This window comes from Candoia aspera, chromosome 4 (genome assembly GCF_035149785.1).
Source record: "Candoia aspera isolate rCanAsp1 chromosome 4, rCanAsp1.hap2, whole genome shotgun sequence".
NCBI classification, from domain to species: Eukaryota; Metazoa; Chordata; class Lepidosauria; order Squamata; family Boidae; genus Candoia; species Candoia aspera.
In genome coordinates, this window is record NC_086156.1 from 105,223,974 (window position 1) to 105,338,301 (window position 114,328).

General features: G+C 40.8%; 13 protein-coding genes, 1 non-coding gene and 2 pseudogenes across 14 annotated transcripts; 12 read left to right on the forward strand and 4 right to left on the reverse strand.

The window, feature by feature from the left end:
• Nucleotides 1-7,886: 7,886 nt before the first annotated feature.
• On the reverse strand, nucleotides 7,887-8,846 carry LOC134496849 (olfactory receptor 11G2-like). Its single transcript, XM_063302564.1, has one exon. The coding sequence runs from the start codon at nucleotides 8,835-8,837 to the stop codon at nucleotides 7,887-7,889; it is 951 nt and encodes a 316-aa protein (XP_063158634.1). The 5' UTR covers nucleotides 8,838-8,846.
• Nucleotides 8,847-21,062: 12,216 nt separating this feature from the next.
• LOC134496850 (olfactory receptor 11G2-like) lies at nucleotides 21,063-22,022 on the reverse strand. Its single transcript, XM_063302565.1, has one exon. It carries the CDS (start codon nucleotides 22,011-22,013, stop codon nucleotides 21,063-21,065), a length of 951 nt encoding a protein of 316 aa, XP_063158635.1. The 5' UTR covers nucleotides 22,014-22,022.
• A 9,001-nt stretch (nucleotides 22,023-31,023) lies between these two features.
• Nucleotides 31,024-31,950, reverse strand: LOC134496851 (olfactory receptor 11H6-like). The gene has a single exon (XM_063302566.1). It carries the CDS (start codon nucleotides 31,867-31,869, stop codon nucleotides 31,024-31,026), a length of 846 nt encoding a protein of 281 aa, XP_063158636.1. The 5' UTR covers nucleotides 31,870-31,950.
• A 3,562-nt stretch (nucleotides 31,951-35,512) lies between these two features.
• LOC134496852 (olfactory receptor 11G2-like) lies at nucleotides 35,513-41,664 on the reverse strand. Its single transcript, XM_063302567.1, has 2 exons — nucleotides 41,655-41,664; nucleotides 35,513-36,492 (listed from the first exon to the last, which is right to left on the reverse strand). Exons 1-2 carry the CDS (start codon nucleotides 41,662-41,664, stop codon nucleotides 35,513-35,515), a joined length of 990 nt encoding a protein of 329 aa, XP_063158637.1.
• Nucleotides 40,094-41,089, forward strand: LOC134496104 (olfactory receptor 11G2-like). Its single transcript, XM_063301863.1, has one exon. It carries the CDS (start codon nucleotides 40,109-40,111, stop codon nucleotides 41,087-41,089), a length of 981 nt encoding a protein of 326 aa, XP_063157933.1. The 5' UTR covers nucleotides 40,094-40,108.
• Nucleotides 41,665-47,885: 6,221 nt separating the features above from the next.
• LOC134496853 (olfactory receptor 11G2-like) lies at nucleotides 47,886-48,857 on the forward strand. Its single transcript, XM_063302568.1, has one exon. The coding sequence runs from the start codon at nucleotides 47,898-47,900 to the stop codon at nucleotides 48,855-48,857; it is 960 nt and encodes a 319-aa protein (XP_063158638.1). The 5' UTR covers nucleotides 47,886-47,897.
• A 3,774-nt stretch (nucleotides 48,858-52,631) lies between these two features.
• On the forward strand, nucleotides 52,632-53,609 carry LOC134496854 (olfactory receptor 11H6-like). Its single transcript, XM_063302569.1, has one exon. It carries the CDS (start codon nucleotides 52,641-52,643, stop codon nucleotides 53,607-53,609), a length of 969 nt encoding a protein of 322 aa, XP_063158639.1. The 5' UTR covers nucleotides 52,632-52,640.
• A 7,067-nt stretch (nucleotides 53,610-60,676) lies between these two features.
• Nucleotides 60,677-61,660, forward strand: LOC134496855 (olfactory receptor 11H6-like). Its single transcript, XM_063302571.1, has one exon. It carries the CDS (start codon nucleotides 60,692-60,694, stop codon nucleotides 61,658-61,660), a length of 969 nt encoding a protein of 322 aa, XP_063158641.1. The 5' UTR covers nucleotides 60,677-60,691.
• A 3,283-nt stretch (nucleotides 61,661-64,943) lies between these two features.
• Nucleotides 64,944-65,565, forward strand: LOC134496856 (olfactory receptor 11H6-like; annotated as a pseudogene).
• Nucleotides 65,566-73,097: 7,532 nt separating this feature from the next.
• LOC134496857 (olfactory receptor 11H6-like) lies at nucleotides 73,098-74,075 on the forward strand. The gene has a single exon (XM_063302572.1). It carries the CDS (start codon nucleotides 73,107-73,109, stop codon nucleotides 74,073-74,075), a length of 969 nt encoding a protein of 322 aa, XP_063158642.1. The 5' UTR covers nucleotides 73,098-73,106.
• A 7,285-nt stretch (nucleotides 74,076-81,360) lies between these two features.
• On the forward strand, nucleotides 81,361-82,344 carry LOC134496858 (olfactory receptor 11H6-like). The gene has a single exon (XM_063302573.1). The coding sequence runs from the start codon at nucleotides 81,376-81,378 to the stop codon at nucleotides 82,342-82,344; it is 969 nt and encodes a 322-aa protein (XP_063158643.1). The 5' UTR covers nucleotides 81,361-81,375.
• Nucleotides 82,345-88,148: 5,804 nt separating this feature from the next.
• TRNAI-AAU (transfer RNA isoleucine (anticodon AAU)) lies at nucleotides 88,149-88,222 on the forward strand. The gene has a single exon. It is a non-coding gene; the product is annotated as a tRNA-Ile (tRNA).
• Nucleotides 88,223-93,475: 5,253 nt separating this feature from the next.
• LOC134496859 (olfactory receptor 11G2-like) lies at nucleotides 93,476-94,471 on the forward strand. Its single transcript, XM_063302574.1, has one exon. The coding sequence runs from the start codon at nucleotides 93,503-93,505 to the stop codon at nucleotides 94,469-94,471; it is 969 nt and encodes a 322-aa protein (XP_063158644.1). The 5' UTR covers nucleotides 93,476-93,502.
• A 3,099-nt stretch (nucleotides 94,472-97,570) lies between these two features.
• LOC134496860 (olfactory receptor 11H6-like) lies at nucleotides 97,571-98,461 on the forward strand (annotated as a pseudogene).
• Nucleotides 98,462-104,171: 5,710 nt separating this feature from the next.
• Nucleotides 104,172-105,155, forward strand: LOC134496861 (olfactory receptor 4Q3-like). Its single transcript, XM_063302576.1, has one exon. The coding sequence runs from the start codon at nucleotides 104,172-104,174 to the stop codon at nucleotides 105,153-105,155; it is 984 nt and encodes a 327-aa protein (XP_063158646.1).
• Nucleotides 105,156-111,214: 6,059 nt separating this feature from the next.
• On the forward strand, nucleotides 111,215-112,207 carry LOC134496863 (olfactory receptor 4Q3-like). Its single transcript, XM_063302577.1, has one exon. It carries the CDS (start codon nucleotides 111,215-111,217, stop codon nucleotides 112,205-112,207), a length of 993 nt encoding a protein of 330 aa, XP_063158647.1.
• Nucleotides 112,208-114,328: the final 2,121 nt, after the last annotated feature.

Sequence of the window (114,328 nt, forward strand, 5' to 3'; positions counted from 1 at the left end):
AATAGATACATGTCTGTGTGCATCTAATGAGCTTAACTGAGATTTTATAAGCTCTTTTCCAGCAATGGACGTGCAATGATAAAAACGTAGATTTTTTTTGCCAGATTGTCTAAGCAGGTTTCTGGGTATTGATTTTGGTGTAGGATCATTTCTCCTTTGCTACAAGATATTCTCCTGCTGACCAAAGTGCTAAGCGCCCACATGCTTTTGCCGTTTGGCAAAGTAATCCCTGTTCTTGCTAACCATAATCTATATGCCCAAACAATCTGGGTGATGCTGAACAAACCATCTGTCAGGACCAATTCCTAAATCTGGGCTGTGGTCACCTTAAATAAGAATGATTGGAAAAATAGATAGCTTTATATTTTTCCAAAAATACAAACAAACTTATATTAGGAGTACATGATCTGTCATTTTGTTATAGATTTATTTGCTTGCTTACACAATTTATACCCCACCTGATTCCACAAGCTTCATTCAGCTCACATAATAATATCACCAATCAACAAAAAGGTCCTTTAAAGCAACAGCCATTACAACCGCACAATATGATTGGTGTCTCAAGGCCCAAAACTCCTTGAAATAGCAATATCTTTAGATCTACCTGGAATTCTATAAGTGGGGCTCCATCTAAATCCCAGCCAGTAGGTTATTGTGGAATGATTGGGGTCTCCCCAGAAAAAAGCCTTCCTTGTAGCCCCTCACCCTCGAACATCCCAAGGAGAGGGAACCAGTAGCATCACAGTACTTCCAGGTTGAAGACACTGGTAAAAGGGATCCTAGCCTTATGGGACTTTATAGGTGAAAACCAATACAATATGGTTCTTAACAGATGAAACTAATGTTGTTCAGAGAACATTTACACTGTAATCAACCCTTTCAACAATCTGGGTCACCATGTAAAGATTTCTTTATTCTTTCTGTTTCCAACTATTCAAAATCAGAAGTGGACTAATATTCTTCAGATTCCACCCTAAAAAGTGAGGATGCTCTTTTAATTGAAATGTAGCATGTGAAGAACCCTGGAATGCTATCTGAAGATGTGAAAGTTAAAAGATTTCCCAGGCATCCAATTCACAGGAAGGTTCCTATTCCCATCCTGCTTTTCCAGAGTAAAGAATAACTATTGATATGAATATTGGGAATATGCCATAAAATCATTTGAAAGTTCTATATGGATGTTCTTACTCCTGTTCAGTAAACTTTTCCAAGCATCTCCCACTATTGTGGGCATACACTGGCCACCATATTTTGTATAATTAGATTCTTAGACTACCAATCTGCTTCATTGAGAAATGCTTTTCCATACAAAGGCTCCAGGCTAGAAACCACGAGACCGTGAGTTTTACTCCCACCTTAGGCATGAAAGCTGGCTGGGAGACTTTGGGAAGGAAGAAGTATTAGGTATTTTCCCCACCGTATTATTTATAAAAATAATAAAGGCAGGATAATATATATATGTGTGTGTGTACATGCATGTGTGTACGTGTGTATATATATTCAAAGTATAAGTGGTTTGTTGGCCAAAAGTTAATTTGCATGATAAAGCTTTCTTGGGTGAGACTTAAAAACCCTAGATAGTTAATCCCTTGAAATAGATCAATTTCATATATGAATTTAAAGAGAGAGAAGTCAAGAAGCCAGTATTGTATATTCATTTTTATTCAAAACCCCCATATGATCCTGAATTTCAGTTCATATGTCCCAAATTCAAACTAGATCTTTTTCATCAAATACATGATAAGCTGAGAAGAGATTGCCAAAGACTGTATTTTGTTCACATTCAGACAGATTTCTTCAATATTTTAACAATATGGGTTGTGTTTGTTCTTGGAAGACCTTACAACGCAATCCGATTAATGTTGATTCAAAATAAAGTCTCCTGGATTTCTTCGGAGAATATTCCAGAGTATGTTGTCTTTGCTTTCTGAAGTATATGAGAGAGATGTAGATTCATCTGAGAAATTTTCGAGTTTTTTGTAAGCTGTTGGTTCCCAGAGTGTCGTGTTCACCGTTTCAATGTGCATTGTACATCGTAACGTTTCGCATGTCAAGTTGCTGACGCGTGTTCTGTTTGGGAGGGGCTGGGAGGAGTCCTTCTGCTGGGTTTGTTATCTGTATTCAGTTGAATGGAATGTGTTTGGGTTATCTAGGGTGTTCAAGGTTTTCTTCCCAGGAGATCGGCAGAACTCGTTACCAGCACCTGGGATGGGTAATTTGAAACAATTGGGCGAGGGATTACGTTTGCACCGAGGGGTTTTTAGTTTGTATTTGGCGTGCTTTTGCTCATTCTCAGCTTTCTTTGTATTTGCATACTATTCTTTAATAAACCAGATCTTATTAAGCTCCTGCTTGTGAGTCTGAGTATATCAGGATAGGCAATCATTACACAGAGACCTTCTCCGAAAGATTCAGATTCCTGGCAAACATTAATTAGGTAAAGCTTTGTTTCAGGATATTTTAAAAACATGTTCAGTGTTGGTAGAATGGGAGAGGTCACTCCCTTGGCCCTTCCTTTGTGGGTTCAACTTTCTCCCCCACCTGCCCTGTTTAACACCTACATGAAACCACTGGATGAGGTCATCTGCCAATTTTGGGGTCAGTGTCACTGATATACTGATGATACCCAATTATATCTCTTGACCCCAAGCTGGCAAAGAGATGCTGTAGAGGTACCTAGAGGCTGTGCAGGTCTGGATGGGGAGAAGCAGACTTCGACTTTATCCTACCAAGACTGAGTGGACATGGATATTATGGCCCCCCAAGATCCATGGATTTTCCACCTTCAATCTTGGATTGCACTTCGTGATTCAAGAGTGGTGCACAGTCTGGGGGTTTTCTTGCACTTACAGCTCCTTCTAGAAGAACAAGTGGAAGTTGTGGCCAAGAAGGTATTTGAACAGCTTCTTGTGCACCAGTTGTGCCTCTCTTGGATCAGGAAGCCCTTCAGACAGCCAATCATGATCCAGTAAACTTGGGGCTTAACTACTGCAGTGCGTTGCACATGGGGCTGCTCTTGAAGAATATTTGGATGCTTCAGCTGGTCCAGAATGCAGTGGCATGGGAAGCGATGAGCGTGCCCCTTTTTTGTGACCTGCATGCATTGCTAGTATGCTTCCCGGTGAAATTCCAGGTGCTGGTTTCAAATTGTAAAGCTGTACATGGCATACAGCCAGGTTATGTGAGGGACCACTTATCACCCATGGCATCTGCCCAGACAGTAAGAGCTGGCAGAGTTGGTGTGCTTCAAATCCCTTCGATTAACAAATATCATCTATTCAGACCCAAGAAGCAGGCCTCCTGGGACAAGATCTCTCCCAAGATCGGTGTTGCTCCCACCTGATGTTGTCAGGAAGGCCTTGAAGATCAAGCTGTTCTCTGAAACAGTCACCAGAAGTCAAGATCAAGTCAAGAGTGTCTTTATCATTACCTTAAAAAGTTACACTAGGACTTCCGGTGGGGCATGGAGGTCTGAACAGCTGTGCCCCCGGTCTCAGCAGGCAGAACTGACAATGCAGCAGTTTTCTTGGGCTCAGGCAGATTCTTCCTGAAGAGAGGAGTGTTTTTCTGGAAAAAGAAAAACATCTGGAATCACCCCATCTGTTCTCCAGATGGCTGCTTGCAGCCAGAAGATTGCAAACAGCATTCGCACTCAACTGGTAAGAGCAGCTGGGAGGCTGGGATGTCACCATTTTCCAAGCCACACAGTAGACTTAAAGGGACACTAAGTCTGGCCACCCCATTTCTAAATCACCCAATTGATACTTCTTTTAAGTATGAGTACCCTAAGAGATGGGACGTGGTGGTGCTGTGGGTTAAACCGCTGAGCTGCTGAGCTTGCCGATCAGAAGGTTGGTGGTTCAAATCCGCGTGACAGGGTGGGCTCCCGTTGCTAGTCCCAGCTCCTGCCAACCTAGCAGTTCGAAAACATGCAAATGTGAGTAGATTAATAGGTACCGCTTTGGCAGGCAGATAACGGTGTTCTGTTTAATCATGCTGGCCACATGACCACGGACGTGTCTACGGACAAACGCCGGCTCTTTGGCTTTGAAATGGAGATGACCACCGCCGCCTAGAGTCGGACACGACTGGACTTAATGTCAAGGGAAACCTTTACCTTTACTACCCTAAGAGAGGCTTGCTACAGTAAGGAGAAGCAGATTCTCTTGGTGCTCATCGTTATTTTTGGGATTAATTTTTTTAAAAAATCTTTTAAAGTTTTGGTTTGTTTTGCATCCAAATATTAAGGAGGATTGAGAGTAAATAATTGTCTTCCTGTTATTATTTTTGTACTAAATTTGAAGAAATTAGCATTTTCTTATACGTTGAATCGGCTGTTTTGAACTTTCAGTTTTCTGCTTCTACTTTCCCTGGGGAAATGTCTGCATATCTCACTTTCACTTATGTAAATACATTCCATAATTCCTTCATATCTTTGAATTTCACTGGTTAAGCTCCTAGGGGGCTCCATAATGTACTGCTTGAGACATGGAGCATTTTAAACAAACTTTCTCTGACTTCCACTGAGATTTTAAAGAGATCCTGATTCCTACCAAGTCTTTATGCAAGGCATCAGGACGTTATGGAAAATATGAACTCTAAAATGTGTCATCTGGTTGGGGATGTCGTGGATGAAACTGAGGAATTTAACAGTGACAGAAATGTCTCTTCAACTTCTGTTGAAATGCTGGATGAAGATCAGATAGTCAAGTTGAAGAAATTAAAGGGAGAGATAGAGTTGCAAGCCATAAGTGAAATTGATCCTCTGATGGAACACCATGGAAAAGAAGGGGTTATTATGTATGGGAGGTCTCCTGAAGAAAAGCTGGAGTTTTTGAGGGGGGCAGTTGGGCTGTTCATTTTTTTTAAAGAAAAAAGCTCTGTGTGTATTGTGGGGATATGTAAATGCTCTGGTTTATTTTGAAGTGGGATAAGGGTTTAAGAATATTTATCTGGATTGCTTGTAGGGTTTGGCTGATTTCATTTATCTTTAACAATTTGGATTAAGATTATTAAGGTATAACAAAAATAATAAATTTTTTGGGTTTAATATGACTAAGATTATTAAAATTGTTGTATTATCAAGTACAACAGGGACGCGGTGGCGCTGCGGGTTAAACCGCTGAGCTGTCGATCGGAAGGTCGGCGGTTCGAAACCGCGCGGCGGGTGAGCTCCCGTTGTTAATCCCAGCTCCTGCTCACCTAGCAGTTCGAAAACATGCAAATGTGAGTAGATCAATAGGTACCGCTTCGGCGGGAAGGTAACGGCGTTCCGAGTCGTCATGCTGGCCACATGACCCGGAAGTGTCTATGACAACGCCGGCTCCAAGGCTTAGAAACGGAGATGAGCACCGCCCCCTAGAGTCGGATTCGACTGGACTTTACGTCAAGGGAAACCTTTACCTTTACCTATCAAGTACAATGGCAGAACATTTATTTGTGTTTTAGTTTGAACTTTATTATAGTAGGCAGGAATGTATAGACTAGTAGTAGGAAGGAAATAATTAAATAAATGTTATCTCTGGGAGGGAAGTTGATATCTATCTATCTTTTAATATAAGGGGAAGGAGCAACTGTATTTAATGATCTTCATAATATGCCAATGGAATGCTTTATAGAATTAATGTGATTTTGGTTTAATATAGAGCAAGGGATTGGTTATGGAAAAGTGTTGTATATCCTTGCTGTGAAAAGTCGGAAATCACCTCTTGTTGTAATTTAATTTTGTAATTTCCACACATTTTTAGTTTTTTTTTTCTTTGTAGTTTTTTGTTTTTCTGTAGCTTTTATCTTTGCTTGACACTTAATAAAATTCTTATAAAAAGTGACACTAAAAAGAAAGTTTTTTCTCAACTGGAGGAATATACTGTAAGCTTTCCTTACTCTTTTCTCCATCACCAAGAAGATGCTGCTCATGTCCCCAGCTTCTACTAAGATGTCTAAAACCTTGGTAGACTATCCATTTGCTTTCTACTGGGGCCAGAGACTGGGCATTTAATTGGAAGTGACTGCTATGGTGTATCAAGAAAGAATTTACAGGAACTGACACTGAGGGTGATCTTGTAAAATGTTAGAAAGATTTTCCTAGCAGGAATTCTGCAACTTGTCATTTTACAAAAGCCAAAATCTTCCAAGACCTCCTGGTAGAATAATGGTTTACTGAGTCTAGAGATGCCTTAGAAATAATTACGGGAGATGGGAATACCTGGATTGTGTATATTATCCTTGGGAATATGCTACTTTCTGTGCTATTCTTAACTCTCAAAATTGCCATTGCAAAAAATTATTAGGAGATGATCATTCGAGTGAGGTTGAAAGATAACATTTAACATTCCTTAATACACCTTTGCTTCCATGAGCTGGGAAGACAATTTAAAACGATGATTTGACATTTTAACTTTCTCTGTATTGTGATATTCAAACAATAGTTATCATTTTATGGAATCACCGGTTTGTTTTCTTTCTGAAAATGTGCCAACTATCCCCTAGCAAAGCACGGGATTCAGCTTCTCGTAATATTTATTTTTTAAAATCACATAGAATCATGGAATCAGAATGACAAAGCTGGAAAAGGCCATTCAGACCACTGAGGGGTGCTCAGCACAGGAAACCAAATTGAAGCATCTCAGATGGCTTCCTAGCCTCTTATTGAACACATTCCTTAAAGTGGATCCATCTACCACTCTAGGTCACTGCTTGCATTGTCAAATAGCTCTGACTGTTAAGATACTTTTTCTAACATTGAAATGGAGTCTGCCTTCCTGTGATGTAAGTCCATCACTCTGGGTCCTGCATTCTGGGAGAGTAGAGAACAGGCCTTGCCTTTCTTTTGTGTGATGTAATTTCAGATATTTGAAGAGTGCTTTTGTATCCCCATCTCAATGATAACATGCTCAATTCCTTTAGTTCTTTACATAGGAGAATCTGGTCATCATTTCTGGTCCACCTCTGGGCCTGTTGCAATTTCTCTGACTTCTTAAAGTGTGGACTGGGTACAGTATTCAAGAACTGGGCACAATACTCAGGTGGACCCTTGTGAAATTACATCCTGTGATTTGGAATCTCTCTATATTTTTTGACACAGGCTAAATGTGCACTTCCTTTTGTGAAGCCACTCACAGTGCAAACTTACACGTAGTCTTTAATCAATGAATATGCCAAGATCACTCTAACAATTGCTTTGGCAGGCATTCCCTGTCCTATAACTTAGTTTGATTTTTGTTTCCAAAGTGAAGTTATATTTGTCTCCTAGGATATTAGCTATTCCAGCCCATTTTGTCTCATTTGCAAATCTGAAAAGCTTTGCCTCTATTTCTTCATTCAAGTAATTAAAGGTATTGAAGAGTAGATACAAAATCTGTAACATATTTTGGAGAGGCTGGGAAAGGAAGTGACAAGAGAGTAGACATAAGCAGGCAAGGGATAGCTGACAAATCAGGAGACAACTTAACTCATAAATAGCAACATCCTCAGATTGAAAGAAAACTTTGAAGAATTACTTCAAATAACTGAAAGAGACTCTTAATTAACTCAGTATAATTAAGGCTGGGAATTTCCTCTTACAATGATCAAACTTCTGCATTTATCCCATATTACATTAAAATGCCTTACTAAAATCTGTGTACTTTTTCTCCCTTGATTTTACAAAGGTGTGTAGGGCTTGACAACCCCAGGACTGAGCCTTGGAATAATCTATATGGGGTGTTATGAGGACGAGAGGCAGGCCAGGGATGAATCTGGAAATAAAGAAGATGCTGGACATTTAAATTTTCAAGATGACATAAACAGTACTTTTAAAGAAGCATGCTTTGTAGTTTGCATTGTCTGTAGGTTTTGGTATTTTAGTTTGATTTTGCTGATATCTTTCTTGTGCAAATATTAGACAATTATTTCCTCCATATCAGTCCCACATTTCTCCTTAACAATCTGCCCACTGCTTCTTTCACTTGATTGTTCCTCAGACAGTAGATCAAGGGGTTGAGAAAGGGTGTAATGGCAGTGTAGAAGAGGGTCACTGCCTTAGTGACACCTACCTGACTTTCCCCTCCTGGTATTAAGTACATCCCTGCCACTGAGCCATAGAAAAGTGAGACCACAATTAAATGGAAGGAAACAGTAGAAAAGGCCTTCCTGCGACTGCCTTTGTTGGCGGTCTTCATTAGAGTGAAAATCACAGTGCCATAGGACAGAACAACAAATGTCATATTACCTAGGAGCAGACCATTGACACAAATCTGACTCAAAATGGGAGCTTTTCCAAGTGGAGGGCAAGCCAAGGATAGGATTGGACCAGGGTCACACAAAAAGTGGTCAATGACATTGGAGCCACAAAAGGACAACCTAGAGATCAACATTGCTGGAACAAGGTACCACAGAAAGCCAACAATCCAGCAAACAGCCACCAGAATGTAGCAGACGTTTTGAGACATAATATGTGAGTAGTGTAGTGGGCGACAGATGGCCAGATACCGATCTAGGGCCATGGCTGAGAGGAAAAAACATTCAGTGCCACCAAGGGAGAAGAAGATGTAGAATTGGATGAAACACTCATTGAAGGAAATGATCCCACCAGGGACTGCTAAATCAAAGAGCATGCGAGGCACTACGGTGGACACATAGCACAGTTCCAGCCAGGAGAAGTTGCTCAGCAGGATATACATGGGCAGCTGGCCCAGGTGGGTGTCCAGAAGCACCAGGCTAATAATGGTGATGTTCTCAGCCAAGGTGAGCACGTAGAGAATAGTGAAAAAGATGAGGAGCAGCAAGCGGTTGTGCAGTCCAATTCCAAACCCTAATAAAACAAATTCCTCAGCTGAAGTCCAGTTGGTTGAATCCATCTGGAATGAGATAAGAATTTACATCTTGACCCACATTCTGTTACCTCATCTTACCAGTCACCTTCCAAAAGTACAAACTAAGCAAATATTCAAGTTTGTGTATGAAATAGGATGGGGTGGATAGAGTGTGCACCAAGGTTCACGACTTTAAATTGTGCTGTCATGTTGCATTAATCAGTTGGTGCAAACAAAATGAACTGAATTATGTAGCATGTTATAGCAATATTGACCAAACATATTGTTTAAGGTAATCATTTGAATAGTATACCTACCATATTAAAATAATTCTTAAAAAGAAAGAAAGGGAAATCGGAATTATGAGATGGTTATTCTATATCAGCCGCCCTTAGTATGGTTTCCTTCAGATGAATTTGACCATCATTTCTGGAGATGACGAAGTTTTTGATTTTAGCAGTCTGTCTGTAATGAGCAAAGGAGACATCAGCATGACTCTACCATTTGTCATAGGCCTAGCCTATACTAGAGGTTTATCATTTCTCCCTCCTTATTTTATTTATTTATTTATTTAAAACTGAAATACTTTGACCACATAATGAGAAGACAGGACACCCTGGAGAAGATGCTGATGCTGGGGAGAGTGGAGGGCAAAAGGAAGAGGGGCCGACCAAGGGCAAGGTGGATGGATGATATTCTAGAGGTGACGGACTGGTCCCTGGGGGAGCTGGGGGTGTTGACAACCGACAGGAAGCTCTGGCGTGGGCTGGTCCATGAAGTCACGAAGAGTCGGAAGCGACTAAACGAATAAACAACAACAACAATTCATTCATTCATTCATTCATTCATTCCATGTGTTTTGCCCATCTATCCAAGAAACTCAGTGAAGAAACAAAGCAAAGGATTACATTAACATGAGAAACAACCAAAACAGCATTGAGGCTCAAGAAAAACACTAACCCTTAGATACGTGCACTTGTTCTGGAGCACCCATTACTCTCCCACCCCTCCCTCCCATTGTAGGATTTGCTGAATATTTAGTAACTTTGAAATCTGTATGAAAGAGAAATTGGAGTTAATACACAAGTTACCTTGTACATACAAATACATGCACATATTGTGATACCACTGGGTACAATTCATAACTACTGATATTTGACAGGGGAGGGTAAGCTGACTATTGACTTAAGTTTTGGGGTGATAGAGTTCTGCCAAAGACTTTACCAAGGATGTCAACAGCCCGAAAGAGATGGGGAGGCCTATGATTTGGCAGCCAAGACTGAGCTAAATGAAATGAAAGGAATAAAGCTGCCTATGACCAACAGGTGAGAAAACAAGAAGCATCCTAGAGCACAGAAGTTTGCTGAAAAATGGGAGATTACCAGTGATGCACAAAATCACTAATAGGTGGAAAGACACCACCTATGTAATAAAGGAGAAGTGGAACAATTTCAGTCTCTCCCCCTCTTAGGAAGGAGGCAGTGACAAACCACTTCCAAAAAGGTTCCCAAGCAAACTGCAGGGACTAGTCCAGGCAGTTGCCAGGAGTCAAGAATGACTTGAAGGCAAACACACACACACAGACACACACACAGAGAAAGAGATCTCCCCTCTGGAAGGCAAACACACACACACAGACACACACAGACACACACAGAGAGAGAGAGAGAGAGAGAGAGAGAGAGAGAGATTCCCCCACAAACAACCTTAAGGATTCATCTACTCACCTAGTCTTTCCTTGTATGACTGTTTGAGATGTACTTCTATTTTACTTTTAGCAAGGGTGACCTAGAGCTAAGCAGCTTCTTGAAGGACAGATCAGAGATACTGGTAAGCAAAACCCTCTAGTCAACCAATGGCACAGCCATATTTCCTGTTTGCACTGGTGCAAGGGTAGTCCCGTAACTATTTCTGGAGTACAGAAATGCACTACGTCCTCACAGCCTGCTGTCAAGGGAACCTCTGCTGCAGTTTCTTGTTCCACTAGAAGAAAAGGGGTGTTTTGCAGCCCTGCAAAGAAGCTGCTCCGTAGCTTCACTGTAGGGATGCCATCAGAAGTAGCCAACAGCCCTGCAAGGAAGGCCTGGACAGCTTTTGCATGGGCTGCTGGCTGCAAAGTTGCTCCCATCCCACCGCCAACAGGGGAAATGAGCTTTTCCCAGTTATTCCTTCTTCTTTCCCCCGCTTTGCCTGAGTGGCGGGAGCAGAGTTTCAGAGAGGGAGGAACAGCTCCTTGGTCGCTTGTTCCCTGAGCCATGAAGTGATCATTGCATGGGCTGGAGAACTGGCAATAGAAGACCTGCTATCCCACTTCTCCCCCATAAAAAGAGGTGGGGAAAGAAGGTGGGAAAGAGCTTCTTCTCCCTGACTGCCTCTCTTGCCATGGGCAGCGGGAGAAATAGGGGAGAAAATTGGGGGAGACAAGCAGCAGAGAATGGGACATTTGGTGCCCATCCTCTGATCCCATGGAATGACCATCACTTGGCCTCAGAGAAGTGGCAGGAGAGGAACTGCAGGTCTCCTGCTGCCAGTTATCAGCACCAAGTGAAGTGTTCCCCACATCCTCTCTCTCTTCCCTTGGGCTCTCAGGACAGACTGAAGCCCTGTCCTGTTCCTGAGCAGCACTTCTTGAAGCTGGCAGTGTTTTCCACCTGCTCCCACACAGTATAACTGCACTTTAGTTGATTTAAATGACTGCGCACTTGATAGCTACCGTGTGGAAGAACTGCACATCTTGCTCTCTGGCATCTTTGAGTATATCACGTCCTTGGCTAAAAGATGTGCCAACTATTGCTTTAAAAATCTGTTCCCAAAGGTAGAAAAGTTGTTACAAGCTTTCGGTGTTCTTTCCTGCCAGCTGTAGAAATGGATGGCCTTTTCACTGAGGCAGGTCTGATGTCAGTTTTATAGAGATCAAGGTATAGGACTGCCAGCTCCTATGACAGTAAAATATGCTGACATCTCTGCAACGGCGTCCATTGTTGCTTTTGGCAGATACAATCCAAGAGATTAAAAAAGAAACAGCTTCCCCCTCCCCCTCCCCCCACATACAACCCATAACAAGTCATAATTTGCAATCTTCTGTGCTCTGGATCACAACATGCATATCTATTTTTGTTAAGTTCAATGTGTGGTGAGAACCCAGTCTCTAAATAGTAAATCTACTGAAACTATCCAAATCTTGCAGACCCAGAGATCAATGTGCCAGCTCCTACGATAGTAAACTATGCTGACATCTCTGTAGCAGTGTCCATTGCTGCTTTTGGCAGATGCAAAAGAAACAGCTTTCCCCCTCCCCCCACATACAACCCATCACAAGTTGTGTTCTAGTGAAGACCATGTCCTTTCTCATTGGACTCACCAATACAGTGTGAAAGAATGCCTTATCTTCCCCTGAAAATATCATTCCAATGGAATAAGGTTGTTTTTATTACCAAGCTGATGGAACTCAACACGAGTTCCATAGGGGTGACATATTGCCTACCTGCTTTCTCCTTTCAAATCACTACAGCAGATAGATTTTTTACAACTGGGGCTATAGAATAAGTTTTGAAGAAACTATGGTAACTATGCTAACAGCCTCGTGTGGCGCAGAGCGGTAGGTGGCAGTATTGCAACCGAAACTCTCCCCATGACCCGAGTTTGATCCCAGCGGAAGGTGGATTCGGGTAGCCGGCTCAGGTCGACTCAGCCTTCCATCCTTCTGAGGTTGGTCAAATGAGCACCCGGCTTGCTGGGGAAGGTGATGACTGGGGAAGGCAATGGCAAACCACCCCGCTCTACAGTCTGCCAAGAAAACGTCACGAAAGCGGCATCCCCACAAAGGGTCAGCCATGACTCAGGGCTTGCACAGGTGACCTTTCACCTCGTGGTAACTTGGTGCCTTAGGTTTGCTTGTTTTGAAGAACAGCCCTGAGTTCAGAAAGGAGAAAAAGAAATTCCCAAGAATGCTATTTCACACACCATATACTGTAACTAATGAAATTTGCTGCTCTCTTGCTACAGTGCATTTGTGGCTTTTCAGGGTCAGATACACTAATACAGGATGAATCTATCAATGCTTATTACAAGCCACCATGGCTAGCAGGCGGAGCCTCTGTGAAAATATCTTTCCAATGGAATCAGGAGTTACGTGACTTTAGTGGTGAGTTTCTGGATAGGTTTCCACAGGAATGACTCAAATTTGGCATTTGTAATATATTCTCTACCTGCTTGTTCCTTTCAACTCACTACAGACACAGCACTGTAATTTTTTTTAAAAAAAGAGGTGAAATAGCATGACTTCTGAATTGCTTCAGAAACAATTTGCCTTAATTCTAATTCTGCTTTTTACTGAGCCCTTGCAGTCTCCAAAGAATGAAAGAGCTATGCTCCATTGACAGGCAAGAATAACGTGGATTATAGATTGAGCATTTATTCTACTTCAACCTGTACAATAACTAAAAAAATAGCAGGTTTTCTAGGGATGTCCTTCTAGGGCCTTCCTGCAAGAAGAAAGGGAAGAAGCAGTTGAAATGGTCTGGCTTAATATAGTCCGATGGAAAACAAGAAGCATCCTAGAGCACAGAGGTTTGCTGAAAAATGGGAGATTACCAGTGATGCACAAAATCACTAATAGGTGGAAAGACACCACCTATGTAATAAAGGAGAAGTGGAACAATTTCAGTCTCTCCCAGCCCTAGGAAGGAGGCAGTGACAAACCACTTCCAAAAAGGTTCCCAAGCAAACTGCAGGGACTAGTCCAGGCAGTCGCCAGGAGTCAAGAATGACTTGAAGGCAAACACACACACACACACACACACACACACACAGAAGAAAGAGATCTCCCCTCTGGAAGGCAAACACACACAGAGAGAGAGAGAGAGAGAGAGAGAGAGATTCCCCCCCAAACAACCTTAAGGATTCATCTACTCACCTAGTCTTTCCTTGTATGACTGTTTGAGATGTACTTCTATTTCACTTTTAGCAAGGGTGACCTAGAGCTAAGCAGCTTCTTGAAGGACAGATCAGAGATACGGGTGAGCAAAACCCTCTAGTCAACCAATGGCACAGCCATATTTCCTGTTTGCACTGGTGCAAGGGTAGTCCCGTAACTATTTCTGGAGTAGAGAAATGCACTACGTGCTCACAGCCTGCTGTCAAGGGAACCTCTGCTGCAGTTCCTTGTTCCACTAGAAGAAAAGGGGTGTTTTGCAGCCCTGCAAAGAAGCTGCTCCGTAGCTTCACTGTAGGGAAGCAGTTGAAATGGTCTGTCTCAATTTAGCCCCAGGGTTGCATTTATTAAAATCAGAAAAAACATTTAAGGTAGAACGTGCCTGTATAAGACTTCCTATTTAATAAGATTATTCTGCTAAGTCAACACATTTCAATCATATATTGCCCAGGAATTACCTTCCAAGTGGCACAACATCATCTTACCTTGGTCCTTCTCAAAGGTATAGCTCAGCCACCACGAAGGATCTGCTGATGATATAAATTATGATGTGCTTGATGGTGAGAAATTGTTTGGTAGGATTCTCATCAGAGGACCGTGGTAGGGGGCTGTCACCAAAGGATCTCCCCAAGCACACAGACAAACTAACTTGTGAAATCAGAAAGGAGTTAATCTGAAAATCTTCCTGGCATGAGTTCCCCAGCAGTTCCAAGCTTCATTTCTTCAACCACATTGACTCCTGTTCTACCAACCACCACTGCAGGCTTTCCAAGGTGAGGCTCCCTTGGACAGTTCACCTGTGAAAACATTCCAAGCTTTGTGGCCTCTTCTCTTACTGTCTGTGGAAGCTGTCAAGTTTTCATAAGATGATACAGTAATTCCGGTGAGATTGGTACAGTCCCTGTCCTAAAGGTTATTAAAAGTTTGTTGCTCCTGATCTTGACCTGAAGAACTTAACAATGGGAAAGAAAGTTCTTTGAATATCTCACAGTTAAAATACAGAATACCAAGCAGTGTGTTTATGACACTTATTTTTTAATTACCATACCAATAAATCATAAATCCCCCAACCATTCCATTCACAGAATATAAATAAAGCAACTGATATTCATCAGCTATAAAAATAGATTACTAAAAAAAAAAAAAATCCCAGAAGAAGGCAATAGTAGATGATTTCTGTACTGCTGCCAAGAAAATGACACAGATGTGTCTGTCTGGACCGCAGGAATCAAAGTTGCTCAATAGATACATGTGTGTGTGCATCTAATAAGCTTAACTGAGATTTTATAAGCTCTTTTCCAGCAATGGACGTGCAATGATAAAAACGTAGATTTTTTTTGCCAGATTGTCTAAGCAGGTTTCTGGGTATTGATTTTGGTGTAGGATCATTTCTCCTTTGCTACAAGATATTCTCCTGCTGACCAAAGTGCTAAGTGCCCACATGGTTTTGCCGTTCGGCAAAGTAATCCCTGTTCTTGCTAACCATAATCTATATGCCCAAACAATCTGGGTGATGCTGAACAAACCATCTGTCAGGACCAATTCCTAAATCTGGGCTGTGGTCACCTTAAATAAGAATGATTGGAAAAATAGATACCTTTATATTTTTCCAAAAATACAAACAAACTTATATTAGGAGTACATGATCTGTCATTTTGTTATAGATTTATTTGCTTGCTTACACAATTTATACCCCACCTGATTCCACAAGCTTCATTCAGCTCACATAATAATACCATCAATCACCAAAAAGGTCCTTTAAAGCAACAGCCATTACAACCGCACAATATGATTGGTGTCTCAAGCCCCAGAACTCCATGAAATAGCAATATCTTTAGATCTACCTGGAATTCTATAAGTGGGGCTCCATCTAAATCCCAGCCGGTAGGTTATTCTGGAATGATTGGGGTCTCCCCAGAAAAAAGCCTTCCTTGTAGCCCCTCACCCTCGAACATGCCAAGGAGAGGGAACCAGTAGCATCACAGTACTTCCAGGTTGAAGACACTGGTAAAAGGGATCCTAGCCTTATGGGACTTTATAGGTGAAAACCAATACAATATGGTTCTTAACAGATGAAACTAATGTTGTTCAGAGAACATTTACACTGTAATCAACCCTTTCAACAATCTGGGTCACCATGTAAAGATTTCTTTATTCTTTCTGTTTCCAACTATTCAAAATCAGAAGTGGACTAATATTCTTCAGATTCCACCCTAAAAAGTGAGGATGCTCTTTTAATTGAAATGTAGCATGTGAAGAACCCTGGAATGCTATCTGAAGATGTGAAAGTTAAAAGATTTCCCAGGCATACAATTCACAGGAAGGTTCCTATTCCCATCCTGCTTTTCCAGAGTAAAGAATAACTATTGATATGAATATTGGGAATATGCCATAAAATCATTTGAAAGTTCTATATGGATGTTCTTACTCCTGTTCAGTAAACTTTTCCAAGCATCTCCCACTATTGTGGGCATCCACTGGCCACCATATTTTGTATAATTAGATTCTTAGACTACCAATCTGCTTCATTGAGAAATGCTTTTCCATACAAAGGCTCCAGGCTAGAAACCACAAGACCGTGAGTTTTACTCCCACCTTAGGCATGAAAGCTGGCTGGGAGACTTTGGGAAGGAAGAAGCATTAGGTATTTTCCCCACCGTATTATTTATAAAAATACTAAAGGCAGGATAATATGTGCATGTGTGTGTGTGTGTCTATGTGCATGTGTGTATGTGTGTATATATATTAACTATTGCAATGCATTGCACATGGGGCTGCTCTTGAAGAATATTCGGAAGCTTCAGCTGGTCCAGAATGCAGTGGCATGGGAAGTGATGAGCGTGCCCCTTTTTTGTGACCTGCATTCATTGCTAGTATGCTTCCAGGTGAAATTCCAGGTGCTGGTTTCAAATTGTAAAGCTGTACATGGCATACAGCCAGGTTATTTGAGGGACCACTTATCACCCATGGCATCTGCCCAGACAGTAAGAGCTGGCAGAGTTGGTGTGCTTCAAATCCCTTCGATTAACAAATATCATCTATTCAGACCCAAGAAGCAGGCCTCCTGTGTCCAGGTGCCTGCCTCTGGAACAAGATCTCTCCCAAGATCGGTGTTGCTCCCACCTGATGTTGTCAGGAAGGCCTTGAAGATCAAGCTGTTCTCTGAAACAGTCACCAGGAGTCAAGATCAAGTCAAGAGTGTCTTTATCATTACCTTAAAAAGTTACACTAGGACTTCTGGTGGGGCATGGAGGTCTGAACAGCTGTGCCCCCGGTCTCAGCAGGCAGAACTGACAATGCAGCAGTTTTCTTGGGCTCAGGCAGATTCTTCCTGAAGACAGGAGTGTTTTTCTGGAAAAAGAAAAACATCTGGAATCACCCCATCTGTTCTCCAGATGGCTGCTTGCAGCCAGAAGATCGCAAACAGCATTTGCGCTCGACTGGTAAGAGCAGCTGGGAGGCTGGGATGTCACCATTTTCCAAGCCACACAGTAGACTTAAAGGGACACTAAGTCTGGCCACCCCATTTCTAAATCACCCAATTAATACTTCTTTTAAGTATGAGTACCCTAAGAGATGGGACGTGGTGGTGCTGCGGGTTAAACCGCTGAGCTGCTGAGCTTGCCGATCAGAAGGTTAGTGGTTCAAATTCGCGTGACAGAGTGAGCTCCCGTTGCTAGTCCCAGCTCCTGCCAACCTAACAGTTCGAAAACATGCAAATGTGAGTAGATTAATAGGTACCGCTTTGGCGGGCAGATAACAGTGTTCTGTTTAATCATGCTGGCCAATGACCATGGAAGTGTCTACGGACAAACACCGGCTCTTCAGCTTTGAAATGGAGATGACCACCGCCGCCTAGAGTCGGACACGACTGGACTTAATGTCAAGGGAAACCTTTACCTTTACTACCCTAAGAGAGGCTTGCTACAGTAAGGAGAAGCAGATTCTCTTGGTGCTCGTCGTTATTTTTGGGATTAATTTTTTAAAAAAATCTTTTAAAGTTTTGGTTTGTTTTGCATCCAAATATTAAGGAGGATTGAGAGTAAATAATTCTCTTCCTGTTATTATTTTTGTACTAAATTTGAAGAAATTAGCATTTTCTTATACCTTGAATCGGCTGTTTTGAACTTTCAGTTTTCTGCTTCTACTTTCCCTGGGGAAATGTCTGCATATCTCACTTTCACTTATGTAAATACATTCCATAATTCCTTCATATCTTTGAATTTCACTGGTTAAGCTCCTAGGGGGCTCCATAATGTACTGCTTGAGACATGGAGGATTTTAAACAAACTTTCTCTGACTTCCACTGAGATTTTAAAGAGATCCTGATTCCAGCAAGTCTTTATGCAAGGCATCAGGACGTTATGGAAAATATGAACTCTAAAATGTGTCATCTGGTTGGGGATGTCATGGATGAAACTGAGGAATTTAACAGTGACAGAAATGTCTCTTCAACTTCTGTTGAAATGCTGGATGAAGATCAGATAGTCAAGTTGAAGAAATTAAAGGGAGAGATAGAGTTGCAAGCCATAAGTGAAATTGATCCTCTGATGGAACACCATGGAAAAGAAGGGGTTATTATGCATGGGAGGTCTCCTGAAGAAAAGCTGGAGTTTTTGAGGGGGGCAGTTGGGCTGTTCATTTTTTTTTAAGAAAAAAGCTCTGTGTGTATTGTGGGGATATGTAAATGCTCTGGTTTATTTTGAAGTGGGATAAGGGTTTAAGAATATTTATCTGGATTGCTTGTAGGGTTTGGCTGATTTCATTTATCTTTAACAATTTGGATTAAGATTATTAAGGTATAATAAAAAATAATAAATTTTTTGGGTTTAATATGACTAAGATTATTAAAATTGTTGTATTATCAAGTACAATGGCAGAACATTTATTTGTGTTTTAGTTTGAACTTTATTATAGTAGGCAGGAATGTATAGACTAGTAGTAGGAAGGAAATAATTAAATAAATGTTATCTCTGGGAGGGAAGTTGATATCTATCTATCTTTTAATATAAGGGGAAGGAGCAACTGTATTTAATGATCTTCATAATATGCCAATGGAATGCTTTATAGAATTAATGTGATTTTGGTTTAATATAGAGCAAGGGATTGGTTATGGAAAAGTGTTGTATATCCTTGCTGTGAAAAGTCAGAAATCACCTCTTGTTGTAATTTAATTTTGTAATTTCCACACATTTTTAGTTTTTTTTTCTTTGTAGTTTTTTGTTTTTCTGTGGCTTTTATCTTTGCTTGACACTTAATAAAATTCTTATAAAAAGTGACACTAAAAAGAAAGTTTTTTCTCAACTGGAGGAATATACTGTAAGCTTCCCTTACTCTTTTCTCCATCACCAAGAAGGTGCTGCTCATGTCCCCAGCTTCTATTAAGATGTCTAAAACCTTGGTAGACTATCCATTTGCTTTCTACTGGGGCCAGAGACTGGGCATTTAATTGGAAGTGACTGTTATGGTGTATCAAGAAAGAATTTACAGGAACTGACACTGAGGGTGATCTTGTAGAATGTTAGAACGATTTTCCTAGCAGGAATTCTGCAACTTGTCATTTTACAAAAGCCAAAATCTTCCAAGACCTCCTGGTAGAATAATGGTTTACTGAGTCTAGAGATGCCTTAGAAATAATTACGGGAGATGGGAATACCTGGATTGTGTATATTATCCTTGGGAATATGCTACTTTCTTTGCTATTCTTAACTCTCAAAATTGCCATTGCAAAAAATTATTAGGAGATGATCATTCGAGTGAGGTTGAAAGATAACATTTAACATTCCTTAATAAACCTTTGCTTCCATGAGCTGGGAAGACAATTTAAAACAATGATTTGACATTTTAACTTTCTCTGTATTGTGATATTCAAACAATAGTTATCATTTTATGGAATCACCGGTTTGTTTTCTTTCTGAAAATGTGCCAACTATCCCCTAGCAAAGCACGGGATTCAGCTTCTCGTAATATTTATTTTTTAAAATCACATAGAATCATGGAATCAGAATGACAAAGCTGGAAAAGGCCATTCAGACCACTGAGGGGTGCTCAGCACAGGAAACCAAATTGAAGCATCTCAGATGGCTTCCTAGCCTCTTATTGAACACATTCCTTAAAGTGGATCCATCTACCACTCTAGGTCACTGCTTGCATTGTCAAATAGCTCTGACTGTTAAGATACTTTTTCTAACATTGAAATGGAGTCTGCCTTCCTGTGATGTAAGTCCATCACTCTGGGTCCTGCATTCTGGGAGAGTAGAGAACAGGCCTTGCCTTTCTTTTGTATGATGTAATTTCAGATATTTGAAGAGTGCTTTTGTATCCCCATCTCAATGATAACATGCTCAATTCCTTTAGTTCTTTACATAGGAGAATCTGGTCATCATTTCTGGTCCACCTCTGGGCCTGTTGCAATTTCTCTGACTTCTTAAAGTGTGGACTGGGTACAGTATTCAAGAACTGGGCACAATACTCAGGTGGACCCTTGTGAAATTACATCCTGTGATTTGGAATCTCTCTATATTTTTTGACACAGGCTAAATGTGCACTTCCTTTTGTGAAGCCACTCACAGTGCAAACTTACACGTAGTCTTTAATCAATGAATATGCCAAGATCACTCTAACAATTGCTTTGGCAGGCATTCCCTGTCCTATAACTTAGTTTGATTTTTGTTTCCAAAGTGAAGTTATATTTGTCTCCTAGGATATTAGCTATTCCAGCCCATTTTGTCTCATTTGCAAATCTGAAAAGCTTTGCCTCTATTTCTTCATTCAAGTAATTAAAGGTATTGAAGAGTAGATACAAAATCTGTAACATATTTTGGAGAGGCTGGGAAAGGAAGTGACAAGAGAGTAGACATAAGCAGGCAAGGGATAGCTGACAAATCAGGAGACAACTTAACTCATAAATAGCAACATCCTCAGATTGAAAGAAAACTTTGAAGAATTACTTCAAATAACTGAAAGAGACTCTTAATTAACTCAGTATAATTAAGGCTGGGAATTTCCTCTTACAATGATCAAACTTCTGCATTTATCCCATATTACATTAAAATGCCTTACTAAAATCTGTGTACTTTTTCTCCCTTGATTTTACAAAGGTGTGTAGGGCTTGACAACCCCAGGACTGAGCCTTGGAATAATCTATATGGGGTGTTATGAGGACGAGAGGCAGGCCAGGGATGAATCTGGAAATAAAGAAGATGCTGGACATTTAAATTTTCAAGATGACATAAACAGTACTTTTAAAGAAGCATGCTTTGTAGTTTGCATTGTCTGTAGGTTTTGGTATTTTAGTTTGATTTTGCTGATATCTTTCTTGTGCAAATATTAGATAATTATTTCCTCCATATCAGTCCCACATTTCTCCTTAACAATCTGCCCACTGCTTCTTTCACTTGATTGTTCCTCAGACAGTAGATCAAGGGGTTGAGAAAGGGTGTAATGGCAGTGTAGAAGAGGGTCACTGCCTTAGTGACACCTACCTGACTTTCCCCTCCTGGTATTAAGTACATCCCTGCCACTGAGCCATAGAAAAGTGAGACCACAATTAAATGGAAGGAAACAGTAGAAAAGGCCTTCCTGCGACTGCCTTTGTTGGCGGTCTTCATTAGAGTGAAAATCACAGTGCCATAGGACAGAACAACAAATGTCATATTACCTAGGAGCAGACCATTGACACAAATCTGACTCAAAATCGGAGCTTTTCCAAGTGGAGGGCAAGCCAAGGATAGGATTGGACCAGGGTCACACAAAAAGTGGTCAATGACATTGGAGCCACAAAAGGACAACCTAGAGATCAACATTGCTGGAACAAGGTACCACAGAAAGCCAACAATCCAGCAAACAGCCACCAGAATGTAGCAGACGTTTTGAGACATAATATGTGAGTAGTGTAGTGGGCGACAGATGGCCAGATACCGATCTAGGGCCATGGCTGAGAGGAAAAAACATTCAGTGCCACCAAGGGAGAAGAAGATGTAGAATTGGATGAAACACTCATTGAAGGAAATGATCCCACCAGGGACTGCTAAATCAAAGAGCATGCGAGGCACTACGGTGGACACATAGCACAGTTCCAGCCAGGAGAAGTTGCTCAGCAGGATATACATGGGCAGCTGGCCCAGGTGGGTGTCCAGAAGCACCAGGCTAATAATGGTGATGTTCTCAGCCAAGGTGAGCACGTAGAGAATAGTGAAAAAGATGAGGAGCAGCAAGCGGTTGTGCAGTCCAATTCCAAACCCTAATAAAACAAATTCCTCAGCTGAAGTCCAGTTGGTTGAATCCATCTGGAATGAGATAAGAATTTACATCTTGACCCACATTCTGTTACCTCATCTTACCAGTCACCTTCCAAAAGTACAAACTAAGCAAATATTCAAGTTTGTGTATGAAATAGGATGGGGTGGATAGAGTGTGCACCAAGGTTCACGACTTTAAATTGTGCTGTCACGTTGCATTAATCAGTTGGTGCAAACAAAATGAACTGAATTATGTAGCATGTTATAGCAATATTGACCAAACATATTGTTTAAGGTAATCATTTGAATAGTATACCTACCATATTAAAATAATTCTTAAAAAGAAAGAAAGGGAAATCGGAATTATGAGATGGTTATTCTATATCAGCCGCCCTTAGTATGGTTTCCTTCAGATGAATTTGACCATCATTTCTGGAGATGACGAAGTTTTTGATTTTAGCAGTCTGTCTGTAATGAGCAAAGGAGACATCAGCATGACTCTACCATTTGTCATAGGCCTAGCCTATACTAGAGGTTTATCATTTCTCCCTCCTTATTTTATTTATTTATTTATTTAAAACTGAAATACTTTGACCACATAATGAGAAGACAGGACACCCTGGAGAAGATGCTGATGCTGGGGAGAGTGGAGGGCAAAAGGAAGAGGGGCCGACCAAGGGCAAGGTGGATGGATGATATTCTAGAGGTGACGGACTCGTCCCTGGGGGAGCTGGGGGTGTTGACAACCGACAGGAAGCTCTGGCGTGGGCTGGTCCATGAAGTCACGAAGAGTCGGAAGCGACTAAACGAATAAACAACAACAACAATTCATTCATTCATTCATTCATTCATTCCATGTGTTTTGCCCATCTATCCAAGAAACTCAGTGAAGAAACAAAGCAAAGGATTACATTAACATGAGAAACAACCAAAACAGCATTGAGGCTCAAGAAAAACACTAACCCTTAGATACGTGCACTCATTCTGGAGCACCCATTACTGTCCCACCCCTCCCTCCCATTGTAGGATTTGCTGAATATTTAGTAACTTTGAAATCTGTATGAAAGAGAAATTGGAGTTAATACACAAGTTACCTTGTACATACAAATACATGCACATATTGTGATACCACTGGGTACAATTCATAACTACTGGTACTTGACAGGGGAGGGTAAGCTGACTATTGACTTAAGTTTTGGGGTGATAGAGTTCTGCCAAAGACTTTACCAAGGATGTCAACAGCCCGAAAGAGATGGGGAGGCCTATGAATTGGCAGCCAAGACTGAGCTAAATGAAATGAAAGGAATAAAGCTGCCTATGACCAACAGGTGAGAAAACAAGAAGCATCCTAGAGCACAGAAGTTTGCTGAAAAATGGGAGATTACGAGTGATGCACAAAATCACTAATAGGTGGAAAGACACCACCTATGTAATAAAGGAGAAGTGGAACAATTTCAGTCTCTCCCCCTCTTAGGAAGGAGGCAGTGACAAACCACTTCCAAAAATGTTCCCAAGGAAACTGCAGGGACTAGCCCAGGCAGTCGCCAGGAGTCAAGAATGACTTGAAGGCAAACACACACACACACACACACACACACAGAAGAAAGAGATCTCCCCTCTGTAAGGCAAACACACAAACAGAGAGAGAGAGAGAGAGAGAGAGAGATTCCCCCACAAACAACCTTAAGGATTCATCTACTCACCTAGTCTTTCCTTGTATAACCGTTTGAGATGTACTTCTATTTCACTTTTAGCAAGGGTGACCTAGAGCTAAGCAGCTTCTTGAAGGACAGATCAGAGATACTGGTAAGCAAAACCCTCTAGTCAACCAATGGCACAGCCATATTTCCTGTTTGCACTGGTGCAAGGGTAGTCCCGTAACTATTTCTGGAGTAGAGAAATGCACTACGTGCTCACAGCCTGCTGTCAAGGGAACCTCTGCTGCAGTTCCTTGTTCCACTAGAAGAAAAGGGGTGTTTTGCAGCCCTGCAAAGAAGCTGCTCCATAGCTTCACTGTAGGGAAGCAGTTGAAATGGTCTGTCTCAATTTAGCCCCATGGTTGCATTTATTAAAATCAGAAAAAACATTTAAGGTAGAACGTGCCTGTATAAGACTTCCTATTTAATAAGATTATTCTGCTAAGTCAACACATTTCAATCATATATTGCCCAGGAATTACCTTCCAAGTGGCACAACATCATCTTACCTTGGTCCTTCTCAAAGGTGTAGCTCAGCCACCACGAAGGATCTGCTGATGATATAAATTATGATGTGCTTGATGGTGAGAAATTGTTTGGTAGGATTCTCATCAGAGGACCGTGGTAGGGGGCTGTCACCAAAGGATCTCCCCAAGCACACAGACAAACTAACTTGTGAAATCAGAAGGGAGTTAATCTGAAAATCTTCCTGGCATGAGTTCCCCAGCAGTTCCAAGCTTCATTTCTTCAACCACATTGACTCCTGTTCTACCAACCACCACTGCAGGCTTTCCAAGGTGAGGCTCCCTTGGACAGTTCACCTGTGAAAACATTCCAAGCTTTGTGGCCTCTTCTCTTACTGTCTGTGGAAGCTGTCAAGTTTTCATAAGATGATACAGTAATTCCGGTGAGATTGGTACAGCCCCTTTCCTATAGGTTATTAAAAGTTTGTTGCTCCTGATCTTGACCTGAAGAACTTAACAATGGGAAAGAAAGTTCTTTGAATATCTCACAGTTAAAATACAGAATACCAAGCAGTGTGTTTATGACACTTATTTTTTAATTACCATACCAATAAATCATAAATCCCACAACCATTCCATTCACAGAATATAAATAAAGCAACTGATATTCATCAGCTATAAAAATAGATTACTAAAAAAAAAAAATCCCAGAAGAAGGCAATAGTAGATGATTTCTGTACTGCTGCCAAGAAAATGACACAGATGTGTCTTTCTGGACCGCAGGAATCAAAGTTGCTCAATAGATACATGTGTGTGTGCATCTAATAAGCTTAACTGAGATTTTATAAGCTCTTTTCCAGCAATGGACGTGCAATGATAAAAACGTAGATTTTTTTTGCCAGATTGTCTAAGCAGGTTTCTGGGTATTGATTTTGGTGTAGGATCATTTCTCCTTTGCTACAAGATATTCTCCTGCTGACCAAAGTGCTAAGCGCCCACATGCTTTTGCCGTTCAGCAAAGTAATCCCTGTTCTTGCTAACCATAATCTATATGCCCAAACAATCTGGGTGATGCTGAACAAACCATCTGTCAGGACCAATTCCTAAATCTGGGCTGTGGTCACCTTAAATATGTATGATGGGAAAAATAGATACCTTTATATTTTTCCAAAAATACAAACAAACTTATATTAGGAGTACATGATCTGTCATTTTGTTATAGATTTATTTGCTTGCTTACACAATTTATACCCCACCTGATTCCACAAGCTTCATTCAGCTCACATAATAATATCACCAATCAACAAAAAGGTCCTAAAAAAGCAACAGCCATTACAACCGCACAATATGATTGGCGTCTCAAGCCCAAAACGCCTTGAAATAGCAATATCTTTAGATCTACCTGGAATTCTATAAGTGGGGCTCCATCTAAATCCCAGCCAGTAGGTTATTGTGGAATGATTGGGGTCTCCCCAGAAAAAAGCCTTCCTTGTAGCCCCTCACCCTCGAACATCCCAAGGAGAGGGAACCAGTAGCATCACAGTACTTCCAGGTTGAACACACTGGTAAAAGGGATCCTAGCCTTATGGGACTTTATAGGTGAAAACCAATACAATATGGTTCTTAACAGATGAAACTAATGTTGTTCAGAGAACATTTAGACTGTAATCAACCCTTTCAACAATCTGGGTCACCATGTAAAGATTTCTTTATTCTTTCTGTTTCCAACTATTCAAAATCAGAAGTGGACTAATATTCTTCAGATTCCACCCTAAAAAGTGAGGATGCTCTTTTAATTGAAATGTAGCATGTGAAGAACCCTGGAATGCTATCTGAAGATGTGAAAGTTAAAAGATTTCCCAGGCATACAGTTCACAGGAAGGTTCCTATTCCCATCCTGCTTTTCCAGAGTAAAGAATAACTATTGATATGAATATTGGGAATATGCCATAAAATCATTTGAAAGTTCTATATGGATGTTCTTACTCCTGTTCAGTAAACTTTTCCAAGCATCTCCCACTATTGTGGGCATCCACTGGCCACCATATTTTGTATAATTAGATTCTTAGACTACCAATCTGCTTCATTGAGAAATGCTTTTCCATACAAAGGCTCCAGGCTAGAAACCACGAGACCGTGAGTTTTACTCCCACCTTAGGCATGAAAGCTGGCTGGGAGACTTTGGGAAGGAAGAAGCATTAGGTATTTTCCCCACCGTATTATTTATAAAAATACTAAAGGCAGGATAATATGTGCATGTGTGTGTGTGTGTCTATGTGCATGTGTGTATGTGTGTATATATATTAACTATTGCAATGCATTGCACATGGGGCTGCTCTTGAAGAATATTCGGAAGCTTCAGCTGGTCCAGAATGCAGTGGCATGGGAAGTGATGAGCGTGCCCCTTTTTTGTGACCTGCATTCATTGCTAGTATGCTTCCAGGTGAAATTCCAGGTGCTGGTTTCAAATTGTAAAGCTGTACATGGCATACAGCCAGGTTATTTGAGGGACCACTTATCACCCATGGCATCTGCCCAGACAGTAAGAGCTGGCAGAGTTGGTGTGCTTCAAATCCCTTCGATTAACAAATATCATCTATTCAGACCCAAGAAGCAGGCCTCCTGTGTCCAGGTGCCTGCCTCTGGAACAAGATCTCTCCCAAGATCGGTGTTGCTCCCACCTGATGTTGTCAGGAAGGCCTTGAAGATCGAGCTGTTCTCTGAAACAGTCACCAGGAGTCAAGATCAAGTCAAGAGTGTCTTTATCATTACCTTAAAAAGTTACACTAGGACTTCTGGTGGGGCATGGAGGTCTGAACAGCTGTGCCCCCGGTCTCAGCAGGCAGAACTGACAATGCAGCAGTTTTCTTGGGCTCAGGCAGATTCTTCCTGAAGACAGGAGTGTTTTTCTGGAAAAAGAAAAACATCTGGAATCACCCCATCTGTTCTCCAGATGGCTGCTTGCAGCCAGAAGATCGCAAACAGCATTTGCGCTCGACTGGTAAGAGCAGCTGGGAGGCTGGGATGTCACCATTTTCCAAGCCACACAGTAGACTTAAAGGGACACTAAGTCTGGCCACCCCATTTCTAAATCACCCAATTAATACTTCTTTTAAGTATGAGTACCCTAAGAGATGGGACGTGGTGGTGCTGCGGGTTAAACCGCTGAGCTGCTGAGCTTGCCGATCAGAAGGTTAGTGGTTCAAATTCGCGTGACAGAGTGAGCTCCCGTTGCTAGTCCCAGCTCCTGCCAACCTAACAGTTCGAAAACATGCAAATGTGAGTAGATTAATAGGTACCGCTTTGGCGGGCAGATAACAGTGTTCTGTTTAATCATGCTGGCCAATGACCATGGAAGTGTCTATGGACAAACACCGGCTCTTCAGCTTTGAAATGGAGATGACCACCGCCGCCTAGAGTCGGACATGACTGGACTTAATGTCAAGGGAAACCTTTACCTTTACTACCCTAAGAGAGGCTTGCTACAGTAAGGAGAAGCAGATTCTCTTGGTGCTCGTCGTTATTTTTGGGATTAATTTTTTAAAAAAATCTTTTAAAGTTTTGGTTTGTTTTGCATCCAAATATTAAGGAGGATTGAGAGTAAATAATTCTCTTCCTGTTATTATTTTTGTACTAAATTTGAAGAAATTAGCATTTTCTTATACCTTGAATCGGCTGTTTTGAACTTTCAGTTTTCTGCTTCTACTTTCCCTGGGGAAATGTCTGCATATCTCACTTTCACTTATGTAAATACATTCCATAATTCCTTCATATCTTTGAATTTCACTGGTTAAGCTCCTAGGGGGCTCCATAATGTACTGCTTGAGACATGGAGGATTTTAAACAAACTTTCTCTGACTTCCACTGAGATTTTAAAGAGATCCTGATTCCTACCAAGTCTTTATGCAAGGCATCAGGACGTTATGGAAAATATGAACTCTAAAATGTGTCATCTGGTTGGGGATGTCATGGATGAAACTGAGGAATTTAACAGTGACAGAAATGTCTCTTCAACTTCTGTTGAAATGCTGGATGAAGATCAGATAGTCAAGTTGAAGAAATTAAAGGGAGAGATAGAGTTGCAAGCCATAAGTGAAATTGATCCTCTGATGGAACACCATGGAAAAGAAGGGGTTATTATGCATGGGAGGTCTCCTGAAGAAAAGCTGGAGTTTTTGAGGGGGGCAGTTGGGCTGTTCATTTTTTTTTAAGAAAAAAGCTCTGTGTGTATTGTGCGGATATGTAAATGCTCTGGTTTATTTTGAAGTGGGATAAGGGTTTAAGAATATTTATCTGGATTGCTTGTAGGGTTTGGCTGATTTCATTTATCTTTAACAATTTGGATTAAGATTATTAAGGTATAATAAAAAATAATAAATTTTTTGGGTTTAATATGACTAAGATTATTAAAATTGTTGTATTATCAAGTACAATGGCAGAACATTTATTTGTGTTTTAGTTTGAACTTTATTATAGTAGGCAGGAATGTATAGACTAGTAGTAGGAAGGAAATAATTAAATAAATGTTATCTCTGGGAGGGAAGTTGATATCTATCTATCTTTTAATATAAGGGGAAGGAGCAACTGTATTTAATGATCTTCATAATATGCCAATGGAATGCTTTATAGAATTAATGTGATTTTGGTTTAATATAGAGCAAGGGATTGGTTATGGAAAAGTGTTGTATATCCTTGCTGTGAAAAGTCAGAAATCACCTCTTGTTGTAATTTAATTTTGTAATTTCCACACATTTTTAGTTTTTTTTTCTTTGTAGTTTTTTGTTTTTCTGTGGCTTTTATCTTTGCTTGACACTTAATAAAATTCTTATAAAAAGTGACACTAAAAAGAAAGTTTTTTCTCAACTGGAGGAATATACTGTAAGCTTCCCTTACTCTTTTCTCCATCACCAAGAAGGTGCTGCTCATGTCCCCAGCTTCTACTAAGATGTCTAAAACCTTGGTAGACTATCCATTTGCTTTCTACTGGGGCCAGAGACTGGGCATTTAATTGGAAGTGACTGTTATGGTGTATCAAGAAAGAATTTACAGGAACTGACACTGAGGGTGATCTTGTAGAATGTTAGAACGATTTTCCTAGCAGGAATTCTGCAACTTGTCATTTTACAAAAGCCAAAATCTTCCAAGACCTCCTGGTAGAATAATGGTTTACTGAGTCTAGAGATGCCTTAGAAATAATTACGGGAGATGGGAATACCTGGATTGTGTATATTATCCTTGGGAATATGCTACTTTCTTTGCTATTCTTAACTCTCAAAATTGCCATTGCAAAAAATTATTAGGAGATGATCATTCGAGTGAGGTTGAAAGATAACATTTAACATTCCTTAATAAACCTTTGCTTCCATGAGCTGGGAAGACAATTTAAAACGATGATTTGACATTTTAACTTTCTCTGTATTGTGATATTCAAACAATAGTTATCATTTTATGGAATCACCAGTTTGTTTTCTTTCTGAAAATGTGCCAACTATCCCCTAGCAAAGCACGGGATTCAGCTTCTCGTAATATTTATTTTTTAAAATCACATAGAATCATGGAATCAGAATGACAAAGCTGGAAAAGGCCATTCAGACCACTGAGGGGTGCTCAGCACAGGAAACCAAATTGAAGCATCTCAGATGGCTTCCTAGCCTCTTATTGAACACATTCCTTAAAGTGGATCCATCTACCACTCTAGGTCACTGCTTGCATTGTCAAATAGCTCTGACTGTTAAGATACTTTTTCTAACATTGAAATGGAGTCTGCCTTCCTGTGATGTAAATCCATCATTCTGGGTCCTGCATTCTGGGAGAGTAGAGAACAGGCCTTGCCTTTCTTTTGTGTGATGTAATTTCAGATATTTGAAGGGTGCTTTTGTATCCCCATCTCAATGACAACATGCTCAATTCCTTTAGTTCTTTGCATAGGAGAATCTGGTCATCATTTCTGGTCCACCTCTGGGCCTGTTGCAATTTCTCTGACTTCTTAAAGTGTGGACTGGGTACAGTATTCAAGAACTGGGCACAATACTCAGGTGGACCCTTGTGAAATTACATCCTGTGATTTGGAATCTCTCTATATTTTTTGACACAGGCTAAATGTGCACTTCCTTTTGTGAAGCCACTCACAGTGCAAACTTACACGTAGTCTTTAATCAATGAATATGCCAAGATCACTCTAACAATTGCTTTGGCAGGCATTCCCTGTCCTATAACTTAGTTTGATTTTTGTTTCCAAAGTGAAGTTATATTTGTCTTCTAGGATATTAGCTATTCCAGCCCATTTTGTCTCATTTGCAAATCTGAAAAGCTTTGCCTCTATTTCTTCATTCAAGTAATTAAAGGTATTGAAGGGTAGATACAAAATCTGTAACATATTTTGGAGAGGCTGGGAAAGGAAGTGACAAGAGAGTAGACATAAGCAGGCAAGGGATAGCTGACAAATCAGGAGACAACTTAACTCATAAATAGCAACATCCTCAGATTGAAAGAAAGCTTTGAAGAATTACTTCAAATAACTGAAAGAGACTCTTAATTAACTCAGTATAATTAAGGCTGGGAATTTCCTCTTACAATGATCAAACTTCTGCATTTATCCCATATTACATTACAATGCCTTACTAAAATCTGTGTACTTTTTCTCCCTTGATTGTACAAAGGTGTGTAGGGCTTGACAAGCCCCAGGACTGAGCCTTGGAATAATCTATATGGGGTATTATGAGGACGAGAGGCAGGCCAGGGATGAATCTGGAAATAAAGAAGATGCTGGACATTTAAATTTTCAAGATGACATAAACAGTACTTTTAAAGAAGCATGCTTTGTAGTTTGCATTGTCTGTAGGTTTTGGTATTTTAGTTTGATTTTGCTGATATCTTTCTTGTGCAAATATTAGACAATTATTTCCTCCATATCAGTCCCACATTTCTCCTTAACAATCTGCCCACTGCTTCTTTCACTTGATTGTTCCTCAGACAGTAGATCAAGGGGTTGAGAAAGGGCGTAATGGCAGTGTAGAAGAGGGTCACTGCCTTAGTGACACCTACCTGACTTTCCCCTCCTGGTATTAAGTACATCCCTGCCACTGAGCCATAGAAAAGTGAGACCACAATTAAATGGAAGGAAACAGTAGAAAAGGCTTTCCTACGACTGCCTTTGTTGGCGGTCTTCATTAGAGTGAAAATAACAATGCTGTAGGAGACCATGACAAAGGAGATATTGCCTATGAGTAGACCATTGAGACAAATCTGGCTGAAAATGGGAGCTTTTCCAAGTGGAGGGCAGGCCAAGGATAGGATTGGACCAGGGTCACACAAAAAGTGATCAATGACATTGGAGCCACAAAAGGACAACCTAGAGATCAACATTGCTGGAACAAGGTACCACAGAAAGCCAACAATCCAGCAAACAGCCACCAGAATGTAGCAGACGTTTTGAGACATAATATGTGGGTAGTGCAGTGGGTGGCAGATGGACAGATATCGATCCAAGGCCATGGCTGAGAGGAAAAAACATTCAGTGCAGCCAAGGGAGAAGAAGATGTAGAATTGGATGAAACACTCATTGAAGGAAATGATCCCACCAGGGACTGCTAAATCAAAGAGCATGCGAGGCACTGTGGTGGACACATAGCACATTTCCAGCCAGGAGAAGTTGCTCAGCAGGATATACATAGGCAGCTGGCCCAGGTGGGTGTCCAGAAGCACCAGGCTAATAATGGTGATGTTCTCAGCCAAGGTGAGCATGTAGAGAATAGTGAAAAAGATGAGGAGCAGCAAGCGGTTGTGCAGTCCAATTCCAAACCCTAATAAAACAAATTCCTCAGCTGAAGTCCAGTTGGTTGGTACCATCTGGAATAAAATAAGATAATTTCCATCTTGAACCATATTCTATAACTTCATTTTACCACTTTCCTTCCAAAAGAAGAAGCTAAGCAAAAATCCCCATGTTGGTGTATCTGTATATGCTTGTATGTGTGTAGTGACGGGGACATCAAAGTACTCTAACGTCTTCTGACTCTAATTTTGCATAAATTTCTGTAAATATTTGGTGCAAAGAAAATAAATACTAATGCATAGTATATTAACCAACCACACTTTTTAAATCCATCATCAGCAGGTTTTACCTTTTTTCATACTGTGATTAAAAATTAATTGGAGCAAGAGAGGGGGAGGGAGGGAGGAAGGAAGGAAGGAAGGGGATTTTTTATTTATATCACCCTCTGTCCCTTCAGATGAATCTGAATACAATGTCTGAAGATCATGAAGTTTGTAATAAAATGGCTCATTGCCTTCTTGAAGAACTGTGAAGAGAGCAAAGGAGACATCAGTCTGACTACCATTTGCCATAGGTCTGGCCAGCATTAAGGGCTTATCATCTCTCACTGCTTTCTATGCAGTTCCATTCTCTGTAGCTATAGAAGGCAGGATAAAACACTGATGGGAATTTCATCCCACTCTTTCTTTCCAAAAGCTGCATGGCCATCACCAGCTCTCCCAGGCATTTACAGAGTGCAAGAGTACATAATCTGTGCAATTCTCAAATACGATAGCATTTCTTGAGAAAAGACCTTGTTTGAAAATATTTTTGAACTTCTCCATTGGGTTTCCCAGGAATGCAGGAAGCTCTCTTGTATCAGATCAACTCTTTATTAAATACAATATTGTTTCCTCTGGTGCTCAGGCAAAGCTGCTTCCTTATTAGACACTCCCTAATCCTTGAAAAGAGGTTCCATTGCATTGAAACATGTGCTCATTATTCGATTATATTTCTCCCAAATCTTTCTCTTTTGGAGGCTTAGTCTTCCCTATTTGAAAGGGGATATTCAGGGAGGAGAAAGCAGAAAGTGCATCTGGCATTCTGTTTCCAAGTAGTTGAGATGAATCCTTCATTTAAAGTCCAACTGCACAGTCTGCTTTCCCAAGAGAAGGACCCATTAGTCTAGAAATTAAACATCATTTTGCACTGAGATAAATATGCAAAGTAGAAAAGCTAATAAACAGAGTTGGACATTTGTTAACCGGTATCAGTGAAAGCAGGTAACCCATATATTTGTCTGACTGAATTACAATTAGAAATGTAGTTCAAAAACCAGAGCTGTGGCTTATTGTTGCTAGTCATCACTTATTGTTCTCATAGCATGTCCCTGACCAAACCTTTTCTTTCTTGAGAAGGTGGTAGCTGGTCAAATTAACCCCTCTGTGGTCCTTCCTCACAAAGTAAATCCTTCTTCTCTTAGAAGAATAGTTCATGCTTTACCTCAGTGTTACTCCCTCCAGCAGGAAGGATGTTGAAATGTGTTGGGATTAGGGAATGAGAAAAGGCTGTCACCTCTTCATTCTTACAGTGGTGCTTAAAAATTGTATTTGGGGACTGAGCAAGAAGAAAGGATGTGCTGTGTGATTCACAAGCCCAGAAGGCTGGTGTTAGGCACTGGGTGCCCCTTGGGGATTGTGTCTCTCAAGAACAGAGATTGTTATCCATGAACCCCAAAGGGTGTTTCTTTGGGCCTGCTTAAGTTTTGAATGGAAAGATGCTATGCCTTCTCACAGTAGAATGCAGTTAATTCTTGCAGGTGATCATTCCTTTCATCCTGCCTAAAAGTCAACTCTTCTGAGCTCACAAGTGGAGATAATGTGTTGTAGAGGAGGCAGTCACATTTGAAATGTTACCAAAAAATTTTCAGCTGCTAAAATAAAATAATAGTAATACCCAAGTACCCTGGAGACATTTTTCAGGATATATACCATCTTGCTTCACTGAATGGATATCAGATATCAGAATGTCCATCTGTCCTAATTCTGCAATATTTTGCAAACAGGCATTACTGTTTCCAGGCTCAGAGACTTGGTCTTACGGTTGGTGTAGTTTTGCTGCCTCTGATCGCTGGATGTTCTGGAGCTCCAGGAGGAGTGACATAGCTAGGTGGCAAGCTTGGCTCCTCTTGGAGGGAGGAGTCATGAGCTGCCCTGCTGGGCAGTGCCAGGTTTAGGCATAAGCTAAACAAGCTACAGTTTACGGCCTCACAATCCACAGGGCCTCACAAAGTTTCAAAGTATCAGTTCTCTGATTTTGCAAATGAGTTCATTATAACTTCTATTAATGGAATGGAATGGAATGGAATGGAATGGAATGGAATGGAATGGAATGGAATGGAATGGAATAGAATAGAATAGAATAGAATAGAATAGAATAGAATAGAATAGAATAGAATAGAATAGAATACTTTATTGGCCAAGTATGATTAGATATACAAGGAATTTGACTTAGGTGCAAGAGCTCTCAATATATTTACATAACATCAGAAAATAAACAATAATAAAGTAGAAATGTTATGTACTAAAACTATACAATCAAGAAAGAAAAAAAATTGAAGGAAATAATATTACAATTATTAACTAACACACACTCATATTTAAAGGGAGAATTAAGGGACAATATACTCCATCTGTTGTCCAACATATGTTCACATTTAACAGAGCATTACTGGTCACATCGTAGCAGTCATATCTTACCATGCATTGTCCATCATTATTTCAGGCTATATTAATTAGGAGTACAACAGAGCAATGGCACGAGGAAAAAAACTGTTTCGATGTCTAGATGTGTTGACATACGGTACCCTGTAGCTCCGTCCTGATGGTAGAAGTTGAAACCGTTTATGTCCAGGATGTGAAGGGTCTGCAGATATCTTCTGCAGTAAAAGTGATTGTTATTACTTATTTTGTCAACATTTTGTATGTATAGTAATATTTCTTCAAATTATTTTTAAAAATACGTTTAAGTATTGTTTCCAGGGAATACTATATTATAACCTTTGAGAGAGATCGAGCCAGCCAAATGATAATATATGTAATCAATAAATGCATTCATTTGAAAATAATTTGTATTTTTCGCTTTAAATACCTTGCTGTTAAATAATTAAAAGGCGTATATTTGTTTTCAATTTTTCTATGGCAACCCAAGGTCCTGATTGGTATGCACCTTAGACCTTCTGGTATAGCTTTTTAACAATGAGCCTCCAAGCTTTATATAGCTTAGGGCCCACCAAGTCTAAATGTGGCTCTGCTGCTGGGTGAGATATTTTGCTTCCCTCTGCTAAATTTCATTCTGTTGCCTTCAGACCATTTTTCAAGCAAATCTAGATCACTTGTATTTCTGTCATGTAGGATATTAGCTATTTCATCCAGTTTTGTCTCATGTGCTAATTTGATAAGCTTTCTCTCCATATTATGGAAGGCAGGTGAGGCTTAGAGGCAGACTTGGACAAGGGAATTTTGCTTTTCAGAATGACATAAACATTATTAAGGAAGCATGCTTTTGGTTTAGACTGTATGTTGTGGCACTTGGGTTTGATTTTGCTTGTATCCTTCCTCTGCAATTTTTAGACTATTCCTTGTTCCTTCTCAATCTCCCCTTTCTCCTTAGCAATCTGCCCACTGCTTCTTTCACTTGATTGTTCCTCAGACAGTAGATCAAGGGGTTGAGAAAGGGTGTAATGGCAGTGTAGAAGAGGGTCACTGCCTTAGTGACACCTACCTGACTTTCCCCTCCTGGTATTAAGTACATCCCTGCCACTGAGCCATAGAAAAGTGAGACCACAATTAAATGGAAGGAAACAGTAGAAAAGGCCTTCCTGCGACTGCCCTGGCTAGAACTCTTTATCAGGGTGATAATTACAATACTGTAGGAAAGCACAACAAATAGCATATTGCCTGTGACCAGACCACTGACTAAAATCTGGCTTAGAATGGGACCATTTCCAAGTGGAGGGCAGGCCAAGGATAGGATTGGACCAGGATCACACAAAAAATGGTCAATAACATTGGAACCACAAAAGGATAATTGAGAGATCAACGCTGCAGGAACAATGTACCACAAGAAGCCAAGAAGCCAACAAAAAGCCACCAAAGCATAACAGAAACTGTGAGACATAATATGTGAGTAGTGTAGTGGGCGACAGATGGCCAGATACCGATCCAAAGCCATGGTTGAGAGGAATAAGCATTCAGTACTGCCTAGAGAGAAGAAGATGTAGAACTGGATGAAACACTCATTGAAGGAAATGATCCCACCAGGGACTGCTAAATCAAAGAGCATGCGAGGCACTGTGGTGGACACATAGCACATTTCCAGCCAGGAGAAGTTGCTCAGCAGGATATACATAGGCAGCTGGCCCAGATGGGTGTCCAGAAGCACCAGGCTAATAATGGTGATGTTCTCAGCCAAGGTGAGCACGTAGAGAATAGTGAAAAAGATGAGGAGCAGCAAGCAGTGGTATTGTGAAATTCCAAATCCTAACAAAACAAATTCTTCAAGTGTAGTCCAGTTGGCGGACTCCATCTGGAATGAGATAACAGAATTTCCATCTTGGATTCATATTCTTTAATTTCATTGTAACCTTCCTCGGTGTGCTTTCCTTAAGATGAATCTAACTAAAATGTCTGGAGATTTTAAAGTCTCTGTTTAATATATTTGTGTAGTTGTGTGAAATGGGTGAAGGAGACTCTTCCTGTTTCTACAGGACGGGCCTGCATTAAGGATTTGTCACCCCTCATTCCTCCCCCTGCAGTTCTGCAGTTGGCAACTACTGAAGGCAGGATTAAGCCCTGACTAGAATTTCCTCTCACTCCTTCTTTCAAAAAAGAACATTTCAGTTGCCAGCTCCCTTGGCTTGTTTACAGAGTATGGTGTAGGAAGCTCCCTCATATCAAATCAAATGTTTAGTCCATTAATATAATATTGTTTCTTCTAGTTGACAGCAGGGCCTCTGGGGCTCAGGCAAAGCTGCTTCCTCATTAGGTGCTCCCTAATCTTTTGAATGGGGTTCCAGGGACCTTTTGCATTGAAATATGTGTTCATCATTCAATGATACTTCCCCCAAATGTTTCTCTTTTTACACATTAGTTTTCTCTTTCTCAGGTGGAACGTTCAGGAAGGAGAAAGCAGAAGTTGCACATCTCACTCTCTTACAAAATAGTTTAGATGAATCCTTTACTTAAAGCCCTACTCGACTGCCTACTTTCCCAAATCAAGGAGCAATTAGTCTAGAAATTAAACCCTATTTTATGCTGAGATCTATATGCCAAGCAGAAGAGCTAACCAACAGAGTTAGAGGTTACCTGTTATCAGTTAGTAACCCACATCTTTTGACTGGTTGAATCACAATTAGGGATGCAGTTTAAAAACCAGAGGCATGGTCTTATCATTGCTAGTCATCACTTCTCCATGTCAATCTGGCCATCAGATGTTATTGTTCTCTCAACATTTCCTTGATGAAACCTAATGTTTCTTGAGAGATTGGTACCTGTTTAAATACATCCTTTCATGGTCCTTCCTCACAATGTAAATCTCTAGTATTTTAGAAGAATAGTTCATGCTTTACCTCAGCGTTACTCCCTCCAACAGAAAGGATGTTGAAATGTGTTGGCATTAGGGAATGAGAAACCTCCTCATTTTTACAGTGGTGCTTAAAAGTCATATTCAGGGACTGAGCAGGAAGAAAGGATGTGCTGTGTGACTCACAAGCCTCGAAGGCTGGTGTTAAGCACTGGGTGCCCCTTGGGGATTGTGTCTCTCAAGAACAGATCATTATCCATGAACCCCAAAGGGCATTTCTTTGGGCCTGTTTAAGTTTTGAATGGAAATATGCTATGTTTTCTCACAGTAGAATGCAGTTAAATCTTGCAGGTGATCATTCCTTTCATCTTGCCTAAAAGCCAACTCTTCTGAGCTCACAAGTGGAGATAATGTGTTGTAGAGGAGGCAGTCACAGTAGGAATTCTTCCACCTCCAGTAAGATGGGGGGTAGTGGAAGGGAGAGAAGTGCTCAAGGACTAGGAGGGAGAGGTGGAAAATTGGATGTATTTTCAGTGCAACTGGAAGCCTCAGATGAAAGGCTTCAGGATTGATCTGTGTAACTTCAGGGACTAATGGTACAATGAACTAGGCATCCAACATTTTATATAGATACACGGAGGGGACAAATATGGTAGAAAGCCAGATTAGGGCCCCAACAGCAATTTGGGGGTCTTTGGGTGATGATGGTTAGCAGAGTGCTTTTATGAGGCCTTGGCATGTCTCAACTGAACTTTGGTGACTTGTAGGGAATTGCTGGGATACATTTGGCAGCAAGAAGTGAGTAGGTGACCTGAAATGGTAACATTTGAGTACAAGTAGGAACTGAATTATAAACAAGCTCAGCCATAGATAAAAGATCAGGTCAATTGCCCTGTTGTTGGGTTGCATAGTTATAAAAGTAAAGCTCTGAGATGGCATTTGTCCTGTCTATTTTTTCAGGTGATAGAGAGAGGATTGGTGGAGCATTATGCCCAGTAATTGAAATACAGTTTCCCAACAAGGCATTGTGAACTGAGTGCCTCTATCAGGTAAGATATGATTGGGGAATCTTTGGTTTCAGATAATGTGTTGAATAAACAAACTATCCCAAGAGGACAGAGGAAGCCACAAGAGAAGAGGTCAGCTGGCAATCAGGCCTTTGACGTGTGGAAATCAATAATAAAATCCAAGAAAGCTCTATTACAAGACTCCTGTTTGGAGATGCAATGATCTAGCTGGTTAGTGGCATGGAGAAAAATGTGGCAAGAAAAAACACCTTGGCCTTGACATACCTGCTCTAATGCAAAGCCTCTAAAGTCATAGAGAAGGAAATGGACATTTTAAATACTCCAAAATGGCAGCCAGATGAGGGTTATGCACAACTTCAAGATGTCTTCCCTTAAGGAAGGAGGAATACCTAGCCAGCTGTGAAACTGTTCTCTCCATTTTCAACAAGAACAAAAATAAAAATGAGGGAGAAGACAAGGGTTTCCTCTGAAGAACATCTTACTGAGCGTGATGGAAAGGAGTTGCTGAATGCATGGCAAGAAGACTGCCCTCAAAAGTAGATTGTAAAAATATACCTTCCAAGGTGAAATGAGCAATTCAGCCTGTATAGCAAAGGGGCATGTGGGATCTGGATACTGGAGAATGAGCTGAGAAGTGAAGGCCTGTTTCAGTAAAAGAAAGACTTTGGGGGCATTGGAATCCCACTTCAGGCGCACCTTCTTCTTGGTGAGATAAGTTTGATGTGGTTGCAAACTCCCTTATTTACTAATTTGCTAAAAAAACGTGGGAATCACTGGTCTCCACCTTGCCAGCTTCAATCCTTCACCTTGAGTCTTCAAGCTGAATACCCTTGAGAAACCTGTCATCTATTGATTTACCTAATCTCATAGGATATCTTGTTTTTCATGGAATTAAACCTACCCTCAGCAGTGCAATTCCCAAAAGGCTTTTCTTTGTTGGATGAAACTCGTAGCAGTCTTTCTGAAAAAAAAATGATTTAAGTTTGGTATGAAATATACAACCACACTTAAAACTTTTGTCTCTTCACCAGCAAGTGAAGGTCTGAGCACCAGACATACTGCCATGTCCCTGCAGTATGGTTGGAGCTGCCCATCCTGTACTGTTATGGTACAGAAACATTTCTTAACAAATCAAACGAGGATCATGTAATCTTAGAAGATGGATTTAGTAAGATTTACTAAGACCTGAAAAATGGTCTGGACTGTTCTTGTTCTGAAATGTATATTTTCTCAGGCAAGAATATGTATTCCAGATCACAGAATGCTAACTATTTAAATAACCTCAGTGTGAAGTGGGTGGCAGGGATGGCATTTAAAAGAGGTTAGAGAATCATGAGGTATCTAGCAAAAAGAAACAGAGCAGGTAAGATTGAAACCAACTTCTTTCTTTTTTAATAGGTATCGGTCATATTACAATCTCATTTACTGATAGAGAAATGTATTGCATCACGATCCAGCAATTCTACAGTAGGACAGGCTTCTTTTGGCTGCTGTTTTCAAAACCTGTTGCCTGCTCTCTCTTGAACATAATTCATACCATTTCAAAAAAAGTTGCATCAGTTCTGAGGATTAAATAGGGGACCTCAGATCAGCTGTCTCTCTGGGGACTGTGTTCCAGATGGAAGAGTTTAATGTGACCACACTGCAGGAATTCATTTTGCTTGGCTTCAGAGTTGGACAACAAGGACGCCTGCTACTTCTCATCACCTTTACAGTTGTCTACATCCTCACTTTGGTTGAAAACTTGATCATCATCATGGTAGTAATTCAAGATGCTCACTTGTCCCATCTTCCCATGTACATTTTGCTGAGCAACTTTTCTTGGCTGGAGGTCTGTTATGTAAGTGCCACAGTGCCACGGATGCTCTTTGACCTGTCCTTCCCAGGTGGGGCCATCTCTTTCCATGCCTGCTTCTTCCAATTTTATGTTTTCTTCTCCCTTGGCACTACTGAATGCCTCTTCCTCTCAGCCATGGCCTTAGATCGGTATTTGGCCATCTGCTGTCCACTACGGTACCCACAAATTATGTCTAAAAAGTTCTGCTTCCTCCTGGTGACTATTTGTTGGATCATTGGCTTTCTGTGCTACATTGCCCCAGTGTCTTTGATCTCCAGGTTGTCCTTTTGTGGTCCCAACTCTATTGATCACTACATTTGTGACTCTGGAGGACTCCTAGCCCTGGCTTGTCATCCTCTGGGATACCTCTCTCTTTTCTGCTATGTTATCACTTCTGCCTTGATTCTGGGCACTTTCCTTTTCATTGTGGTTTCCTATGCAGGGATTATTTTTACCCTGGTAAAAAAGTCTAGTGAAAACACTGGAAACAAGGGTGTTTATACTGTGTCTTCTCATCTAGCGGTGGTGATCCTCTTTTATGGTTCTGTGGCCACTATGTACATTGGACACAGTGAGAAAAATCGTACTGAGAATATTAAAGTGATGACACTGTTCTATTCTGCTGTTGCCCCTTTGCTTAACCCCTTGATCTACTGCCTCAGGAATAATCAGGTGAAAGAAGCATTGGCTAGGTTCTTGAGAAGGAAGAGAGTCAGGGAAATCAAAGCAATTGGAATTGATTTTATCAGGATCAGGTATTAGATATACTTAGTAGGGTGATAAAATAGCTGTGAAAGTGGGGGTGGGTGGGGTGTATTACTGGGAGACCAGCTTCATCTGTGGGCAAGGAAAATATTTTGCTTGTTAATAGTAAGGAACCATTAAACTTGTTAATAGTAATAGTACCTTTAATACCAATACTTATTCTTGCAGTTTTAATAGTAATAGTGATATCAATACCAATAATGCTTATTCTTGCAGTTGTTATTTCAGACTGTAATATTTCAAGGAGGAAGTAATATCAGAGCATTTCATTTCCATGGCAGATCTCAAAGTGACTGTTAGGAAAAGTAGGACTTTAACAGCTCCATTGAATGAGAAATTGTTGAACTCACCTACATCAGAAGGTTTCAGGCAATCTCAGAAGGTCTCAAGAAACAGAATACAGTTGGTAATTGATAAGGAACTTGTAATCTGTCTTGCGTGTAACCTATATCCGCGTAACCAACCTGTCTTCCCTTCCTTTTCCTCCCGACCTTCCCCCCTACCTCTCCCCAATTTAAATCCCACCTCTATCTAGCCACTTTATGCACCTGACAAAGTGAACTGAAGCTCATGAAAGTATGTCTGTTAATAAAATTTGTTACTTGGGAAAGATGCTATCAGACTCCTGATTTTTTTGCCATAAGAAACTTGATTGTCATAGAAAGTTTAGATCAGGATTCAGCCAACTAAGCTACGGTTGGGCAGCATTTGGTAGACCTCAAGGATAGGCTGCTTGGGGTATGTTGGAAAGGATTTCTGACTCCCACATTTATCAAGGGCACCACCAAAACAACTCTGCCATTGCTATGAATTTTATGGAGGAAATAAAGGAAGTTTGGATTAATCAGGACAGGATTTTTGTCTGAACATTCCATTGCACTGTCCAAACATGAATTCTGAGTTCAAAATTCTTTCATTCTAAATGTACCACATTCTGCAAGTACGATTTTTCCCACCCTTGAATTAGGCTGAATATTGAGCATCGTTACTGGTTTTAAGCAAGAACAAAACTGCAAAAGGAAGGAGATACAACTAGGTCTAGTGCCATCTAGTGACTGAACTAGATCATGACATCGATACCCAAACAATGGTCACTATGTTATGATTCTCCGTTGGGGATACTTCTAGGATAGATCAACCAATGCTTTCTGGGGAAATAATGTTATTGTTCCACATCAACACACAAGTCCAAACCCAACAATGGAGGAATGGACTGTGAAAATATCAGAATTGGCAGAAATGGCAAAACTGACCTATTTGAGGGGAGAACAATACATACTTTTTTTTATTTTGAAAGACTGGAAACCTTTTATGGACTTTTAAGAAAAAAGTGAAATGATGATTTTTGGATTTAATAATTGAAAAAGATGAGGACTAAATAAGGGGCTGAAGGGATCTCTGGAGCAGTTAAGAGGGAGGGGAGATGATGAATTTGTTAATATCTGTTGAAAAGAAGTTCAGAAGTTATTTACTTTAGTTTCTTTAGCTATCTCTCTGTTCTTCTTTGCACTTTCTTCTTTTCTTTCTTTATTCTTCTTTTCTTCTTTATATTTGTCTTTGACTTATGAAAAAAAAATCTTTAGTAAAAATTATAAACACACACACACACACACAAACATGTACACAATTCCAAACCATATAAGTTCCTCTTTCAAATGATCTATTATGGATTAAATGTTTATCCCATCTCCTCCAAAGAATACTTGCCCCCTGGAAAAGTTCTCTCCACCCATTGTATATTGACATTTACCCTATGACAGTAGATAAACTGAGAGAGATTGATTCATCTGGGGTCCTCTGGTTTGGCTCATGTTTAAATGGAGATTTAAACCCCTGTTCCCTTGGTTTTTGAGGCAGAAAACTATGCCACCTATTCCACTTACTCACAGAATCATGGGATCAAAGGATTGGAAAGGATCATGGAGGTCTTCTAGTGTCATGGTATGTGGGAGTGACTTTGGGAGACAGGAGGGAGAGCCACAAGCTGGACAACCACTGTGTAAAACGTATCTCAGCCCACAGAAAGAAGGATGGCATGGGAAACATTTCAGAAGGGCTTCCAGAGAATAAAAGGAAAGGAAGGGAGAAAAACTTTCAACCTTGCAAGATTATGTTAATGTAACCTTACAGTAAAGATAGACCTAGTACTCCTGGTTGTAATGATTGCCTATCCTAACAGAGTCAGACTCACAAGCAGGTACTTAATGATATCTGATTTATTGTAAGAATAGTATGCAAATACAGAGAAAGCTGAGAATGAATAAAAGCACGCCAAATACAAACTAAAAACCCTCGCTTCAAACGTAATCCCTCCCCTCGCCCTGCCGTTGCAAACTCCCCCCCCCCCCCAGGTGCTGGTAACCGTTTCAACTGCCATCCTGGGAAAGTAACCTTGAACACATGAGATAACCCAAACACATTCCAACCCAGCAGCCAACAGATAACAACTCCCCGAGATGGAATCCTCCGCCCTTCCCAAATGAAACACGTATCTGTGAAATGACATGCGAAACGTTACGATGTACCAGCAACATTGGAACAGTGAACATGACACTGGTTATGTTTCTTGTCTGGACTACCTCACAGGGCCAAAGTCTAGTACAACCCTCATCTATATATTTTTTAAAAATGAAGCTGGTTTACAATTTCAGACAAGATAAAATAGTAATGTATAGTATTTAAATTAATTAATATGAACATGTTAATTTATGAAGATGGGAAACAAACAAATAAGGCACCAGCCTAACTAGAATGGGTAAATATTCACTTTTTTGATGGACACCTATATTTCCTGATAAGGAGATACCACCAGACTTTTGACTGGAAAGTTCTTTCTTAGGTATTGCCTACTTTCAAAAAAAGGTGGGGAATTTCAAAGGTAGCACTTTCTTTTTAGGGCAAGCTTGTGTAGGAAGTGTAGGGAATGGCCTTGAAGGACAGGAGGAAGAGTTGCTACAAAGACAATGGTCAGATAAGAAGGGCTCAAGCCTGGGCCAAGAAAATAACTTGAGAAAACATCTCAGGCTGGCCCCTCCCTAGTTCATACAAAGATAAGGTTAGGGAGGGAGGAAGCACATACAGACTTGCAAGATTCTGTTACTATAGCTGTTACAATAAAAGTAGTCCTGACTTATATGGCATTGATTTCTTAGTTTGATCTCCCATATAGGGCTGACAGGTTGTTAGTTTACTGGAGACTTGAAGAATCTGCATTTTTTTTTTGGTCTAAACACATATTAAATGCATTTATTAGCATTTCTACAAAATAGAATATCACCTAGAAAGTTAATTATGAAGCACTAGTTAACTATCCCCATTTCTACATGTCCAAAAGATTTTGAACTCCTTCTCCCTTTCATACACATTTTATTCTGACTATCTTATGCTCATTTGCCAAATCTCTGTTTTTAGATATTTGTCCCTCAATATATGCAGCAGAGTTGGTAGCAAAACTGCCATTTGTTGCGTCATTATGTGGGAAAACAGTGTTTCCTCCTCTGCTCCCATGTATTCATTGTGGAGGATATTTGGAGAACATTCAATAACATGATCTTCCATTTTTGGGAGGGAAGGAAAACTTCTTAGATGTTTGCTCTGTACTTTTCTCTTGGGGGGAAAATTGATGTTGATACAAGTATTGTTCCCAAGACAGGCTTTTTGGGGGTAGAATGGGTCTGGAGAAACAGTTGAAAGGGTCTGGAGATTGATTCAATAAACCAGAGTGATCCTTCAGAACAAGTTCCACATCAACCTGGATTGATTCAATAAACCAGAGTGATCCTTCAGAACAAGTTCCACATCAACCTGGATTGATTCAATAAACCAGAGTGATCCTTCAGAACAAGTTCCACATCAACCTGGATTGATTCAATAAACCAGAGTGATCCTTCAGAACAAGTTCCACATCAACCTGGATTGATTCAATAAACCAGAGTGATCCTTCAGAACAAGTTCCACATCAACCTGGATTGATTCAATAAACCAGAGTGATCCTTCAGAACAAGTTCCACATCAACCTGGATGATAAATCTCCAGAGTGTTTATTCAGAAACAGCTGAGTGAGTCTATAGATACAAACTGATTTTTTTCTACCATCAAGCAGGCAACAGTCTTGCGGGAAACCAGCAGTGTAGAAATCAACATTCGTCCACCCAAATGTTATTTCAGTATTTCTGATGAGCCTTTTGCTGGGTGGAAGAACATTTTGACTTCAGCTGAGGTACAGAAATGGGAATTATATAAAAAAGAATTTTGGAACTATAGAGAGATGGATGGAGTAGGTGACAATCCCAGTATAACATTTAGAGGTTTTCAACGGTCATTTTGATAGACCACTGCAAATTATGTTAAGCCAAGTAGGAGGAAGGGGAGGTGGGAGGTATCCAGAATTCTAGGCTGCTTCCAAGATTTTAATTTAATTAGGTCAAGGATTTTAATCAGTTTTGTTCTGTCATGCAGATGTTTTTGGTTGTACTTTCTTTCACAGGCATACATTGTATCCTGTGCAGAAGTCTATAAAACTATTCAGAAATTATCAGTATTACAAAATAAAAAAGTTTCCATGTGGTGCATGGATCTTTGTGCAACATCTCATGCCCATTCAATTATACATAGAAATAATAAATAGAGTATAGTTCCTAAATATTATTTCATATTACTCAACTTCTCTGCGCAAATTCCACAAAAATCTCCAATGCCTCCATATAGATATCAGTGAAGATTGTAGCCTTTATTAAATTCATTGAAACACAGTTCAGATGTATAGGATTAATTTTTTGTCCCTTAAGAGAAGAAGGGATGTTTCTCCCATATAGCATTATTTTAACATGGAGGGAGGTAGTGTATCCTCTGTGTTATTCACCCTGATCAGAGTTGATTAGAATATTTTTTTCCAAGTCCTTAATTCAAAACATTCAGTTACTGAAAGCCAAATGATTTTGTCCATTCATGTAACGCTCCCTGATCATCCAGCTATCATGAAATTAATCAAGAAAAGCTAGGGGTATAGTTACTAAAAATATTTAAAATACACATTATACTGATTACATACAGTATGTTCTAAGAGAGATTTATTATAGCTTCCTCAACACCCCATATTAATAATTATTTCATTTCATTTATATTACAATCTTCTCCACAAAGAAGCTCAGCCCAGTGCACAGAAGAAATTGTAAGAGGGATGTGTGTGTGTGTGTGAAGAGACAATAAAAACAACAATGAAACAAAATATTAAAGCCAATGAAAACATGGTGTTCAGCTATACCATAATTAAAACTGCTGCCTCAAAACTAAAAATAGTTTTTAAACAGTAAATAGTAAAATTTAATCTGAAGGTGATTTGATCTTGAAACAGTTGTTATTTACAGAAAAAAATATGTATTTTTAAGATTATTATTACAGATTTTCCAGCTCACTCCAGAAGTTCTTTGTGGCAATTACCAAAATATAAGCTGGGAGTTGGGGTGGAATTTGTCATGAGTACTGATGGCGAGCAGGAGGGGGCCTCGATCCAGGGTGGAAAATGCATGCCTAGTGCTGAGGAATTAAGCAGCCATTCAAAGAGACACAGATCAGACCCGCCTTAGCTTTTGGGGTTTATATGTCTGGGTTTTTCCCACGCTTCTTCAGTTTGTTAGGATTCTGTTAATGTAGCAGTAATAAACACTAGAGACCTACTCCTCGTCTCAGCGTGATTTCTGACTGTTAGGACAGAATTCTTGGTGAGTTAAAAGGAAGTCCTCTGGCCCAGAAGTACAGAAACTAACCTTAAACAGAACATTTAAATATTTAGATGGATGGTTCTGCATTGGGGTAACCAGCTACACTCACCTGAACTGTTTACATAAATACTGTAAGGTCTCTTCCCAAATATCTTTAGTGTACTGTATGGCAATAAAACAGGGAGCTTTTTTGCTGTCTCTCTCCCCCCCGCCCCCCTCATTCAGGTATCTCCTGCCATTCACAGTGCACTCTTTTTTATATTTGATCAATGTGTTTTGTTTTGCTCAGGGTTTTAAGTTGTTTCACAAATAGTTTTTAATATATTATCTATTTGCTGCCTTGAGTCTTGCTTTTTAATCATTGTATATCTCTATCTATCTATCCATCCATCCATCCATCTTTAAATGCCTCCCAGTTTTGTAGGTAAAAAATGTCTTCATCTTCATCATCATCATCATCATCATCATCACCCAACTTTTCTCCAAGGTATTATGAAACTAGATAAAACAGCTCGCTGTTTAACATAATCTTCTCTAATTACTGCAAATATCAATGGTTCCTTGTTCATGAAAATGTTCTTTATGAATCTATGCTATTTTTTGAAAATCATCACTATTTATATTAATGAAGGGATATTTTGAAGTGGGAATAACAGTCTAGTACAGTCATAACTGCTTAGCATTAGTCTTTCAGGGTAACTGTTCTCTGTTTACACTTTCTAAATTCTGTCTCTGTCCTTACCTGCTTTTACTATTCCTTCCCCATTCACCCAGGCCTCTCCCAGTGTATTACTTCATGCATCTGATGAGGCAGAGTTGCATACTAATGATTTGTTATTAGCTTTTAATAAGCCATCAGACTTTAATTTTTTTTTTTTTAGGAAACCTAAAGGAATGTTAGATTCAATAGATTGAAATTAATTTCCGGTGTGGGTGAGGTGCATAAAGAGAAAGAGGACCTTACTATTGAGCCCTTCTTCTACCTTGAAAAAAGGTCTTTATCTTTTGTAATTAATTTAATTAATTTATTAAATGCATCTGTTTTATTAGATTTTGAGGCTGCCCATTCTCTTTTGTGATTCCAGATGGAGTTGGCCAATGAGACCACAATCCAAGAATTCATCTTGCTGGGATTCCAACTGGACCAGCAAAAGCAATTCCTATTATTTATCTTGTTCTGCATTCTCTATATGCTTACACTGGCTGAGAACATCACCATTATCATACTGGTATACTTGGATGCTCACTTGTCCCAGCTTCCTATGTACATTCTATTGAGCAATTTCTCCTGGCTGGAAATGTGCTATGTGAGTGCTACTGTATCCTGTATGCTGTTTGACCTGGCATCCTCTGATGGGATCATCTCCTTCCATACCTGCCTCCTGCAATTCTACATCTTATTTTCTCTTGGCAACACTGAGTTCTTCTTTCTCTCAGCCATGGCCTTGGATCGTTACTTAGCCATCTGCCACCCACTATACTACTCAAATATTATGTCTCCAAATTCTTGTTATGTTCTAGTGGCCAGTTGTTGGAGTCTTGGTTTCCTGGGATATATACTGCCAGTGATTATGATCTCCAAATTATCTTTCTGTGGACCTAATATTATTGATCATTTTCTGTGCGATCCTATGCCAATTCTGTCCTTGGCTTGTCCTCCCCTTGGGGATGTTCCCCTGATTTGCCAAATTACCATGCATACTTTTTTTTTAGGCAATGTCTTCTTTGTTGTTTACTCATATAGCACTGTGGTTGTCACTTTGATGAAATTCTCCAGACAGGGCAGTTGCAAAAAAAGCTTTTCCACCATCTCTATGCATCTCTTGGTGGTGACACTTTTCTATGGCACGGTAGGAGCAATGTATTTAATTCCAAGGAGAGAAAACCACTCCGAAGTTAGTAAGTTAATAACTGTCTTCTATGCTGCTGTTACACCTTTCCTCAACCCCATGATTTACTGTTTGAGGAATGATCAGGTGAAAGAGGCACTGGGAAAGCTGCTCAGAAGAATGATAAGATTGCTGATGACAAAGATTACAGAATAAACATCCTTCCCCTCCCATAAGATCTGGGTAGTTCTCCCCCCCAACCCAAAAGCAGGAAAAAGGCATGAGATATTTTTGAAAAGAGGAAGCCTTCTTAGAGTTCTTGAGCCCTATAAATTCCATGCCAAATGCTAGATTATCCTGGTTCTCCTCCTTGGTCATTTATCAACAAGATGAACTCAGGTCAAAGAACTGAATTCTAATTTGCAACTACTTGAGGTACTCAGCAAATATTTCAAATGACAAGCACAAGATAAAGAGGAAAACAGATTGAAATTAATTTCCGGTGTGGGTGAGGTACACAAAGAGAAAGAGGACCTTACTATTGAGCCCTTCTTCTACCTTGAGAAAAGGTCTTTAACTTTTGTAAATGCTTCTGACTGTTAATTAATTTATTAAATGCATCTGTTTTATTAGATTTTGAGGCTGCCCAAGTCTCAAGACTATGGGTGGCTTACAATGTTTAAAAATACATGATTTAAGAAACGTGACCACAAGTAATTTTTTTTTTTTAAATGACAGGGGGTCCTGAAACACCGTTACCTGGGAACAAAGCCAGGTCTTAAGAGACTTCCAGAACAGTTGAAGAGTGGGATCCATGTGTATTTCCCCAGGAATGCTTTCCAGAAGATGGGGGGGGGGGGGGGCGGGCAGGTGGACAGACTGCTATATCTGTACTATAACCTGGCCTAAAACCTAACTTAAATGGGTCCAGGTAATACATTTCCTCCAAGACCCTCTGCAACTACTTTCTGACCACTCTCTCAACAAACATCATCACAAGGGGAAGATTGATAACTGGATAATAATTGTACTGCCTCTCTCAAGGCCACGGGAACCACCCCGTCCCTCAAAGAACCCTATACCATTGCACGGGCCCATCCACAGGTAACCTTCCAGGCTAACTTAAAAATCCTGGAGGGAACTGGATCATTAAACAGGTGGCCACACTTAAGTTTGGAGGTCTTTGTCCACTTGATCAGGAGTTACAGAATCAAAGTCAGTCTAGATAACATCACAAGACTGTGTCCTGGACAACTCACTTTGATGCAGAATTCAACTCTGAGTGTATCTGAGCAACTTTATCTGCCAAATAGCAGGAATATTCATCACTACAGCCCTGTAGATGGTCCTATAGCCAGTCCCTCCCCAGCAGGGAATGGGTCACCCTGAATAGGGCCACAGGGTGGCTATCAGCAGATTCAATAAAGGTGGAGAAATGGGGGGGGGGGCGGAATGATCAACTTTGGCTTTCCCTTTGTTTTGGAATTTCTGGCAGATTATTATTGTGAACTGTTTTTGGTTTTTAACAATCCTATTGTTGCTTTCTTTTACTGCATGTGGGATGTTAGTAGCTGCCTCAGTGAGACTAAATGTGGTTCCTGAATCAAATTCTTTTCTGAACATGTTATTAACCTTATCGTGATTAAAATCCAAATATTCTTTTAGAAACAGAAATGGATGAAGACAGCAATGCTCAGCAATGTTAAGCTGGATGAAAAATGCTAAAACCCTTCCTATAATTTTGCCATGGAAGCTGGCACGATAGATATTGCCTGGTCCAGAAGATTTATTTCTCTGCATAGGAACTGTCCCTAAGGAGAAACCATCAGAGTTTGAAAGAGCTCTAGACTTACATCGCTACCAAGTATATGCGTACTTATATATACATGGGAAAGTGGCTGTCTTTGGAAGGAAGAATAGGACAGAAGTAGGATAATAAAATATAAATGATAGATAGTTTTGCGCTCTAATCCCATGAAAGAAAGTAAGTCATGAAGTATGTGAAGGTTGCATATATCTTCAGATGTAGCATATCACTCCTCAAGGATCCAACTCAATGGTGTGTTTGTAAATAAACAAATATAGGAGAACAGAATATTTCTCTTTATTGCAATTTCCTTGAAAGGAAGCCAAGACAGGATACCCTTGTCTATGGAATTAATAATTTTAGGGGAAATAGAGAGCATGTGACAATATGAATTAGTGCATCCAGCACAGAACAAGAAGAAAGCAGAATCCATGTGATGCACTGGAGGGCAGAAGTGCCCAACAATCCCCAGAGATGTTGCCTCACTGGGGAGTGACATTACTTTGAAAGTCAGTAGGTTATGCAGCACTGAAATGCTAGTGCACACAATGGGCACTTCCATGCTCTTTGCCTGATTGGTACTACAGGGAATGGCTCTTGCCAGGCACAGGAAAGGAAATTGTCCCTCCTGAATCAAGAGAAAGTGCTTGGGCAGAATCCAAGGAGGAAAGATGGTTTAAGTCCTTCTGAGGTACAAAAGGGGAATGTTATTGGGAGAGAAGGGACTGAACACACATTCACTCTGTTCCTTTGTCCTTGTGCTCAGAGTCTCTGATGTTGGATATCATAGAAGGACAGAAAAGAATGGATGATTTAATATATTATTTCTACACTTCTACTGCTAGCAGTGAAGAGAGGTCATGTGGGAAAACAAGATGATTGGTTTTGAGTAAAACACATTTCAGTTTCAGTGGGTACATGCATGAGTCTGCCTCAGTAGAGGTCAGATCAAGAATTGTTCCAACAGCTTGCACTCTACTCTCAACTCCCCAATGACAGGTCCATCACAAAAATGGGCACAATAACTGTGGAAATGAGATGACCTACATGTAAGGTTGGAACAACTGGAAAACAGAACAAGAAATGCACAGATTTGCCCATCACTCCCATTGATGTCAAAATTATTACTTCCTAGTAAGAATTTCAAAGATTATAGCCCAAGAGGCTACCTAGTTGTCTTTTAGACCTATTTCCAAGATCAATTATTTCTTTTGGCAACTGTTTCTAATTGGAAGCATGGGCTGTGAGTTTTTCCCCTAAGACATAATCATGAGCTATTATCCCAAAGGCTTTGATAAACAGTAGATTACTTTCTTTGTTAATGCTAGGACTATGATCAATATTGCAACCTGAGAAGAAGGGGGAAGGTAGGCAAAGAAAGTGGCTCCTTTTCTCTGAAAGAGAACTTCTGCTTTTCTTCTCTAAAAGAGCTTCTGGGATCTGCCTGACGCTTGGGAGGAAGAATGATCCGTATCAAAAGTGAAGTCCAGGAATGATGATCTCCATTCTAGGCTGTAGTAGGAGCATGGGGTTTCAAGCATGGAAGGAGAGAAAAGGGGGCTGGTAATCAACCCTTGATTTTAATTCTAGCTGGAGCAGCAATGATGGGTTCCATCTCTGAACTGCATATGCCGGAATAAATTTATATTTACCTATGACATTTTATACCATGGGTTGCTCAGGATGACATACATGGTTCATTATCCTTTTCAGCTTCACAGCAGAACTTGTGAGGTAGTTTAGATTATGACTCACCCAAAATCAGCCTCAGAACAAGATGATTGGTCTTGAGTAAAATACATTTCAGTTTCAGTGGGTACATGCAGGAGTCTGCCTCAGGCTCTGAGCAGAAATCCTGGATGGGAGGCTGTGTTTGGATTTGCAGGGGATTATGGAAGGAAAGGAAATTTAGAAAATGCATGATGTAGATGAATATTTGAAGAGGCCATCTTCTTTACTGGACATTTGCAAAGACATGGTAGATATCTATAGTTCCTGGCAATTCTTAGAAAAAATATTATTCATTTAACACATTGTAGAAATCACCATCATTGAAATGGGACCTGAATTTTAATCGGACATTATAGCTGACATTCATGACTTTATGTTTCTTTTTCAAGCTAATCCAGTAGACCTATGAGATAATAACAAACATATCTTTAGGTGATAGTGGCTTTCTTATATGATTCCAGATGGAGTTGGCCAATGGGACTGCAGTCCAGAAATTCATTTTGCTGGGATTTCGAATCGATCAGCAGAGACAATTCCTGCTGCTTGTTTTCTTGATGATGCTTTACGTGCTCACTTTGATTGAAAATAGCACCATTGTCACAGTGGTCCTTATAGATGGTCAACTGAGCCAACTCCCCATGTACATCCTGCTGAGCAACTTTTCCTGGCTGGAGATCTGCTATGTGACCACCAGTGTTCCTCGCTTGCTTTTTGATCTTGCAACCCAAAACCAGGTCATCTCCTTCCATGCCTGCTTCCTCCAACTTTACATCTTCTTTTCACTTGGCAATACTGAATTTTTCTTCCTCTCAGCCATGGCCTTAGATCGCTACTTAGCTATATGCCATCCTTTGCATTATACCAACATTATGTCCCCAAATTTCTGCTACAGATTGGTAGCTGGATGTTGGATTGTTGGCTTTCTAGGGTACATGGCCCCAGTTGTTTTGACGTCTAAATTGTCCTTTTGTGGGGATAACATCATTGACCACTTTGTGTGTGATCCTGTGCCAATTCTTTCCTTAGCTTGTCCTCCACTTGGAAAAGCTCCACTTACCTGGCAGATTAGCCTAACCACTCAGTTTTTAGGCAATGTTGTCTTTGTGATGTTCTCCTATGGTAATGTGATCTACACCTTGATGAAATCCTCCAGCAAAGGTCATCGCAAGAAGGGCTTCTCCACCATCTCTATGCATCTCTTGGTGGTGACAATTTTTTTTGGCACTGTTGGAGCAATGTATGTGGTTCCAAGTGGTAAAAGCCACTCCAGTGTTGGCAAAGCCATTACAGTCTTCTATGCTGCTGTCACACCGTTTCTCAACCCCTTGATCTACTGTCTGAGGAACGACCGGGTGAAACAGGCACTGGGCAAGCTGCTCAGAAGAATGATGGGGTTGCTGCTGAAAAAGATCCCAGTGGAAAAGAGGTAAACCTGACTGTACAACACCCAAATGTTTTTAATTCCTCTTAGCAAAAGAAGGTATGTAGACCTGAAAGCGTTTTTCAGGTTTCAGAACTTTTTTTTAAAGAATTTTGAGCTCTGTCATGTGAAAATCAGAAGAAAAATGCAGATTCTCCTGATCTTCTCATTGGTTCAAAGTATGTGACTTTCCTAATAGATGGTGTCAGAACTGCATTAGAAGCTTTTTCCTAAATTCTGGATTGCAATTCTTATCATACCTGGATAACTTGAGGAGTATTTTACCAAGGAAGAAATGGACGAATAAGAGGGACTTGATGACGAATAATTTCCAGTATTCTGAATGAAGTCTATGAAATTGAAGAGAATATTTGGGCAGAACTATTTCTTTATTTTGGAAAACATTTCTACTTTCTCATAATGCTAGTGACGCTTAATTCATTACCCAGAGAAAACAGTGCATGGCGGACTTAGTATTTTCCCATTGGAAGTTTTTAAAAGCTTCTCTTTCAAAGGGAAGGCAAGGAGCTTCCCATTAAATGTTGAATTTCAAGGCACTATTTTAACTAATAGTCTGTGTAGCTGCTTGTTATTTGGGGATTTAAACTGTCTGATCCATGATTACTTCACTGTGTTTGGGATGTTTGTAGCTGCCTTGGAGACTAGAAGATGGCAAAGGAGGCAAAACAAGAGATGTGGGAGGAGGAGGAGGAGGAGGAGGAGGAGGAGGAGGAGGAGGAGGAGGATTTAAATAGTTAGTTTTCATATCAAGGATACTTAGGACTGTTGGGTGGGGAGGGAAGCAAATCCGAGGGAATCTGCTGTACCAATCCCTGCCCTAAAGCTACCTTGTAAAGCCCTATCATGTTCTCCTACGTGCACATCCTACCAATGCTACTGCTACTGCTGAATATTTTGTCAGTGGCTAGTCCTGAAAAGCTGTACCAGTGGCAGCTTGGACAGTAATAACAACGAAAAAAGTATAAAGTATTTTTTTTTTTGCTTTCAGAGGTACGTTAGCCTTTAGAAACTCCTCAAAGGGGGTGGAATGTTTTTTTTTCAGTTTAATGCCGAATCCAGAGAAATTATGGTGTGCTTGAAAAAATAATAGAGAGGTGCTATACTTGTACACACTCCAAAGGTGTTCTTCCTAATTATCTTTGGTATCTCCCAACCATAGTTTTCTGGGCACCGAACATCCGGATTTGAAATTCATTTGGGGACGTAGGGGGAATGGACATTTGTACTCAGTTTAAAACAATGTATCAGAAACAATCACAACTAATTAATCTTACCTTGCTGATGCTCTCATTGAAAGAAGCAGAATTGAATGGATAGAACAAACAGATAAAGAATGCGAAGGAGGCAATGCCCATATTTACTACAATGATAAGGAAGCAATGGGAAAGTCCTACCTTTGAGTCTTGGATGTCATATATTCAGGGCTATTGCGTGATGGTGACATTCAGAATGGACATTTTTGCCCAGTAGGGTTCATTGGTCCCATGAACTATAGAGAAAGCCTTTACTGATCAGTTGTGGACCTCTCATACTTGGATTTGGCATTGCTAGTTCACAACGTCCCATTTCCATTAAACACAACAAGCTGACCATTCTTAGGGGCACCTGCAGGAAGTGATGGGTGGGAACCCTCTTGAGTGTCAGCCTGACTGATGACCGAAACACTGTTTATCACACCACTATAGATGTGGCCTAGCTCCTCCTTGCTCAGTTCCACGGCTTCACCTGATGATAATTTACTCTTGCGAGATGTCTAAAGACCACCCTTGAATGCATGGAAATAAGACAAACCATCTGTGCTTGAAGGAGAAGGAGACTTACGCATGTTGCACTTTGACAGGCAAAATGGGCGGAGGGAATACAGATAAGAATCTCAGGCATGAATCTGGAAGAGTGCTTGGATACAACAGGAGTGGAAAGAATCGACTCATCAATTCCTGCATTCCTTGGAACTGGACAGGTATTATGGAAATATTTTTAACTATCATAGAACCTTAAGAAGGATCTAACAGTTCTTTACTACACTGAAAAATTATATATACTCTTTGTATGTGTGTGTGATTGTGTGTGTGGTATGTAAATATATATATATATATACACATGCACAAACACACAAACAAAAAATATAACGGTCAAAAGTACCAGTCCTAACCATCTGGTAGACTGTGTGTAAATAATCATAACAACAACACCATCACAACCACAAGCAGCAGCAACCATAATCATACATAATGGTTTCAGTTATTTTTCCTGCACAATGAAAAATAAATTTGGATCACACTTGATAAGGAATGATTGGTTTGGGGAAATCAGTAGCACCAAGTGTACTTAGGGATAAGGCTCCCTCAGGGTGGAATCACCCCTTCCGGGGAGGTCCTTTGGTTTGAGGTAACCCTGCCTGTGGATGAACAGCAACTGGCAAAGCAGGTTTCCTTCTTCCTTTTCCCTTCTCTGTCAACTGGTCTCTGCCTTCCCCACCAGCCCTCTGGGGAACCAGGATTGAAGGGGAGATCCTCCCCCCACGCTGGGTCTGGCCAACGCTGAAGGGACACTAGGCCAAACCTTTGGGAATCTGTAGTTCAGCCAAGCTGAGGCCGGTGCTAGAAGGCCACCGGTCTGTCCCAGGATTGAAACAAAAATCAGCTTTATTAATGGGACCAAAAAAATAATAATAAAAGTTTCCCCTCACACAAAACACCCAGTTTAAATACAAAAGCCCTAACCCAGTTCTAAATAGAGCTAAACTACTCAATTTCTAGCCTTGCCTGAGGCAATCTGCCTCCAGGACTCCAGCCAACTCCCTCACAAAAGGCGCCCCAAAGTCTTCCTGCCAAAACCTGAGAGAACCCCCTTCTTTTCTTCTATTGGCTGTCAGGGGTCAGGTGACTGCCTCTGGGCACATCAGGATGCGCCACAGTGATGTCACTCCTCAAGAATCCAACCCAAGGGTGTGTTTGTAAATAAAACAAATATTGGAGAACAGAGTACTTCTCTTTATTGCTGTTTCCTTGAAAGGAAACCAAGCTGGGACCCCCTTGTGTGTGGAATTAATAATGCTTTGGGGAAATAGAGAGCATGCGATGAGATGAATTAGTGCAGCCAGCACAGAAAAGAAAAAAAGCAGAATCCATGCAATGCACTGGAGGGCAGAAGAGGGGGCGAGCAATCCCCGGAGATGTCGCTTCACTGGGGAATGGCATTGCTTGGAGAGGTTGTGCAGCACGGAAATGCTTCTGCACGCAATGGGCACTTCCATGCGTGGCCATATTCAGGCTCACGCCTTGAAATTTCCCTCTTGTAAACCAGCAATCGAGCCCTTTGTGCTCCTTGCCTGATAGGTGCTGCAGGGAAAGGCCCATGTCAGGCACTACGAAGGAAACTGTCCTCCCCGAATCATGATCAAGTTCCTGGGCAGAATCCTCTCCCACTGGGGAAAGGTGGCTTAAGTCCTACCGAGGTACGAGAAGGAAATGTTGTTGGGAGAGATGTTCATGCACGTTCCATGCATGGACTCTGCTCCTTTGTCCCGGAGCTCACGGTCTCTTACGCTGGATAACCTGGAAGGACAGAAAAGGGTGGAAGGGTTAGTCTATTATTTCTAAGCTCCTAGTGCCAGCAACGCAGAGAGATCATGTGGGAAAACAAGATGATTGGTCTTGGGTACAATACACTTCAGTTCCACTGGGCACATGCATGTTGCTGCCTCAGGTAGCAATGACTCTGAGCAGAAATGCTGGGTTGGGAGCTGTGTTAGGATTTTAACGGGGATCATGGAGGGGAAGAAGAGCTTGTTCTCAGGCCCTCTAAAGGAAATTGAGAAAATTTTCAGAACGGTGCAGTTCTTCTGTGGGGGAAGGGAAAACGGGCTCAAAGGTTTCCTCTAAATTATATTTCAGTAAAGGTAGAAGTAGAAGGCAGACCTGATTGCTCAGGAAATATTTTGATAATAAATATTATTTCTCTCTGAGATCAGGTAGGCCCCCGCCCTCCTTGCCCTCCCGAAGGCCTTGACAAGCTGCTTCTTTCCACAGACCTTGTGGCAGGATGAGGCTAGAGCCCCGTGAGGCGGTATGTGGCTGTGTGGGAGAGTATTGCCCCAGGATGCCATGAGGTTTTACAGTATGTTATCCCAATTGTTTGGGGTGGGTGGGTGCTGATTGTGCTGTTTGGTGAACCGCCCAGGATTGTGGTTACAATCTGGGTGACTATCTAAGTCTTTTAATTTTTTTTAATGAGATTCACATGAGAACAAGTCAAACCGGTTTATTACATTGGGTCATCAAGGATACATTCAGCTTCTTACTCCAACAGTGTTCTTAAGCATGCTTTATTTACCCTTCCAACATGATTAGGAAGGCAGCTTAACAATATAAACAAGCAGAATCAACAATAAGATGTTAAGAGTAATCATTTGCAAATAGATTTAAGTATGCATAATCCGCCATGGTTGGTTTTGCATACTTAAAGGAACACTTGTGTTGGCTCATCTGATGCCAAGACATCTGTATCACATCCAGTAGCTGTTTTTCCAAAGGTTAGCCATGTCCAATGCATCTCGGTATTTCATGTTTCCTTTGCCATTTCCCCATCCTTGCCTCTCTCTTCCAGAAGACAGTTTATTTAAACATACTCCTTTCTCCAAACAATAACTTTAACAGATGGATTTTGCAGCCTTTCAAGTAGTTCATGATCTTCTGTAGATTGTGCAGCAAAGATGACAAGGAGGAGGTTCCTGTAGAAATGAGAGGTTTGATTTAATCTTACTGTACTGTATTTGCAATTCATATCAAAAGAGTTTCTGCTTCTGTCTCCAACTTTCAAAATTATCCTGTATCATTCCACCAATTTTCCACTTCCCTTCCCCTCCCCTCCCCTCCCTTCCTCCAAATACCTTTGGATGCATAAAAAATCCCTCCTTAAGAATGTGCTCCTTTCCTTACCCTATTCAACATACAACCTTGGGCTGCATCAACAAAGAAACAATGTCAAGATCATGGGAAGTGTTAGTTCTGCTCTGGGATGCACTGGTCAAATTATATGTATGATTCAAATAAGGTGCTATTCATCAACTTAAAACATACACATACAACATGTTGGGACGGTATGACTGCAGTGGTTACAAAAGAAGCAGACTTTAGCAGACTTTAGCAATTTCGCTAACGGACGTGTGAAGGAGGCCTTGTTTTGTACAATTTTTAGATTTAGGAGTGTTTAGGTGATTGCTCTCAGGATAGGTTTCACGGGATTGAGACATGCAAGACTGTTGGATACATTCCCCATTAACTGGTGCCATCTCATGGTGTTTTAACTCAATTGCTTGTTGGGACACATTTAATTTATATTGAATTGTTAAGAGAGTTGATCCCAAGGATCTGGAACGTGGAGTAGTGGGGAGGGCTGGAAGACATCTCAGTCCCAGCATTCCTGTTACCACTGATACCACACGTACATATGAGAAATATGCTATATCCGGCAATAGATTTCCAATAAAGCAGCAAAAAAAGGTCCATGTTGAATGATGTATGTTAATAGTACATAAAGTAGTGGGTGTTCTCCAAGTGCTCGAGGTCCTGATAAGACAACGAACAAGACAATTATTCCTGTTTGTATGACTCATAATCACAATGGACTCCTTTGGCAACAGGACAAAACCTGTTGGCCTGTGAGTTCTTTATTTGACATATTAGCTGACCTTGATTCTTGAATGCTAATATTATTAAATGGTATTTTAGCATGCCTCCCTTCTTTCTGAAAAAAGGTAGTATTCAAATATTATAGCTAAACTTTAGAGCAACCTTGGTTCAAAGTTTCATGCGTCTTACATCATGCAGATAAATATTTGAATAAGCCATCTTTGTTACTATTGATTATTTAATTACTGTATGGCAGCACATCATACATATTACAGATATATTATATTTTAAAAAATGGGAATATAAAAAGGTATATGGAAGATATACATTGGTCATAGGGCAATTATAACTAAAAACAAACATGAAGATTACAAATACAGTCTTTTGCAGCATTAGTTGCCATCAGGAAATCTGCAAAGTTCCCGTCAGAGACTCTAGTCTTACATTCTTGTTATTCTGTGTTTAACAGTTTGCCTGTCAGCCCCGCTGTCACACCCTGGAGATGGTATCTTACCCCATTTACATAGGGAATCTGCACGCCTGCCATGATTAGTGCGCACTCTATTGGTAGCTGACCATATTCTGCGTGGCTGATCAAAAGCAGGAGGCTTCGCTGTCATACAGGGTAGGCTTTGACAATGCTGGAGGAAGGCTTTTTGCCAAGATTGCCTCCAGGAATTGAGGAGATGAAATTTTTTATAGCCAATTCCCCGGCAGCAGCCATAAGTGGATGCCTAGATCGCAATCTCTTTATTCCTAATTCTGCTATGTCGCCATATATGGGGAGCTCGGAGTTATCAGCCATCCCTTTTATATTCTCAGAGAAGAGCATTCTTCCGCCAGAGGTCTGGAGGGGGAATATGGCTCAAGATGGGCAGTCATTGGGTAGGAGTGGAACTGATGGTTCTGCAAATAATCCGCATCGTACGGTTGAGCTGTAGGTCTACCTTCTTTGCGTGCACATTATTGAGCCACACCGGAGCGCAATATTCCGCAGTTGAATAGACCAGCGCTAGAGCCAAAGTGCGCAGCGCATCAGCAGAAGAACCCCACGTAGTACCGCATAGCTTATGAAGAATGTTAATTCTAGTTCTCAGTTTAGCTGCAGTATTTTCTAAGCGCTTCTTATAAGTAAGCGTCCTGTCTAGGGTTACCCCAAGATATTTTGGCTGTGTATTATGTTGGAGTCCAGTGCCTTTTTTGCTGGTCATTTGCAAAGATACGGCAGATATCTATAGTTTCTGGCAATTCTTAGAAAAAATATTATTCATTTAACACATTGTAGAAATCACCATCATTGATATGGCAACTGATTTTTCAATGGACACTATAGTAGACATTCATGCCTTTATGTTTCTCTTTCAAGCCAATCCAAAAGGCCTATCAGATAATGACAAATGTATCATTATGTGATTGTGATTCTCTTATATGATTCCAGATGGAGTTGGCCAATGGGACTGCAGTCCAAGAATTCATTTTGCTGGGATTTGGAATTGATCAGCAGAAACAATTCCTGCTGCTTGTTTTCTTGATTATGCTTTACGTGCTCACTTTGATTGAAAATAGCACCATTGTCACAATTGTCCTTATAGATGGTCAACTGAGCCAACTCCCCATGTACATCCTGCTGAGCAACTTTTCCTTACTGGAGATCTGCTATGTGACCGCCAGTGTTCCCCGTTTGCTTTTTGATCTTGCAACCCATAACCATGTCATCTCCTTCCATGCCTGCTTCCTCCAGTTCTACCTCTGGTTTTCTCTTGGCACCACTGAATTCTTCTTCCTCTCAGCCATGGCCTTAGATCGCTACTTAGCTATATGCCATCCTTTGCATTATCCCAACATTATGTCCCCAAATTTCTGCTACAGACTGGTAGCTGGATGTTGGATGTTTGGCTTTCTAGGGTACATTGTCCCAGTGGTTTTGATGTCCAAATTGTCTTTTTGTGGAGACAACATCATTGACCACTTTGTGTGTGATCCTGTGCCAATTCTTTCCTTAGCTTGTCCTCCACTTGGAAAGGCACCAATCATCAGTCAAATTACCATACGAACCATCTTTTTAGGTAACATAGTTTTTGTGATGTTCTCCTATAGCACTGTGGTTGTCACTTTGATGAAATCGTCCAGCCAAAGCAGATGCAAGAAGGGCTTCTCCACCATCTCTATGCATCTCTTGGTGGTAACACTTTTCTATGGCACTGTTGGAGCAATGTATGTGGTTCCAAGTGGTAAAAGCCACTCCAATGTTGGCAAAGCCATTACAGTCTTCTATGCTGCTGTCACACCGTTTCTCAACCCCTTGATCTACTGTCTGAGGAATGACCGGGTGAAACAGGCACTGGGCAAGCTGCTCAGAAGAATGATGGGGTTGCTGCTGAAAAAGATCCCAGTGGAAAAGGCATAAACCTGATTGCAGAAAACTCAAACTCTTTTTAATTCATTATAGGGAAAAGAAAGGATGTAGCTTTGAAAATGTAAAAGACTTGTTCAAGAATCTTGAACTCTGTGTCACGTGAAACACAGAAGAAAATGCCGATTCTCCTGATCTTCTCACTGGTTCAAAATATGTGACTTTCCTAATAGATGGTGTCAAAGCTGGATTAGAGACATCTTACCAAATTCTGGATTGCAATTCTCATCATACCTTGGATAACGTGAGACACATTTCACCAAAAAAGAAATGGACAAAGTAAGAGGGACTTGAAGAACAATACTTTCCAGTATTCTGGATGAAGTGTATAAACTTGAACCGAATACCTGGGCAGAAGTATTTCTTTACTTTGAAAGGAGGTTTTACCTTTTGCTAATGCTTCTGACTTAATTCCCTAGAGAAAACAGTACATACTGGACATTATCTTTTTCCCATTAGAAGGTTATTGTAATCTTCTCTTTAAAATTGCATGTTTATTTACTTCAACAAACTACAGAGAAGTGCTGTGCCTGTTTGTAGCCTAAAGGCCTTTTTCTGGATCACTTTGATATGTCTATGCATAGTTTTCTCTGCATTGCACATCCTGGTTTGAAATACATATGAGGAAGTATGGGGGAGTTGGGGTTTGTACTCAGTGTAAAAGAATTGCATTAGATAAAAGAATTACACTAATTAATGTTATCTTGGTTATGCTTTCCATCAGCCATGAAAAAAGAGGTTACAGAGAATTGGACCAATGGATGAAGGATGCCAGGGCAGCAATGTCCATTATTACTACAATGACAAAAAAAGTATTACTGTATCATAGATTTAAGTGTTGGATATCATATTGTGGTTTTGATTCTTGCTCACCACCCAGAGTTCCTTCTGGTAGATGGGCACATCTATGTTTGCTGGTTTGTTTAATAAACAAACAAATAAATAAATAAATTTCTACATCACCAGTATAGTGAATTATAGAGAAAGGCTTCAAGAGTAATTTTCTGCCAATCACTTGTGGAATTCTTTCAATCATAGTTTTATGCTTGCTCTTGCTAGTTCATCACATCCCATTTTCATTAAACACACCAAGCAGACAACTGCGGGAAGTGATGGATGGTGAATCTCCTGAATTTCAGGATGTTTAGTATATTAATTTTGCCGTCTTTTACTGGCAGATTTGCAGATAGATGCCAAAGGGGTTTCCAGCCCAAATTTCTTACTCAGCCTTCGATCCCATAGATCTCTCACTGTGTGTATGTGTGCATACCTTTCGCGGTTCATCTCAGCAGCGAAAGGTCTGAATAGAGGTCATGTATTGAAAATCAAGCTGCATTTTGCAGAATAACATAGTAAATGGCAATCCCCTTATATCCACATGAATATGCATTGGAGAACGTTTGAAGAGTGGATTTCTTTTGGTTGGGAAAAGGAGAAATTTCACAGCTATTACTTCAAAAGGAAGTTTTGTGGAAATGTTTGTATAAGTAGAATTCTCTCTCCCAAGATATGTTGTTTCATTGCAAATTGGCCTTGTTCCTGGAAAGCATCTTCCCAAGTTGCATTTCAAGATAATGATAAAACTCAGCTGGGAGAATCTTTCTACAACATTTGAGCTCTTACTTATTATGTATATGTGGTGAGCCTTTCTACTCTTAATCTCACAGTATGATCTATGCCTCCATCCGTCTTCTAGACAAGCAACAGTAATGTACAGCAACCAACTTTTCTGATCAGCTTTCTGTTCTAGAGAACAATATTGCACTCTGCTAAGGTATGAAAATAGAAATTCTATTTTTGGGAACAGTTGGGCAGGAAGAATAGAGAAATGAACTGCAGGGGGTGCCTCTTCCACTTAAATCTTTAAAGTTAATCCAAGGTCATTTTGACAGATTCCCATCATAGCTCAAGAGCTGGAGAGATTTTCATAGGCTTCCCATCGAATGCATCTAATAACAAGGAGTCAAACAATACCTTTCTAGAATTTGTTATGGTAATTAATTGTACATGGCAAAAAAAGGGAGGGAGGGAGGAAATTAGATTATATTTCATGCTACTGAAATAAATAAGGCACATGAAGTTTTTTATTTTTTTATTTATTTATCAAATCTTGCCACCAACCATCTCCCCCCAAAGGGTTACATAATCCTTGTTAAATTCAGTGGGACGTATACCCAGAAAAGGGTATGAATGTTAAAAGGGATACTAAATGCTTCTTAGGGAGATGGGATTGTCATTGCTCGAGCTAGAATTGAGGAATTTTTTTCGCAAGACCCTGTTTCAAAGCACTTATTAGTTATATAGCGTCAGGATTCACCCACATGCAGGTCTCCCCAATTTTCCCACTATCCATGGACTTAATCAAAAATAGCAGGGGGCAGTGGGAATATTCGAGCCTACTCACTGAAGTGATGATATGTTAGAACTATTGATGGAATCTTATTCCAAAGGCTCCCACTTACCGACTTCCCTTTTCAGGCGGAGATGGGCGGTAGGTGCAGATTTTTCCCTAAAATGCTGTTCTTGAATTTGAAGACTCTATTGCAAGATTTAGAGAAATTGTATTTTTCAGGTATGGCTAAGTCAATCTATTGATAATAGATGTGGAATTCTTACTCTTTCCCACTCTAGAGTAATGACCCAAAGACAAAGTGTTAGTTGCAACGGAGTGTTACTGGACCAAACTAAACAAATGAACATTAGACTGAAGGTGGGTCTGTATACAGCCATCATCCCAAACCAGTGTCTTCCAGACATATTGAAACTACAGGTTCCAAGATTTCCAAGTCATCTGAAAAGTGTGACATCAACAAACCATAATCGACTCTTGCTGGAACCAGCTGTCCAAGGTACAGCTACCGTGTCTGAGCTGCAGATATCTGGATGACATGTAGATAGTGCCAAAGAGCTTCGGCCACCATCTAAAAGTTGCCTGGATTTTTGCAGCCTAGATAATGTGATTCTACTCCAGAGATTTGGGTAATGATACCTTCCGTAATATTTAGAAAGGTTTACGATATATAAAATAATTGCACCTCCTTGTGGTATGTGATCTTGTTTTTATTTATTTATAGATTTATTTATTCCGTTTCTATAGCAGCGCTTCTCAGCAAGTGACTCAGAGCAGCTTACAACAATAAAAACTATAAAACAATTAAAACCATTCCAATTAAAACCATTAAATTAGAGAATATTACAGAATAACTACAGAATTAATTAATTAATTAATTCAAATTACAGAATAAATATACAAGGCCAGCAAGTAATCAGTGCATGGATGTTATTCTTCTTCCTCTCAGCCATGGCTTTAGGTAGGTATTTAGCCATCTGCCACCCTTTACACTACCGGACCATTATGTCGCCACATTCCTGTTACATTCTGGTGACCACTTGTTGGATCCTCGGTTTCCTGGGGTATCTAATGCCTGTTGTTTGGATCTCTAAGTGGTCCTTCCGTGAACCTAACTGTATCGATCCTGTTTTGTGTGATCTCATTCCACCTCTGTCCTTGGCTTGTCCTCTGCTTGGAAATGCTCCTTTGATTTGCCAAAGTATTGTGCACATTCTGTATTATTTGTTATGCTATCCTATGGCTGTGGGATTTACCCTTTGATGAAATCCTCCACTAAAAGGTAATTGCAGGAAGGGCTTCAACACTATATCTATGCATCTTTTGGTGGTGACACTTTTCTACAACACAGCAGGACCAATGTATCTAATCCCAGTTGGAGAAAGCCATTTCAGGATTAATAAGACAATAACAGTCTTCTGTGCTGCCATTGTACCTTTTCGCCACCCCTTGATCTACTTATTGTCTGAGAAATGATCAGGTGAAAGAAGCACTGCGCAAATTATTGACAGAAATATCCAGGTTGATGATGTCAACGATCAGAGTGTAAAAGAGGTCGTCTCTCCTGCTGGTATAAAATGCAAGTTATGTTTACTTCTCTGCATACGTGATGTAGCCCTGAATGTATACAGTTTCCCTCATTATTTCTCCTGAACAACATCTCAAGCAAAACTCAATGCAAAATCCTCGATTTTCCTTGACCAGCTGGTTCCAAAGAAGTGACTTTCTACTTGGCTAATGAATGGCACTAAAGGTTGACTCTGAACACATCACTCCATTCCAATTGGCAACTCTTCTTATCTTGGGATAGTCCAGGATGGGAAGTATTTTATCTGAGAAGAAAAAGAAGTGCATCTGGACTAAACTTATTTTCCACCATGAGTTAAATGTGGAACATCTAGATTAAATGATTCCTCTACAATGAAGTTAATCTTTGCCAATATTATTGACGATTGATTAATGTACTGGTGAGATAAATGCTTACTCTGCATGGCATTTTCTCACTGCAGGTCTTTTTAGCTTCACCTGCAAAATGAACAGTTCTTTTTTTTTTTTTTGGTACAAATCAGTTTTCCATTTGTTATGGAATGTTAGTCTGACTATTAGATGGTGAAGTGCTTCAGGACAGTTTGCATTTTTATTTCTTGTATTTTATTCAAAATGGGTGACACTATCACAGCGGATAGAACAATGAGTTCTAAAACTAAAACACACAAAGTAGTGTACAGTGTTTTGAAACGTCCATGGCTTTCTGCTAGCTGTGAAGCAAATGTTCTTCCATATACAGACATCCGGGAAGATAGATCATCCAGCATTTTGGGGACTGACACCTCTTACAGCGTTGACGTGGAGCCATTCCATGCCAAACAGCCAGTCATTCCTTGGTCAGGAAGATTCCTTGATTGGTGTTTCTTTGATGGGAAAGTGCTGTTTCTGTGAGAAAAGTCATTTATAAGTCAAACCAGACAGAGACACGTACAGCTAAGAATAAGGGTTTATTTGTTGCATATCTTTATGAATAAAAGAATGTGGCAGGACTTAGCTGACCGAGGTTGAGCTAAAAATAAAATAAAATAAGGGGGATTGTCTAAGGCAGGAATAGAACACATCGGCTCTTAGCTTCTATTCCAGTGCCTTTCACAAGTACACCAAACTGTTTAAGAGTAGAGATCGGATCAAGAATCATTCCCACAGCTTGCACTCCACTCTCAACTCCCCAAAGACAGGGGCAGCACAAAAAAGGGCACAGTAACTGTGGAAATGAGATGACCTACATGAATGGTGAGAACAACTGGAAAACTGAGAACCAGAAATGGACAGATTTACCCATTACTCCCATTGATGCCAAAATTATTACTTCCAAGCAAGAATTTCAAAGATTATAGCCCAAGAGGGCACCCAGCTGTCTTTTAGACCAGGTGTCTCCAACCCCCAGGCCTTGGACCGGTACCCGTCCGTGGCCTGTCAGCCACACCAGGCCGCACAGCAGGAGGTGAGTGGTGGGCGAGTGGGCGAAGCTTCGTCTGTATTTACAGCCGCCCCCTGTCCGCATTACCGCCTGAGCTCTGCCTCCCGTCAGATCAGCGGCGGCAGTAGATTCTCTGTTAGAATGCAGTCTGAGTTTTGCAGCAACGGCGGGAAAAGTGCTGAGCTCTGCAGCAATGGCAGAAAAGTTGCGACAGAGCCCAGCTTGACAGTTAGAAAGAGCACCAAAAAGAAAGCAAGCCCATTGGCTGCTACCTCCAAATGGCACAAAGAAAAAAGAATAAAAGGTCAGGGAACAAGAGGAACGTGTTGTCGGGGACAAGCGTTCTTCAGGCTCAGCTTCCAGATGTCGCCAATTAGGACCCAGAACTGGGAAGACCTTCCAAGCCGGGCACAGCCGGACCACCAGGCAAGCCTGAATGCCTGCGACTTCGTTGCCCTCAGCTGCTTCCAGCCCTGCCCTGCTGACCCGAGCTCCACCAAGTCCTACCTTCCTATGCCTCCTCCACTGTCCATTGCTGCCTCCGTTGCTGCCGCATTGCTGCCGAAGCCTCCAAGGGGTTGTCACACACACAAGCTCCCAGGTTCGGCTTACGGTCAATCACTCACAGACTCGCAGCCTGTTGGGGCAGGCGGGTCTTGTCAGCCCCCCTTGCTTTCCACCTGGCTTTTCCAGGTAGGTGCGGCTCGAGCAGACAAGGCACACAGCCCTGGTCAACAGCTGGGAAGTAATTAGGGACACACACAAATAACCTTCAACCGAACACTGAGGCACAACAGGTTCTTCGAAATACACGGAGACCAGTGAATATAAAGTAACTGCAAAACTTTACTGGTTACAAGGTACATTGCTCTTTCTCACAGGCACATGCACACACACGCTCATGCACACTTACCCACGTCCAGCTGAGCTGCCAGGCATTAGCTAGAGGGAGGGAGGCCGCCAAGTCTGGTTCCAAAGACAACTCAAGGAGTGGGTGGGCTTTGGGACCCCTTTTATCCCCAAAAGTCCTTGCTTTGTTGGTTCACAAGTTTGGTAGCATTAGATGGGATTGGGGGGGGGGGTTCTCCATGTGCTCAGGCCCAACTTCCTTTGTCTGGTTCAGGTGACATTTTTCCTTTGTCTCCTTAACGACTTGCTTCCTTCTTATCTACCTCCCTGAAGGGGACTTTTAGACAAGTTTCCTGGCCTTTGTCCTCTCTGCCCAAGTGCCTGCTCCATCTTTAGATAATGGCAGTTTCAGCCTAGTCTGACAGGGTACCAGGCTGGAGCTCCTTGCCTGAACCTGCTGGTTTCTGTGCCGGTCCTAGTGCCTGACATGTGCCTTGTGAATGCAAGGAATTCTGTGGCGGGCTTTGCTTTGACTTTGCTGGCTTTCTGGAAAGGACTCTGCTCTTCAACCATCAGAATCCGACACTTATTTTAGTCCGCACATGGCCCACCCCTCATTTTATTTACCACTTCCGTCCGCCCCTCTTTCCCGCACTGTGCGCTTGTCTCAGTCACAGTTTGGTAAGCCCACAAGCTACCCCTAGTCAAAATGAATAAAAAACAAATGTTGCTGGAGAGCTTCTTTGAAAAGGGGGCAAGACCCAGTGATGAGACAGCAGAAGACTCTAAGACTGCCAACAAAAAGAAAGCTGCATTTAAAAGAAAATACCAACAGTCCGACTTAAATCACTGGTTCATTGCGACAGGTGATTCACATTCTCCAAGCCCGCTTTGTATAATATGTGGCAACCAGCTAACCAACGAAGCCATGAAACCTTCAAAACTGCTTCGCCACATGGAGACCAAGCACCCTGCATTAAAAGTTTTCCAAAGGGGTTTTTCAACAGAAGAAAACATGGACAGGAAGACCAGAAGCGATTACTGAAGGCCACCACTTCATCAAATGTGTCTGCACTGAGAGCCTCATGCTTAGTGGCTAACCGCATGGCTCAAGCTAAGAAGCTCCTCACTGTTGGCGAAGGGTTGATCCTGCCTGCTGCTAAGGACATTTGCCATGAACGTTTAGGAGAGGCTGCCGTTCAAAAGGCAGCACGCGTTCCTCTTTCGGCTAGCACCATAACTAGACGAATTGATGAAATATCAGAGAATATTGAGGGACAATTGTTAGAGAGGATTGATGAGTCACCAAGGTATGCAATCCGCGTTGACGAGTCTACCGATGTTGACACCAAGGCAAGAATGCTTGTTTTCATGTGATATATTTTTCAGGAGGATGTGCATGAGAATATGTTATGGGCGCTTTTTTTGCCAACCAACAGCACAGCTGCAGAACTATTCAAGTCTTTGAAGGATTACATATCAGGAGAACTGAACTGGTTATTTTGTGTTGGTGTAGGCACGGATGGAGCGGCTGCCATGACTGGACGGCTTTCTGGTTTACTACTCGGGTCGAGGAGGTCGCTTCTGAATGTGAGTCTGCGCACTGTGTCATCCAGAGAGAAATGCTGGCTGGCCAAAAAATGTCACCAGAACTTAACAGTGTTTTGCAGGATGTGATTAACATTATCAACCACATTAAAGTACATGCCCTTAACTCACGTCTGTTCACACAGCTCTGTGAGGAGATGGACGCAGAGCACACGCGTCTGGCTGTCTAAAGGTAGACCATTGGCCAGAGTTTTGAGTTACAAGAGCCGCTCCAGAGATTTCTTTTAGAAAAACAGTCACCCCTGGCAGCACGTTTCAGTGACACAGAATGGGCAGCAAAACTTGCTTACTTGTGTGGCATATTCAGCCTGCTCAACGAACTCAATCTCTCATTTCAAAGGAAAACGACAACTGTGTTCAAGACAGCAGATAAAGTAGCTGCATTCAAAGCCAAACTGGAATTATGGGGTGACGAGTGAACATTGAGATTTTTGACATGTTCCAAACATCAGCAGAAATTTTGAAAGGGACTGAGCCAGGGCCTTCTTTCTCCCAGCTGGTGCATGATCACCCATCTCAGCTTTCCAAAGAGTTTGAGCATTACTTCCCAACCACAAAAGACCCCTGAACCGGGAAGGAATGGATCTGCGAGCCGTTTGTGAATAAGCCAGGCGAATCGACTTTGTCCGTGCTAGAAGACGATCAACTGCTTGAGATCGCAAATGACAGTGGCCTTCCAAGTATGTTTGAGACAACTTCAAATCTCCATACGTTCTGGGTTAAAGTCAAGGCGGAATATCCTGAGATTGCCACAGAAGCACTGAAAAGCCTGCTTCCATTTCCAACACCCTAACTTTGTGAAGCAGGGTTTTCTGCAGTGACAGGGACAGCGACCGAAACGAGATGACGGAGTAGACTGGACATGAGCAGCACACTACGGGTGTCAGTGTCTCCCATCACCCCAGATGGGACCGCCTAGTTGCAGGAAAAGAAGCTCAGGGCTCCCACTGATCCTGCATTAGGGCGAGTTGGGTAATTATCCCATTATATATTACAATATAATAATAACAGAAATAAAGTGCACATTAAATGTAATGCGCTTGAATCATCCCAAAACCATCCCCTGCCCCAGTCCGTGGAAAAATTGTCTTCCACGAAACCGGTCCCTGGTGCCAAAAAGGTTGGAGACCGCTGTTGTAGGCCTATATCCCAGATCAATTATTTCTTTTGGCCACTGTTTCTAATTGGGAGCATGGGCTGTGAGTTTTTCCCCTAAGACGTAATCATGAGCTAGTATCCCAAAGGCTTTGCTAAACAGTAGATTACTTTCTTTGTTAATGCTAGGACTATGATCAATATTGCAACCTGAGAAGAAGGGGGAAGGTAGGCAAAGACACTGGCTCCTTTTCTCTGAAAGAGAACTTCTGCTTTTCTTCTCTAAAAGAGCTTCTGGGATCTGCCTGAAGCTTGGGAGGAAGAATGATCCGTATCAAAAGTGAAGTCCAGGAATGATGATCTCCATTCTAGGCTGTAGTAGGAGCATGGGGTTTCAAGCATGGAAGGGGAGAAAAGGGGGCTGGTAATCAACCCTTGATTTTAATTCTAGCTGGAGCAGCAATGATGGGTTCTATCTCTGAACTGCATATGCCGGAATAAATTTATATTTACCTATGACATTTTATACCATGGGTTGCTCGGGATGCCTTACATGGTTCGTTATCCTTTTCAGCTTCACAATAGAACTTGTGAGGTAGTTTAGATTATGACTGACCCAAAATCACCCTCAGAACAAGATGACTGGCCTTGAGTAAAATATATTTCAGTCTCAGTGGGTACATGCAGGAGTCTGCTCAGGCTCTGAGCAGAAATCCTGGATGGGAGGCTGCGTTTGGATTTGCAGGGGATCATGGAAGGGAAGGAAATTGAGAAAATCTTTAGAACAATGCAGGACTTCTGTGCGGGGAGGGAAAAGGCCTCAAATGTTTTCTGCAAAATGAACTCAAAGAGAAAATCAAATTACAGAAATTCACGAATAGAGTAGCCATGGTTGTTTACCATGGGGTAGGGCAAGAAGATAGCTCAGTCTCAGCATTCCTCTTACCATTGATGCCACTTATACATATGAGAAATATGCTACTGTATATCTGCAAATAGATTTCAAATACCCCAGAAATAAATATACTATATGGGATGTTTTGTGCTCATAGTAAAATGACGGGGCATCTTTTCCAAGTCTTGTTAGTCATGAACCACAATAAAAGAGACAATTATTTCTCTTTTGGATTCTTACCAAAGGATGAATGCCCTTTAGTCACACTGTATTCTTTTTGGTAACAGAACAAAATCAGTTTTTATTTTTGTTTTTTTTAAATTTTATTAGATAAAGAGTTTAAACGTACATGTAAACACAATTACACATTACAGTACTAGTACTTATAGGGACAGGAAAGAAGAAAAGAGAAAGGAGAAAGAAAAAAAACAAAAAAAAGTTTGAAAAACAGGATTTCCAACTATCTAAACAGTGGATCTTTATCTCTTAACATTTGTCTTCTTTTCTTAATCCCATAATATAACATCTCTATTTCAATTTCAATTATATAATTAATATAATTAATGTTTACATTTTATAGATCTATTAGTACTTTTTGCATCGATTTGATATATTTGAAAAAGGGTTTCCAATCATTTTTAAAATCGTCTATATTTTTGTCGTTTGATTGATTGGTAAGTCTTGCCATCTGTGCTAAATCCAAAGATTTGATTGTCCATTCTTCGACTGATGAAACATGTTCTTATTTCCATTTTGAAGCATAGATGATTCAGGCTGCAGTGATCAAAGATAATAAAAGTTTTCCATGTTTTTTTTTTCTAATTCTTTGTCTATAAAGCCCAATAAATATAACTCCAGTGTTTTGACAATATCTACTGCCAACATTTTGCTAATAACGTTACGTATAGCTATCCAGAATTTCTTGGCTTTTACACAAGTCCACCACCTGTGATAGAGAGTTCCTATTTCCTTTTTACCTTTCTAGCACATATTTGATATATGTTTAAACATTTTGGATAATTTATCTGGAGTTATATACCACCTAAACATCACTTTATAGAATTTTTCTTTCAAATTATACTTAAGTGTAAATTTTAATCCCTTAATCCCCATCTTTTCCCAATAATCATATTCATTATTACAAATGAGAATGATGAATGTACAAATTAAGGATTGTATGACTAAATGGGAGAAAAAAATTGGATAGGACAAAACCAGTTTGTGAGTTATTTAATATATTAGCTGACCTAGATCCTTGAATGGCAATGTGGTTTAGTTATGGTTTACATATTGTCTTTTTAAAAAAAATTATATTTGAGCATACCTTTCTGGCTTCTGAAAAAACAATAGTTTTCAAATATTATAACTAAACTTTAGATCAGCCTTGCTTCAAAGGATCATGAATGATGTAGATAAATATTTGAAGAGGCCATCTTCTTTACTGGACATTTGCAAAGACATGGTAGATATCTATAGTTTCTGGCAATTCTTAGAAAATTATTAATAATTTAGGACATTTTAAAAATCACCATCATTGAAATGGCAACTGATTTTTCAATGGACATAATAGTTGACATTCATGCCTTTACTTTTCTTTTTCAAGCTAATCCAGTAGACCTATGAGTTAATAACAAACATAACTTTAGGTGATAGTGGCTTTCTTATATGATTCCAGATGGAGTTGGCCAATGGGACTGCAGTCCAGGAATTCATTTTGCTGGGATTTCAAATTGATCAGCAGAGACAATTCCTGCTGCTTGTTTTCTTGATGATGCTGTATGTGCTCACTTTGATTGAAAATAGCACCATTGTCACAGTGGTCCTTATAGATGGTCAACTGAGCCAACTCCCCATGTACATTCTGCTGAGCAACTTTTCCTGGCTGGAGATCTGCTATGTGACCACCAGTGTTCCTCGCTTGCTTTTTGATCTTGCAACCCAAAACCAGGTCATCTCCTTCCATGCCTGCTTCCTCCAACTTTACATCTTCTTTTCACTTGGCAATACTGAATTCTTCTTCCTCTCAGCCATGGCCTTAGATCGCTACTTAGCTATATGCCATCCTTTGCATTATGCCAACATTATGTCCCCAAATTTCTGCTACAGATTGGTAGCTGGATGTTGGATGTTTGGCTTTCTAGGGTACATGGCCCCAGTTGTTTTGACGTCTAAATTGTCCTTTTGTGGGGATAACATCATTGACCACTTTGTGTGTGATCCTGTGCCAATTCTTTCCTTAGCTTGTCCTCCACTTGGAAAAGCTCCACTCACCTGGCAGATTAGCCTAACCACTCAGTTTTTAGGCAATGTTGTCTTTGTGATGTTCTCCTATGGTAATGTGATCTACACCTTGATGAAATCCTCCAGCAAAGGTCATCGCAAGAAGGGCTTCTCCACCATCTCTATGCATCTCTTGGTGGTGACAATTTTTTTTGGCACTGTTGGAGCAATGTATGTGGTTCCAAGTGGTAAAAGCCACTCCAGTGTTGGCAAAGCCATTACAGTCTTCTATGCTGCTGTCACACCGTTTCTCAACCCCTTGATCTACTGTCTGAGGAATGACCGGGTGAAACAGGCACTGGGCAAGCTGCTCAGAAGAATGATGGGGTTGCTGCTGAAAAAGATCCCAATGGAAAAGAGGTAAACCTGACTGTACAACACCCAAATGTTTTTAATTCCTCGTAACAAAAGAAGGTATGTAGATCTGAAAGCGTTTTTCAGGTTTCAGAACTTTTTTTAAAGAATTTTGAGCTCTGTCATGTGAAAATCAGGTTCTGATTTTCTGAACCTGAAAACCTGCAGAAGAAAAATGCAGGTTCTCCTGATCTTCTCATTGGTTCAAAGTATGTGACTTTCCTAATAGATGGTGTCAGAACTGCATTAGAAGCTTTTTCCTAAATTCTGGATTGCAATTCTTATCATACCTGGATAACTTGAGGAGTATTTCACCAAGGAAGAAACGGACGAATAAGAGGGACTTGATGACAAATAATTTCCAGTATTCTGAATGAAGTCTATGAAATTGAAGAGAATATTTGGGCAGAACTATTTCTTTATTTTGGAAAACATTTCTACTTTTTCATAATGCTAGTGACGCTTAATTCATTACCCAGAGAAAACAGTGCAGGGCGGACTTTGTATTTTCCCATTGGAAGTTTTTAAAAGCTTCTCTTTCAAAGGGAAGGCAAGGAGCTTCCCATTAAATGTTGAATTTCAAGGCACTATTTTAACTAATAGTCTGTGTAGCTGCTTGTTATTTGGGGATTTCAACTGTCTGATCCATGATTACTTCATTGTGTTTGGAAACTTTGTAGCTGCCTTGGAGACTAGAAGATGGCAAAGGAGGCAAAACAAGAGATGGGGGAGGAGGAGGAGGAGGAGGAGGAGGAGGAGGAGGAGGAGGAGGAGGAGGAGGAGGATTATTTAAATAGTTAGTTTTCATATCAAGGATACTTAGGACTGTTGGGTGGGGAGGGAAGCAAATCCGAGGGAATCTACTGTACCAATCCCTGCCCTAAAGCTACCTTGTAAACTGTAAGTAAGGATGGCACCAGTTTCACACTTTTGGCAGGCAAGGATCCCCAGTGGGGGCAGCCATTTTATGCTGCTATAGCTTTCTGCCAAGTCGACTGGTGGATAGCTCAGGAACTCAGTTGAAAAGAAGAACCCCTGAACACACGAAATCTATGCACAAATACAAGAGTCTTCATAGAATTCACACATGAATTCTCCCCTGGTCATTGCACTCCATTCCATTGCTTGCTGCATATTCCATATCTTCTCATGCGTATTCACAACATCTCATATCTACACCCAGGCCCTATCATGTTCACCTACGTGCACATCCTACCAATGCTACTGCTACTGCTGAATATTTTATCAGTGGCTAGTCCTGAAAAGCTGTACCAGTGGCAGCTTGGACAGTAATAACAATGAAAAAAGTGTAAAGTAATTTTTTTTTGCTTTCAGAGGTACGTTAGCCTTTAGAAACTCCTCAAAGGGGGTGGAATATTTTTTTTTCAGTTTAATGCCAAATCCAGAGAAATTATGGTGTGCTTGAAAAAATAATAGAGAGGTGCTATACTTGTACACACTCCAAAGGTGTTCTTCTTAATTATCTTTGGTATCTCCCAACCATAGTTTTCTGGGCACCGTACATCTGGATTTGAAATTCATTTGGGGACGTAGGGGGAATGGACATTTGTACTGAGTTTAAAACAATGTATCAGAAACAATCACAACTAATTAATCTTACCTTGCTCATGCTCTCATTGAAAGAAGCAGAATTGAATGGATAGAACAAACAGATAAAGAATGCGAAGGAGGCAATGTCCATATTTACTACAATGATAAGGAAGCAATGGGAAAGTCCTACCTTTGAGTCTTGGATGTCATATATTCAGGGCTATTGTGTGATGGTGACATTCCGAATGGGCATTTTTGCCCAGTAGGGTTCATTATACAGCACCTGGTCCCAGGAACTATAGAGAAAGCCTTTACTGATCAGTTGTGGACCTCTCATACTTGGATTTGGCATTGCTAGTTCACAACGTCCCATTTCCATTAAACACAACAAGCTGACCATTCTTAGGGGCACCTGCAGGAAGTGATGGGTGGGAACCCTCTTGAGTGTCAGCCTGACTGATGCCCGAAACACTGTTTATCACACCACTATAGATGTGGCCTAGCTCTTCCTTGCTCAGTTCCACGGCTTCACCTGACGATAATTTACTCTTGCGAGACGTCTAAAGACCACCCTTGAATGCATGGAAATAAGACAAACCATCTGTGCTTGAAGGAGAGAGAGACTTACGCATTTTGCACTTTGACAGGCAAAATGGGGGGAGGGAATACAGATAAGAATCTCAGGCATGAATCTGGAAGAGCGCTTGGATACAACAGGAGTGGAAAGAATCGACTCATCAATTCCGGCATTCCTTGGAACTGGACAGGTATTATGGAAATATTTTTAACTATCATAGAGCCTTAAGAAGGATCTAACAGTTCTTTACTACACTGAAAAATTATATATACTCTTTGTATGTGTGTGCGTTTGTGTGTGTGGTATATAAATATATATATATACACACGCACAAACACACAAACAAAAAATATAACGGTCAAAAGTACCAGTCCTAACCATCTGGTAGACTGTGTGTAAATAATCATAACAACACCACCATCACCCCCAGCAGCAGCAGCAACCATAATCATACATAATGGTTTCAGTTATTTTTCCTGCACAATGAAAAATAAATTTGCATCACACTTGATAAGGAATGATTGGTTTGGGGAAACCAGTAGCACCAAGTGTAATTAGGGAAAAGGCTCCCTCAGGGTGGAATCACCCCTTCCGGGGAGGTCCTTTGGTTCTGAGGTAACCCTGCCTGTGGGTGAACTGCAACTGGCAAAGCAGGTTTCCTTCTTCCTTTTCCCTTCTCTGTCAACTGGTCTCTGCCTTCCCCACCAGCCCTCTGGGGAACCAGGATTGAAGGGGAGATCCTCCCCCCACGCTGGGTCTGGCCAACGCTGAAGGGACACTAGGCCAAACCTTTGGGAATCTGTAGTTCAGCCAAGCTGAGGCCGGTGCTAGAAGGCCACCGGTCTGCCCCAGGATTGAAACAAAAATCAGCTTTATTAAAGGCACCCAAAAAATAATAATACAAGTTTCCCCTCACACACAACACCCGGTTTAAATACAAAAGCCCTAACCCAGTTCTAAATAGAGCTAAACTACTCAATTTCTAGCCTTGCCTGAGGCAATCTGCCTCCAGGACTCCAGCCAACTCCCTCACAAAAGGCACCCCAAAGTCTTCCTGCCAAAACCTGAGAGAACCCCCTTCTTTTCTTCTATTGGCTGTCAGGGGTCAGGTGACTGCCTCTGGGCACATCAGGATGCGCCACACTGATGTCACTCCTCAAGGATCCAACCCAAGGGTGTGTTTGTAAATAAAACAAATATTGGAGAACAGAGTACTTCTCTTTATTGCTGTTTCCTTGAAAGGAAACCAAGCTGGGACCCCCTTGTGCGTGGAATTAATAATGCTTTGGGGAAATAGAGAGCATGCGACGAGATGAATTAGTGCAGCCAGCACAGAAAAGCACAAAAGCAGAATCCATGCAATGCGCTGGAGGGCAGAAGAGGGGGCGAGCAATCCCCGGAGATGTCGCTTCACTGGGGAATGGCATTGCTTGGAAGGTTGTGCAGCACGGAAATGCTTCTCCATGCAACGGGCACTTCCATGCGTGGCCATATTCAGGCTCACGCCTTGAAATTTCCCTCTTGTAAGCCAGCAATCGAGCCCTTTGTGCTCCTTGCCTGATAGGTGCTGCAGGGAAAGGCCCATGTCAGGCACTGCGAAGGAAACTGTCCTCCCCGACTCATGATCAAGTTCCTGGGCAGAATCCTCTCCCACCGGGGAAAGGTGGCTTAAGTCCTACCGAGGTACGAGAGGGAAATGTTGTTGGGAGAGAGGTTCATGCACTTTCCATGCATGAACTCTGCTCCTTTGTCCCGGAGCTCACAGTCTCTTATGCTGGATAACCTGGAAGGACAGAAAAGGGTGGAAGGGCTAGTCTATTATTTCTAAGCTCCTAGTGCCAGCAACACAGAGAGATCATGTGGGAAAACAAGATGATTGGTTTTGAGTACAATACACTTCAGTTCCACTGGGCACATGCATGTTGCTGCCTCAGGTAGCAATGACTCTGAGCAGAAATGCTGGGTTGGGAGCTGTGTCAGGATTTTAAGGGGATCATGGAGGGGAAGAAGAGCTTGTTCTCAGGCCCTCTAAAGGAAATTGAGAAAATTTTCAGAACGGTGCAGTTCTTCTGTGGGGGAAGGGAAAACGGGCTCAAAGGTTTTCTCTAAATTATATTTCAGTAAAGGTAGAAGTAGAAGGCAGACCTGATTGCTCAGGAAATATTTTGATAATAAATATTATTTCTCTCTGAGATCAGGTAGGCCCCCGCCCTCCTTGCCCTCCCAAAGGCCTTGACAAGCTGCTTCTTGCCACAGACCTTGTGGCAGGATGAGGCTAGAGCCCCGTGAGGCGGTATGTGGCTGTGTGGGAGAGTATTGCCCCAGGATGCCATGAGGTTTTACAGTATGTTATCCCAGTTGTTTGGGGTGGGTGGGTGCTGATTCTGCTGTTTGGTGAACCGCCCAGTGTTGTGGTTACAATCTGGGTGACTATCTAAGTCTTTTAATTTTTTTTAATGAGATTCACATGAGAACAAGTCAAAGAGGAATTTGTAATCATTTGCAAATAGATTTAAGTATGCATAATCCGCCATGGTTGATTTTGCATACTTAAAGGAACACTTGTGTTGGCTCATCTGATGCCAAGACATCTGTATCACATCGAGTAGCTGTTTTTCCAAAGGTTAGCCATGTCCAATGCATCTCGGTATTTCATGTTTCCTTTGCCATTTCCCCATCCTTGCCTCTCTCTTCCAGAGAACAGTTTATTTAAGCATACTCTTTTCTCAGAACAATAACTTTAACATATGGATTTTGCAGCCTTTCAAGTAGTTCATGATCTTCTGTAGATTGTGCAGCAAAGATGACAAGGAGGAGGTTCCTGTAGAAATGAGAGGTCTGATTTAATCTTATTGTACTGTATTTGCAATTCATATCAAAAGAGTTTCTGCTTCTGTCTCCAACTTTCAAAATTATCCTGTATCATTCCACCAATTTTCCACTTCCCTTCCCCTCCCCTCCCCTCCCTTCCTCCAAATACCTTTGGATGCATAAAAAATCCCTCCTTAAGAACATTGCCGTGCTCCTTTCCTAATACCCTATTCAACATACAACCTTGGGCTGCATCAACAAAGAAACAATGTCAAGATCATGGGAAGTGTTAGTTCTGCTCTGGGATGCACTGGTCAAATTATATGTATGATTCAAATAAGGTGCTATTCATCAACTTAAAACATACACATACAACATGTTGGAACGGTATGACTGCAGTGGTTACAAAAGAAGCAGACTTTAGCAGACTTTAGCAATTTCGCTAACGGACGTGTGAAGGAGGCCTTGTTTTTGTACAATTTTTAGATTTAGTAGTGTTTAGGTGATTGCTCTCAGGATAGGTTTCACGGGATTGAGACATGCAAGACTGTTGGATACTTTCCCCATTAACTGGTGCCATCTCATGGTGTTTTAACTCAATTGCTTGTTGGGGCACATTTAATTTATATTGAATTGTTAAGAGAGTTGATCCCAAGGATCTGGAACGTGGAGTAGTGGGGAGGGCTGGAAGACATCTCAGTCCCAGCATTCCTGTTACCACTGATACCACACGTACATATGAGAAAGATGCTATATCCGGCAATAGATTTCCAATAAAGCAGCAAAAAAAGGTCCATGTTGAATGATGTATGTTAATAGTACATAAAGTAGTGGGTGTTCTCCAAGTGCTCGAGGTCATGATAAGACAACGAACAAGACAATTATTCCTGTTTGTATGACTCATAATCACAATGTACTCCTTTGGCAACAGGACAAAACCTGTTGGCCTGTGAGTTCTTTATTTGACATATTAGCTGACCTTGATTCTTGAATGCTAATGTTTGTTTTAATTTTGCTAGCATATTATATTATTAAATGGTATTTTAGCATGCCTCCCTGCTTTCTGAAAAAAGGTAGTATTCAAATATTATAGCTAAACTTTAGAGCAACCTTGGTTCAAAGTTTCATGTGTCTTACATCATGCAGATAAATATTTGAATAAGCCATCTTTGTTACTATTGATTATTTAATTACTGTATGGCAGCACATCATACATATTACAAATATATTATATTTTAAAAAATGGGAATATAAAAAGGTATATGGAAGATATACATTGGTCATAGGGCAATTATAACTAAAAACAAACATGAAGATTTTGCAGCATTAGTTGCCATCAGGAAATCTGCAAAGTTCCCGTCATAGACTCTAGTCTTACATTCTTGTTATTCTGTGTTTAACAGTTTGCCTGTCAGCCCCGCTGTCACACCCTGGAGATGGTATCTTACCCCATTTACATAGGGAATCTGCATGCCTGCCATGATTAGTGCACACTCTATTGATAGCTCACCCTATTCTGCGTGGCTGATCAAAAGCAGGAGGCTTCGCTGTCATACAGGGTAGGCTTTGAGAATGCTGGAGGCAGGCTTTTTGCCAAGATTGCCTCCAGGAATTGAGGAGATGAAATTTTTTATAGCCAATTCCCCACAGCAGCCATAAGTGGATGCCTACATCGCAATCTCTTTATTCCTAATTCTGCTATATCGCCATGTATGGGGAGCTCGGAGTTATCAGCTATCCCTTTTATATTCTCAGAGAAGAACATTCTTCCGCCAGAGGTCTGGAGGAGGAATATGGCTCAAGATGGGCAGTCATTGGGTAGGAGTGGAACTGATGGTTCTGCAAATAATCCGCATCGTACGGTTGAGCTGTAGGTCTACCTTCTTTGTGTGCACATTATTGAGCCACACCGGAGCGCAATATTCCGCAGTTGAATAGACCACTGCTAGAGCCAAAGTGCGCAGCGCATCAGCAGAAGAACCCCACGTAGTACCGCATAGCTTATGAAGAATGTTAATTCTAGTTCTCAGTTTAGCTGCAGTATTTTCTAAGCGCTTCTTATAAGTAAGCGTCCTGTCTAGGGTTACCCCAAGATATTTTGGCTGTGTATTATGTTGGAGTCCAGTGCCTTTTTTGCTGGTCATTTGCAAAGATACGGCAGATATCTATAGTTTCTGGCAATTCTTAGAAAAAATATTATTCATTTAACACATTGTAGAAATCACCATCATTGATATGGCAACTGATTTTTCAATGGACATTATAGTCAACATTCATGCCTTTATGTTTCTCTTTCAAACCAATCCAAAAGGCCTATCAGATAATGACAAATGTATCATTATGTGATTGTGATTCTCTTATATGATTCCAGATGGAGTTGGCCAATGGGACTGCAGTCCAAGAATTCATTTTGCTGGGATTTGGAATTGATCAGCAGAAACAATTCCTGCTGCTTGTTTTCTTGATTATGCTTTACGTGCTCACTTTGATTGAAAATAGCACCATTGTCACAGTTGTCCTTATAGATGGTCGACTGAGCCAACTCCCAATGTACATCCTGCTGAGCAACTTTTCCTGGCTGGAGATCTGCTATGTGACCGCCAGTGTTCCCCGTTTGCTTTTTGATCTTGCAACCCATAACCAGGTCATCTCCTTCCATGCCTGCTTCCTCCAGCTCTACCTCTGGTTTTCTCTTGGCACCACTGAATTCTTCTTCCTCTCAGCCATGGCCTTAGATCGCTATTTAGCTATATGCCATCCCTTGCATTATCCCAACATGATGTCCCCAGATTTCTGCTACAGACTGGTAGCTGGATGTTGGATGTTTGGCTTTCTAGGGTACATTGTCCCAGTGGTTTTGATGTCCAAATTGTCTTTTTGTGGAGACAACATCATTGACCACTTTGTGTGTGATCCTGTGCCAATTCTTTCCTTAGCTTGTCCTCCACTTGGAAAGGCACCAATCATCAGTCAGATTACCATACGAACCATCTTTTTAGGTAACATAGTTTTTGTGATGTTCTCCTATAGCACTGTGGTTGTCACTTTGATGAAATCGTCCAGCCAAAGCAGATGCAAGAAGGGCTTCTCCACCATCTCTATGCATCTCTTGGTGGTGACACTTTTCTATGGCACTGTTGGAGCAATGTATGTGGTTCCAAGTGGTAAAAGCCACTCCAATGTTGGCAAAGCCATTACAGTCTTCTATGCTGCTGTCACACCGTTTCTCAACCCCTTGATCTACTGTCTGAGGAATGACCGGGTGAAACAGGCACTGGGCAAGCTGCTCAGAAGAATGATGGGGTTGCTGCTGAAAAAGATCCCAGTGGAAAAGACATAAACCTGATTGCAGAAAACTCAAACTCTTTTTAATTCATTGTAGGGAAAAGAAAGGGTGTAACTCTGAATGTGTAGTAGACATATTCAAGAATCTTGAACTCTGTGTCATGTGGAACACAGAAGAAAATGCCGATTCTCCTGATCTTCTCACTGGTTCAAAATATGTGACTTTCCTAATAGATGGTGTCAAAGCTGGATTAGAGACATCTTACCAAATTCTGGATTGCAATTCTCATCATACCTTGGATAACGTGAGACACATTTCACCAAAAAAGAAATGGGCAAAGTAAGAGGGACTTGAAGAACAATACTTTCCAGTATTCTGGATGAAGTGTATAAACTTGAACCGAATACCTGGGCAGAAATTTTTCTTTACTTTGAAAGGAGGTTTTACCTTTTGCTAATGCTTCTGACTTAATTCCCTAGAGAAAACAGTACATACTGGACATTATCTTTTTCTCATTAGAAGGTTATTGTAATCTTCTCTTTAAAATTGCATGTGTATTTGCTTCAACAAATAACAGAGAAGTGCTGTGCCTGTTTGTAGCCTAAAGGCCTTTTTCTGGATCACTTTGATATGTCTATGCATAGTTTTCTCTGCATTGCACATCCTGGTTTGAAATACATATGAGGAAGTATGGGGGAGTTGGGGTTTGTACTCAGTGTAAAAGAATTGCATTAGATAAAAGAATTACACCAATTAATGTTATCTTGGTTATGCTTTCCATTAGCCATGAAAAAAGAGGATACAGAGAATAGGACCAATGGATGAAGGATGCCAGGGCAGCAATCTCCATTATTACTACAATGACAAAAAAAGTATTAGTTTATCATAGATTTAAGTGTTGGATATCATATTGTGGTTTTGATTCTTGCTCACCACCCAGAGTTCCTTCTGGTAGATGGGCATGTCTATGTTTGCTGGTTTGTTTGTTGTTGTTTATTCGTTTAGTCGCTTCCGACTCTTCGTGACTTCATGGACCAGCCCACGCCAGAGCTTCCTGTCGGTCGTCAACACCCCCAGCTCCCCCAGGGACGAGTCTGTCACCTCTAGAATATCATCCATCCATCTTGCCCTTGGTCGGCCCCTCTTCCTTTTGCCTTCCACTCTCCCTAGCATCAGCATCTTCTCCAGGGTGTCCTGTCTTCTCATTATGTGGCCAAAGTATTTCAGTTTTGCCTTTAATATCATTCCCTCAAGTGAGCAGTCTGGCTTTATTTCCTGGAGGATGGACTGGTTGGATCTTCTTGCAGTCCAAGGCACTCTCAGGATTTTCCTCCAACACCACAGTTCAAAAGCATCGATCTTCCTTCGCTCAGCCTTCCTTATGGTCCAGCTCTCGCAGCCATATGTTACTACAGGGAACACCATTGCTTTAACTATGCGGGCCTTTGTTGTCAGTGTGATGTCTCTGCTCTTAACTATTTTATCGAGATTTGTCATTGCTCTTCTTCCAAGGATTAAGCGTCTTCTGATTTCCTGACTGCAGTCAGCATCTGCAGTAATCTTTGCACCTAGGAATACAAAGTCTTTCACTGCTTCTACATTTTCTCCCTCTATTTGCCAGTTATCAATCAAGCTGGTTGCCATAATCTTGGTTTTTTTGAGGTTTAGCTGCAAACCAGCTTTTGCACTTTCTTCTTTCACCTTCATCATAAGGCTCCTCAGTTCCTCTTCACTTTCAGCCATCAAGGTGGTATCATCTGCATATCTGAGATTGTTAATGTTTCTTCCAGAGATTTTAACTCCAGCCTTGGATTCCTCAAGCCCAGCTTGTCGCATGATGTGTTCTGCATACAAGTTGAATAGGTAGGGTGAGAGTATACAGCCCTGCCGTACTCCTTTCCCAATCTTAAACCAGTCTGTTGTTCCGTGGTCTGTTCTTACTGTTGCTACTTGGTCGTTATACAGATTCTTCAGGAGGCATACAAGATGACTTGGTATCCCCATACCACTAAGAACTTGCCACAATTTGTTATGGTCCACACAGTCAAAGGCTTTAGAATAGTCAATAAAACAGAAATAGATGTTTTTCTGAAACTCCCTGGCTTTTTCCATTATCCAGCGGATATTGGCAATTTGGTCTCTAGTTCCTCTGCCTTTTCTAAACCCAGCTTGTACATCTGGCAATTCTCGCTCCATGAACTGCTGAAGTCTACCTTGCAGGATCTTGAGCATTACCTTACTGGCATGTGAAATGAGTGCCACTGTTCGATAGTTTGAACATTCTTTAGTGTTTCCCTTTTTTGGTATGGGGATATAAGTTGATTTTTTCCAGTCTGATGGCCATTCTTGTGTTTTCCAAATTTGCTGGCATATAGCATGCATTACCTTGACAGCATCATCTTGCAAGATTTTGAACAGTTCAGCTGGGATGCCATCGTCTCCTGTTGCCTTGTTATTAGCAATGCTTCTTAAGGCCCACTCAACCTCACTCTTCAGGATGTCTGGCTCTAGCTCACCGACCACACCGTCAAAGTTATCCCCGATATTGTTATCCTTCCTATACAGGTTTTCTGTATATTCTTGCCACCTTTTCTTGATCTCTTCTTCTTCTGTTAGGTCCTTGCCATCTTTGTTTTTGATCATACCCATTTTTGCCTGGAATTTACCTCCAATGTTTCTAATTTTCTGGAAGAGGTCTCTTGTCCTTCCTATTCTATTGTCTTCTTCCACTTCCGCACATTGCTTGTTTAAAAATAATTCCTTATCTCTTCTGGCTAACCTCTGGAATTTTGCATTTAATTGGGCATATCTGCCCCTATCACTGTTGCCTTTTGCTTTCCTTCTTTCTTGGGCTACTTCTAGTGTCTCAGCAGACAGCCATTTTGCCTTCTTGGTTTTCTTTTTCTTTGGGATGTATTTTGTTGCCGCCTCCTGAACAATGCTGCCAACTTCTGTCCAGAGTTCTTCCGGGACCCTATCTACTAAGTCCAGTCCCTTAAATCGATTCTTCACCTCCACTGCATATTCCTTAGGAATATTAGTGAGCTCATATCTAGCTGATCTGTGGGTCTTCCCTAATCTCTTTAGTCTGATCCTAAATTGTGCAAGAAGAAGTTCGTGATCTGAACTACAGTCAGCTCCAGGCCTTGTTTTTACCGACTGTACAGATGTCCGCCACCTTTGGCTGCAAAGGATGTAGTCAATCTGATTTCGGTGTTGTCCATCTGGTGAAGTCCATGTATAAAGCCGTCTCTTAGGTTGTTGGAAGAGAGTGTTTGTTATGCAGAGTGAATTGTCTTGGCAAAATTCTATCAGCCTGTGTCCTGCTTCGTTTTGTTCTCCCAGGCCATACTTACCTGTAATTCGAGGTGTCATTTGACTGCCCACCTTAGCATTCCAGTCTCCTGTGATGAAAATAACATCTCTTTTAGGCGTGTTGTCCAGTAGGTGCTGCAGATCCTCATAGAACTGCTCTACTTCAGCTTCTTCAGCATTTGTGGTTGGGGCGTATATTTGGATCACTGTGATGTTAGATGGCTTGCCCTGAATTCGAATTGAGATCATTCTGTCGTTTTTTGGGTTGTATCCGAGCACTGCTTTAGCCACTTTACTATTAATTATGAAGGCTACTCCATTTCTTCTGTGGTCCTCTTGTCCGCAGTAGTAGATCTGGTGGTCATTTGATGTGAAGTGGCCCATTCCAGTCCATTTCAGTTCACTGATGCCCAGAATGTCTATCTTTAATCTTGACATCTCACCAATAACCACATCCAATTTGCCCTGGCTCATAGATCTTACATTCCAGGTTCCGATGGTGTGTTGATCCTTAGAACATCGGATTCGCCGTTCACCACCAGCACCGTCGGCCGCTAGCCGTCCTTTCGGCTTTGAGCTAGCTGCGTCATCACGTCTGGGGCTAGTTGAGCTCATCCTCTGTTCCTCCCCAGTAGCATTTTGACCATCTTCCGACCTGGGGGTCTCATCTTCCGATGGTATACCGACATATCTCTGGTTGTACTGATCCATTTAGTTTTCACGGCAAGAATACTGAGGTGGGTTGCCATTACCTTCCCCAGGGATCGCATTTAGTCTGACCTCTCTGTCATGACCTTCCCGTCTTGGGTGGCCCTTCACGGTTTAGCTCATGGCATCATTGAGGTGCTCAAGCTCCAGCACCACGACAAGGTAACGATCCTTTGCTGAAGCTGGTTTGTTTAATAAACAAATAAATAAATAAATTTCTACATCACCGGTATAATGAATTATAGAGAAAGGCTTCAAGAGTAATTTTTTGCCAATCAGTTGTGGAATTCTTTCAATCATAGTTTTATGTTTCCTCTTGCTAGTTCATCACATCCCATTTTCATTAAACACACCAAGCAGACAACTGCGGGAAGTGATGGATGGTGAATCTCCTGAATTTCAGGATATTTCGTATATTGATTTTGCCGTCTTTTACTGGCAGATTTGCAGATAGATGCCAAAGGGGTTTCCAGCCCAAATTTCTTACTCAGCCTTCGATCCCATAGATCTCTCACTGTGTGTATGTGTGCATACCTTTCGCGGTTCATCTCAGCAGCGAAAGGTCTGAATAGAGGTCATGTATTGAAAATCAAGCTGCATTTTGCAGAATAACATAGTAAATGGCAATCCCCTTATATCCACATGAATATGCATTGGAGAACGTTTGAAGAGTGGATTTCTTTTGGTTGGGAAAAGGAGAAATTTCACAGCTATTACTTCAAAAGGAAGTTTTGTGGAAATGTTTGTATAAGTAGAATTCTCTCTCCCAAGATATGTTGTTTCATTGCAAATTGGCCTTGTTCCTGGAAAGCATCTTCCCAAGTTGCATTTCAAGATAATGATAAAACTCAGCTGGGAGAATCTTTCCAGAACATTTGAGCTCTTACTTATTATGTATATGTGGTGAGCCTTTCTACTCTTAATCTCACAGTATGATCGATTCCTCCATCCGTCTTCTAGACAAGCAACAGTAATGTACAGCAACCAACTTTTCTGATCAGCTTTCTGTTCTAGAGAACAATATTGCACTCTGCTAAGGTATGAAAATAGAAATTCTATTTTTGGGAACAGTTGGGTAGGAAGAATAGAGAAATGAACTGCAGGGGGTGCCTCTTACACTTAAATCTTTAAAGTTAATCCAAGGTCATTTTGACAGATTCCCATCATAGCTCAAGAGCTGGAGAGATTTTCATAGGCTTCCCATCGAATGCATCTAATAACAAGGAGTCAAACAATACCTTTCTAGAATTTGTTATGGTAATTAATTGTACATGGCAAAAAAAGGGAGGGAGGGAGGAAATTAGATTATATTTCATGCTACTGAAATAAATAAGGCACATGAAGTTATTTATTTATTTATTTATTTATTTATTTATCAGATCTTGCCACCAACCATCTCCCCCCAAAGGGTTACATAATCCTTGTTAAATTCAGTGGGACGTATACCCAGAAAAGGGTACGAATGTTAAAAGGGATACTAAATGCTTCTTAGGGAGATGGGATTGTCATTGCTCGAGCTAGAATTGAGCAATTTTTTTTCCGCAAGACCCTGTTTCAAAGCACTTATTAGTTATATAGCGTCAGGATTCACCCACATGCAGGTCTCCCCAATTTTCCCACTATCCATGGACTTAATCAAAAATAGCAGCGGGCAGTGGGAATATTCGAGCCTACTCACTGAAGTGATGATATGTTAGAAATATTGATGGAATCTTATTCCAAAGGCTCCCACTTACCGACTTCCCTTTTCAGGCGGAGATGGGTGGTAGGTGCAGATTTTTCCCTAAAATGCTGTTTCTGTTTCTGCTACAGAGTCAAAAACAAAACTATATAGTGGCCGGTTAGCTCAGCTGGTTAGAGCGTGGTGCTAATAACGCCAAGGTCGTGGGTTCGATCCCCGTACGGGCCACATTTAGTTCTTCCTTTTTCTACAAAGTATAATTTATGGCCGAACATTATCATTTTTCTTTAAAAGATGACTACCATAAACTCTGGTACAGACTGTAACAGTAGCAATTGAAACAAATATTGTGAGTCCACTGTCATCTTTAAATAAGAAACATTCATCGCACAACCTGCTGTCCCTACAAATGTATAGGAAAAAAAATTAAAAAATTATGCATTTCAAGCAAGGTGGTGGTTGACACATTTTAAAAATGAATTGGCTGGGAATTTAATCCACGTTCATGGCGTGCAAAGTACCTACGGGCATCACTGTACTGCCAAGGGAATATGGCTTGACTTACTCATGAAATTAATTTTAGAACTATAAATAAAATATTTATATATAATAAAATCAAATATAAAGCACATAAATGTTCCATTGTGTGATGGGGGGGAACCGGGGAAAGTGGAGGTTTTGCAGAATCACCAGTGGTCTAGAAAAAGGCAGATTCCCAGTTGAGGTTCTGTAGGGGAAAACCCTTCAGCAAAGGATCATTAACTTGCCGTGGTGCTGGAGCTTGAGCACCTCAATGATGCCATGAGCTAAACCGTGAAGGGCCACCCAAGACGGGAAGGTCATGACAGAGAGGTCAGACTAAATGCGATCCCTGGGGAAGGTAATGGCAACCCACCCCAGTATTCTTGCCATGAAAACTAAATGGATCAGTACAACCAGAGATATGTCGGTATACCATCGGAAGATGAGACCCCCAGGTTGGAAGATGGTCAAAATGCTACTGGGGAGGAACAGAGGATGAGTTCAACTAGCCCCAGACGTGATGACGCAGCTAGCTCAAAGCCGAAAGGACGGCTAGTGGCCGACGGTGCTGGTGGTGAACGGCGAATCCGATGTTCTAAGGATCAACACACCATTGGATCCTGGAATGTAAGATCTATGAGCCAGGGCAAATTGGATGTGGTTATTGGTGAGATGTCAAGATTAGAGATAGACATTCTGGCCGTCAGCGAACTGAAATGGACTGGAATGGGCCACTTCACATCAAATGACCACCAGATCTACTACTGTGGACAAGAGGACCACAGAAGAAATGGAGAAGCCTTCCTAATTAATAGTCAAATGGCTAAAGCAGTGCTTGGATACTGTGGATAGAATGATCTCAATTCGAATTCAGGGCAAGCCATCTAACATCGTTGTTGTTGTTGTTTATTCGTTTAGTCGCTTCCGACTCTGTGACTTCATGGACCAGCCCACGCCAGAGCTTCCTGTCGGTCGTCAACACCCCCAGCTCCCCCAGGGATAAGTCCGTCACCTCTAGAATATCATCCATCCATCTTGCCCTTGGTCGGCCCCTCTTCCTTTTGCCTTCCACTTTCCCTAGCATCAGCACCTTCTCCAGGGTGTCCTGTCTTCTCATTATGTGGCCAAAGTATTTCAGTTTGGCCTTTAATATCGTTCCCTCAAGTGAGCAGTCTGGCTTTATTTCCTGGAGGATGGACTGGTTGGATCTTCTGGCAGTCCAAGGCACTCTCAGGATTTTCCTCCAACACCACAGTTCAAAATCATCGATCTTCCTTCCCTCAGCCTTCCTTATGGTCCAGCTCTCGCAGCCATGTTACTACAGGGAACACCATTGCTTTAACTATGCGGACCTTTGTTGTCAGTGTGATGTCTCTGCTCTTAACTATTTTATCGAGATTTGTCATTGCTCTTCTTCCAAGGATTAAGCGTCTTCTGATTTCCTGACTGCAGTCAGCATCTGCAGTAATCTTTGCACCTAGGAATACAAAGTCTTTCACTGCTTCTACATTTTCTCCCTCTATTTGCCAGTTATCAATCAAGCTGGTTGCCATAATCTTGGTTTTTTTAATTAATTGTACATGGCAAAAAAGTGGAAGGAAGGAAGAAAGGAAAGGAAGGAAGGAAGGAAGGAAGGAAGGAAGGAAGGGAATTATATTTCATGCTACTGAAATAAATAAAGCACATGAAGTTTCTTGTTCTGCAGTTTTTTCAGAGCAGAGCAGATATACTTAATCCTACTTAAATTCAGTGGGACGTATACCCAGAAAAGTGTTTATATGATTGCAGGCTGTGAATGTTAAAAGGGTTAAGAAATGCTTCTTAGGGAGATGGGATTGTTGTTGCTCTAGCTAGAATTGAGGAATTTTTTCCCCAAGACTATTTCAAAGCACAAGACTCTGTTTCAAGGTTACATGGAATCAAGATTCTACAATCTTGAATCTGCAAGTCTACAATCTTACAATCTGCAAGTCTCCCCAACAGTGATAATATTCGAGTCTACTCATTGAAGTGATTGTATGTTAGAAATATTTGTGGAATCTTATTCCAAAGGCTCCAACTTACTATAATGTATGCTAGGCATGACTGAAGATGTCTAAATTTCAGCAAATTTATTTAACTGCATTTTTCTTACTGTTTTCCTCTCTCTCATCATTACATCTCCTTGTGGTATGTGATCTTAGATAATTCAGAAAGAGTTGCCAATGGGACTGCAGTCCAGGAATTCAGTTTGCTGGGATTTGGAATCGATCAGCAGAAACAATTCCTGCTGCTTGTTTTCCTGATTGTCCTTTATGTGCTAACATTGGTTGAAAACAGCACCATTATAACCCATCTGGGCCAGCTTCCCATGCACATCCTGTTGAGCAACTTTCCTGGCTGGAGATGTTCATCTACCTCCCATTGCATTACCGGACCATTATGTCCCCACATTCCTGTTACATTCTGGTAACAACTTGTTGGATCCTTGGTTTCCTGGGGTATATAATGCCTGTTGTTTGGATCTCTAAGCGGTCCTTCTGTGGACCTAACATTATTGATCCTCTTTTGTGTGATCTCATTCCACTTCTATCCTAAATTTTCCTTGAGCAGTTGGTTCTGAAGAAATGACTTACTACTTGGCTAATGGTAATATAACATCTCAAAAATTAAAACAATGCAAGAAAAATAGAAATCATCATCAGTCCGGGATCCCTAAACTGGATTTCATAATTGTCTCCTATCTGACTATGAAACACATTCAACACTTAGTTTTGGAGATCATCTAAGGTTGGCTAGAAGTGGCAAAGAACTTCTGAGAAATCTTGCCAAGAAAATGGCAGGGACTAGTCTAGCCAGTCATCTGGAGTCAAAAAGTGACCTGAAGGCACCCCACTCAAAAAAAAAAAAAAAATTGGCTTAGTGCTGCCATCTCTACCTACTGTACTAAAATTTACTGCTACGGTTCATTGAATCAACCCAGACTTCTGGTACCTGCAGATACATCTCCCTGCAATTTTCTTGGCAACGTTTCTGGAAGTGGTTTGCCATTTCCTTCTTCCTAGGGGTGGGAAAGTGTGACTGGCCCAAAGCCACCCAGCTGGCTTTGTGTCTAAGGCAGGAATAGAACTCTTTGTCTCTTGGCTTCTACTCCAGTGCCTTTAACCATTACACCAAACTGGTTAAGAATAGAGGTCAGATCAAGAAAGGTTCCAACAGCTTGCACTCCACTCTCAACTCCCCAACGACAGGTCCAGCACAAAAATGGGCACAATAACTGTGGAAATGAGATGACCTACATGTAAGGTTGGAACAACTGGAAAACTGAGAACCAGAAATGGATCGATCTGCCCATCACTCCCATTGATGTCAAAATTATTACTTCCAAGTAAGAATTTCAAAGATTATAGCCCAAGAGGCTACCTAGCTGTCTTTTAGACCTATTTCCAAGACCAATTATTTCTTTTGGCCACTGTTTCTAATTGGGAGCATGGGCTGTGAGTTTTTCCCCTAAGACATAATCATGAGCTAGTATCCCAAAGGCTTTGATAAACAGTAGATTACTTTCTTTGTTAATGCTAGGACTATGATCAATATTGCAACCTGAGAAGAAGGGTGAAGGTAGGAAAATTAACTTGCTCCTTTTCTCTGAAAGAGAACTTCTGCTTTTCTTCTCTAAAAGAGCTTCTGGGATCTGCCTGAAGCTTGGGAGGAAGAATGATCCATATCAAAAGTGAAGTCCAGGAATGATGATCTCCATTCTAGGCTGTAGTAGGAGCATGGGGTTTCAAGCATGGAAGGGGAGAAAAGGGGGCTGATAATCAACCCTTGATTTTAATTCTAGCTGGAGCAGCAATGATGGGTTCTATCTCTGAACTGCATATGCTGGAATAAATTTATATTTACCTATGACATTTTATACCATGGATTGCTCAGGATGACATACATGGTTCATTATCCTTTTCAGCTTCACAGTAGAACTTGTGAGGTAGTTTAGATTATGACTGACCCAAAATCACCCTCAGAACAAGATGATTGGTCTTGAGTAAAATACATTTCAGTTTCAGTGGGTACATGCAGGAGTCTGCCTCAGGCTCTGAGCAGAAATCCTGGATGGGAGGCTGCGTTTGGATTTGCAGGGGATCATGGAAGGGAAGGAAATTGAGAAAATCTTTAGAACAATGCAGGACTTCTGTGCGGGAAGGGAAAAGGCCTCAAATGTTTTCTGCAAAATGAACTCAAAGAGAAAATCAAATTACAGAAATTCACGAATAGAGTAGCCATGGTTGTTTACCATGGGGTAGGGCAAGAAGATAGCTCAGTCTCAGCATTCCTCTTACCATTGATGCCACTTAAACATATGAGAAATATGCTACTGTATATCTGCAAATAGATTTCAAATACCCCAGAAATAAATATACTATACGGGATGTTTTGTGCTCATAGTAAAATGACGGGGCATCATTTCCAAGTCTGTTTGTCACCATACCACAATAAAAGAGACAATTATTTCTCTTTTGGATTCTTACCAAAGGATGAAAGCCCCGTGATCACACTGTATTCTTTTTGGTGACAGGACAAAACCGGTTTGTGAGTTATTTAATACATTAGCTGACCTTGATTCTTGAATGCTAATGTTTGTTTTGTTATGGTTTACATATTGTCTATTTTAAAAAATAATATTTTAGCATACCATTCTGGCTTCTGAAAAAATGATGGTTTGGCTTCAAAGGATCATGCGTGATGTTGATAAATATTTGAAGAGGCCATCTTTACTGGACATTTGCAAAGACATGGTAGATATCTAGTTTCTGGCAATTCTTAGAAAATTATTATTATTATAGGGCATTTTAACAATCACCGTCATTGAAATGGCAACTGATTTTTAATTGGACATTATAGCTGACATTCATGACTTTATGTTTCTTTTTCAAGCTAATCCAATAGACCTATGAGATAATAACAAACATATCTTTAGGTGATAGTGGCTTTATTATATGATTCCAGATGGAGTTGGCCAATGGGACTGCAGTCCAGGAATTCATTTTGCTGGGATTTGGAATGGATCAGCAGAAACAGTTCCTGCTACTTGTTTTATTGATTATGCTTTACATGCTCACTTTGATTGAAAATAGCACCATTATCACAGTGGTCCTTATAGATAGTCAGTTGAGCCAACTCCCCATGTACATCCTGCTGAGCAACTTTTCCTGGCTGGAGATCTGCTATGTGACCACCAGTGTTCCTCGCTTGCTTTTTGATCTTGCAACTCAAAACCATGTCATCTCCTTCCATGCTTGCTTGCTTCAGTTCTATGTCTGGTTTTCTCTTGGCACCACTGAATTCTTATTTCTCTCAGCCATGGCCTTAGATCGTTACTTAGCTATTTGCCATCCCTTGCATTATCCCAACATTATGTCCCCAAATTTCTGCTACCGATTGGTAAGTGGATGTTGGATTGTTGGCTTTCTAGGGTACATGGCCCCAGTTGTTTTGATGTCTGAATTGTCCTTTTGTGGAGACAACATCATTGACCACTTTGTGTGTGATCCTCTACCAATTCTTTCCTTAGCTTGTCCTCCACTTGGAAAAGCTCCACTTACCTGGCAGATTAGCCTAAACATTAATTATTTAGGCAATGTTGTCTTTGTGATGTTCTCCTATGGTAATGTGATCTACACCTTGATGAAATCCTCCAGCAAAGGTCATCGCAAGAAGGGCTTCTCCACCATCTCTATGCATCTCTTGGTGGTGACAATTTTTTTTGGCACTGTTGGAGCAATGTATATGGTTCCAAGTGGTAAAAGCCACTCCAGTGTTGGCAAAGCCATTACAGTCTTCTATGCTGCTGTCACACCGTTTCTCAACCCCTTGATCTACTGTCTGAGGAACGACCGGGTGAAACAGGCACTGGGCAAGCTGCTCAGAAGAATGATGGGGTTGCTGCTGAAAAAGATCCCAGTGAAAAAGAGGTAAACCTGATTGCAGAAAACTCAAACTCTTTTTAATTCATTGTAGGGAAAAGAAAGGGTGTAACTCTGAACGTGTAGTAGACGTATTCAAGAATCTTGAACTCTGTGTCATGTGGAACACAGAAGAAAATGCAGATTCTCCTGATCTTCTCATTGGTTTGACGTATGTGACTTTTCTAATAGATGGTGTCCGAACTGGATTAGGGGCATCTTACCAAATTCTGGATTGCATTTCTTATCATAACTTGGATAGCTTGAGAAGCATTTCACCAAAGAAGAAATGGACAAAGGAAGAGGGACTTGATGAAGAATACATTCCAGTGTTCTGGATGAAGTGTACATACTTGAACTGAGTACCTGGGCAGAAATATTTCTTTACATTGAAGGGAGGTTTTACCTTTTGCTCATGTTTCTGACTCTTGATTCCCTAGAGAAAACAGTTCATATTGGTCATTATATTTTCCCATTAAAAGGTTTTTTAATGTACCCTTTCAAATTGAAGAGAATGTTCTTTCCATTCAGCTCTGAATGTCAGGCTAGCAATTTAATTAGTTCTCCTTTACTTGCCTCAGGTTTAGTATTTTTCCATCTTTGGTCCTTGATTCTTTTACTGTGTTAGGAATGTTTGTAGCTGGTTAGCTATTTTTCATGAGAAGGGTAGTTTGGTTTGGTGGGTGGGGTGGAAGGAAGGGAGGGAGGGAGAGAGGGAGGGAAGCAAAAGGAAGGGAACCCACCCATCCCTGCCCTAAAGGCAGGATAGAATGTGCCAGCTTTATGCTGATATAGCTTTCTGCCAGCTCACCTGGTGGATAGCACGCAAACTCACCTGTGAGGAACAACCCTTAGACACACAAACTCTACACAGAGGTGTAATAGTCTTGTGTTCATAGAATCCACACATGCATCCTCCCAAGCCCACGCTTTGCATTGCCACACACTTTACACTCTTATGCATATTCTCAGTATGCTGTATCTATAGCCAAGCCCTGTCATGCTCAAGTCAATGAAACTACTACCACCATTGAATGGCTGTGCAGAATTGTGAAAAATTGCATGTTGCTTCAAGAAATAACAGAGAAGTGCTGTGCCTGTTTATAGCCTAAAGTCCTTTTTCTGGATCATTTTGATATGTTTATGCATAGTTTTCGGTGCATTCTACATCCTGATTTGAAATTCATTTGAGGAGGTATGGGGGAGTTGACATTTGTACTCGGTGTAAAAAATTGCATCAGATAAAAGAATTACAACTAATTAATGTTAACTTTGTTATGCTGTCCATTACATGAACAAAAGAGTATACAGCAAATAGGACCAATGGATGAAGGATGCCAGGGCAGCAATGTCCATAATTACTACAACAACAAGCAAAGTATTACTTTCTCATAGATTTAGCTGTTGGATGCTAATATACTCAAAGCAAAGCTACAGTCAGATGTTGACATTTGGCATGGATATTTTTGCACTGTATCTTCTATATATTATATATTTTTAAAAATCTTAAATCTTTAAAGTTTATCCAAGGTCATTTTGGCAGATTCCCATCATAGGTCCAGAGCTGGAGATATTCTCAGAGGCTTCCTATTTAAAGCATCTAATAACAGGGAGTCAAGCAATACCTTGCTACAATTTCTTATGGTAATTAATTGTACATGGCAAACAAAGGAAGGGAGGGAGGGAGGAAATTAAATTATATTTCATGCTACTGAAATAAATAAAGCACATGAAGTTTCTTGTTCTGCAGTTTTTTCAGAGCAGAGCAGATATACTTAATCCTACTTAAATTCAGTGGGACGTATGCCCAGAAAAGTGTGTATATGATTGCAGGCTGTGAATGTTAAAAGGGTTAATGAATGCTTCTTAAGGAGATGGGATTGTCGTTGCTCTAGCTAGAATTGAGGAGGTTTTTTTTGCAAGACTCTAGTTCAAAGCATTGATTAGTTATATGGAGTCAAGATTCTACCCACATGCAAGTCTCCCCAACTGTCCCGCTGTCCATAGACTTAATCAAAAATAGCAAGGGACAGGGAGAATATTCGAGTCTACTCACTGAGTGATTGTATGTTAGCAATATTTATGTAATCTTATTCCAAGGCTCCAACTTACCACAGTGTATGCTAGGCATGAGTGAAGATGTCTAAATTTTAGCAAATTTGTTTAATTACATTTTTCTTACTGTTTTCCTCTCCCTCCGAGAATTTTTTAAATGTTTGCACTAAAATGTCTATGCATCTAAACACATGAACTCCTCTTTGAATATTTAATCTAAGATTCATGCTGTGTACCATTAATTCCCCTATATCTTTCTGTACATTTTTTCATGAGTAGACATTTTTGTGCAGACTTTTGCCCAATATGCTTCTCTTGATTTTGTAAACGGCATTGCGAGATTTAGAGAGATTGTATTTTTCAAGGATGCTAAATTAATCTATTGATAATAAATGTGAAATTCTTACTCATTCCCACTCTAGATAAATTGCCCAAAGAGAAAGTGTTAGTTGCAACGGAATGTTAAAGGTAAAGGTAAAGGTTTCCCTTGACATTAAGTCCAGTCATGTCCGACTCTAGGGGGCGGTGCTCATCTCCATTTCATAGCCGAAGAGCCGGCATTTGTCCGTAGACACTTCCTCTGTGGTCATGTGGCCGGCATGACTAAAGGGAACGCTGTTACCTGCCCGCCAAAGTGGCACCTATTAATCTACTCACATTTGCATGTTTTTTACTTGACTAAAATAAACAAATGAACATTAGACTGAAAGTGGGTCTATATACAGCCATTTTCCCAAACTGGTTTCTTCCAGACATATTGAAACTACAGGTTCCAAGATTTTCAAGACATCTGAAAAGTGTGACATCAACAAACCATAATTTAATCTTGCTGGAACCAGCTGTCCAAGGTACAGCTACCGTATCTGAGCTGCAAATATCTGGATGACATGTAGATAACACCAAAGAGCTTCTGCCGCCATCTAAAAGTTGCCTGGATTTTTACAGCCTAGATGGTTTGATTCTACTCCAGAGATTCAGGTAATGATACCATCCAGAATATTCAGAAACGTTTACGATATATAAAATAATTACATCTCCTTGTGGTATGTGATCTTATATGATTCCAGATGGAGTTGCCAATGGGACTGCAGTCCAGGAATTCATTTTGCTGGGATTTGGAATTGATCAGCAGAAAGGCTTCTTGATGCTTGTTTTCCTGATTGTCCTTTATGTGCTAACAATGGTTGAAAACAGCACCATTTTTACCCTGGTTTCTCTAGATACCCATCTGGGCCAGCTTCCCATGAACATCCTGTTGAGCAACTTTTCCTGGCTGGAGATGTGCTATGTGACCACCACCGTTCCCTGCATGCTTTTTGACCTTGCGACTCATAACCTGGTTGTCTCCTTCCATGCTTGCTTCCTCCAGTTGTACTCCTTGTTTTCTCTTGGCACCACTGAATTCTTCTTCCTCTCAGCCATGGCTTTAGGTAGATATTTAGCCATCTGCCACCCATCACCCTACCGGACCATTATGTCCCCACATTCCTGTTACATTCTGGTGACCACTTGTTGGATCCTCGGTTTCCTGGGGTATCTAATGCCTGTTGTTTGGATCTCTAAGTGGTCCTTCCGTGGACCTAACATTATTGATCCTGTTTTGTGTGATCTCATTCCTTGGCTTGTCCTCCGCTTGGAAATGCTCCTTTGATTTGCCAAAGTATTGTGGACATTCTGTTTTTAAGCAATGTATTATTTGTTATGCTATCCTATGGCTGTGTGATTTACACTTTGATGAAATCCTCCACTAAAAGGTAATTGCAGGAAGGGCTTCAACACTATATCTATGCATCTTTTGGTGGTGACACTTTTCTACAGCACAGCAGGACCAATGTATCTAATCCCAGTTGGAGAAAGCCATTTCTGGATTAATAAGACAATAACAGTCTTCTGTGCTGCCATTGTACCTTTTCACCACCCCTTGATCTACTTATTGTCTGAGAAATGATCAAGTGAAGAGGCACTGTGCAAATTATTGACAGAAATATCCAGGTTGATGATGTCAACGATCCGAGTGTAAAAGAGGTCAATCTCTCTGCTGGTATAAAATGTAAGTTATGTTTACTTCTCTGCATACGTGATGTAGCCCTGAATGTATACAGTTTCCCTGGTTATTTCTCCTGAACAACGTCTCAAGCAAAACTCAATGCAAAATCCTAGATTTTCCTTGACCAGCTGGTTCCAAAGAAGTGACTTTCTACTTGGCTAATGAATGGCACTAAAGGTTGACTCTGAACACATCACTCCATTCCAATTGGCAACTCTTCTTATCTTGGGATAGTTCAGTATGAGAAGTATTTTATTTGAGAAGAAAACAAAGTGCATCTGGACTAAACTTATTTTCCAGCATGAGTTAAATGTGGAACATCTAGATTAAATGATTCCTCTACAATGAAGTTAATCTTTGCCAATATTATTGACGATTGATTAATGTACTGGTGGGATAAATGCTTACTCTGCATGGCATTCTCTCACTGCAGGACTTTTTAGCTTCACCTGCAAAATGAACAGTTCTTTTTTTTACAAATCAGTTTTCCAGTTGTTATGGAATGTTAGTCTGACTATTAGATGGTGAAGTGCTTCAGGACAGTTTGCATTTTTATTTCTTGTTTTATATTCAAAATGGGTGACACTATCACAGCGGATAGAACAATGAGCCCTAAAACTAAAACACACAAAGTAGTGTACAGTGTTTGGAAATGTCCATGGCTTTCTGCTAGCTGTGAAGCAAATGTTCTTCCATATACAGACATCCGGGAAGATAGATCATCCAGCATTTTGGGGACTGATACCTCTTACGGTGTTGACGTGGAGTGTAGCCAGTCATTCTTTGGTCAGGAGGATTGCTGGATTGGTGTTTCGTTGATGGGAAAGTTCTTTTTGCATGAGAAAAGTAATTTATAAGTCAAAGGAGAGAGAGACATGTGCACCTAAGAATAAGGGTTTATTTGCTGTATATCTGTATGAATAAAAGAATGTGGCAGGACGTAGCTGACCTACGCTGAGCTAAGAAAAAAAGAAAAGGAAGAAAAACTAAGGAGGATTGGATTTAGTTAGTACTTGGAAGGGAACTTGCAAGAGGTCCAACAGCTGCAAAGTAGGCTGGGAAGTCAAAAAATATTGGAGAGAGGAAAGCAGAGGTTCCAAAAATGCCAGTTAGAATTATTTCCATCAGACTTGTGTTTAGTTACAGTATATTTGTGTACAGGTGTCTTAATTGGTGTATTTTAAATCCTGGTTATTACATCCAGTTTGAACAGTGGTAAGGAACACTAAGTATCGAAGCTCTGACATGTTAAGAATACTATAGAGGTTCCCTATCCTTATTGTAAATGGTGGTGTATACAAGCAAGCAAGGAAACGAACAAAATACAGAGTATCTCAAAAATTAGAACAATAGAAGAGAAATAGAAATCATCATCATCATCATCATCATCATCATCATCATCATCATCCTGTCTGTTAGGTTCTGAAGGTTTTAAGGGCCTTCCTACATCTGAGGAGGATAGGAACCAACTGCACATCTGGGGTTACATTGTGCAATGTGGAGCCACCACTGAGAAAGTCTGCTTTCTAGTCCAAGTCCTCTTCACTTTCCTTGGGGTTGGATCTTTAGCAGATCCTCTCAATATTCAGCAGAGTAAGCAGAATCATGTCAGCGTAGGCTGTTCCTTATACTTAGTAATTCATAAACATACATTTCTGGATGAACAACATCTCTCAAGATAAATGAGCAATAGCCAATTTCATATTTGGGCCAACTTGCTTTCAACTTTCTAACAACATCAACTGGTGGGAAAAAGGGTAAAATTGAAATCTCCCTTGGTTTGAGGACTCCTGGTGGATGGACATGTCAATGACGTTTCCTTGGTAACACTATAGAAGGAATTTACTATTACTTTCTTGCAGGATTTTATTCTTTAAATTTCTTGGTCTAGTCTACAGTCTGGGATCCCTAGACTGGATTTCATAATTGTCTCCTATCTGACTATGAAATACGTTCAACGCTCATTAGTTTTGGAGATCATCCAAGGTTGGCTAGAAGTGGCAAATCACTTCTGAGAAATCTTGCCAAGAAAATGGCAAGGACTAGTTCAAGCAGTCATCAGGAGTCAAAAACTGACTTGAAGCCACCCCCCTCAAAAAAAAAAAATTGGTTTAGTGCTGCCCCTTTCTGTGCTAAAATTTACTGCTACGGTTCATTGAATCAACCCAGACTTCTGGTACCTGCAGATACATCTCCCTGCAATTTTCTTGGCAACGTTTCTGGAAGTGGTTTGCCATTTCCTTCTTCCTAGGGGTGGGAAAGTGTGACTGGCCCAAAGCCACCCAGCTGGCTTTGTGTCTAAGGCAGGAATAGAACTCTTTGTCTCTTGGCTTCTACTCCAGTGCCTTTAACCATTACACCAAACTGGTTAAGAATAGAGGTCAGATCAAGAAAGGTTCCAACAGCTTGCACTCCACTCTCATGTCCCCAAAGACAGGTCCAGCACAAAAGTGGGCACAATAACTGTGGAAATGAGATGACCTACATGTAAGGTTGGAACAACTCAAAACTGAGAACCAGAAATGCACAGATTTGCCCATCACTCCCATTGATGTCAAAATTATTACTTCCAAGTAAGAATTTCAAAGATTACAGCCCAAGAGGCTACCTAGCTGTCTTTTAGACCTATTTCCAAGACCAATTATTTCTTTTGGCCACTGTTTCTAATTGGGAGCATGGGCTGTGAGTTTTTCCCCTAAGACATAATCATGAGCTAGTATCCCAAAGGCTTTGCTAAACAGTAGATTACTTTCTTTGTTAATGGTGGAACTATGATCAATATTGCAAGCCCAGAAGAAGGGTGAAGGTAGGAAAATTAACTTGCTCCTCTTCTCTGAAAGAGAACTTCTGCTTTTCTTCTCTAAAAGAGCTTCTGGGATCTGCCTGAAGCTTGGGAGGAAGAATGATCCATATCAGCAGCGAAATCCAGGAATGATGATCTCCATTCTAGGCTGTAGTAGGAGCATGGGGTTTCAAGCATGGAAGGAGAGAAAAGGGGGCTGGTAATCAACATTTGATTTTAATTCTAGCTGGAGCAGCAATGATGGGTTCTATCTCTGCAGAATAAATTGTTATTAACCAGTGACATTTTATACCACGGGTTGCTCAGGATGCCTTACATGGTTCGTTATCCTTTTCAGCTTCACAATAGAACTTGTGCGGTAGTTTAGATTATCACTTTCCCAAAATCACGCTCAGAAGTTGGTAGCTGACCAGATTTTGACCTGTGTTCCTATTCTGACTTTTGTTCACTATATTTTATCTTTTATCTTTTCTTCACTTTTGTCCCTCTACCATCCTTTAGATAGAAGTGGAACGAATTCAGGTCTGAGGATTTACTTTGGAGTATATCACTGAGCATCCATGCAAGTAGTGGAAGTATCATTGGTGACCAGACCACAAATTTGCTTTCAGCACAAGAACTGAGTATAGACATCCATTCTTGGCTCGTTCTCCCTTTGCCCTCCCCTATCCTTCCTTGTATCAGTAGCTTCAATTGCAGTATTTTCTTGTAAGGTCAAACAATGAGGACTGAGAAATATTTGCTAATCTACAAATCATTGCAATAGATGGGTATGTTTATTTAGGAGAAGATTGTTGAACAACACTATTGCTGTCAGAAGATCTAGATCCATGTTCTTTCCACTCCTACTTTAAAGTGGTACAAGGAGCTTGGGTTTCACATTAGATATGATTCTTTGCTTGCCTTTGTTCTTGTAGTTTGGATTTCATTGTAAAGAGATCTATGCATATTTAAGTTTCGCCTTGTTTGGCTTTACTACTCTGCTAAACACCTCTCTTAATTTTCTTGCAATATTGTTGTCATAGATCAACAGCTCAAGAAATCAGAATAAACTTCTAGAGAAAGACTGATGTTGGCCAATGGCCAAGGTATTGTACCCTTCACCGATGCAAATCTGATACTTGCGAGGAAAAAATGGAATGCATCCTTGATATTTCTAGATGCCAAATGATTCTCCATTCTAGAGACGTTGGCTGGGAAAATGAGCTGTGGGAAGGACATTTCCTGAACGGCTGAGGTACAGCTCAACCTGATGCACTTAAGAGAGTTTAGAATCTGGTCTTGGGACTATATCTACCCTACTGCTTGCTGGAGTTCCAAAATCTTGTGCTTAAGTCACCCTCAAGGATAAGCTAAAAGCTATGTTGAGTTACTGTACTTTTTAGCATGCTAAAAATCTGTATAAAATATAAATGCTCTTTACTGCTTACAATAAAAGAAAACAAAGATGTCATTAGGTTTAGGGAGACAAAAAAAGGCCTATCCCAGCTCCCATTACATTTTTCTTCTAAATCTTAAATCTGGAATGTTGTCCTGTTTTTCAAGGCTACTCATGGACATAGGCTACAGCACTTCAGCAGAAGAGCTGGAGTGGATGTGTTCAGAGGCTTCAGTGATTATCCAGAATGTTCACTCCTAGTTTTGTATACACAGATGTGAGGCTTCACAGTTTTCTTCAGTCAATAATATATCTACAGGAAGTCTATACCTTCTAATGTAATTTATACAGCGAAAACATGCATGTTATTCAGCAGTTATAAACCAGTGGGGATTACTCCTGGATAAGTGAATAGAAGCACAGCGTAGCAACAAAAATGCATTTAGTATTGCCAAATAAGGGATAGGGTTGGTACCAGGGAGTTGGCAGCAACAGCATTTGTACAATTCTATCTTTTTTCTATATCTCTATCTCTATCATCTATCCATCCATCCAATCTATCTTCTATTCTCTTTCTCTATCTCTATCATCTCTCTGTCTCTATCCTCCCTCCCTCTCTCCCTCTCTCTCTCCTCTGTCATCTCCTTTATAACTATGGAGAACAAATTATTGCAAAGGGTACATTCTCATATTAATTACTTAGATGATTTAATGTAATTTGAATAAAACAGAAATGCAAATTCAATTAAATCCAGCTAAGTTTTTGCTCTGGGTCCCACTTCTATCTTTTTCTTTGCCCAATCTACATTTTAGAATACTGCACAAAGGGCCATGGGTTATCCCAAAAGTTGTGTGTCCACGCACTATCAGAAGATCAGAATTGTTCATGTTGAATGGGGGACTAGGAATTCACTTGCTTCATTATTCAACCTGAGGAGAAGGATGCAGCTTTATTCTATTTTAAGTTGCTGGAGACTCACATGGGTAAACCTTATCAGGAAGTAGCATAATTGTATAAATGACTTCCCCACTTCATCCCCATCTGCAGTGGTCAGATAGATGATGGAATTGTGGTCAGGGGTGGCACAGTGGTGGAACATCATGATGATGGTATCATGATAGCCAGAACTTAACACAGCTGTACAGTCAGTGATCATGAAAGAAAAAGAAATGATACTGATGGTTAGCCATTGCCTTACAGATTGTGTGGTCACAGATTTGCAGATGGGATGACGCATGATTTACGTGGTTCCACTGAGTTTTTGATCTGACAGTCACCATGGGTATGGAAATTACTTTTAATGTCTACAAGAGCTAGAATTAAATATTTTGCTTGTAAAATTCATGTTTCGAGAATGGAACTTGTAAAGAAGTATTTCATTTCTAGTTTCTGTTGATGAATTATGTATGGACTCTCAAAATTCACAAGAATGTCATTTTCTCTTCTTCCAGGTCTGATCATTCCCATCAATGATTCTACTGTCACAGAGTTTGTCTTCCTGGGTCATTCCAATTCTCGGCCAGTCCAGCTTCTTCTTTTTGTATTGGTCTTGGCTGCTTATACAACTTGCCTGATGGGCAACCTCCTAATTGTAGTGACAGTGCATGGAGAACCCCATCTCTATCAATCACCCATGTACTTCTTCTTGGCCAATTTGTCTATCTTTGATATCACTTTAAGCTCACTGGCTACACCCAAGCTTTTAACAGATTTAGTGAGCTGTAGCAGGACCATTAGCTTTATGGGTTGTATGATTCAGATCTTTTTTATCCACTTCATTGGGGGCTCTGAGATGCTTCTTGTAACCCTCATGGCTTATGATCGTTACATGGCCATCTGCCACCCTTTGACATACATGGGCAGTATGAACCGTCCACGTTGCATCAAACTTCTTAGCTCCTGTTGGGCTGGAGGCCTCATTCACACCACCACCCAGATGGTTTTGCTTCTCCAACTCCCATTCTGTGGTCCAAACACACTGGACAATTTTCACTGTGACCTCCCTCAGGTGATCAAGCTGGCTTGTGTAGACACTTATATCACTGAACTGCTTGTTGTGGCCAATAGTGGCCTACTTTCCCTTGTATGCTTCCTTGCCTTGCTAGCTTCCTACAGTGTCATTGTTGGCAGCCTTCAAGGTCACTTCAGAGAGAGTGGAGGCAAAGCCCTGGCCACCTGTAGCTCCCACCTAATTGTGGTCTTCATCAGCTTTGTGCCTTGCATGTTTGTTTATTTAGTGCCTTTCTCCAGGTCTCACATGGACAAGGTGGCATCTGTCTTCTACACACTAATCGTACCTTCCCTCAATCCAATCATATATACCCTGAGAAACCGAGACATGAGTAATGCAATGGGGAGGTTAAAGAACAAGTGCCCTTTCTTACATTCGTCTTGGAAAGTGGAACAAGCATGAGTTGTTTTGGTCCACTGGGTTGTGGAACAAATTCTATTTGCCTTTTATTTTGCTCTCTAGTTCGCATTCATACAGGTGACAGTGCTACCTGATCTTCAAGTCAGTGCTGAACTCATGGCCTGGCAGGTAACATATGGAGACAGTCTTTCTACAAAGAGGCCTAACATCCGCAGCCACCACAATGTCCATTATATCGTGAAAACTGCAAATATAGGAAATACACCATTAACACGGAAAATGTTATTCTTACAACTATTTTCAACATTCCATTCCAGGCAGGTTAAAAGGTTCCTTCTATTACTGAGTATTCTCTTCTACCTGAATCTCTTTATTTCTTAACTGGAAAAAAGAATGAGTTGGCTAGGTCTGGCAAATGAAATAATCCACGTGATTCATGTTGTTGGAAGGACCCGCATAAGCCAAGTTCAATTTCAATTCAGCTGTATGCAGAAATTCTAATTAAGGCGCAACTGACGAACGGCAATCCTGCCCGTCCACACCTGAGCACATCCAGTGAAGAAGAGTTTGCCCTCTTTTTTGGGAAATGCTTTCCCTACCAAACTCCTTTGACTGTTAGGAAGTTTTTCATAACATTTGACTAGAAAAGCTCTCTTTTTAAAAAAATAAAACACATCTGCTTTAGACCTCAGCTTTGCCTGAGTTTCTGCTAAGTCAGTTCCCATATTGTATTTATGATATTCCCAAGAAGCTTGTGATGGTAAGTATACTATGGGACATTGCTACAACGCAAATGGATACTTCAATATTACCACAACTGATTCTTGGATACAATGCATCTTTGCAATACTACAATGGGGGACATGTTGAAATGTCTCTAAGGAAGTAGAATTTCCATTTTACCTCACAATTCAAATGCTAATTTTTTGCCCAAGTCATGTCCCTTTAACCTGTATTTGTTGCATAAATATTAAGGGATATTCATGTTTTTCCATGAGAAGCAGCATCTGCAAATCTCTGCACACAAAGCCGAAAAGTCTGGAAAGAGGGTCATGAACATCTAGAAAGGATAGGGGAGAGGAAAGGGAGGCAAATGACAAAATGTGCCTAGCACATAAGCATCTAAGGGGCAGAGTTCACCTTGTAAAGTCATGATGCACGTTTCACTCTTTTAATGTCATAGCACTTTGTATTGGGCACCTCTGGAGAGCCAGAGCAGGACCAGAAGGTGGAGGCCTCTTTATTGATAGTGGATCAGAACCATTAAGAGACCCTCAGGGACTCAGTCTTTCCCAAGTCTCCTTCTCTTAAATGTGACAGCAAAAGAAATGATTTGCTAGAATGTCAGATAGTAACATATCTCTTAAACACAGATCTTGGATCCAGATATTGCTCTGTGTAGTGGTAGGTTGTCAAAACAGCCCCCCGTTAAGCATCTCTGACCTGGGCATAAAAAAGTGATTTATACTGACAAAAAAATGTTGCTTATGCAAGAGGGTTGTCCATTCGCTGTCTTGTTGAGCTGCAATGGCACTCGTATTGGCCACTTGCCAGGCATACAGCACAAGTGTAAAACTAGTTGGAGCAGAAGGTTGATGGAGAAGGACTTCCAAAAACTCATCCTAGTATGTATCCCATTCAAAGCCATGCAGTGTGAATGGATGAATTCATCCATATTTTCCATACATAGACAGTTCTTTTAGCAGAAATGGACTTTTAAGAGCACAGACCATTTACCTTCCACATTGCTGGCCCAGCTGCTCAACAATGCTAGATTGAACTGGGAAAAAGAAAATTGGCCTAATTACTTAGAAAGCTGGGAGGGGTCAGTTCCTTTCAAACATGTCCATCCTCTTTGACAAAAGAATGTCACAAACAAACAAACGGAAAATCACACAACTATGTTGCCTAGAAATGATTTGTCAAAGGGATATTTTATTTTGGTTGCTGTTAACATGGATAATGTTGGAAAGGGGTTCAGTGGCTCCCCTAACAAAGGGAGCAAAACGTATGGCTCATCCCAGAATATTAACTGGGAAGGCTGGAACTGAAGGAGGACAGACTGCAATAACATCAAGAGGGTAAATCACTTAAAGAGAAGCCAAGAAATTGACTATGATGGGGCTTTAATGAAAATACCATTGGAATTCAAGAAAACAGCAATGTTCTGAGTATGTGGTCATCTCATTATAGTAACCTTATGCCAATCTTCAGCAAAAGACAAAAGGAGTCCGGTGTTTTGAATAATCAGCATCGTTGTCGTCGTCGTTGTCATCATCTTTTCTTCAGACCGTAGACCATAAAATTTACCATTAACAAAAGATATCTAAGTATCTCAGTCAACTTCAACAATATGCCCTTTGACTTCTGCAGTTATCTCCCCTGACTGGGGACCTGAGAAAAGGCTTATAAGCCCATTTTCCCAAAGGCATTATAATGGGTCACTGAAATGCTTCATTTGTATTGCTTTCCTCCTGGAGGGAGGAAAAGGAGGACTCACTCCCTTGTCAGACTGTGTGCTTGATTTTCCACTTCTGGAAAGAGAAAAAAGACAATCGCCTTTAGACTTACCTTCATTCCAGCTTGGAGAAGCCACTAAGCAACTTCAATGAACAGGTATTGTGGACCTCTGTCTCTTGGCTCTAGAAGAAGAGAAAGTTTGGGGGCGATCAGTGAGCAATAAGCAAAGGAAGGATGCAGTGTCCAGCTTGAGAGCTTTTGCAAGCATTTTGACTTCATTAATGAAAATCCAGTGCTGATATAGATATGTCTCTAGCCTTTTTTTGGTAAAGTGGCTTTATGCATGAAAAGGCAATAAGGGAGAGAAGAAAAACCTGGGAATAAAGTTCCATAGTTCTAAAGGAACTATTTCTGAATGCTGCATTTGAAATTGTTAGAGCAAATTAGTTCTGTGTCTTTACACCAGAATACTAAGAGTAGGATACTCTTATCAGATAGTTATTTGAAGTTCTTTATCAAACCCCCCCCCCTTTATTCTTTCCTTTTGTACTTTCCTTCACCACTCAGGGACCACAGCTCTGAAGAGATCCTAATGCAGTTTAGTGCTCGGTCACAAAACCAAACTTGGGAACAAGAAGTGGAAGAATGTCTTGGCCCAAAGAAATGGACAGTAAGTAGCCATGAAAGAGAGATGGCTTAAAAGTCTATTTAGGGAGGAACCATGTTATGGTGGTATCAAAGCATTGTGCTGTGCTGATCTGGGGGGAGAAGACCTAAAATAAGCTTCTCATATATGATAACAACAACAAAAAGTTTTGGTGGAGTATAGATTATAGGTGCCCGATGTTATTAGGGGAATCATGGCTAACTATGTCTTAGTGTCATGGAGAGAATCTGTCTATGTAGTTGTTAGGGGTTGAAAACAACTTGATGGCACATAGTCAATCAATCAATCAATCAATCAATCAATCAATCAATGTCTTAGTGGAAGGGAGCTCCCATTCTAATACCTCCAAAATGGATTGCTAATCTAAAATCAAGTGTATTCCTTTAAAAGTAAGCCAGCAATCTCTTAAGGATGAAAAGGGATCACAAATCTGGGTGAAAATAAGTTAGCAACATTTTCAGTGATCAAAAGCAGTCACTCTAGTACCCTGCAGCTCACTGAATTATCTCTCTGGATGTGTTTTACAAGTACAATATATATTTTATCCTTGGCTTGGTAGTAGCTTTCAGACTCCAAACATATCCACACCACCTAGGCATATTTGTCTTGAACTCAGTTGGCTTACTCCTGACCACTGTTGTAAAGAGCTGCACTGCTGTAGATGACTGATACAACTCTGAAAATTATTTGCTGGAATTAGTGATTATACAAATCTTTACTTCGTATAGCTGGTGAGTATACAAATCTTTTATAGCTGGTTTTCTCTCCTGGCCAATAGTAGCTGTTCGTTTATAGCCCACACTTTTCAGGATTAAGTCAAAAGTTTGCTTGACGTCTATGATGACCTTCAGTGATTTACAAGACACCCATCAAAACTGGGGAGTCTTTGACTTCCGTGGAGTTGACTTCCAGAGAAGAAGGCATCAGATGAATCATTTTAAAGTGGGGAAATTCTCTCCTTGGAGAAGTCTGTGAAAGAGGGAAGAAGAGAGAAGAGCAGGGACATCAATATCATACTAATGAGTTTTTGTAGATCTATGGAGCTGGGGGATTCCCACAAAGAATCATGGCTTAGATGGACCTTGTCTGGATATAGAAATTATCCTTTATGACACTAAACTGAAGCACAATTAGGGATTCCTTCTCTCTCTGTTAGTGGTCCTGAAAGAAGGATGGGTTAAGGGTGCACTTAGCTAGAAACCATGTGGTAGGCATACCAAAGCATTCTTATGTGCACCCCTTGGGGAACAGATCTAAAATGGATTGGCCTATATAACAAATTTCTTTTTGGGGGAAATGTGGGTGGTAAGTGTCCTACACTGTTTGGTGGAATTGGCAAGACTGGGGGTATTCTATTGCCTCTGCGTTAGTGGGGAGGGAGCAGGTTGCTTTCATTCTAGGAATGTAGAAATAGATTGCTTAAATTAACATCCAGTGTAGATTTGGAAGCAAGCAGATCCCACAAAGAAGAAAGGGGATGGCAAATCTGGACGCTGAGGATGAAGCAGCCTCTTTAGTGCCCCACAGATCACAGAATTCTGATAGATATGTGTGCATGTGTGTGTGTGTATTGCACAGAATACTTTTATACTGCATATATACTGCATATATGTCTGCCTGCCTGCCTGCCTGCCTGCCTGCCTGCCTGCCTGCCTGCCTGCCTGCCTGCCTGCCTGCCTATCCATCCATCCATCCATCCATCCATCCATCCATCCATCCATCCATCCATCCATCCATCCATCCATCTATCTATCTATCTATCTATCTATCTATCTAATCATCTATATGCTTTTATAGTGCAAATATATGTTTATTTTTGTAGGGAATAATTCCACAAAGACATTGTCCTGACTTCTGACCAGTCATGTGTATGATTGCACTGCACTACACATTTCACATGGCTCTAAAAATTATTTGCTTTATTCCCTGGGTCTATAAATCTTTAATCTCATACTTCTTTTTGTCTCCTGGTCAGTAGTAGCAGGTTGTGTATAGGGCCAAGTTTTCAGGACTATGACCTGAATTTTTCTGATGACTTAGAAAACATTTCTAAGATGTAAATATTTTCTTCAGTGGAATTGTTTCTGGACAAGTGGGTATGAACTATTTTAAAGGGTGATCATTTTCCCCTTGAAAAATTTGGGGAAGTAGATTAGAAAAGAGGAGAAAAGGGCATCAGTATCCTACTGATTATTTTTCATAGAACCATGAAACTGGGAGAGTCTTGCAAAGAGGCATAGCTTAGATGGACCTTGACTGAATACAGGAATCAACACCTATTATCCTAAATTTGAACACAATTCCTTTTGCCTTATTAGTTATGCCTTCATTTCTTAAGTGTTACTTGATTTTGCAGATTTCCTTGCTTTTCAAATTTAAAACAAATCCATCCCCTTAGATCTTATTGCTACTACTGCTAGTATTAATATCATGTAATAATCTATTATAGGCATGTACAGTATTCTACAAGGAAATGCTTCTTCTATATATCTGTGAGGCATGGGGAAGATATTCTCCCAATGTCTGATTACACTTCACTTTATTTATTGCCAGTTTGACAGAAGAAGCTTCAGTGAGACTTTGTGATCTACGAAATGAAATATTATGCACCATAAAGCATATATTTGTGGTGATGGTGGTGTTAGGGTTTCAGAATCTGCAGCTCAGATTAGTCTAAATGCTGGATTCTTCCCCACCTGGAGTGTGGAATTGTAGATAACCAAACATTGTAGAACTACAATACCGAGCATCCCTTACCACTAGGCCGTGATAAAACACAGGCCTCAGGAATAATGTAAACCGAAGCAGAATCTGGAGGGAAATCATTCAGTGCAATCTATTGTAAAATATGTTCATTTCAATATTTTTTTCTCTTTGCATTACATGACACAAGGAGTTAACTTTATTTTTTGTTCAACATTGTTCACTGTTCTATGTTGTCATTGATTAGTATGACAAGGTAGTGAAAATTGCAATGATAAACAAATCTTGTTTCTCCTTGCAAGGTCCTGTCACCTTCATGAATGCCTCCAGAGTCACGGAATTCATCTTCCTGGGTCTTTCCAGATCTCGACCCATCCAGCTCCTTCTATCTGTCCTGGCCATGATGTGCTATGCTGCCATTCTGTTGGGCAACCTTCTCATTGTATTGACTGTGCACATAGATCCACACCTTCAAAAGTTGCCCATGTACTTTTTCTTAGCCAATTTATCCATCATTGATACATCTGTGGGTTCAGTAGTAGTCCCCAAAGTAGCAGCAGATCTGGTCACTTGTGGCAGGACCATCTCATTTGGGGGCTGTATGTCCCAGCTCTTTTTCCTACACTTCTTTGGAGGGTCAGAGATGCTCCTCCTAACCCTCATGGCTTATGATCGCTATGTGGCCATTTGCCATCCACTGACATATACTACCACAATGAACCGCCCACGCTGTATTAGACTCCTGTGTTTCTGTTGGGCTGGAGGCCTCCTCCACTCTGCCAGCCAGCTGTTCCTGGTCCTGGGGCTGCCGTTCTGTGGGCCAGATGAACTGGACAATTTCTTTTGTGATGTTCCACAGGTAGTCAAACTGGCTTGTGTTGACACCCGTGTCACTGAAATACTCATGGTGGCCAATAGCGGCCTGCTCTCCCTGGTTTGTTTCATCATCTTGCTGGTCTCCTATGGCATCATCCTGAGCACACTTCAAGGCCGCTTCAGAGAGAGTGGAGGGAAGGCTCTGTACACCTGTAGCTCTCACTTGACAGTGGTCAGCCTTTTCTTTCTGCCTTGCCTCTTTGTGTACCTTGTCCCTATCTTTAGCTCCAGTTTGGACAAGGTAGCTTCTGTATTTTATACCACAATCACTCCTTTCCTTAATCCTATGATATATTCTCTAAGAAATCAGGAAATGAAGGAGGCAATGCGCCGTGTGAAGAAGAAATTCATTTTTTCCTGTTGGTCTCAGAAAGAAGCAGAAAGATGAGTAGATGTTTCAGAAACCCTTGGTCATTTCAGATATCATCTCTGATGTAGTAGTTCTTACCATTGGATGTGTAATGGCAGTGGTGGTTAATCCTCAGCCCCTAGCATCCCATCTGTGGCCACTAGAATCCCTGAGATAGAGCATGGCCAAAGTTTTGAAAGCCAATATTTCCTTTAGGGACATTTGAACTCTGATTTTCATGTCAACGGGAGCGCTTTACACTTTGTAGAGGCTTCTGTCCTAACAAGCAGGAACCACGCCGAGACAAGGAATAGGTCTCTAGTCTTTTATTACTGCTACAGTAGACAGAAAATCCTACCAAACTGAAGAAGCGTGAGAAAACCCAGACAGATAAACCCCAAAAGTCAAGGTGGGTCTGTTCTGTGTCTCTCTGAATGACAGCTCAAATTCTCGCTACTACGCATGCGTTTTCCCCCCTGGATAGGGGCCCCTCCTGCTCACCATCAGTGCTCATGACAGCTTCAGCCATTCACTGTTCCCTGAAGTCCTTGAGGAATTAGCCCTAGCTAGCCTTTTATGGATTAGAATCAAATACTCAAGAACAAAATAGAGGAGAGAGAGGAATTAGTAATAAACAAATAAAGGAATAATTTGACTGCAAAGAACTGGCTAAGTTTTCCTATTTGGGGGGTAAAGTTTATAGACCAATGTGGGTATCAAGGCTTAAGTCACCCATTTTCCAATAAAACTCTCCCCACAACTCCCCCTCATTTGACTAAGTCATTGTAAAACATTCATCATAGTAAGCCACTGTTTGGTTTAGGTGTTAGTTCTCACATTCCTCTAAATCAGTGTAATTCATGGTAACTGAATTCACATACAGGGAACCAAAAGCACACCTGCTACATAATGGCTTAAAACAGGATTTCCCAAACTGTGAGGTGAACCTCCCTTGAGCAGGTACAGACAGAGTCCAGGGGCGGTGCAAAGAACCTTTTAGCTATACATTGTTACAATCAATTCATCTTTCCCAAAGTCTCATTGTATTGTTTTTATTGTTCATTTATGTTCATTTTGGTGTTTGGGTTTTTAGGGCAGGTTTGTACATTAAGCTTACATCAAAGGGAGGTGTGATGGCAAAATGTTTAGGAACCCCTGGCTTAAAGATATGTGTGAGCCAGCCCACAAATACAAACTAGGGAGAACGTTCCTCTTTCAGCAAGCGTTATGTGGTGAATGCAAGGAGACCAAGTCGCCACTGAGGTTTGGCCTTGCAATGATGATAATTTTGATCAGGGAGGTTACTCCCTTTGCCTTCATCCTAAATGGGAAAAGGAAAGAGAATGGATCCCTGTTGGTTTTGCAAGTGGACTGCCCTCTCCCTGTCTTGCTCAGCTGATAGGCAGGGGTCAAATTCCCAAACATTGGTGGGAAAGGGCTTCCAACATTTTATCCTAGCCTGCACTGTCCTCAAAGCCATATAGTGTAAATGGATGACATAGGCATGAAGATTTGATATTTTCCAAGCCAAATGTCCTGATTTCAGTGGAAAGGACTTTAAAAAAAAAAAAAAAAAAAAGCACATCTTTCTTCTCCACATCATTGACCAGGTTAGGCCATGATACACAACTGAATTGGGACAAAGAAATGAACCCAGTTGCTTAGGAACCTGTGAGGGGTCAGTATATTCTTTTAAACATCTCTATAATCTCAGGAAGGCAGGAAGGCAGGAAGGAAGGGCGGGAGGGAGGGAGGGCGGGAGAGAATGCATCCATATATTGGTTAGAAATTATTTGCACTAATGCTCTTCAATTTTAATTTTCCATCAATGTGGCCTGGGTTAGAATGAAGTTAAATGCTTAATGATTCCCACAAACACAGAGAAACAACCCACAGCATTGTCCTTGAATAACAAACATGCTTCCTGAGCAGAATGGAGGACATATATAATTATTACCTAAAGGGTCACCACTTTCATCGCAGAAACTCCATCCCCATCAGAAATTATGAAGGTGATAAGTGCTTTATTTTGTCTCCTGTGCTGTGCATAGAAACCGAAGTTAAATAGTCAGACTGCAATGTACATCACCTTGAATGTACATCACAGGAGACAAAGCACTCATCAGCATTATAATTTCTTATTTATTTGATTTATATCCC

Excerpts from the sequence above, each read along its gene's own strand:
- LOC134496849 (XM_063302564.1), bottom strand. The coding sequence starts at position 8,837 with ATGGATTCAACCAACTGGACTTCAGCTGAGGAATTTGTTTTATTAGGG.
- LOC134496850 (XM_063302565.1), bottom strand. The coding sequence starts at position 22,013 with ATGGATTCAACCAACTGGACTTCAGCTGAGGAATTTGTTTTATTAGGG.
- LOC134496851 (XM_063302566.1), bottom strand. The coding sequence starts at position 31,869 with ATGCTCACCTTGGCTGAGAACATCACCATTATTAGCCTGGTGCTTCTG.
- LOC134496104 (XM_063301863.1), top strand. The coding sequence starts at position 40,109 with ATGGAAGAGTTTAATGTGACCACACTGCAGGAATTCATTTTGCTTGGC.
- LOC134496853 (XM_063302568.1), top strand. The coding sequence starts at position 47,898 with ATGGAGTTGGCCAATGAGACCACAATCCAAGAATTCATCTTGCTGGGA.
- LOC134496854 (XM_063302569.1), top strand. The coding sequence starts at position 52,641 with ATGGAGTTGGCCAATGGGACTGCAGTCCAGAAATTCATTTTGCTGGGA.
- LOC134496855 (XM_063302571.1), top strand. The coding sequence starts at position 60,692 with ATGGAGTTGGCCAATGGGACTGCAGTCCAAGAATTCATTTTGCTGGGA.
- LOC134496857 (XM_063302572.1), top strand. The coding sequence starts at position 73,107 with ATGGAGTTGGCCAATGGGACTGCAGTCCAGGAATTCATTTTGCTGGGA.
- LOC134496858 (XM_063302573.1), top strand. The coding sequence starts at position 81,376 with ATGGAGTTGGCCAATGGGACTGCAGTCCAAGAATTCATTTTGCTGGGA.
- LOC134496859 (XM_063302574.1), top strand. The coding sequence starts at position 93,503 with ATGGAGTTGGCCAATGGGACTGCAGTCCAGGAATTCATTTTGCTGGGA.
- LOC134496861 (XM_063302576.1), top strand. The coding sequence starts at position 104,172 with ATGTCATTTTCTCTTCTTCCAGGTCTGATCATTCCCATCAATGATTCT.
- LOC134496863 (XM_063302577.1), top strand. The coding sequence starts at position 111,215 with ATGATAAACAAATCTTGTTTCTCCTTGCAAGGTCCTGTCACCTTCATG.